The sequence below is a fragment of the Rhinichthys klamathensis genome, unplaced genomic scaffold (genome assembly GCF_029890125.1).
Source record: "Rhinichthys klamathensis goyatoka isolate OS25496 unplaced genomic scaffold, OSU_Roscu_1.1 h1tg000018l_1, whole genome shotgun sequence".
NCBI lineage: Eukaryota > Metazoa > Chordata > Actinopteri > Cypriniformes > Leuciscidae > Rhinichthys > Rhinichthys klamathensis.
Genome location: NW_026606569.1, coordinates 3,954,299 through 4,075,429, shown reverse-complemented (window position 1 = coordinate 4,075,429; position 121,131 = coordinate 3,954,299). Strand labels below are relative to the sequence as shown.

Genomic DNA, 121,131 nt, shown 5'->3' with positions numbered 1-121,131 from the left:
CGCTACTTAGATCCAACTTTGCGAATCTCGGCTACTAGCCTTTAGTCCGCTAGCATTTCACGCGTGGCCTCGCGCCTACCGACCGACTCATTTTACACCCGTTTCACTGAAAGGATACAGGTTATATCCGGCATTTCAGTCCTAAATTAGTAGTGATATTGGTAGTATCACTACTAATTTACTGTTCATCTGTTATGGCGAACATATCAGATGTGTGTCTAACGTTACCTCTGAGTGCAGGTGAGGACACATTCGAGCTGATTTCGGTACGATTGGAGCTGGAATCGGTGGAGAAACAGATCCGTGGTCTGCTGGAGAAACAAGCCGAGCTGCGGGATCGGCGATCAGCGCTTGAAACGTCACGCGCCGATGCACATAAGTCAGTGGTTAGTAACTTTTTGACTCCGACTTCGTCTACTCCGTGCGTTTCTCTGCCCAGGAGGACGCGATCATCTCTGGCATCATTCACTCCGGCACCGACCCAACACCATGGACCCTGGGTGATCCCACAGCAGAAGACGCGAGCCAGGACCAGAGCAAGAACCTCTCCGCCCCTCCCGGTCTTCGAGATCTCCACCCGGAACCGCTTCTCCCCCCTTCGCGAGTCGGAACGCAACGACGCCGTGATCATCGGCACTTCCATGGTCCGTCATGTCCGTGCTACCTCAGGTAAGGGTAAGGTGCGCACTCACTGCTTTCCTGGTGCTCGTGTTCTTGATGTCGCCGCACAGGTTCCCGAGATCCTGAACGGTGACGAGCGCGTCGGAGCTGTGGTGCTACACGCGGGAACGAACGATATCAGGCTGCGGCAGACGGAGGTTCTGAAGAAAGACTACAGGAGCCTGATCGAGACGGTACGCAGCACAGGGCCTGAGGCAACGATCATCGTGTCTGGACCGCTTCCCACGTACCGACAAGGACAGGAAAGGTTCAGTAGATTATTTGCACTAAATAAATGGTTAATGTCATTGTGTAATGAACAAAAACTGCTCTTTGTAAATAATTGGAATCTGTTCTGGGAGCGACCTAGGCTCTACTGTGCTGATGGCCTGCACCCCAGCAGATTCGGAGCGGCTGTTCTGTCGGACAACATCTCCAAGACGTTACACACCGTATGACTAGAAAATCAAATTCCAAATCACAGTCTTAGCTGTGCCAATATAGAAACTGTGTCTATTCCTCGTTTAGTGAGGCCAAATAATAAATCCCCTGTAGGATCTAGGAAAAATCTTATTGTAATTAAACCTGAAAATCTAAATATCAGTGAACAAAAACAATTTCTAAAACTAGGTCTCCTAAACATTAGATCGCTCACACCTAAGGCGGTTATTGTAAATGAAATGGTCACAGATAATAGCTTCGATGTACTTTGCGTTACTGAAACCTGGCTTAAACCAAACGAGTGTTTCGGTCTAAATGAGTCCACTCTGCCAGGATACTGTTATAAGCATGAGCCCCGTCTGATCGGTCGTGGCGGCGGTGTTGCAACAATCTATAGAGATATTTCTAAATGTTACTCAGGAAACAGGTCACAGGTTTAATTCATTTGAAGTACTTGTGCTAAACGTTACGCTCTTAGATGTAAGAAAGAAATCCCTATTATCTCTAGCCTTGGCCACTGTATATAGACCTCCATGACCTTACGCTGATTTCCTTAAAGAGTTTGCAGACTTTCTCTCAGATCTATTGGTCAATACCGATAAAGCAATAATTGTTGGAGATTTTAACATACACGTAGATAAAACAAATGATGCGTTAGGGACTGCGTTTACAGATTTATTAAACTCCTTTGGGGTCAAGCAAAACGTCAGTGGTCCCACTCATCGTCTAAATCATACACTAGACTTAATTATATCATATGGAACCAATCTAACCGATATAGATATTATACCGCAAAGTGACGATCTCACCGATCATCACATGGTAACTTGTATAATACGTACTGCTGAAATTTGTCATGTTGCGCCGCGTTATCGACCAGGCAGAACAATCCTTCCGACCACTATAGATAGATTCTCAAATAGCTTACCTGATCTATCTCAGCTGCTCAGTGAACCCAAACAAACAGATGAGCTAGAGGAAATGACTAGCAGTTTGAGCACCATTTACTCTAGTACATTAGATATTGTTGCACCAATTAGATCAAAAAAGGTTAGAGAGAAAACTAAAGCACCATGGTACAACAGTGCTACGCATGCTATCAAGAGAGAAACTCGTAACCTAGAGCGTAAATGGAAACAAACTAATTTAGAGGTCTTTAGAATCGCGTGGAAAGACAGTATGTCACGTTATAAAAAGGCTCTAAAAGCAGCCAGGGCAGAGCATCTCCGCAAACTAATAGAAAATAACCAAAATAATCCAAGGTTTTTATTTAACACCGTGGCTAGACTAACAAATAAACAGACATCACCAGAGCAAAATATTCCGTTACAGTATAGTTGTAATGATTTTATGAATTACTTCAATGATAAAATAGAAAGCATCAGAAACACAATTGTAAATGTACAATCCTCTATGGTGTCTTATGATTCAGCCTCAACTATGGCCCCTCTGGAACAACTACACCGCTTTACAACTAAAGGACAGGAAGAGCTAAATAAACTTATCATTGCATCTAAACCAACTACATGTTTATTAGATCCAATACCAACTAAATTTCTGAAAGAAGTGTTACCTGTAGTGGAAGAGCCTCTTCTTAATATTATTAACTCTTCTTTATCTTTAGGTCATGTTCCAAAAATATTCAAGCTCGCAGTAATAAAACCTCTCATTAAGAAACCCCAATTAGATCCAAATAACTTAGCAAATTACAGACCCATTTCAATTGTGCTCTTTCTTGCAAGAAAATGAGATATATGAAAAATTTGAGTCAGGATTCAGACCGCATCATAGCACAGAAACTGTGCTAGTTAAAATTACAAATGATTTACTTTTAGCTTCTGACCAAGGCTGTATCTCAATACTAGTTCTACTCGATCTTAGTGCTGCGTTTGACACTATCGATCATTAAATACTCTTGGATCGACTACAAAACTACACTGGTGTTCAGGGACAGGCATTAAGCTGGTTCAGATCGTACTTATCGGACCGTTACCATTTTGTCTATTTAAATGGGGAAAAATCGAAGATAACGTCAGTAGACTATGGAGTGCCGCAAGGATCGGTGTTAGGCCCTCTGCTATTCTCAATATATATGCTGCCACTTGGTAATATTATAAGAAAACATGGAATTAATTTCCACTGTAATGCTTTACTTGAGGTATTACTTGTTGGTCCAAAAAACTACCCACAAAACCACTTACAATACAACCTTAATATAGAAGGATGTCCTGTTACTTTATCCTCTACGGTAAAAGACCTGGGAGTTATACTAGACCGCAACTTGTCTTTCGAAAATCATATTTCATATGTTACAAGAACAGCCTTTTTCCACCTTAGAAACATTGCTAAATTACGTAACATGCTATCTGTTTCCGATGCAGAAAAGTTAGTTCATGCATTCATGTCCTCGAGACTAGATTACTGTAATGCTTTATTAGCCGGTTGTCCTGCATCCTAAATAAACAAGCTACAGTTAGTCCAAAATGCAGCCGCTAGAGTTCTTACTAGGTCAAGAAAATATGATCATATAACACCAATTTTATCATCTCTGCACTGGTTACCTATCAAGTTCCGTATCAATTACAAAGTACTATTACTGACCTATAAAGCCCTAAATGGTTTAGCTCCTGTGTATTTAGTGGACCTTCTATCGCCCTACAATCCATCGCGTTCTTTAAGATCACTAAATTCGAGGCTTCTGGTCATTCCTAGGATATCTAAGTCCACTAAAGGAGGGAGGGCGTTCTCACATTTAGCTCCGAAGCTCTGGAATAGCCTTCCTGATATTGTTCGAGGCTCTGACTCGCTGTCCCAGTTTAAAACTAGATTAAAGACGCATCTCTTTAGCCAAGCATTTACATAATGCTTACCTTTTATACCACTGCTGAATCAGATCAAATGCATTTAATACTATAAAACTTGAAGAGACTGTAGGTTATTTGTATAGGTTGCATAGTATTTACAGTCATTACGTTCCTGTGTATTGCGTGAATGACGGATGGTTGGGCAGATATTGTGTTTTTGCGGTAGGTGGTATGCCATACGGAACCGTTGTCCACTGAAACTGCATATTAACGCACCAGTGGGGCTCGACAGCCTTAGTCAACGGGTTGGCGCGTATGGTTGGGTTGCGGAGAGATTGTGAGATTGTGGTTAGGTCTCAGCAGCAGGAGGGACGTAGAGGTCAGTAAGCTGGGCTGAGTTGAGTGGGGACGGAGGGGGGTGATTCTGGGACGCAAGAGTCACTGTCTTCATGTTTTATCATTTACGCCTGTGTTATGGAAATCATCATTATGAACAGCAGCTATGCTAATTATTTTCCCTTTTTGCTTTTCTGCTGTTATCTCGGGACGCGAGTCCCGAGAAAATGGCGTTCGTCAGCTCCAGTTTGTATCCAGCCTCTCATGGAGACTTCAGATGCCCCAATCACAAAGCCTGTGAAGTGACGACTCAACACGGGCGATATGGACTCTCTATGGTGGACGGCACTGATCCTCAACAACTCGTCCTAATACCGGCGTGATTACTTGGACTTCCAAAAGATGGAAATGGATAAATACTCTAAATGTTCCGATTCCAATCTGACTTGTAATGCTGCCCGAATCATGCACTGTTACTTCGTTGGTCAGAGGAGAACTGGCCCCCCGACTGAGTCTGGTTTCTCCCAAGGTTTTTTTCTCCATTCTGTCATCTGATGGAGTTTTGGTTCCTTGCCACTGTTGCCTTGGCTTTTGGCTTGCTTAGTTGGGGACATTTAATATTCAATAATATTATTGATCTGCCTTACTTAAGGTGGACGTTGACGCAATTTTCTTTTAGAAACAAACTTTGTTATATTGTTTTCATGTTATCACTGTGAAGCGCTTTGATACAATCTGTATTGTAAAAAGCGCTATATAAATAAAGGTGACTTGACTATATGCATGCTATTTGTCACCCAATTATTTGGCTTCACTGACTGAAAAAATCTATTGAAATAGCCTAAATTCAAGCCTAAAAGCCTGTTCACGCACTGACAGTTGTTATTATACAAATTTAAATAATACATTTATTCTTTGTTTTAGATGTTTTTATTAACTTAAATACTTATGAATAATATATTTTTTAAAATGTCTATTTGTTATGTATGGCCTGTATGCACATACAGGACTTAGGGGGCAAGATTTAGGGGGCTGGGAGCCCCTGGGCTTGAGTTTATGTTTGGGCCCTACAACATCATGACGGAGTAGCAAATTAGACAAAAATGTAAATATGCTTTGAGGTTCCTAGAACAAGTAATAAGCATGCCAAGGCATATAGTCAAAGTTTAGTGGTAGGCTAATATTACATCGTCATTATAATACAATATAATACAATGTAGTGCAGGATCATTGTCATATATCTGTCCTCTTATGACAGATTCTTAAATTTAGTCAACAAATTCAATCAGAATGCAAAGACACAGTGTATGGCTACTATGACCAAATAAAAGAAAGTCGGTATCAATAAAATACATTTTTGGATTGACACAGGCTGTTTAGACATGGCATGATGATTAACACAGCAAATTATAATTGCATAAATTATGTTAAGAGATTAATGTTTTAAATGTAAAAAAAAATTGTAGGTAGAAATATGAAATGATTGAAAAAAAATTAAACGTCTACTTATCCCACCGGTCACAATTGTGACCGCAGCCTGTTTCTTATTTCTGGAAGCTCTAAAAATGTTTTTTTTTTTACTTTGGGCTAGAAATTCAACTTTTAAATGACAAAATAGATTGTCTTGATTAAAATCAATTAATGTCATGTGACTAGTGTGAAAGGTCACATGACCAGATCAGTTCACTTCCTGCTTGCACATCTAGAAGAAGATGTCTTCTTCAGACTACTACAAAAAGTAGTATATAAAACATCTTAATTTACATATAGAACTATCATATTTTGTACATATATTCTTTAAAGGGTCTACTCCTGATATATTTTGAGAATTATACTCCTGCATATATATTTTGCTCGTAAGACTTGTAAATTTGTTTACGGTCACAATTGTGACCGGTAGTATAACACAGTGCTTCAATTGAAAACACAGGTATTGGCTGGTATTGGCAGGTTTTGGCAATCCTACACTGAACATGCCACACCTGTGAGGGGGATAGATGATCTTGGCAATAGAGAAGTGCTCACTAATACAGATTTAGACAGATTTGTGAAGAATATTTGAGAGAAATAGGCCTTTTGTGTACATAGAAAAGGTCTTAGATCATCAGTGCCCAACCAGTCGATCGCGGTCTACTGGTAGACCGCAGACTGATCCAAAGTCGACCGCGAGGAGTGTAGAAAAAAAAATAAAAAAATAAAAGTTTTTTTTATGTGTGTGTTATATTTTTTATTAAATGTACACTACAACCTATATCATGAGTCCTTGCCAACACGTCCACAAAAAAGTATTTAAAAAAGAGAAAAAGAAAAAACTAGGTCACGTTTAACCGCGCGTTTTTAGGTTGCGCGTGACATGCATGACAGGAGTTTGACAGTTGTCAACAGTAACTAGAAGCTAGCGAACAGCGGTTACAATTACACGCTCCTAAACGTAAACATGGCTGAGGGGAAACGAGCCAAGACCTACCATTTTCACCTTGAATGGGAGGAAGATTATTTTTTTGTTTATTCTCATTCAAAGCCTGTTTGTTTGATATGTAATGCAACGGTGGCGTTGGCAAAGAAAGGAAATCTGGAGCGGCATTTTAAAACCGTACACGGGAGCTACGAGAGGGATTTCCCTGCAAAAACGCCTTTACGTGCCACAAAAGTGCGGGATTTGAAAGCACAGCATGCAGCGCGGCAATCAATCTTCACCAAACCGAAGACCCAGAGTAAGGCCGCAACTATTGCTTCCTATCGCGTCAGTCACGTCCTTGCTATACACAAGAAGCCATTCATTGACGGCGAAATGGTGAAGGATGCCTTTCTCGAGGCAGCGGATAGCCTTTTTGACGACTTTAAAAATAAAACAGAGATCGTGAAGGCCATTAAAGAAGTGCAACTCTCCCGCAATACTATAACAAGGCGAGTTGAGAGAATGGCTGTGGATGTAGAAGAGCAACTGAAGAAGGATATTGACGCGTGTGAGTGCTTTTCCCTCCAATTCGACGAGTCGACTGATATGGTGGATGTGGCACAATTGTGTGTTTTCATCAGGATGATTTTTGGAGACATGAGCGCCAAGTAAGAGCTACTCACAATTTTGCCATTAAAAGGACACACCAGAGGTGAGGATATTTTTAATGTTTTCATGGGATTTGTTAGGGAGACACAACTGCCGCTCTTCAAGCTGATCTCCATCACAACTGATGGGGCGCCTGCTATGATGGGCCGCACCAGTGGGTTCATTGCACTGTGCAAAGAAAGTGAATCTTTCCCTGATATCCTGAATTATCATTGTATAATTCACCAGCAAGCGTTGTGTGGAAAGATTTTAAATATGAAAGAAGTTATGGATATTGCGATGAAGATTGTGTGTTCAATTCGGGCCAGGAGTCTGCAGAGAAGGCTTTTCCGTGCTTGCTTGGAGGAGAATGATGCTGAGCACACAGACCTGCTGCTTCACACGGATGTTAGGTGGTTAAGCAGAGGTACATTTTTGGCCAGATTCACGGAGCTATTGCCTGAAATCAAGGACTTCCTGAAGCTTTCAAAACATGTGGATTACCATACAAAGCTAGATGACCACCAGTGGCTTTTAGATTTATCTTTCCTCACTGATCTCACTGGCGAGCTCAATGAATTGAATTTAGAGCTGCAGGGTATGGATAAAGATGTAGTCAACATGATGAGTTCAGTGAACACATTTCAAAGCAAGCTACAGCTGATGTCAAGCAGGCTGCAGCGTGGTAACCTGCGCAACTTCCCTCACATGCAAGCAGAACTACAACGTCAAGGTAAAGGTGTGACACAGCTTGACAGTGCACGTTATGAGGAGCATGTTCAGAGCATCTTGGCAGAGTTTGAGAGGCGTTTTACTGACTTTGCATCCATCTAGCCTGTAGCCAGCTATATGTGTTATCCATTTGGTGCAAGTATTGATGTTGGTGACATTGCCGACAAAATCAAATCACTTTTCGACTTGGAAAGCTCCGCTCTTGAGGATGAGATTCTGACATTGCAAAATGACATTGAAATCAAAGCCAGATCAACATCCGCTCAACCTGGAGAGCATGTAGTGTTCTGGAGTCTACTGGTGGAGGAGAAGTATCCCAATCTGAGAAGATGTGCCTTGAACCTGACTGCTCTTTTTGGATCAACTTATTTGTGTGAGTCTGCTTTCTCGCACATGAAAATCATCAAGTCCAAGTACAGATCAACAATGACTGATGACCACCTTGCAGCCTGCCTACGCCTTGCAACCAGCTCCTACACTCCTGACTACGAGAAGCTATCTTCCTCCTCCCAGTGCCAGGTCTCCCACTAAGGTAGAAAGTGATTAGGGCTGGGCGATATGACCAAAAAATCATATATCTCAGTATTTTTTGGTTAAATAGCGACGTATATCTCGGTACTTTCTACGTTTTTCTATTTGGATAAAGAGAATCTGTATTATTGTAAAAAAAATATATATTTCACATCCTGCTCAATGATATCCAAACAATGTTGATATTGAAGGATATGGACACAAATATAGTGAAATGTAGCCGGCTATGCAATATATTTCCTCAGTGCAAAAAGGTGGTTAAAATCACATTACATTCTAACATAACATTACAATCTAAAAACAAAAATAATGCTTTTGTTTTTAAAATGACTAAAGGTTTAACTAAAAATAAAAACAAAAGCACAAACTAATTATATTAGCCTGCATTTGATTACATTTTACATTTATTCATTTAGCTGACGCTTTTATCCAAAGCGACTTACAATTGCTATATATGTCAGAGGTCGCACGCCTCTGGAGCAACTAGGGGTTAAGCGTCTTGCTCAGGGACACATTGGTGTCTCATAGTGGATTCGAACCCGGGTCTCTCACACCAAAGGTATGTGTTTTATCCACTGCGCCATCACCACCCTGATAATTCTGATAAAACTTTCATAAAAATATACTTGTAAGTTTTAAATTCCATTTGTTGTCTCCAACAACAAATATTTTAGCAATATGTATATTTTAGTCAGAACTATTGCGCTACTATTGTGCTCCGTCTGTTTAGCGCGCATGCGCGCGGCGGCGCTCGTTCACGGAAGCTTGAATTTTAGCGGAGATTCACTTGCAGCTCGTCCTCTCCTGACAGTGCAATGGACATATTTGTTTGACTTTCTAACATTTCTAACATTTACAGATGGAGAATATACCTGTGACTTGTAAGTTGAGCACTGAGGAAAGCACCACATCTTTATGCATTAAACAGCGCTGTTTATCTGTCAGTCAGCAGCAGTATCTGTCAGAGCATCTCACGCTTTAAACTGGTTAACTATATCTTACCAGTTATTTTGAAGCGCTTAATATAAGCTTGTGTCATGTTTAGGACAAATTGGGGCGTAATTTACGGGTGGGACATGTCCCAACCACTTTTTGCCAGGCTCGATATTGTCCCTACCACTTTTTAAAAGTAGGCTAATTGAAAAATAGATTGCGGAAGGTAGGCTATTAAAGGAAAAGCACGATCTACAAATCGGCATCCTTCATAATCGAATTCATTAATTTAACAACATTTTCCGGCGGTCAGAAGCTTTTCAAAGTCCTCATGATTAATATCATTTGTGATTGCGAATAAGTGCAGTGTCCTGTGAGTGTTACTCTACCGCTGCATTAACATGTGACGTGAATGTACGTCGAGTTTTACAGTATTGGGACTGAGGCGCCAGAACTGCAGCTGATAGAATGTGCGCTGTAGCACGATAATGCCATATTTTAGTTTCTTATTGTGTCTCCACAACAATGTTAGTGAGTAAAATCTACTGAAATTGCCACCATAACAGTGGAGTGTGATGTGTAAGACGTAGGGCTACCACATTTTTAAATTACTATTAGTATTATTTGAAGTTAACATATAGCCTAGTACGTAGTAGACCTACACCCAAAAACTAGCTGAGGATAAATTCTTTAAAATTGGGCAATTCCAGCGTTATGGATGTGGCATTTGCAGTCAAAACTTGAAATATAAATTCTCAGAAAATGCATTTAATACTGAAACGTCTGCTTATATATATCCATAGGCTACTCCCTTAATAAAGGAGTCCAGACATTAGAAAAATGTCAGTCTACACATGCGTTTTATATTATGAGGGAAATACACATAAATCATGACACAAAACATCTTTAACTTTTAGGTGGCAAAATATTTTTTTACTAATTCTATGAATTACACTGCGCAAAACAAAAATAATACTACCCACCGGATGAAGAAGGGTCGGCCTCCACAGAACATAAAATATTATGTTTAATTTATTTTTCGTCTTCGCATTTATGAGGGAAAAAACTAAGTTCTCCGTTACGGCAGCGGACATGACCGCGAAAGTGACTTTAAAACTTTCACAGAGACCTCAAACACAAAGCCTTTCTTTAAAGTGAATTTCGTTTTTTTTATTAATTGTATCTTAATTTTAATCAATGTTTCATCAACCAATTTTTTGACTACAGGTCTCAAAACTCCTCCAGTAGCCCCTTAAATAAAAATCGAACAGTCCCAAGTTCACCATATTGATCTTGCGTATTTTGATATATTTATTAGGCTAATGTTACCCTAGATGTGTTGTGAATGTTACGTTTAGCTTCACCTTTTCTTGTTTGTCCGGTGCGCAATAGTTTTGTCTGTGTCCTGCTTCAGCGGTGTGAGATCGTCTGCGGTTCTCTTTTCCCTGCTGATGTACTTCTCTACGGGTGATCAGTTCTATTTCCTCATCAAGACAGTCTTTTATTCAGTCTTTTCCTCTTTTGACTGTTTTGTTTTACCCAGTTCTGTGTGCCATAACGACAGACTGGCTTGTTAAATTTTCCTGTCAACTCCTGCTCTTGGATCCTTATTATAACCCTGACAGACTGACAGATCTACCTGTTTGTATCTGGTTAATTTTTCTGTTTGGTTCATATTAAGGTCAGGTCAGTTATTACTATTTTGTGTGTGTGTGTGTGAGAGAGAGAGAGAGAGAGAGAGAGAGAGAGAGAGAGAGAGAGAGAGAGAGAGAGAGAGAGAGAGAGAGAGAGAGAGAGAGAGAGAGAGAGAGAGAGAGTGTGTGTGTGTGAGAGAGACTGTGTGTGTGTGAGAGAGAGTGTGTGTGTGTGTGTGAGAGAGAGAGAGACTGTGTGTGTGTGTGTGTGTGTGTGTGTGTGTGTGTGTGTGTGTGTGTGTGTGTGTGAGAGAGAGAGAGTGTGTGTGAGAGAGAGAGTGTGTGAGAGAGAGTGTGTGAGCTAGAGAGTGAGAGAGAGAGAGAGAGAGAGAGAGAGAGAGAGAGAGAGAGAGAGAGAGAGAGAGAGACTGTGTGTGAGAGAGAGAGAGAGTGTGTGTGTGTGAGAGAGAGAGAGACTGTGTGTGTGTGTGTGTGTGTGTGTGAGAGAGAGAGAGAGAGTGTGTGTGAGAGAGAGAGTGTGTGAGAGAGAGTGTGTGAGCTAGAGAGTGAGAGAGAGAGAGAGAGAGAGAGAGAGAGTGTGTGTGTGTGAGAGAGATACAGTGCACTATGCAAACTGGCAACTGTGTGAGAGGAATTTGTGTGTGTTTGAGAGAGGGAGGGTTTGTGTTGTGATGTCTAGTAGTTGTGTGACAAGAACTACTTGTTGTCTTTAATTTTTTATGTTACATGCTTTCTTTATCAAAGTGTTTGTTTTCTTTGATTATATAACATGTTAATTATTTTTTGTTATTGGTTGTCTCCATCTGCTTCTTGCTTGTTTTATTTTTTATAATAAGCAGATTGCTTGTCTCTTTGTCTGTCAACTGTTTGTATTATTTTGTGAAGTGACCTTGTTCTTGAAAGACACTATAAAAAATAAACTTATTATTATTATTATTATTAAGAAAAAGTGTTGTGAGATTAGTTACTGCAGGCTGGAAACGATGTGTGTGGATTTGCGATGTTGACACGGGACTGGTAGATCTCGGGAGGTTGGCTACTTGAAAAGTTGATCTTGGGTCAAAAAAGCTTGGGCACCCCTGTCTTAGATCTTTGAGTTCAGCTCATTAAAAATGGGGGCAAAAACAAAAGTATTGCGTTTATAATTTTGTTCAGTGTAGTGATGAGTGTCCCACAAAAAGGTCAATGTGCTGGACCTTCTTGACGTACGTGACCCCCTTACCCCCCACCCCCCCCCCCCCCCGCCCCCCCAAAAAAATTGAAACTGACTATGAAAGTGATGGCTCAGATAGGGAGTACCAGGGTGAAACAGCCCATTTGCCCAGTAGACTATTGAAAGGCGATGCAGAGGTGAATTATCTGGAGGATTGGGCAGATGTTCATGAGAACCAATTGGTGTGCCCCACACATGACCACAAACAACCCTTTCTACAACGTACGGCCCATCTTCAGTGCACTGAATGAGTGAACACACATCTCCCTGAAACTGGCCTAGGACAGGGCCCAAGTGTAGTCATGGTCTAGGCAAGGCAAGGCAAGGCAAGTTTATTTATATAGCACATTTCATACACAATGGCAATTCAAAGTGCTTTACATAGAAGAAATTAAAATAATCAAAACAAATAAGAATAATTAAAACAGTTTAGAATAAAAAATCAAATAAAGTAGTACTGGTCCACCCCTGTCTGAATTGGAAGAGATTGAGCCGGTTTATGGTGCCACTGGACGTCTAGCCCATATGGGTCTAGCCGAACAAGCAGAAGTTCCTCCAGGGTGTAACCTTGTACATGACAACCTTTTCACCTCCCCAAGCCTTCTTCACGAAATGACAAAACGAGATATTAGATGTCTTGGAATGAATTGTGTCAATAGGTTTAATTGAAGAATTTGAATGAATTCTGACTATGTTGTTTCCCACCGGTCTCTACTGTGACCGAGTATAAAACCTAATATTTCACTAACTTAACCAACATAAAATCAAAAAAGGCAAAGTTGCAAGAAAAAATTTGGGATTAAACGGGTTAACTATGAAACTAACACCGCCAGGCGCCAGTAGGTGGCGGCAAGTTTCCATCTTATTGAGGGAGTTGAATCCTTTATTCAAACGAGTCGTTTAAAAATCCTAATTCGCTTAACCTAACAAACGACTGTATTTATGAATGGGTAGTCTACATGAATCATTTACTCGTCTGATTCTGTCAAAAATGCAGATATTTTGAGGAACAAGTGTTGCTCGGAGGCGCAGCGGTTCTGCTGTTTGTGGCGCAGCGGTTCTGCTGTTTGTTCTGTTTTCTTGGACGGAGCGAAAAAGAATGTAGCCTATCTATAAAAGTTACTCAGTAACTTTATTGACCTGTTGTATCATTTCCCATTTGCGATTGTGCAGATGTTCAGAAAATCAGCACTTTTGCTGGTGTGATAACTCACATATTATAGGCTCGTGTTATATAAAACGGGATTATAGGCTCGTGTTATATAAAACCTTAGGCCTAAAGGTTCTCTTACGAGAGTATCTCTCGTACTGCGTAATAGCTTACGCTAGGGGAAAACCTCTTTTCCACGAGATATTGAAGCCAAAAATTATCCTTAATTTTTTATTAATGTAAAACGCTTTGCAGCAGCAAGCAGACACAGGCGAGACAGCTCGCGCGCCTATTGGCTGCTCTTGCGGCAAATGCAGCAGCCTATCGAGAGAGACTCTGCGTGACGTAATGACCAATGGGGGCAACTCGCGCCCATATCGTCACGTCCCGCCAGAAAGGGCGTGGTCTCACTCTATAAATATGCTCGTTAGGCTGGTACAAGCTGATTTTCATCTCTTCAGCATCGCTGGATCCTGAGTGAGAAGCCACGCCGTCGAAGCAAGCTTTTCAGCGGGACGAGCTCTGGAGTCGCTGGCCTCGCCGCCTTCAACTGCCGTACCTGCTGCGCTTTCCGGCGTTCTATATCCTTTTATATCACTTTGTATCCTTACTCTGCTGAGAGTGTTTGCTCGCTTACTTGACGCGACTCACACTTCTCATCACAAAAGAGCTGCGTCTTTTTAAAGATGCCATCCTGTGGCTCGTGCCGCGCCCCGCTCAGCGATGGAGACCGGCACGTCATCTGTGTGTCCTGCCTGGGTGAGGATCACGCGGCCATCGCGCTCGCTGACGGCGGATGCCCTCATTGCGAGTTTTTGCCTATGGTGACTCTGAGGACTCGCCTGGCATCATTCTCCGAGCCTTCACCACAGCCCGCCGTGATGCCGCGCCGCAAGAAGCGCCGCGCCCAGCGCGCTCCCGAGCTCTCTCCAGCCCGCCAAAGCTCGCCGGTTCGCCCGCCGGCTTCGCTCGAGTCGCTCACTTACGGACAACGGCCGCCGCCTGCCGCCGCATCCGTCCACGAGTTCGACGAACCCACCGAGGCGTGTTCTCTTCTGGCATCTTTCCCGCCAAACCACTGGTAAGAGAGCCGGCATTGAGACTGAGCTGATGCGTCTGCTCTCTCAGGCCGTGGAAAGCACCGGCCTCGACTGGGAGGCGCCCGCGCAACAGGCGAGCTCTGTGGACCTCCCCCTTCTGTCCGCGAGTCGTCAGGGAAACGGGCCAGCATCAAGACCGCGAGCCCTAAAACCGCGGCTAGCTTTCTTTACGTTATAAGAAATCTACCCCGCCCCCCATGGGCATGCGTCACCGGCAAATGAGAAAAGAGTGTGTTTTAGTCCCCGCCAAGGCCGGACTAATCTCCATTTCTCAAACATTTCTCAGCTCCTAGTTTGAGCGGCTGAAAATGTCATTATTGCAGCAATGAGCCTGTTGTATAACACGCACACCTGCATACAAACGCCGACACACACAAAACTGTGATGACGCTCTCTTATCTGCTTGCGCTAGTGTAGTTCTCCCTGTGGCCCAGTGGCGGAACCTGAAGCTTTCACGCGAGAGACCCGTGTTCGATCCCGGCTCTCGCAGCAGATAAAAATTTAGTCTCGCCGCGGCCAGACTTCCACCGAAACTTTTCGCTCGTTCAGTTCCAGAAAATGCGACTGTTCCAGTGTATTTTGCAGTAAACAAGCTGGTACCACGGCCCGCTTGCCTGCACATAAAGGCCGTTTCCACGGCGACCCAGAAAAATCATGTAATCATTGTATTTCTGGTTTTCCGGCCACAGCCGATGGTGTTATAAGTGTAATAAAATGCTCACAGCCCAGTGTTCATTTCTACACACAAACACAGCCCGCCACGGTACAGGGCTCGCACAAATCAAATCGACGCATGTCAATTGTGCATTAAATGTAGTGAATGTGCCCACAACCCAGTGCCCACAAACACCACCACGGTTTCTGTAAAACGAAACCAACACAAGTCTTCCTAGCCTCCTAGGAAATCGACGGTGTTTCAGTCTCGCCGTGGCCAGACTTCCACTGAAATTTTCTCTCGTTCAGTTCCAGAAAATGTGACTGTTCCAGTGTATTTTGCAGTAAGCAAGCCAGTACCATGCCCGCTTGCCTGCACACAAATGCTGTTCCCACGGCGACCCAGATAAATCACATAAACGGTGTATTTTCTGGTATTCCGGCCACAGCCGATGGTGTTATGAGTGTATTGAAAATGCCCACAACCCAGGGCTCATTTCTACACACAAACACAGCCCGCAAAAATGCAGGGCTCGCACAAACAAAATCGCCTCATGTCGATTGTGCACTAAATGTAGTGAATGTGCCTACGTCTCAGTGCCCACAAACACTACACACCACATGTCCCACGGGTTCTGTAAAAACGAAACCAACACGCATTCAGTCAGCTCAGGCTGACGGTGTTTTTCAGTGCAGTAAATGTGCCCGCTGTCCTGCGCCCACATTCACTCACAGACATGTTAAGCCCCACGGGGCTCGCCCCGCTCTCTCTCCCTCAGCAAACTGGTATAAGGGTTTTGAGCGCGGCCAGGCTGCCCGCCGCGATCGGCGCGCCCCCCGCCTCACACACTGTAAACACAGTGTCTGCGTTACAGCACGCCGGAGCTCCCTTGCCGTCACTATGTCTCGGCCAGAGCCCAGATCTCATTCTACCCCTAGCTATTCACGCGAAAGTGTGGGCACAGCTTCCTGGGGTATCAGAATGGGTGCTGAACACTATAAAAAGAGGCTATTCGCTACAGTTCGCTCGACGTCCCCGCCGTTATACGGCGCGCGTCGAGACGACGGTGATAAACGAAGTATCTCATCTACTTCGAGCCGAGATAGCGAAACTACTGAGCAAAGGTGCTATAGAACCTTTATCTCAAGCTCAGAGCAAAGGGGGCCTACACAGCAGATATTTTCTGGTACCGAAAAAAATGGAGGTCTCAGACCCATTTTAGATCTGCGACAGCTGAACAGAGCGCTTGTGAAACGCCAGTTCAGAATGCTTACGACCAGGAAAATCCTCGCGCAAGTGCGCCACGGGGACTGGTTTATGTCGATAGATCTGAAAGACGCCTATTTCCAAATACAAATAGCGTCCCATCACAGGCGATTCTTGAGATTCGCTTTCGAGGGCCAGGCATATCAATACACAGTCCTGCCGTTCGGCCTGTCCCTAGCACCTCGTACATTCACGAAGTGCATGGACGCGGCACTCGCAACCCTGAGACTTCAGGGCATGCGAGTCCTGAACTACTTGGACGATTGGCTGATTCTAGCTTGATCACGATCTGAGCTCATAGAACACAGGGCCGCATTACTCGAGCACCTCGAGGAGCTGGGCCTCACAGAGAATTGGGCGAAGAGCTCACTGTCTCCCAGTCAGAAAATTTCCTTTCTGGGAACAGTGTTAGACTCGCTATCCATGACGGCACGCCTGTCACCAGAGCGCGGACTAAATATTCAGCGCGTCGCGAAATCCTTCCGCCACGGCTCGATAGTTCCGCTCAAAAGGTTTCAGAAAATGCTGGGGCTGATGGCCTCAGCGGCCTCTGTACTCCAGTTGGGCTTGCTTCGCATGTGCCCACTGCAGATGTGGCTGAAAGCGCGGGTTCCACCCAGGGCATGGACAGCGGGTCTGTTTCGCCTCAGGGTCGACCTACAGTGTGTTTCAGCTCTGGAACCTTGGAAAATAACCGACTGGTATCAGTCAGGTGTGAGTCTGGGGACTGCTTCGAGTGTGAAGGTGGTGTCTACGGACGCCTCCACCTCGGGGTGGGGAGCGCTGCTCGAGGGCAGACCGCTAGCTGGCCTGTGGTCAGAACGGGAAAAGCTCCTTCACATAAACTGCTTGGAGATGATAGCAGTCGACAAAGCGCTACGGCGTTTTTGTCCCCAGGTAACAGGCCTTGGTCTTGGTCCGGTCGGACAACATGTCAGTGGTGGCATACATAAATCGCCAGGGCGGCGTCAGGTCACGAAACCTTCACAGGCTGACGGAATGCGTCCTGGTCTGGGCTCAGCACAACCTGCTCTCACTGAGAGCAGCGCACGTGCCTGGTCACCTGAATGTGGGACCAGACAGACTGTCCAGGAACAATGTTCCAGCAGGGGAGTGGTCGCTGCACCCGCAGACGGTCCAGCTGCTGTGGAAAACGTTCGGCAGAGCACAGGTGGACCTATTCGCGTCCCACGAAAACGCTCATTGCCCGAAGTTTTTCTCGAAAAGCAAGGACGCGCTGGCTCATGTTTGGCCCCGCTGCCCCCTATATGCTTTTCCTCCTGTCTCGTTCCTGCCTCAGGTGTTGGAACGAATCAGGGAAAACGGATGCCCAGTGCTGCTCGTAGCTCCGCTCTGGACAAACCAGACGTGGTTCCCTGCCCTGATGCAGCTGACCAGCACTGCCCCATGGCCTGTACCATTGAGGAGAGACCTCCTATCTCAGGCGGAGGGCTCGATTTGGTACCCTCGCCCGGAGCTGTGGTCCCTGCACGCATGGGCCATCAACGGGTACCCGCTAGCCTCCCAGAAGGAGTGTTAAACACGATCGCGCAGGCTAGAGCTCCGTCTACCAGGCGGCTCTACTCCTCGAAATGGTCTGTTTTCTCTGCATGGTGTCAAGCCCAGAGCTTTTCACCCGTGGAATGCGGGATTTCGGAAGTGCTTTCCTTCCTTCAAGAGCTACTGGATAAGGGCAGGACCCCATCCACGCTCAAAGTATATGTGGCGGCCATAGCAACGTTTGCAAAACCGGTGTCTGGCCAGTCGCTGGGGAAGAACGACTTAGTCGTGCGTTTCCTTAGGGGAGCTTGGAGGCTAAACCCTCCCAGGCCCCCTTCAGTCCCGACGTGGGACTTTTCCACGGTCCTGGAGGCCATGAAAGGCGCCCCGTTCGAGCCAATCCAGCTGGTGGACATGAAACACCTGTCGTTCAAAACAGTGTTTCTCATGGCTCTCGCTTGAGTGAAGCGCATAGGGGACTTGCAGGCGTTTTCAGTAAGGGTATGGAGTTTGGGCCTAATGACTCGAAGGTCATTCTCAAACCTAAGCACGGGTATGTGCCGAAATCCCTCAATACACCGTTTAGGGCCCAGGTAATTTCCCTGTCCGCCCTTCCGGTTCTCAATGAGGAGGAGGACGCGAGTCTCCTTTGCCCCGTCAGGGCATTAAGAGCTTATGTGTCGCGTTCGTCTGTTTTCAGACAGACTGAGCAGCTTTTCGTTTTGTTTGGCGGGCGCTCCAAGGGACTTGCCGCCTCAAAACAGAGCCTATCCAGATGGATAGTGGATGCCATTGCGCTCGCTTACTCTGCGAAGTTTCCTCCATTGGTCATTACGTCACGTAGAGTCTCTCTCGATAGGCTGCTGCATTTGCCGCAAGAGCAGCCAATAGGCACGCAAGCTGTCTCGCCTGTGTCTGCTTGCTGCTGCAAAGCGTTTTACATTAATAAAAAATTAAGGATAATTTTTGGCTTCAATATCTCGTGGAAAAGAGGTTTTCCCCTAGCGTAAGCTATTACGCAGTACTCGTTCCCTCTCTAGAGAGAACCGAGGTTACGTTAGTAACCGAGTACGTTTTTTTTTTTTTTTTTCATTTGTTTCTTTTTTCATTTTGATGACATGTAGGCCTAGGCTTATTCTATTGTGGTGGCAGTGGAGAGAGCACTCAAACCCCTCGAGAGCACATCATTTAGTGAACAAATTTATAGAAATGATAATTCTCTCTAAAGCAATGAGACGTGAACATATACGATTTTTTTCTAAATGTGCGCTCTTTTGGACTAAAAGCGCTCTTCATTCATTCATTCCTCAATAGAATAGTAAAAATCAGCTTCATTGCACCTAATTTATTTTTGTTTGTTTATTTTTTTTTGTTTGTTGTTTTTTTGTTATCGCGCTGCTCCCCCGGGGAAGAGGCTTATGTCGCCAACCGACGTCTAGATAGGCCTACAATATGAAATATAGGATATTATTCTCGTTTTATGGCCTAAAAAAATGATATTCTGTTTACCATAGTTGTAGTTTTTCATCCTTACTGTTAATTGACATTAACCCCACTTACATTTCAAAATGCGGCAATTGCTGCTGTTTTGCACAGTATCCATTTGCGCCACCTGGCGGTCATTTCGCGAAGTACTTGAAATGCGACTGGTTTATTTTTTCTGCGGCGATAATAGGCATTCTGGTTGATTCCTGTAGGTGTTTGCCAATGATTGTCTTGAAAGGCATCCTCTAAACTGTAGTGAGCAGGAGTATAGGGAAGGCAAAAGTAACCTATATTGCGATGGAATGCAATATAAACTATAAGAAGGGCCTTCTCCATACCTGCCAACTTTTGAGTTTTGCTCGGCGTGAGATTTGTTGACGGGGGGGGGGGGGGGGGACGAGTGAGATTTGTTGACGGGGGGGGGGGGACGGGGGGACGAGTGAGATTTGTTGACGGGGGGTCTCGCTCGCGCAAGGTCTCTCGCTCGCTCTACGCGGTTTGGAGCACAATCTCTGTCTCGCATGCACGCTCGCTCTAGATAACGGGAGATTTTTAACGAATTTGCGGTATAACTAGTCGATCACGAGTGGCTCAACAGGTAGATATATAGATAAACTCATCTTCCAGGCATTTGACCGACCGGGTTGACACTTCAGCGTGAGAAATCGGGAGTGTGGCGTGTGAGCGTGTGAAACCAATCAAATGCGGGTGTCTCACGGCCAATGCGTGAGAGTTGGCAGCTATGCTTCTCTCCATTCTGCCTTTTGTTTGATAACCACCGTGACAACTTCAATGTGTGAACATGTTTACATTTAGGCTATTTCAATAGATTTTTTCAGTCAGTGAAGCCAAATAATTGGGTGACAAATAGCATGCATAAACTATTAATTTTACAGGCTAACAAATACAGTGTTTGGAAAACTCTTAATTTGAAAAACAATGAATGCATATCATGCCAATCAGATTTAGCCCCACCCACAGGGGGAAATCGGAATATCAAGTAGTTTCTCTGATTTCCGTGCAAAAACGAGAAAGCCAAAAATCAAGTCATAATTTCGTTTTTCAAATAAAAAGAAAAAAAGAAAAAAGGAGTTGTTTTCTACTTCCCACATAGCAAAATTGGTTTGGCCCAGTGACGGGCCACACAACCCACTTTCACTTGGCCCAAATACAGCAATGAATTACGGTACATGACTGGACCAGGTCTGGTTGCCAGAACTCGGGCCACATATGGCCCATGGCATAGCCATACCTCAGCCAAATGTATGACTATAGCTGGCCCTATTCTGGTCCTTTGTAGGACCAAACAATTCCCAGACAGCAACAGTGTCGACCCAGATCCGGCCCACATCTGGGCCGTGTGGAATCCACATGTACAAGAAGTGGGCCGGATCTGGGCAGACACTGTTGCTGTCTGGGTTGATTCATGTCAGCCTCAACTAAACCATGATCTAGCCACTTTATATACACCCTGCTCAGCTGAAAAATGTCTGAAACACAACAGTATTCTTAACAAATGTTTATTTTTTCACATTTAAACAAAACAATTTACAAAAAAACAAACAAACAAAAAACTTCTTGAATGTCAAGCTCTTGAATGTCAGCTCTTGAACAAGCTCTTGAATGTCAGCTCTTGAACAAGTCTTTTCCATATCGTGGCTTTACTCAGGTCTTTTGTTCTTGAACCTGAAACAAACACAAAAGAGAACATTATAAATTGAAAAAATATTTATATAAATTATTAATAATATAGAAAACACACACACACACACCAAACAAAAACAATCATAAATGAATGAGACTACAAGGTCCGTGTACGTTTTGATAAGTTTGTTTTTCAGTTTAAAATGAAATAAGCAGAAAGAAAATGTTTTGTTTTTTTAAATAAACAAAAATATACGATTTTGACTATATTTTCATTTTTTGGTTCACAGCTGAAATCTTGTTTTTTTTTCATTTATTTAATTTCGAAATGAAAGACAAACTATCAAAACCCATAAACCCACTTGCTCACTTGTTACATAATTTATCAAACAAAAATTTTAACAAATTGCATAAATAATGAGTGAGACCACAACAAAATCCACAATGGATTAGAAATGCAAACACACACACACAAACATAGGCTAAATTTGATGTCAAATGTTTAGGAGGTCCAAATCTAATCTCTCTTTTACTCACCATGGCTAACTTACATTTAGGCTACTTGCTAAAAAATACAGTCAAGCTGTTTTTCAAAACTTTAAACTGCCAGTGTGTAATATACATGATAATAACATGTAATCGCTGTAATGATGTAAGTTAGCATAATTGCAAAAAATGTTTAGGCTATTTCTTAAATGTTAAACTTTTTTTTACAAATACGGATTTTATCTCTCTGTGTCTCTGCATATTTGAAATTTAAGAGGGCTTTGTCGTGATATGTTGTTTATATAACACAAATTAGCATTAAAAATTATCGAACTTAAAATTTGATAATCTCTATAGAAGATATAAATATCATAATGGCACAAAATTGTTAAAATCCTCAATCAATAGAATATAAACAAAAGTAATCAATATCCTTATGATATTTATATTTTTGTGTGATGTTTTAGGTGCCAATTACTGCTATACATTTTAGTATGTTAATCCATCAGTGTATGTCACTTAAATTGAAATAAATAAATGGCTGTGATATAAAATAAAGATGTCTGATGTCATTTAACGTTAAATGTAACATTAATCGACAAACATTTAGTCAACTTCTACATTTTAACTAACAGCTACAATTATACATTGTGGCACATCTTTAACATTTAACTTTCCGACTATACTAACTCATACTAACTCTAAAATTAAAAATGATCACTTACCAAACTTCGCTCACTTTGAGGTGAGGAGTCCGCAACCGTTAGTGAAATGCAGTCGAGTGCATCAGTGCGCGCCCACTTCTTCTTCGGCAGCGCTGGATCCGGAAGTATAAATAAATATATATTTTTTAAATTTGGGTTGAAGCGTTCTAAACCATTAACTAAACCGGCTAAATCGCAAGATTGCACAGTTTCAATTGAAGAAAAAAAATAAAAATAAAAAATATATATATATATATAAAGAAGACAAAAATACAAGATTGAGTGTAAAGACTACAATGAGGTAAAACTGCAAACCCATGAAGCACTGCGGTTTAGGCGCGCTTTCTGGGTGCGTTTTTCTAGATGCAACCTGATTGGTAAAAATTTTTTTTAAATGTTTTTTTTTTTTTTTGCCATATTAGGACGTTGTAAGAAAGAAACGATTGGCCTTCTTGTGCATGAAATGAGACAATCAAACAATTAAAAGTTCTATTGTAAATTTAAAATTTATGGTGTTTCATATTTTAAATTATTAGGCTAATTAAACCTTGTTAATAGAGAGCAATAAGCCCATGGTGCAAACAGGAATAGGGGAAACAGCTGTGTTTATGAAAATATTATCAATTATAAAATATCTGAAATTACATTTTAACTGTGGGATAAGTCTGGCCAGACAAATGTGGGCCACATTTCTATATTTTACGTGTGAGACAAATAATACACGTTTCAACCACTGGCCCATATCCTGTTTGCCGCCTTAAAAACGGTTCAATCTGCCCATAACCGGGCTATGTTCGGTTCACATGCCTCATGCCAGTGCCGACTGAATGCCGTGCCGGCTTCATGTCAAATCTGGGCCAGAATTCTTTGCTACCTGGGAGCAGCTTAAGCTACAGTCAGCAAACAAATTTGGCCATGATTTGGCATGCATGTGTCTGGCAAAGCTGGCATTCATCCGGCACTGGCATACAGCATGTGGGCCAAACATGGCCCGGGTTTGGTAGAGATGGCACTGGATTTAAGACGGCACCCAAGACATGGGCCAGATATCAAATGGACTATTTGGCCCAGATGTCAAATATAGATATGTGGGCCATATATGTATGGCCGATCTTGAGCCACATTTAAAATCATTTTAAAATATTTTTGAGTAAAATCCCAATGTTTTCCCATACAGAAAAGTAATATATTCACAAATATGTGAAACACTGTAAAATATATTGAAATACATTTAGAAAATATATTTTTAAAATGCATAACATGTTATTGTTAAATAACATGTTAACATTTTCACTGTAAAATATATTTTACAGTGTTTCACATATATGTGAATATATTACTTTTCTGTATGGGAAAACATTGGGATTTTACTCAAAAATATTTTAAAATGATATTAAATGTGGCTTATCTATTTATGTTCCAAATCTGGGCCAGAATTCTTTGCTACCTGGGTTTTTTCGTTTTCATATATCAAAGCACAAACAAATGAACGAACGATACCCGGACCGTGTTTGAGTTTGTTCTCTTTCCCTCTGTCTCTCGCTCTTTTTGGAGAAGTATACGGACAACATCGCGTGTTGGGCTCATAGTGTGGAAATTAACACTTTTCTGAATTTATATTGGTCCACACTAAATCGAGTTAAACTTACACTTTACGTGGTGTTACTTTTTTACACTTGATAGAATAAAAATAAAAAAATGATGTTAGTGACAGGTGAAGTTGGCACCTGTTGTGTTTCTATACAGCTGTAACATCCAAATCTTTCTCCCACATTCCTATAACCTATTACAATCATAGATTGCCCTTACCTGTAGGTTTAAGATGCTAGAAGTTGTTTCAGGGTCCTCGATGGTGTCCGATCCAGTTCAGTCCTGGGTCCGTTACACTGGGCCTTTGCTTAGTATAAATATCCAAACTTATAACAAAGTAAAGATTTCTCTGATGGAAAATCACTCTGAGACTTGTTTTGAAAGTTTTTCGAATCACCAAAAAATGGTTTCGTTTTACTTAAAAAGGTTTCAGAATAATACAAAGACAATAAATTCAAAAAGGAAAAAATAACACAAGTGTGTATAGTCTTCACCTCGAAATGCGGCCACGAGCAACTGGAAACAAAACCACATCCTGCCTCTCGCCCCCACACTCTATCATAAGGTTAGAGAAGCGAGTTATCGTTTCAACACCTGTTTAACTTTTGCGCTTATGCAGAGAGATCAGGAAACCACAAACACTTCAGTTGACAAAGCAAGCCTGTATCACACTTCTCGCGATGCAAGCTTCGGTTACACTTTATTTTAAGGTGTCAGTGTTACAATGTAATTATACATTTTTAAAGGAGAACTCCGGCGGTTCAAAGGTTCAAGGTTCAAAATGAACCTTTGGTCTAATTACACATTGTTACCTAGTCAACCGTTATCTGAGATTTGTTTTCATGATTATCGAATGTAAATTGTTTTATCTCTAAAAACAGTTTAGCCTATAAAGCTAGTATAACGCTAGTATATTGGGCATAGAGAAATGACAAATAAAAATCGCTTGTTAATACCACTAACAAGGCTGAAAATAGCCCCACACTAACACGGTAGCATAATGAGGGTCCCTACCTTCAAACCGAAGCATTGAGAACTTTGTCAGTGTCCAGACAGTTTAATAAGAAGATATTTTAAACATACAGTCAACTTCGCGTATACAGACAGGAGCCATCTTTGAAAAACAGTCTCTACCAGTTGATCTACGAACGCCGATTCAAGCCTGCTGTTCGCGCTCACCTTATCACAACTTATAGCTCGTTCACATCTCACCAGCGCACTTGGATCGGTGTTCGTAGATCGACTGGTAGAGACTGTTTTTCAAAGATGGCTCCTGCCTGTATACGCGAAGTTGACTGTATGTATAAAATATCTTCTTATTAAACTGTCTGGACTCTGACAAAGTTGACTAGGTAACAATGTGTAATTAGACCAAAGGTTCATTTTGCGCCGGAGTTCTCATTTAAGTACTGAGCTGGGGTGCGTTTCCCAAAAGCATCGTTGGCCAACTATGATCGAAATTTCTATTGAACTCTATTGGTAACAACGGAGCTTGCGACCATAGTTGGCTAACGATGCTTTCGGGAAACGCAACCCAGAGCCGTTAAATATGAGAGTTGCGACACTCTGTGATCTCGCCGCCACGCGGTCACGTGGTTCATGTAGCTCTACATAGTTCCAAACAAATCCACGTTGCCAATGATTTTAAGCGGGGCTGACAGCAGCAGCTATATTTGGAGTAATTATCGGTAAATATTGACGCATAAAGTACATTGATTATTACGTTGACACTTAAATGACTTACATTTAATAGCATTTTGTTCTGGGGAGTAGCAGAAACACAGCATTAACGTTTTTTTGTTTCATTTTGGAAGGAAATGGGGTGCTCCCATAACGTAGAATACATTTGCAGCAATGGTTAACAGTGTGTGTGGTCAGTTGAAATTAAACTGGAGATATGGTTACTAGGGCTGGGCGATAAAACGATAAAGATGGACACGTAATCAATATCAATAAAAAATGCGTTCGATAAAACGTTCGATAATTATTTTATTTTTTTCGTCGGAAGAAAGTTGTGTTTCAAGTTTGGTTGCATGAACAAATGTATTCACTCTCTGGTAACCTAGCAACGTACTGGGTGACACGCTAATAGCCGGTCATGTAAAGGGGGTTGCACACGTTATACACCGGACAAGAAGCGCAGCACCGCGCCGCATCGCGTCTAGGACAGGTATCGCACACTATATTATATTTGTCTCAAATCGTCGTTAATGTATATACTGACTTCACCCTGTGCTTCAATATACATTTAGTTTTACATTCATTCACAAAAATGAGCTGACTGAATGAAAATTGCTGATGTTGTCGGATTTATAGGTGAGATTCTCAATGCATGCAGTTAACGGACGCTCTGAGGTAAAGTGTAGCAACGATGATATTTAATTGTACAGAACAATCATAAAATTGTACAGACATTATCTTAATTTCATAAAGTCCTTAAACATAGCCTAACAATATTGCTGGCCATAAACTGAGAAAGTGCGCGTCCGGTGTGCGATACCTCTAACGTTAGTTGTTCTTGACGCGACGCAGCGCTTCTCGTCCGGTGTGCGACCCCCTTTATAACAGTATGGTTGCGTCATATCGTTGTCTCGTGTTGGATTCTTCAGTAACAGAGCCGGCGTGGAGTGATAAGTGGAAAATGAGTGCCGCAGCGATTGTTGATAAAACAGGAAAAGTTAGCTCGCCAGTATGGCAGTTTTTTGAATTTTATAAGTCTGACCGTAGTCAGACCAATGTCGTCTGCTAATAATGCAAGACCGTCGTCGGTTTCTCTATGTTTATTTAACACGTTGCACTATTTTATTACTCTTTTTTAAGCATTTCTTATGTATTCTTTAATTTTGCACCTTAATTTTAAGAGATAATTAAGTGTTCATTGTGATTTTAGACTTATGTTTACATTTTAATTATTTGATGTTTTCCATGGTTGTGTTGACATTTCTGCAAATATATTATAAAAGCTGGACTTCACGCATCTCCCTGCCAACCAAAGCTACTGCGCTGAGAAACCAGCTGTCCCGTTCCCAGTCGAAAAGTGCAAGGATGCACTGGAAATGCTGCAGGGAGAGTTCAGTGCGCGGTTCCGTGAGCTTCATGTCAACGGTAAAGGAATACGCTTGTTCCAGAACCCCTTTGCTGCCGATATAAATGATGCCCTTCCCTCTCTTCAGTTTGAACTAGCCGAGTTGCAGAATTGTGATATCCTTAAAGACGCGTTCAAGTCTGGCAGTCTCATTGAGTTCTATGCTGCGCTCCCAGAGGAAACCTACCCAAACATCAAACAGCATGCAATGAGGATGTCCACAGTTTTTGGCAGCACCTACATCTGTGAGCAAACCTTTTCCCGCATGAAGCAAACCAAGAATCCAACAAGGAACAGACTCACAGATAAGCACTTGCATCAGACCTTGAGACTGGCTACCACTAGACTGCAACCAGACATTGAACTTCTCACCAGCCAGAGGCAAGCACACAGTTCACATTGATATGGTAAGCACACTGATTTTACAATTACTGATTTTAATTGCTATAAATATGAAGGCTTTTAATTTAAATTAAAAAAATGTATTTAATTAAAAATTTTAATCTTTTAATTTGCTACATATTTTGTAAAATTATGTCACAGAGAAAAGCAGACAGCAGCACATCTTGCCATTTACTGAATATGGTGCTTCTTGTGTTCAATCTGTCATCCCTCCATGCCAGGGCTCCAGAAGGCACCCTGAAGTGAGGAGAGGAGATTGCTGTTGCTGACCCTATCCCAAAGACACAATTCATCAACAAGTACAAATCCAGCTCACCTACTGATTTTGATTCCCAATATTCTGTATTACTGTTGTGATTTAGTTTTGAGCCTACTGCTCATTTCATTTTCACCTTGACCTAAATTTTTTTTACTGAGCATGCTCACCTGGATAGGCATAAGAGCTGACTAGTTCTATTACTCATGTTATTATAATTTCAATGTTTTTTTATTTATTTATTTATTTTATAGACCTATTTATTTGACCTTTATTAAGTGCTGCACACAATTATTTTTAATATTATTATTAATATCAACAGGCCTACCTATTATTTATAATTTTTCACTCACCTTTGCCAGTGTCAATCACCTCAACTAGGCAGATGTTTCTTACCTTGACAGCTTTAATGTTATTTGTATTAGAAAATAAATAAATGGAATATCGGTGGTATTTCAAATTAAAACAAAGTCTGAAGACTCGATTACTACTTTTGCAAACAACTAGTAAAGATAAACAAATATGGCTGTGCCAGGCTAGTAATCTCTACTACACAATGAGGCCTGCTGGTGGTCAGTTTGGTCTTGGTCATACAATTCTATGTTATATAGCCGTTATATAAGAGACGTAGATTCAAATGCAGAGTGATTTATTTGGATGCCAAACAGGAAAGGTACAAACTCCAACCCCAGGAACAAAACGAGAGGACACAAACTGGAACACGTAACAATTACAACAAATCGGCACCAGACAGCAAACACAGGGAGATTAAATAGGCTAACAAACAAAAGAGTAACAAGGCAGGCAGGTGGGGGAAATAAACCAATAACGAGATAACAAGATGGGCGGGGTTGACAATTAGACGAGAGCACATGGCACAAGAAACGTCTAGGTTGCGGATGTAACCCTCGTTCCCTGAGTAGGGAACGGAGACGTTCCGTCGGATGACGACGAATGGGGGTTTCGCTTAGAAAGCCTATCGACTTCAAGTATACAAAACGAGCCAATGGCAAGCAAATGCCATGGGTCTGCGGAATTTGCATGGCATAAATCCGCCCCACCTCGTGGGAATAAAAGGAGAAAGCCGGCAATATGCAGATATGTTTCTTCGCTGAGGAGCCAAGACTGAACTCGGCTGTTTCAGCGGTACAGCGGAAGTGGCAGGCAGACGGAACGTCTCCGTTTCCTACTCAGGGAACGAGGGTTACATCCGTAACCGAGACGTTCCCTTTCGTTGTCACTCCGAGTTCCGTCGGATGACGACGAATGGGGATACCAGTCAAATCACGCCACTTCTCAGCTGTCTTCCAGTGCCCTGCGTAAATCTGAGATCCCTGTCGTGAGACTAGCACGGACGAAGGACTCCTATTAGCACAGGAATACCAAGGTACACTGGGGAGCATATCCCAGGTTTTGAGGGGAATATGCAATTACTGCCAACCCAGAGGGGGGGGGGGACTTAGAAACTACACATATGACCAAAGGATGCATATGGAGAACACTGGGGTGTCCAGCCGAAGGTGGAATATTTCAACCCCAGGGGTGGCAAGGTGGCTTGCCAAGGGAAAGACACATGCTCAGAGAGGCTTACAGTGGAAATACACATGTGGGGGTCACTCAGAGGAGGTACCATGCACACGGCAGGCACCTAGCCGACGCGCAGGCAATAGACACTGGCGCCGACATCAGGAGTGATGGAGGAACTCAGGGCTTTCGGGAAGCTCACCTGAGGAGAATATCGCACGCATCCAGTCCGTAGAGTGGAATGGCGAGCAAGCGAAGACACCTGAGCGGGTCCGGTACTAGCTGGTTGAAGCGAGTACATGAGAGGACACTGGCTCCACTCGGAGATTGTAGAATCTGGCGAATGTGTTGGGTGTCGCCCAGCCTGCAGCTCTGCAGATGTCTGTTAGCGAGGCGCCATGCGCTAGAGCCCAAGAGGACGCCACACTCCGGGTGGAGTGGGCAGTTACACCAAGGGGGCACGGTCGACCTTGCTGCTGGTAAGCCAAAGCAATGGCGTCCACTATCCAGTGAGACAACCTTTGCTTGGAGAGAGCCTTTCCCGAGTGTGATTATGATGGTCACAGAATCTGGTGTAACTCCGGCCATATTTATGAGCGGCCGGTTCTCCGCTCCACTTCGGGGCTCCGGGTTCGCGCACTTGCGAACTTCCCTAAGCACTTCCCCTCAGGGAATCCCTGCCGCCATTTTGAAGTGCGCTCCACTTCGCGAAGTGGATGAGGGAAGTTTACATGGACAGACCCTCATTCCCTCGATTTTGACCGAGGGAGCGAGTCTACTTCACATGTACACTTCAGGCAGCTCCATATCCCACAATGCAACCCGATTATGACGTCACCGCAGATCTCATCTAATCACCAGCCCCACAAACAACTCTATGATATATTAATTCTATTTTTTTAAACAACCCAAACACACCTATTTATATTTGGATGCTTCATTAAACAAATTCAAAAAAAAAAAAAAAAAATCAACTCCATGGCTGATTCCAAGTGATCAAGGGCTTAGGACGTTCCAGTTCAGCCCATTGCACTTTCCGCCAGTAGTGGCACTCGTGCAACGTAAGCAATGACGTACATCCGAGTGAACGAGACAGAGGGGTTGCGTTCCAGTCCACTTTTAGACACGCACTTGCGAATTTCCCTAAGCACTTCCCCTCGGGGGAATCCCTGCCACCATTTTGAAGTGGGCTCCACTTCGTGAAGTGAACGAGGGAAGTTTATATGGACAGACACTCGTTCCCTCGATTTAGACCGAGGGAGCGAGTCTACTTCATATGAACACTTCAGGCAGCTAAATGTCCCACAATGCAGTACGATTGTGACGTAACCACAGACCGTCTAATCACCACCACAACAAACACTCTATGATATATTAATTATTATTTATTTATTTATTTTAAAATAACCCAAACACACATATATACATGTGGATGCTGCATTAAGCAAATTCTTAAAGGGAAAAAAAGTGAATAATAAATCAACTCATTCAAAGTGATCAAGAGCTTAGGACGTTTCAGTTCAGCTCATTGCGGTTTCCGCCAGTAGTGGGCACTCGTGCAACGTAAGCAATGACGTATATCCGAGTGAACGAGACAGAGGGAAGTTAGCGAGCGAAGGGCATGACAATTTTGGACTGGAACGCAGCCCGGGCCTGAGCCCATCTATCAGAGTAAAAAGGCCAGGGGCCTCATTTATAACCGTTGCGTACGCACAAAACAGGCCTTGAAAGAGGCGTACGCCACTTCCGACGCATAAGTTGTGATTTATATAAACAAACTTGACGGGAGAATGTTCGCACCTGCACGCAAACTCTGACCCGTGCGTACGAACGTTTCGGAGACGGAGCAGTTTGGCGACACCGATGGTGAGCTGGAGTTAAATGTCTTTTTGGTCACTTTATTCAAAATCTGAATATTTTTTTGCCTACGCCATTTTTGGCTTTCGGGCGCACGTACACTTTTAGTAAGGATTCTACGCACAGTTTTATAAATGAGGCCCCAGGGGTCTCATTTATAAAGCGTGCGTACGCACAAAACGGCGCTGGAAACGTACGTACGCCAGTTTCCACGCAAAGGTTGTGATCTATAAAAAACAAACTTGACGGGAGAATGTGCGCACCTTTAAGCAAACTTTGAGCCGTGCGTACGCACGTACGTTTTGGAGAGGGAGCAGTTTGGCGACACCGATGGTGAGCTGGAGCTAAATGTCTTTTTGGTCACTTTTAGACAGAAAATCTAAAGAAAATTATACATACAGTATACAGAAAGATAATACAAATATAATTTCACTCACCAAGCCTATCACATGAAGCAAACATCCATCCTTTTTAAATGTCCATCCCTTTGTTAAATATCCATCCCTTTGTTCTTTAGTAAAACTGTGCAGCTAACGCATCTAAAACCGTAAATCTTCATTATAATCATAAATACTGTCACAGTCCTCGTCTGCACCAGTCTGTCTTTGTGTCTGCACTACATTTCCCAGAATCCTCCTCGTCTCCACACCTGTATTCACTCCCTCACTTACCAGCCTGTCCCTCGTTATCATCATCAGTGTCACCTGTTTTCACCTTGTTATGTCTGATTCTTGCTTGTATTTAGTTCCTTCTGTTCAGTCTGTCTTTGTCGGTTGTTAGTTGTATTGGATGTGAGTGTAATCCAGCCTGTCTGTTTGTTCCAGTGAGAAATACTAGTAAATGTTGGAATTGGAGATTTCTGACTCAGCCTCCTTCTTCATCCTGCACCATAACCCGTGACAGAACAACCGACCAAGAAAATATGGAGTGGGCAGCCATGGAGATCCTTCTTCTCGACCAGAAGGACCAGTCCCTCGAGGCCCACACACAGAGGTATTTGGACTTGGTACCCCATGTACATTATGATGACACCAGCCTCTGTGTGTTCTTCCGGGCAGGTCTCAACGCTGAGACCAAAGCACGCCTGCCCGGAGATGGGCCTCGAGGGAACTTTGAGGACTTCGTGGAGTGGGTGCTGTGGCATAATGGGTCGCCTTGTACCATCGGGCCCTGTCCCAGCCCTACCGAGTCTTCACCGCTGGTTCCGTCCAGCCCAGCCGAGCCCTCACCGCTGGTTCCGTCCAGCCCAGCCGAGCCCTCACCGCTGGTTCCGTCCAGTCCAGCCAAGCCCTCACCGCTGGTTCCGTCCAGCCCAGCCAAGCCTGCACCGCTGGTTCCGTCCAGCCAATCCGAGCCCGTCGCCTGCCCGCCTGAGCCCGTCGCCTGCCCGCCTGAGCCCGTCGCCTGCTCGCCCCAGCCAGAGACCGTCCAGCCAGAGACCGTCCAGCCAGAGACCGTCCAGCCAGAGACCGTCCAGCCAGAGACCGTCCAGCCAGAGACCGTCCAGCCAGAGACCGTCCAGCCAGAGACCGTCCAGCCAGAGACCGTCCAGCCAGAGACCGTCCAGCCAGAGACCGTCCAGCCAGAGACCGTCCAGCCAGAGACTGTCAACGTCCCGTCTGCCCAGCCAGAGACTGTGTTCCCACCCAGCCTCCCTCTCCCACCTCCTCTCATCTGCCACCATTCCACTCTTCCGCCACCGCCAGTCATCCCCTCAGCTCACCTTAACACCTTTGACGAGGTGGAGTCGCTGTGGGCCTGCCAGCCTGCAGCTCCAGCGTGGCTAGTGGCCGAGTCCCCGGCTACACCTCAGTCCTCAGAGCACACACCTTCATCTCGGCCTGTCACTCCTTCGCCTTCACCTAGATCCTCGGCTCCTTCATCGCCTCCGCGGTCTGTCTGCCCGGAAGCTCCGCTGGGCTCGATCGCCACTCCAAGTTGGCCTTCGGTGGTCGAAGTCCAGTTACTGCCACGGACTTCCGGGATTCGGGCTGCGCCCTCACCCTCCACCCCTTCAGCATCCATGGACTCCTCCCTTCCTCAGTCCTCCCTGTCGGCCTCCCTCACCACATCGTCACCCCGGTCATCCATCCCTACGTCACCTCTTCAGTCCCTCAGATCAGCGGCGCAGCTTCAGTCATCCAAGCCTGCAATGGCGCCATGGCTCATCGGACATTCGGTTCCGCCGTGGCCGCCCGAGGGGTCTTCACCGCCGTGGCCGCCTGAAGGGTCTTCACCGCCGTGGCCGCCTGAAGGGTCTTCACCGCCGTGGCCGCCTGAAGGGTCTTCACCGCCATGGCCACCTGATCTGCCAGCTCCGCCCTGGCCGCCAGGATGCCCTCCCTCCCATCCCTCTTCTACGGCGTGAGGTCACGCCTACCGGGAGGGGGGAGTAATGTCACAGTCCTCGTCTGCACCAGTCTGTCTTTGTGTCTGCACTACATTTCCCAGAATCCTCCTCGTCTCCACACCTGTATTCACTCCCTCACTTACCAGCCTGTCCCTCGTTATCATCATCAGTGTCACCTGTTTTCACCTTGTTATGTCTGATTCTTGCTTGTATTTAGTTCCTTCTGTTCAGTCTGTCTTTGTCGGTTGTTAGTTGTATTGGATGTGAGTGTAATCCAGCCTGTCTGTTTGTTCCAGTGAGAAATACTAGTAAATGTTGGAATTGGAGATTTCTGACTCAGCCTCCTTCTTCATCCTGCACCATAACCCGTGACAAATACAGTGTTCTGTGAAATATGTTCACAATATCAGTGTAAATAAATAAAACTATGTTTTACTTCTGATTTAAACATTTAGATTAAATATGCCATTCTGATTAAAGGAGTTAGACACTTAAATTACATGAAATCATTACTGAGAAGTTACAACATTTTTTTTATATTCAATGAATAGAAATATTTGTTGTGGATGCAATGCTTTCAAACACTTTTCCTCTGGCATGCTGTTTTAATGTTTTAACTACAGAGATAATTGCTTATGATAATAGCAGATTGTCTGAGAAAATTGTTTTTTAAATGTATTTAACACTATTTGATTTATTTATTCAAAAACAAGTCAAGGATAGGCTACAAAATTATTTTTTATTAGTGTAACTAATGTGACGGCACATCCGTATTTCATATTTTCCAAATGTCTTGTACCGTTAAACATGTTATCACGTGGATGAATAATCATATGCAAATGATATGCAGATGAGGATATGCATAGTAAAACTAGGCGTTGTAAGCTCCATATATGGTTATTTCGGGGAGGAGACGCATGTGCGCACAATCTTCCGCTGACTGAGATTGATCGGGATTTATAAAGGGAATTCTGCGCAGGTTCTGGCGTACGCACGGTTTTATAAGTCTGAATATTTGTTTGCGTACGCCATTTTTGGCTTTTGGACGCACGTACACTTTTAATAAGGATTCTACGCACAGTTTTATAAATGAGACCCCAGGTGTGTTTAAATTCCGACCAATCAGCACGCTCTATTGCTGCGACGTCATCAGCGCTGAGCGAGAGCTGTCAGAGAGAGCGAGCACGAGCAGCACATGAGAGAGAGAGAGAGAGAAGTTCGTCAGCTTTATTATAATCCATCATCGGTGCTTACGCCACAGAGTTATTATTGGGTTACTCTGTGTGTGTGTGTGTGTGTGTGTGTGTGTGTGTGTGTGTGTGTGTGTGTGTGTGTGTGTAAAGTAAGTGATAGCTGTATTTCCTGCTTAATGTTGAGAGATCGTCTACTTATTCTTATGTTATGAAAAGTAGCCAATTAGCACATATAGCTAGGGATGGCTGCCGCGAAACAGTCGTTCCGAAGCTTTGCGAGATCCCGAAGCGCAGATGTTTCGAAACACTGATTCGAAGCGTGATTCAAAACACCCATGTCACGTGACTATGGCCAAACGAAGCCTCGAAGTGTTTCACTAAGTGTTTCATCAGGTGTGATCCGCCGAATCAGCGTTTGGTTGACACGGTCGGAAACAGACCACACAATCGCACATCTGTATAAAAGTGAAATCAACGCATAGTATTGACCTCGTGGGTTTTTGTGAGAGGAGTTTGATTTTGAGATAGCGGATTTTTGGTGATATAGTGACATTTATAGTGCGATTTGTTTAGTTATATTTAGGCTTACATTTAAATTTACACAACACATTGACTGATAGGCTAGAGACACAGAGTATACATATAGTGACACATTAATAGATACATAGATATAAATATATATAGACTACTAGATTAATAGAAAGATAGATAGATACATTTATAGATAGATTAAAGATAGGCTACATATATAAATAAATAGATACATATCTAAATACATACATAGATTATAGATACATATTAGGCCTATATATACACATCTAAATACATAGATAGATTATAGATACATAGATTATAGATACATATCTAAATACATAGATAGATTATAGATACATATTAGGCCTATATATACACATCTAAATACATAGATAGATAGTAGATATACATATATCTAATTACATACATAGATTAGAGATACATATCTAGATAGATTTGGATAGATATATAAAATGGAGGCTCCCCAGAAGAGATGCCATACATCTGTGGTGTGGGAGCATTTCCATTTAGAAACCCCAAATAAAGTGAGATGTGTGTATTGTGATCGGCGGTGAACGGCTCCTTCGCCGTGTCCCATGTTTTGCTCATAATTTAAATTTGATTGTGACAAAGGCCCTAGATGAAACCCCAGTCCTCAATGAAATACGCCAGAAGGCCAGAAAGATAGTGGGGTTGTTCAGATCCAGCTGCAAAGCAAAGGACAAGCTTGTGGAGATGGAGGGCTTGATGGGAAGACCAACTCTGAAACTGATACAGGAGGTTGAGACGAGATGGAACAGCACATTCAACATGCTACAACGCTTGTATGATCAACAACAGAGATGTCAGAGGAAAAGAGAGTGTCTGCTTCAAAGCTAATACCACTGTACAGGATGTTGCAGCACAAGCTTCCACAGAAAAAAGGAAATGCAACACAGGAATCAACTGTACAATTAGGTAGGCCACTATGACCATACTACCCATGTAATTGGCCATAACTGTCACATTATTGTCATTATTATATATATATTTTTTCTCCTGTTTTGGCTCATAGGCTCACATCTGCAAGAAGGTCTGCAGTCCAGATGTGGCGGTTATGAGAGTTTTAGAGCCTTGGCACTGGCTACACTGCTGGACCCAAGGTTCAAAATGATGGCATTTGGAAATGCTGCCAAAGCCCAGGACGCTGAAAAGCTCATGACACTGGAGTGTGCTTCACTGATGCGTTCAAACACAAATCCTGGTGAGCCGTTTCAGTCTGTGTTATGTTGTGTAATCTGATTCATGTAATATATACTTCATTATGCCGTCAGTTTAGCATTTGTTACTAACTGCTGTTTTCATTTTTATTCAGAGCCAGAAATGTCAACATCATCACCATCACCACCATCACCAGTAGAAACACAGGACAGTTTATGGGAACTTTTTGATACTCGTATCCATCAAACCCAGATGATACACAATACTACAGCTGATGCCACAGTGGAAGTGAAAAAATACATCAACGATGCGTATTTGCCCAGAACTCATGATCCACTAACTTACTGGAAAGAGAGAGCAGTAATCTTTCCTCATTTGTATGTATTAGCTAAAAAATATCTTTGCATGCCAGCAACAAGTGTCCCTTGTGAGAGGATTTTTTCAAAGGCTGGAGAAATTATCTGTAAAAAAAGAAGTAGGCTGAGTCCTTCAACAGCAGAGAAATTAATATTTTTTAATAAAAATATGTAAAAAAAAAGTGAGATATTGTGGCTTGATTTATTTTATTAATATTCATTTTGCAGGACCAAAATAACATTATGCACAGTGAGGAGCCTATAGGTTACAAGATTCACATATTAGAAAAGTACAATATTAAAAAAACAACAAATTTTCATGGCTCGTCAAGGTTGTTTCAGATCAACACCTGCAAGTGACCACTAGGTGTCGCCGTGGAGACGGGTGTCGGATTGATTCGAAGCCTCGAAACAATATGGACCATTTGGTTCAACTGTTTCATTGCTTCACGAAGCCTCGATCTGCCCATCACTACATATAGCTTGTATAATACCTGTGAGAGTCCATGCAGTCTAGAGTGTTTCTACATTATGTTGATGTGAGATGCTTGTGTATATCTCATACATCACAATATAAGTGCGATTTAGAGATGATTATTAACTTGCAATTATCATTCACATGTTGATAGCGCCCTCTTGTGGAGATGTACAGAACAACAACTCAACATGGTTCATATTACTTTATTAATGTCAGTATTATATATACATGTAGACTGAATACTCTTTAATTATTTATATATATATATAATTGTAGACCGCAGAGTGTGGGGAAAAAGGACTTTTATTTTGGAGTATGTATATGACGTCATAAGGCTGCGTCGCGCTCCTGCATCTGTTGAGATTCGGCTGAAGAAAGGTTTGTGTTTGTAAGTATTTTACTGTTTAAATAGATACAAACCGTTCAGGCATTTTTATAGTTTTACTTATTATGTAAAATGATAGCCTAATTATTATATTTATGATAGCCTAATTATTATATTTAACATTAGGCTTGTTCGACTTCATGCAGCTCTGCGCAGACCGATCGGCGGCTGACTAGAAGCAGTGCATGCCGGTTAGAAATGTTGTCCGACTTGATGCAGCGCTGACTCCACATGACTGTGACGTATGCCATCAAAGTAGCGCGAGAGCGATTCGAGAGTAGCGGAGGACTCAGCCAGCGCAGCTTCTGAAGAGCGGCTGCACGAGCTCTGATGACGACACAGCTGTTCCACGATTGGCCGGATTCACCGCATGACAACGATCACGTGCGTTTCGTGTTTATTCTCAGTTTCGTGTTTATTCTCACACCTTTAGTTCCACTAAAGCTCACAAATCAGTTTTTTTATAACAGTAAACAGTCTTTTCATGTAGTCGCGATGTTATATCGTGTCATGTTTATCAAAATAAAACTGATTAAAAAACGTTGACTCCACTTCATTGATAGTGGCTTATTTTGAACTTTATTCTAGTTCAAACAGATGCAGTATGAAGCAGTAAAGTATTGAATGAAAATGTGTCTGAAATATCGGTGTATTTGGCAAATATTTAATTTATTTCACTTCAGCTGTGGTAAAGTATACAAACACCACGTGAGCGATCACTACGGGAACCAGAAAGTGTCCGACTTCACGTCTCCGTTTGCAGCTCCTCCCCGCCTGCACGCGGCTACTCTCGCCGATCAGTTACATCCAGCCGCAGCCGATGGCGAACACACCTATTGTAATTTATAGCCGTCAGCTCTCTAATCACTCTCGCGGTACTTGGATGTTTAACTAACGTTACTTATCCACCGAGTGGTCTGTGCAGCGGCGGTTCAAGTCGAACAAGCCTTATGATCAAAGCCATTCGATGACTAATATAAGATAATATAATGTTTTGAATGACATTGGGGTGAGGAATATAATAAGACATCTCTGTTATGATAAGATAATCTCATCTGACTCTTTGAGTTGAATCAATTGTTTAGAAAAAAATGAATCAGTGATTCGAATCACCGCATGCTGACGTCACCAGCTGCTCAAACTACTATAAATATACAAACTAAACATGTTTTCATGAAAGTGACGTGTAGTATTAAATATAATCTGCAAATCAATAAATAGGAAATGTATTACAAATGTTTATTTTCGTCTAATCAGATCATTTAAGTCCATTCACTCTGACTGACCAGTGAACTGAACTAGAGCTGATTGAGACAGGGGATTTAGTTTGGTTTTACTTGTCTTTCTGTTAATTATTCTCATCTTAAACAGGACAAACACACAGAAAAAACCCTAGTGAAGTGACTGAGATCCACGTGACACACAATTATAAAGATGGAGTTTATTAGAGGAGAGTGAAGACATGAAGATGGAGTTTATTAAAGAGGAGAGTGAAGACATGAAGATGGAGTTTATTAAAGATGAGAATGAAGAGATGAGGATTGAAGAAACACTCAGAGTGAAAAAGGAAGATACTGAGGAACAAACAAAGATGGCGTTTATTAAAGAGGAGAGTGAAGACGTGAATATGGCGTTTATTAAAGAGGAGAGTGAAGATGTAAAGATTGAAGTCACATTCAGAGTGAAAGATGAAGATCCTGAGGAACAAACAGGTTGATTTCATTCTCAAAGCTGAACTCATTTGTCATTTGATGCTTATTAACCCTTGTGCTGCATTAGGGACATTTTTGGTCATTTGCGTTTTATTTCTTTGACCATTTTGGCTGTTTTAATAAAAATGGTATGTAATTTGGCAAAATTGTGACTTTTTGGATAAATGTAAAAAAATTGATCCCATTTTGCAAAATATTATGACACACACTGTGTAGATCAAATAGTAGCTAACACTCAGCACAATAATGACCAAAAATGGCCCATTAAAACCCATTAAAACGTCGTTTAAAGCCGGGCCGTCATTAATACATGAATCATGATTTATGTTAACACATCCTTTCATTTTGAATCAAAAGCATTATATTTGCATTATATAGTGTATTTCACCAGATGACGTCACTACATAGGTCAGGGGTCAGCAACAGAATATTTTCTGGCCCGCCGTATTATTTTGGAAGTCCGTTTTTTCCCCCCCGCAAAAAAGTCCGGAAAACTCTATTTCCATTCCTCTCTAAAGACTTTATTTTCGTCGTCAACCTTCCTCTTAAGACCTTTTGGACAAAGACATTTTATCCCATGATCCACACGGCCGTTTCACACAGCAAGCATGAGTGGCGCGTGAGCAGCGCAACTACATCGTCACTGCAGACGCGCGCGAGTATTCACACTGGAAGCGTTCAACAGCGGCTCCCAGGCTACATATGAGCAAGCATTTCTTTACAAAGACTTTTGTTACAGTTGTTTTTAGAAGTTTGTCATAAACTTGATAGACTTGAAGTTTGTTCAAAGCCCAAACTGAATAATTAACAACAAGTTTAATGGGCAGGGTAAATTTTTTATAAAATTTGAGTCTTCATTTTCTTTTCTGACTTGTAGGCCTACCGCCTACGTAACAAGTTACAACACATATTGAACATTGTATCATGTGATGAGGAGGGTGGCATGGAATTAAAGGCCTCGTGTTGAAAAGAAGCTGATCACTGGCAAAATATTGTAAGCTACAAATGTATTATTCACAACATTGAAATGGGAGTTGAGACAGAGTTCATTAAGAGTATTTAATTTGTATCCATAGGCTACTCCTTGTAGCTGGCCCACCATCTACTGGCAAAAAAAAAATTTGGTCCGCGGCCAGAGTTACTTGCCGACCCCTGATATAGGTATTCCCTATGGGTGGAAATGTTATTTTCCTGGTTTCCACTAGAGGCACTGTTGGCTGTTATGAAGCATTTGAATGGCTCAATGATCTAAAATGATGTTTCTGAGTATGTGTGGATGTCTGAGAGCAATGTGTGTCTGCGTTGACAAAAGTATGTGTGTAGGGCCTAAATATAATACATGGTGTTTAGGCGAGTGACAAATCACATTATCCTGAAGGTCATATTTTATCCTTTCTATCTATCTGTCTGTCTATCTATCTATCTATCTATCTATCTATCTATCTATCTATCTATCTATCTATCTATCTATCTATCTATCTATCTATCTATCTATCTATCTATCTATCTATCTACACTCATTGGCCTGCCACACATTCCGGATTCATTTATAAGCCCCTTCCACGTTTAACGTGTTGGGAAAAAAAGGGCAAATTTACTGGTCGCACAAGTGTAAAGACTGGATGTAAAATTCAGTCGCACACTCTCAAATTTTGGTCACAAAACGAAAAGAAACAGACTACTCTCTTATGTAATCCGTATAGTTGGCATACGGATGTGTTGTACCAGTGTAGGCAGCTCTGCTTACGATAAATCTTGAGGTTAAATTTTATTTGAAAACATTAAACATTATGTGTAAACAAAAAAATATAAAGAACAAAAGCATTCAAGCTCAAACAGCACGAAATAAAGCGCTAATAAAGCACTCTTTGGCAGTTATCGTACAGAACGTACATATACACTCAAGTCAGCATATGGTTATTGTGTTGAATTGTTTCACGTTCATGAGAAAAACAATAATATCCATATGCTCGGGTGAGAAAACGCTCTGCGTTGACAGACATTCCAGAGACAAAGATTCCTGAACACATTTATAATACTATATGTAACAGTTAGGGCTGGGATAAACGGTTATTTTTTAAACGATTAATCTAGCGATTATTTTTTTTGATGCGTCGATTAATCTAACGATTCATTTTCCCAGTCCGATTCAATTCGATTATCGATTATCTCTCCATTAACTGACTAATAGCAAATTTATACATGTTGATTTACATATCTGAATGGAAAAAAAACATGAATTCCTTAACATTGCAATATATGTTTATTGCTCTTAGAATTCCAAAATAAGAGACTATACAAGTGCAAAGTAGTGCATTCTTAGTCAGAGGTAGCATTCAATAAAATCTTGAAGCCTTGAAAACACACAGGCCTAGCTTACTGAAAAAAGTGCAATCTGTCAAGACACCACAAAATAGTCGGCCTATTTATGGTTTAATTTTCTTTGACTGACCCAATTTGAAACTTGAGACTTTATTAAATGTTACCTGCTTGGTCCTGTCTGTCAGCGTGTTGTCAGTGTCCTCTATGTATTTTCCACGACATTATTAGCTATAAGCGCATACTTGCAGCAGTCTCGCACCAGCTTAGAGCTCGTGTGAATTGCACGTATAAAATGAACAACCTCGATCCACCAGGAAACGCCACATAGGTCGCTGCATTTCACTGCGCTTTGTGACATTGTTTCCTTTTGCACGAAGAAGCCGCTCTCGGAGATGTTTTTTTTTTACACGTTAAACGTGGAAGGGGCTTATAAATGAATCTGGGATGTGTGTGTCAGGCCAATGAGTGTGAGAAGAATAGGGAATGGTTAATGTGTGGAGGGGGAGGGTCCTAGAGATAACTGAGGAGATGTATTCAGGTGGTTAAGGTAGTACTGGAAGGAGACGAACTCAGCTGGTTAAGGTAGTACTGGAAGGAGACGAACTCAGCTGGTTAAGGTAGTACTGTAAGGAGACGAACTCAGCTGGTTAAGGTAGTACTGTAAGGAGATGTATTCAGCTGGTTAAGGTAGTACTGGAAGGAGACGAACTCAGCTGGTTAAGGTAGTACTGTAAGGAGACGAACTCAGCTGGTTAAGGTAGTACTGTAAGGAGATGTATTCAGGTGGTTAAGGTAGTACTGGAAGGAGACGAACTCAGCTGGTTAAGGTAGTACTGTAAGGAGACGAACTCAGCTGGTTAAGGTAGTACTGTAAGGAGATGTATTCAGCTGGTTAAGGTAGTACTGGAAGGAGACGAACTCAGCTGGTTAAGGTAGTACTGTGAGGAGATGTATTCAGCTGGTTAAGGTAGTACTGGAAGGAGACGAACTCAGCTGGTTAAGGTAGTACTGTAAGGAGACGAACTCAGCTGGTTAAGGTAGTACTGTAAGGAGATGTATTCAGCTGGTTAAGGTAGTACTGGAAGGAGACAAACTCAGCTGGTTAAGGTAGTACTGTAAGGAGACGAACTCAGCTGGTTAAGGTAGTACTGTAAGGAGATGTATTCAGGTGGTTAAGGTAGTACTGGAAGGAGACGAACTCAGCTGGTTAAGGTAGTACTGTAAGGAGACGAACTCAGCTGGTTAAGGTAGTACTGTAAGGAGATGTATTCAGCTGGTTAAGGTAGTACTGGAAGGAGACGAACTCAGCTGGTTAAGGTAGTACTGTGAGGAGATGTATTCAGCTGGTTAAGGTAGTACTGGAAGGAGACGAACTCAGCTGGTTAAGGTAGTACTGTAAGGAGATGTATTCAGCTGGTTAAGGTAGTACTGGAAGGAGACGAACTCAGCTGGTTAAGGTAGTACTGTAAGGAGATGAATTCAGCTGGTTAAGGTAGTACTGTAAGGAGATGTATTCAGGTGGTTAAGGTAGTACTGGAAGGAGACGAATTCAGCTGGTTAAGGTAGTACTGTAAGGAGACGAACTCAGCTGGTTAAGGTAGTACTGTAAGGAGACGAACTCAGCTGGTTAAGGTAGTACTGTAAGGAGATGTATTCAGCTGGTTAAGGTAGTACTGGAAGGAGACGAAATCAGCTGGTTAAGGTAGTACTGTAAGGAGACGAACTCAGCTGGTTAAGGTAGTACTGTAAGGAGATGTATTCAGGTGGTTAAGGTAGTACTGTAAGGAGACGAATTCAGTTGGTTAAGGTAGTACTGTAAGGAGACGAACTCAGCTGGTTAAGGTAGTACTGTAAGGAGATGTATTCAGCTGGTTAAGGTAGTACTGTAAGGAGACGAACTCAGCTGGTTAAGGTAGTACTGTAAGGAGATGTATTCAGCTGGTTAAGGTAGTACTGTAAGGAGACGAACTCAGCTGGTTAAGGTAGTACTGTAAGGAGATGAATTCAGCTGGTTAAGGTAGTACTGTAAGGAGATGTATTCAGGTGATTAAGGTAGTACTGTAAGGAGATGTATTCAGGTGGTTAAGGTAGTACTGTAAGGAGACGAACTCAGCTGGTTAAGGTAGTACTGGAAGGAGATGTATTCAGGTGGTTAAGGTAGTACTGTAAGGAGATGTATTCAGGTGGTTAAGGTAGTACTGTAAGGAGACGAACTCAGCTGGTTAAGGTAGTACTGGAAGGAGATGAATTCAGCTGGTTAAGGTAGTACTGTAAGGAGACGAATTCAGCTGGTTAAGGTAGTACTGTAAGGAGACGAACTCAGCTGGTTAAGGTAGTACTGTAAGGAGATGTATTCAGGTGGTTAAGGTAGTACTGTAAGGAGACGAACTCAGCTGGTTAAGGTAGTACTGTAAGGAGATGTATTCAGCTGGTTAAGGTAGTACTGTAAGGAGATGGATTCAGCTGGTTAAGGTAGTACTGTAAGGAGATGTATTCAGGTGGTTAAGGTAGTACTGGAAGGAGACGAATTCAGCTGGTTAAGGTAGTACTGGAAGGAGACGAACTCAGCTGGTTAAGGTAGTACTGGAAGGAGACGAACTCAGCTGGTTAAGGTAGTACTGTAAGGAGATGTATTCAGCTGGTTAAGGTAGTACTGGAAGGAGACGAACTCAGCTGGTTAAGGTAGTACTGTAAGGAGACAAATTCAGCTGGTTAAGGTAGTACTGTAAGGAGACAAATTCAGCTGGTTAAGGTAGTACTGTAAGGAGACAAATTCAGCTGGTTAAGGTAGTACTGTAAGGAGACAAATTCAGCTGGTTAAGGTAGTACTGTAAGGAGACGAACTCAGCTGGTTAAGGTAGTACTCTAAGGAGATGTATTCAGCTGGTTAAGGTAGTACTGTAAGGAGATTTATTCAGCTGGTTAAGGTAGTACTGTAAGGAGACGAATTCAGCTGGTTAAGGTAGTACTGGAAGGAGACGAACTCAGCTGGTTAAGGTAGTACTGGAAGGAGATGTATTCAGCTGGTTAAGGTAGTACTGTAAGGAGATGTATTCAGCTGGTTAAGGTAGTACTGTAAGGAGACGAATTCAGCTGGTTAAGGTAGTACTGGAAGGAGACGAACTCAGCTGGTTAAGGTAGTACTGTAAGGAGATGTATTCAGCTGGTTAAGGTAGTACTGTAAGGAGACAAATTCAGCTGGTTAAGGTAGTACTGTAAGGAGACAAATTCAGCTGGTTAAGGTAGTACTGTAAGGAGACAAATTCAGTTGGTTAAGGTAGTACTGTAAGGAGACGAACTCAGCTGGTTAAGGTAGTACTGTAAGGAGATGTATTCAGCTGGTTAAGGTAGTACTGTAAGGAGATGTATTCAGCTGGTTAAGGTAGTACTGTAAGGAGACGAATTCAGCTGGTTAAGGTAGTACTGGAAGGAGACGAACTCAGCTGGTTAAGGTAGTACTGGAAGGAGATGTATTCAGCTGGTTAAGGTAGTACTGTAAGTAGATGTATTCAGCTGGTTAACTCTCTGGGGTCGGCGGTCTCGCCGGCGATACCAGCTCACTTTTTTCCTTATCAGTGCAAAAGAGACTCAAATTACTCTGTTAATTTTGATCTTACATATAAGTGTTGTACATCATTAGATCCTGTTAAGTTTCTATTTTTTTTGTGGATACTCACAATAAAAACAAAGTGTTGTGCTTTTCACCAAATAAAGAAAAACAAACATGATGCGAGTTTTGCGTTCTCTCTGTCAGTGAAGTCCATTCTGAAACGCGTCCTAAGATTAACTGTAACTCCGCGATTACTTGTCACACAGGCACGAGAGGTTTTTCTTTATGAAGCTTGAATTCTCTTCTTTTAAATGAAGTAATTTATATAAAAAACAAATATTCTCAGTTTATGCAATCTGTATGAAAAGAGAGTGCTGTCAGTATTTTTTCCCCCAGCTCATTACACTTCATTACGCGTTAATCTGACACGCCCACGGACGACGCGCGCTATTCAAACGCAAATGTCGAGGCAAGCCATGACAACGCCCACATCAGCTGTTCCACCGCGGCGGTAAAATGTGTGGTGTATTTGCTGCCTTTTACCGCTAAGAGGCGCTACAATCATAGACTCTGAAAAGTGTTCGTTTATTCCGGTTTATTCTCTCTAATGCGTAATCTGCTGCCGCACCGCGCTGATTCAGAGCGATTGAAAGCTGGTAGCAGAAGAATTCAACAAGTGAAACGTAGTTAAAATAATTCATAATCACAATACTGAAATTAGGCTACTGAAATGTAATTGAATAAATAATGAAAACATTTCAACATAAAACATTGCAATAAAAACATTTAGGCTACATGAACGAGGCTTTACAACTTTAACAGCGTACAGACGATAGCTCAGTGATCAACGCAACGACACGAGCTTCGAGGAGCTTCAACAGACCCGAGATCGAATCTCAATGTAGCATAGATGTTGTTAACCGATGTTGTCCTACGTTTATATTTTCCCACCTTGATGCTTAAATAGGTAACTGTTTATATCTGTTTACTTATTTAAAGTCAAGAGTTTTGTTTGATTATCATTACAACATAAATTTGCTACATTCCTGTAGAACCGCAGCCGCTGCACAAACGACAAAAACTGATGAAGATTGTCAGCCGATCAGAAAATGAAAATGAAGAAGCTCGTCTTTAGTCTGCTAAATTATTGTGTAATGTAAAAGAACACTAAAATTACTTAAGTTTGAAACCAAGTTCGAACATTTCAAGGTTTAAATTGTTTAATTTAAAACAGGGTTGCATCTTGTTTAGAGTTTATTTCTTTTGCGATGCAAAATAAGAAACACTAGGCTAATCTTATTCTTGCGACATTTTAAATTTGTATTGCCAAAGAAATTACAGCTAAATTAAACAATTAAAACAGTAGGCCTACAAAACGAAAATTGTCCAAAGAAACATAATTAAATTAAAAACATGCGTTTCTCTTTGCCTCTCTCGCGCTGGATCTCTTTTTAACAAGTTTATTTAGTCTCCCTCGCTGCGCGCGCGGGTCTCTCTCTCGAAATTAATCATTTCAGGGTAAAAACACATCATACAGCTGATAATACTGTATATGTCGCTGCGTGTCAGCCATACAAATCACGAAAAAATTATTTAACCTTTAATTGTTGCTTCAAAGACACAGCATGCCTTGTTGAATTCACCTTACAATAACTTCAATTGAAATTTTGTGTGAAAAAAAAACTTTAAATAGGCTACAATAAATAAACTACAATATTTATAATTTAATAAGATATGGGGCCTACATTTGGACACAGATTTATCCTTACAATAATTTTGCCTGCTCATCAGGCTGGCTATCCGACACTCTCCATATGAAAGAGGAACATTAACACCTTTGTCCAGCAACTGTCCCTCCAACCCCCCACAGGCTATCGGAGTCTGAGGCTGACTTAACACAAAGAGAAGTCGCAATTCACACTTAAATCGCCATTCTAGACAGTGTTGATAATGAAGGAATTAAATGATTTAAGTTACATGTAGCCTAGTGATATTTCTGTCATAAAAGTTTATTACTAAATATTTCATTATTTCAATAATTGATGAAATAAAACTGGTTTGGGGCAGCTTTTTCCAAGCAAAACTAAATATAATCTGAAAAAACGCTTGTGAATTTGTTGTCACTTAATATTAAAGTCTACAGGGATCTTTGGATCCTTACAACCAGGCATGCAATTTGTGAATTAAGTTTTTATTTTATTTTGTATTATTCAAATAAATATCGAAACACGGTGCTTCGTGGTAATGCTGCTAAATTAAATAACATTTATAGAATAATTATGAACTTAAATGAAACAATATCGCAACATTTCGACAAATACATTATTATGTTTTTACATTTTAATTCAGGGCGATTTAGCCTACATTTAATTAGAGCGAGATTTTCACCCATGTCTTGTCATTTTCTCATTGGGAAGCGCATGTTTGAGTAGATCCTCTGTACCTCTCGTTTTCATATGGATTAGCCTACATAATCAGATAACATTTATTAGCCTAAATATTTAGACATTTAAAGGCTTTAGACATAGCCGATTTCTTATCGTGACTGAGCTGAAGTGGCTTTCGGTTCATTTTTGTGACGCGCAGTTCCCGGAGACAGAGAGGACAGATATACTGTTTTTGTCGTTAGCCTAATATGAATACAAGTTTACAGTTTTGAACGATGTAAGCTACTCTACTCTTATCTGTATGACCAAAAAATTACGGAGTCGCCTATTAAGTTATTTTAGCTGTAATAATGAGATAAATAAATTAATCTAAATGAACGCGCCGCCGCGTTTGTCGAACACTAACTCACGATGCCAGAATAAAACCCGACTTTAGAAAAATGCATAGGGTCACTCGGCGTGGTGTGCCAAAACACTTAATTATAAACTTCAATATTTCATTCAAAATAATCTCAACACGCTTTGTGAAATTTTGAAAAGCCGTGCATGCATTAAGGCCACTGGAACTAATGAACAACTGAAACGCTGGTTTTGATTTTATTGTTTTTCGTTTAAACGTGCCTGTTGCATATCTCTATTTTATATATTTGATATTGGTGAAGTAGCCTATAGCATTGATTAGCTGTGGAGGGAGGGGTGTGGGGATTAAAATAATTCAGCAGAAGTAGGGATGTTTAGACCAGAAGGAAATCCCAGTCCCCCCTGGCAAATCACACTTTACTTAAAACCATGTTTTTAAAAACTCTAGGTTGTAGGGAACAGACCTCTCTGCCATGCGCGCGCACGGTTTGGAGCACAATATCTGTCTCGCATGCACGCTCGCTCTAAATAGATTACGGGATATTTTAACTAATTTACGGTATAACTAGTCGATCACGAGTGGCTCAACAGGTAGATCTATAGATAAACTATATCTTTCAGGAATTTGACCGACCGGGTTGACACTTCAGCGTGAGAAATCGGGGGGGTGGCGTGAGAGCCTGGAATAAATAAATAAAAAAATATATATAGCCTATATAAAACAAAACTGTATGGTGTAACAGAGTTTTAGAGCTAGACAAATCTCTCTGCAATAATAAATATAAAATATACAGCAGACCATGTTTGTGCGGGATTTGAACCTGTGTCATCTTGATGATGAACCATCAGTTCTACCGCTCGGCTATGAATTTTGTTACTGAGAAATAACCAAACGTTTGATTCTCACATGAGCGAGAAAACGTTTTGTCTTTAGCCTGTGAGTGTAGGCCTACTTTAACCTTTTACAGTTTTAAAAGATTATATCTTATCTGTATGACCAACAATTTGTTGTAGGCTTATTTGGAAATTACCATAACTTGTAGTATTTCATCCTTAGGCTACTGTTAATAGACATTAGCCCCACTTACGTTTTGCTAAATGTCCCTTTGCGCCACCTGGCGGTCATTTCGCGTACGACTTTGAAATGCGACTGGTTTATTTTTACCGCGGTGGATGGCTAAAAATGGTATGTGGATGGCTAAAATGTGTGACTAAAAATGTGCTTTTGGCTTTCATTTATATTTTGATTGTTTGTATATATATATATATATATATATATATGTATATGTATATATGTATATGTATATATATATATATATATATATATATATATATATATATATATGTATATATATATATATATATATATATATATATATATATATATATATATATATAATGAGCCTTTCATTCAGGGGTGTCACACAAGAAAGAATGCAAGGACAATATATATATATATATAAATAAATAAATATTTATATACACACACACACACACACACACACACACACACACATATATATATATATATATATATATGTGTGTGTGTGTGTGTGTGTGTGTATATAAATATTTATTTATTTATATATATATATTGTCCTTGCATTCTTTCTTGTGTGACACCCCTGAATGAAAGGCTCATTAGTATGCAGTCTGCTCAGGTGAGAACTGCCTAATTATTCATGAGGGGGTTGGGCCGATCCGCCCATCCGCATATTGCCTTTGCAAACAAAAAAATGTTTTTCACAATTTAAAACAATCTATTGTTTTATGTGAATGATTAGCCAGAATGATTTTCAGATCAATTTGAAGCAAATACTCTAGGCGACAACATCCACTAGTCAAAAGTCTTGTGGACAGATATTTAGTATGTTATTTGTGGCCATATATTAGAAAATTTATTTTTTAGTTTTTTCAATAACCACGCATAAACAATATTCTCTCAAAAATACAAACATGTACATACATGTTGCTCACATATAATGGTAGCCCTGTGTGTGCTATATAGAGTGTAATTTCACCTGTGCCATTAATATGTTTATAAGCAACTGAAAAATGCACAAATGTCAGAGCATGCCAAAACATCTCAAGGACCCCGAAAACACCTCAGACCCCAGAGGGTTAAGGTAGTACTGTAAGGAGACGAATTCAGCTGGTTAAGGTAGTACTGGAAGGAGACGAACTCCATGACCTGCGAATGTTGCAGTTGCTACCCCATAACTGCGGGGAACACTAAGTTTGCCGACAGTGCAGGCACTTCACAGTTTAAACACAATACGCCAGTTAAACACAATCTTAGCCTCAAGCATAGAGTATGCGGTGACATGTTAATAAATCAAAAAGCAACGCCACTGCCGGTTGCTTTTGGAAGACAAGAGGTTGTAACGTTAAATCAGAGCGCAAAGGCATTGTAATTTCTGCATCTATTATCAAAGTATTTGTAAATAATACACTGGAAATTAGTAGAAATGTGAATATTTGGTTAGTATGTTGATTTACGATGTGTGCTCCTAAATTTTCTGGTTGTGGCCCTAAAAATTTCAGTTGGGGGCCACTGTGCTCCTAGTGAAAAAAGTTAGTCTGGAGCCCTGATATATTTCTCAAGCCTGTGAAGTACACGCTCCAGTTCATGAGCGATGCAAGTGATCGATGCATCCATGTCCTGATTATATTGTCAAGTCACCTTTATTTATATAGCGCTTTTTACAATACAGATGGTATCAAAGCAGTGTACTGTATGTTGCAGTGGATGTATGTTGCTTTGTGCCATTAAAGTGGGGTTAACTTGTATTTGTCCTTTTTAGAGATGATGGCACTGAAAGAGGAGACTGAAGTACTCAATGAAATTGAAGAGAAAGATCAATGTAAGAATCCTAATGATTTCATAACTGGAGAAAAGTCTTTCAGTTGCTCACAGACTGAAAATACTTCCTCACAAAAAAGAGCTCAAAGGGCAAGGACTAGAAGTCCCTTCATCTGCAAACAGTGTGGAAAGGGTTTCACTCAAAAAGGAAGTCTTAAAGTCCACATGAGAATTCACACTGGAGAGAAGCATTTCACATGTCCTCAGTGTGGAAAGGGTTTCACTCAAAAAGGAAGTCTTAAACTCCACATTCGAACTCACACTGGAGAGAGGCCCTACACCTGCAAACAATGTGGGAAAAGTTTCAATGATAAAGGAAACTTTCATAGGCACATGAGAGTTCACATTGGAGAGAAGCCTTATCCATCCACTCAGTGTGGAAAGACAATCGTTCAAGGCAGGAACCTTGAAGTCCACAGGCGCATTCCCACTGGAGAGAGGCCTTTCACCTGCCAGCAGTGTGGAAACAGATTCACTCATAAAAAAAACCTTAAAAGGCACATGATTATTCACTCTGGAGAGAAGCCTTACACATGCCCTCAATGTGGAAAGAGTTTTTATCAAAGCGGAGGCCTTAAACGACACTTCATGAGAATTCACTCTGGAGAGAAACTGAGAAACCCTACGTGTGCATTCAGTGTGGAAATGATTTCAATCAAACAGGACAATTTTTAAGACGTCTTAAGAGTTCACTTAAGTACCACATGAGTATGTATGAGAGACCTGTTTTATGCCATCAGTGTGGAATGAGTTTCACAGACATGTATCATCTTAGGAATCAGATGATGTCAAATTGATTAATTGCATCTAACATAAATATTTGTTTTTATTGTGTGTGTGTTAGTGATGCATGTCTCGAGACCGGTCTTGGTCTCGAGACCTGTTACGTTCCCCCAAACGGTAAAAAAAAAATGGGAAGCAACAATAATTTAAAATAACCAGGGCAAAAGAGAACAGGAAGTCAGAGTCGTGTGCAAGTTGAAACGTGTATTTATTATAATATGGACTAAGAAAAAAAAAACAATACAAAACAACTCTCTCACAATGAGACAGCATACAAGCAAGATAAGGCAAACAATAAACACAAACTAAATAACTGAGAATAAAACTCAAGGTTCAACATTAACTGAAGTGCTAAACAATCCTCTCTCCACTGAGGAGGTTAACAAACAAACAAACACCAAACACTGTTCTAAACTCACAACACGATGCAAGTTGGTGTTCAACCCACAGGTTGAATAAAGTTGGTCTGCAATGTGGTCACAACTGGAAGGAAGAGAAGTGAACAGAACAAACACACACCTCACAACAACACTCAACAAACTATGAAAGAACAGTCTTCTTATCCTCCAGGTACTGAGTGTTAATCAGGCACACCTGTTTCCTTTCACGCATGCAGCCGAGACATGGCGGGGGAGGGGCCACCACCTGAGAGCGAGAAGAAAGAAACACACCCCAACCAAACACATGACCCTTAGGGTCGTAACAAGACCGGTCGCGAGACCACTTTTACGTGGTCTCGGTCTTGTCATGGCCTTGACGGTCTTTGGTCTTGGTCTTGTCTTGGTCTCGGACCTCTCGGTCTTGTCTAGGTCTCGCTGTCTCAGACCGACACAGTGGTCGGGGGATTTAGCAATACAATACTACAATATCCACGACGATATCCCCGACGGATTGAAGCGCGCGTCCGAGTGAAGACAGTGCGGTGCGCGAGCCGTATCCGCGCCACTGATCGCAGCGGCAACGAGCACTTTGATCACTTGATTTAAAAAACACATATCATGTACAGTTTTTGATATATTAATGTTTAGTAAAACACATATCAGTGACATGATGGGTTTTACCTTCATTCAGGAGATTTGGGGTAACTGCACAACTGACAGATGACTTTGAGCGCACCGCCAACTGTGTGTGTGTGTGTAAAAATTTCATAGCGACAAAACAACCAACTTTCGGATCCTGCACTTAAGCTTATAATTTCGTTTTTAAAAATAAAATTATGTATTTAAAAGTTGCTGAATGGATTCATTTCGAAATCAGCAGAGATAGGCAGGCAATGCAAAACAAAATCTTACAAGTTATTGCTTAGCTTCAACAACACTGGACCCTCTGGTCTTGGTAGTGTCTCGGTTTAGGCGGTCTTGACTACAAGTCTAGTGTGTGTATATATATATATATATATTAGTGCTGTCAGTTAAACGCATTATTAACGGCGTTAACGCAAACCCAATTTAACGGCGTTAATTTTTTTATCGCGCAATTCATTTAAAAAAAATTTTGGCCTAGCAAACTTTAGTCTTTTTCCGCATGCTTTTGCTACAGACACATTCATTTCAATGACTTGCGCGAGGACGTTTTGTTGCTTCGTCTATGTTTTGTTCCTGGCTATTGACCTGAAACAAAACAACAGGCACGCCGCACACACTTGTTTGGGCTTGCGAGCCGGCCAAATAGTAGGTTAACGTTACGTTTTGAGTGGATGACGAGCGCGAGACGCCGAAATGGATGCCAATAAGATTCTGAATGGAAAGTTTACTTTTAAAAAGTTGTGATCTGTTCACCAAAGTGATCTGTGTGTTTTGTCGTTGTGAACTGAGCTATCATCATCGCAGATTTGCAGCACGTCCAGTCTGAAGCTATGTTTACACGGAAACGATTTGAAGAGAAAACGCAAAAGTAGTGTTGTGTTATCACTTTTTATTCTGCGTTTAGACGACCGTTATGGGGGAATCCGTGTGCATATGGTGACTTCGATGTAGTATGCACTCCAGGCAGCTAGGTGGCGATGTGAAGCACTGCCACACAACAACACCAATATCTGAGTATATTTTGTACAACTGCTGAAAAGACTCGAGTACGTTTATCAGAGCCGCTAAGGCAACTTGAAGGTCCGACGTATGGAAATATTCAGACATGTTGGTTGTTACTTGCATGCCCGTGACGTAAACGCGTACGCGACGAGAGCCACTGTGAGTAGATTTGCGTTTTCACCCTTTAGACGGGAACGCGACGGTGGAGCGTTTTTAAGATTTCCACTCTGGAGGGTGGTTTCACTTTTTTGCGTTTTTAAGCTCCCAAAACGCCGTCGCCTTGTAAACGAAAGCCACATTGGATAAAATATTTTTACGTTTTCACCCGGAATCGTTCTCGTGTAAACAGGGCCTGAAATACCACTTGATGGCCAAGTACACACACACACACACACACACACACACAGCTGATGCGAATTCTCCGCCCCCTCGTCAATATCAGGACCTCGTCAGGATTTCTTTCACCCTTTTATTGATGGACACTGTTACATTGTGTGAGAGATTATTTGCTCCAAGCGAGAATGTTAGTGTGGAATTGAACACAGTATATGCCAATGTTGTTTTCAATAAAAAACATTTGCACAAAGCAAGCCGATCCACTTTTCCATGTTGATAAGAGCATTAAAATGAGAAAAAAATAATGGGACAAAAAGAAATCAAGAGACATTTAGAATAGATAAAAATGTGCAAATAATTGCGAGTTAACTATGAGATTAATCGCGATTTAAATATTTTAATCGTTTGACAGCACTAATAAATATACACATACACACAAGCCAATGCTACTAGGTGGCAGTATAGCACACAGGACAATTAGAATGAATTAGAGTTGACTATGTTAGATGTATCACTTTGTTTTTCCTTTTGTATTCAAAATATTGAAAAACTTGCTTACCATGTGAACAACTTTCTGAATTCATTTATTTTATTAGACTCATTACATGCAAAGTGAGATATTTCAAGCCTTTATTTGTTATAATTTGGATGATTATGGCTTACAGCTTATGAAAATCTTTTCACAATATTCTAATTTTGAATTTGGGGTTTTCATGAATGAAATAAATGAACTTTTGCACAATATTCTATATATTTTTCGAGTTTCACTTGTACACATATCTTCTGTGTAGATATAAATTCATATATTCAGGTATAAATACATTTGCAGTACTTCAAGAAAATACATTCTTGTCTTTGTTTAATAAAGCTTTTGAAACAGGCTTGGTATTTGCTGTTCTGAAATCAGAATAATCTACAACAATCCTGACCTATTCACAAACTGGACGATTAACTAGGCCCAATTTATACTTATGCGTCGACCTCCCGCCGTAGCTACGTCGTAGGCTGTGTGTAGCGCGCGTACCCTTCGGCGTACCCTGACGTGCACCTCTCCAAAAATGTAACAACGCGTCAATTCTACGCGTACCGCAAGCGCTGTGATTGGTCTGCTAGAACCGCTCCCCGGGTTTCACACGCTCCCTCTGCATGCGTCAAGGCGGACAACGACGCAGAAGTATGAATGAAAACCAACGCGTAGTCTATATCATATAGGCTCCGGCGTAGGTCCGACGCAGAAGTATAAATCAGCCTTTAGACTGGCACTGGTAGATTGAATGAATTATCCCTCCAGCTCTGGCACCCTGGATGGGTGTTTTCCCGAGTAAAAGCCTTGCATCTCTCTGAGAAATTGAATGGTATGGCAACATGTCTGAATTATTCTCTTTTTAATCATGTTCATTTTAATGCTCCTCACATTTAAATATTCAGGTGTAACAAATTGGAGAACGAATTCTGTGACATGACAACAATACTACCAGATGTACACACTGCAATGACGTTTAGAAGAACTGGTTACCAGGTGTATAAATTCTGAATGAAAATGTGATCACTGCTAGGTGCTAAATGACAGTAACTGAACCAGTCTTGCGAACAGTGCTAGTGGAAGTTGAGGGAATCATCAACTCTAAGCAACTCGGATAAGTTTCATCAGATGTTGCTGTCACGATGTTAGATTTTTCACACCATGGTTATTGTGGCCAAAATAATTCACGATATCGATATATCGCGATATCTATAGAAACCTTGGGGTAAAAAATGTCAAATCAGTCAAATTAATTTTTACTTTATTTAATTTTTATTTTTTGCATTTTTACTTCTTGCGTTCTTATATTTGAATGCACATTTTTGTGAAGTAAGACAAGCATGTGAAGTATATCTGGTTTCAAACTGGAGCGAAACACTGTCTGAATGTTTCCTGAAGAACTGAAAAGCTGTTGTTGAGCCGGTGCAAGTCATGCAGATTTGAACAAAACAAATCAAGTGCAAATACAAAAATACAAAAATAAGACGAGTAAAGAAAACAGGGTACTTAATAATCACCCTTTATTTAAACATATGAAAACAAAAACCCGCTGTTAACAGGTTAATGTCACATTTCCCATTCCATGACTAGTAAAATAATCGCAATTTACTCTCTGTAAAATAGCGTAATCCGCAGGGTGATGGACACGGAGATGGGTAAAAAGGTTGGTGGCTACACATTCTGCAGATTGGGCTTAAGGGGGTCGCACACCGGACGAGAAGCGCAGCTCCGCGCCGCGTCGCGTGTAGCACACCTGACGCGCACTTTCTCAGTTCATGGCCAGCAATATTGTTATGTTTAAGGACATTATGAAATTAAGATCATGTCTGTAGGCTACAATGTTATGATTGTACTGTACAATTAAATACAATCGTTGCTAAGTCTGCAGTCTGAACACTTTCCCTCAGTCAGAGCGCATCCGTTAACTGAATGATTTGAGAATCTCACCTGAAAATCCGAGCCATAGCTGGGCGTCGCGGACAGACGGCGAATGGTGCCGGTGGTGTGTGTAAAACTCCTAGAAAATAATGTGTTCGAATTTTAAAGAATTCTCTGCGCTTCTCGTCCGGTGTGCGACCCCCTTAAAAGTGCTGTTTTCTTTGAAGCCGAAGAACTCCCATACCAGAGTGGCTGCGCGGGCGCGCGCTGCGTCGTCTTCTCATTTGATATGTCAGCGGGTGCAATACTGCCACCTCAACTGGCGCTGGAGTATACGTGTCATGTTATCATTAAAGTCCTATTCATTTTAAACATTGTGGTTATCGCCAATACCGGTATATTGCCACACTCTAAATTAAAACGATGTCGATATTTCAAGCTTTGAATATCACGATAATCGTCAATACCGGTATATTGCGACACCCCTAGTTCCAGCAACGTTATGCTAACCTTAAGATAACATTCCAGCAACATTATACTAACGCTCCAGCAACGTTTTGCTAACATTCAAGCAACGTTTTGTTAACCTTAAGATAACGTTCCAGCAACATTATACTAACGCTCCAGCAACGTTTTGCTAACGTTCCAGCAACATTTTGTTAACCTTAAGATAACGTTCCAGCAACGTTATTCTAACCTTAAGATAACGGTCCAGCAACATTATACTAACGTTCCAGCAACATTATGCTAACGTTCCAGCAACGTTATTCTAACCTTAAGATAACGGTCCAGCAACATTATACTAACGTTCCAGCAACATTATGCTAACGTTCCAGCAACGTTATGCTAACCTTTAGATAACGTTCCAGCAACGTTTTGCTAACGTTCCAGCAACGTTATGCTAACCTTAAGATAACGTTCCAGCTACATTATACTAACGTTCCAGCAACGTTTTGCTAACGTTCCAGCAACATTTTGTTAACCTTAAGATAACGTTCCAGCAACGTTATGCTAACCTTAAGATAACGTTCCAGCAACATTATACTAACGTTCCAGCAACATTATGCTAACGTTCCAGCAACATTTTGTTAACCTTAAGATAACGTTCCAGCAACGTTATGCTAACCTTAAGATAACGTTCCAGCAACATTATACTAACGTTCCAGCAACATTATGCTAACGTTCCAGCAACGTTATGCTAACCTTTAGATAACGTTCCAGCAACGTTTTGCTAACGTTCCAGCAACGTTATGCTAACCTTAAGATAACGTTCCAGCTACATTATACTAACGTTCCAGCAACGTTTTGCTAACGTTCCAGCTACGTTATGCTAACCTTAAGATAACGTTCTAGCAACATTATGCTAACGTTCCAACAACATTTTGCTAACATTAAGATACCGTTCCAGCAACGTTAAGCAAACTGGACATTTCAACGTTTTTAGAACATTTCAAATCAACGTTCCCACAACCAAAATCGAACGTTAGGAAAACGTTCTCAGAACCTAAATTTGTTAGCTGGGGGTATTTCCAAGTCACAAATCGCTCGCCTTCAACTGGTCCAAAATGCTGCAGCAAGATTTATTCGCAATAGTCGTAAATATGATCACATCACTCCGATTCTAAGAGATCTTCACTGGCTGCCTACTCAGTATAGAATTGATTTTAAGATCCTTTTATTATTAATATTTGTATATATGTCTGCATAACCATGCTCCTATCTACAGAATTGCTGCATTCCTAGACCCCTTCCGGAAGCTCAAGATCAAGTGACCGTAACCTCCATCTGGACAAGAAATTGAATGCGTAAAATATGCATTGAATTGGAGGAATAACCTATGTTAGTGGATAATTTTGTAGTTTTTTTTCCCTGCTCATCTGAACACACGCAAATGCTGCAAGTCAGAACCAATCAATAACAGAGAGCGTTCACACAATGCATTCAAACAGCGCTGCATTTTCAAAAAGTATCATAAGAAACCATTGATGGTTTTTGGGAAACGCACAGAACAATGCTTAAAAGAAATTTCACAATAAACAAATTGAAATTGAAGCCTACATATTTTGTACAATTAAATTGTTTTAAGTTGAATGTTAAAAGTTCATACTGATGTTCTATTCTGTAGCTAGTTTTATAATTAATCATACACTGTCAGAATAAAAAGGTTGCATTTTATGGGTGCAACAGCCTGTCACTGGCAGCCCCATATGAACATGAACATTACAGTGACCATAGTTCAATTACACCTATAATATTTTGTAGATTTCCATGGTTACCACTACAAGTAAACATTTTAACCATGTGTAAACAAAAATATAATCTAATAAATTCCAATTAAGGCGTATTGGATGTTAAAATGCCTTTCAAATATAATGTTAAGTGGGTATCATTAACCATTTTACTCTTAGTAATTCTTAATTTAAGAAATTGTACATTTTAAAAGTTCAGTTTAGAGGTATCGTATCGGTATCGGCAATACTGTCCTTGAAAGCATTGTTATCGTAGCGAAAAATAAGTGGTGTCGCCCATCCCTAGCCTTTGGCATAACCACATACTCAGCAGGTCTTAATTGGTTCCACTGTATTCTTTCATCCGTACTGCAAGGAAACCCACCCTCATCCGGAATGCAGAATCCCTGACAACATCCAGAAGAATGAGCTTCCATGAGCAGTTAAAAAATAACTTTCCTTTTCCTTTAACCCTCCCTTGACTGGCTTATGCTACTCTAAGCAATGCCTGAACTTTGTATTTTGAGCACTTCCTGCGTTGTTTTTGCCACTTCATGATGACTCACTTGCTTTAGTCCTCATTCATAAGTCGCTTTGGACAAAGGTGTCTGCTAAATGACTAAAAAGGTAAATGTACAAAAAATGTAAGGAAATGAAAAAAATCTTTGAAAACCCAGTTGTACCGGAATGTACCCGTTTATGGGAAATTGTCACATCTATCTTGTTTATCTCCTGCAGTTACGCAGGGAAGGAGGAAAAAGTACCATCTTCTGTTTTAAAATGCTGTATTGTATGCGTTATGAAACTGCTCTGAAGCACAGGTTGAAGATCCAAAGGCAGCTTTTATTTAGGGTAATCTACAGTCATAATCCATGAACAGGCACAATGCAGACAAACAAAACATTAACCCTCTGGGGTTTGAGGTGTTTTCTGGGCCCTGGAAGTGTTCTAACATGCCCTGACATTTGTGCTTATTTCTGTTACATGTAACATTTTCATGGCTAAATTCTGAATATGCTGTAGCTATTCATCACAAACTCTGCTACAATAATATGTGAGCAGCATGTATGTAAAAGTTTGTAGTTTTGAGAAAATTACATTTATGGGTGGTTTGTAAAATGTATATGTCACTGAAATAAGGCCATAAAACCCATACTGATTATTTGTTCAAGATTTTGAAAACTGAATCACGATTTATCAGTGGTGGACAGTAACGAAGTAAATTTAATTCGTTACTGTACTTAAGTGGCTTTTTTGCGTATCTGTACTTTACTCAAGTATTTAAATTTTGGGAGACTTTTACTTTAACTCCACTACATTTCAAAGTCAAATATCTTACTTTTTACTCTACTACATTTTCAAAATCAGTCGTTCCTTTTTATTTATGAGTGGATAAAAACGTAACTGGTCAAACGAGCCACCAATCATAGTACAGCGCGCGCGCTTTGTTTTGAACTTGCCTTGGCGGTATCTACTAAGCGCGAACCAGAGCCGTTAAATATGAGAGTTGCAAACATAGATGGTTGTGACAGTGATCTCGCCGCCGCGCGGTCACGTTATTCGTGTAGCTCTCAATACTTCCAAACAAATCGCGTTGACAATGATTTTAAGCGGGACAGAGAGCAGCAGCTATTATTGCAGCAATTATCGGTAAGTATTGACGCATAATGTACATACATTGCTTATGTTGCCACTAAAATGACTTGCATATAATAGCTTTTTTTTCTGGGGAGTAGCCTAGCAGAAACACTGCATTAATACGTTTTTGTGTTTAATTTTGGAGGGAAATTGGCTGCTCCCATAACATAGAATATATATATATATATATATGTATGTGTGTGTGTGTGCGCGCGCGCGTGTGTGTGAATATATGTGTGTGTGTGTGTATATATATATATATTTAATGGCGTTGTGTAGGTTTATGTGAATGTATCATAACATTAAGATGTTAATAATTATGACCATAGGCGCTGGAGAAAAATATATACAGTAAATACTGTAAATGTTTTATACCTTATGGGAACAGTCCCTTTCCCTCCAGAATTAAACACACAAAAAATTTATTCAATTCAAATATATGCAAGAGTCTTGTGACAAATTATAATAGGACTTTATAGCCATCAAAAAATCAAAGTACTTGGATACTTAAGTACATTTGAAGTCAAATACTTTTGTACTTTTACTCAAGTGCATGTTTAAAGGCAGCACTTCTACTTTTACTTGAGTAATATTTTACCTTGAGTATCTTTACTTTTCAGTTACCTTGAGTATCAGTATCTTTCCACCACTGCGATTTATTTACAACACAACATAATCCAAAGATTGAAGGACAAAAATGCACATCATTGAACACACTGATCTAAAGACAGAGACTTGAACAGTCACACACCTTTGTGCCATTCCTGAAACAGTTCCTGTTCAACATACCTGTCATTTCCAAGGCGTTTGCTTTTTCATTTTACCATGTTTCATGTACTGTCTGCAGGACTCATCAGTGGCATCTGGTCCCTGGAAAAAAACAACTGTGAACATGCTGATATCAGGAGAAACTAGGGCTGGGCAATTTGGGGAAGATAATCTAATTGTGATTTTTTAAATTCACAAAAATATATATAAAGAACACCAGGTTTGTTGTTCCTTGTAGGCATTTACTTGTAGGGCTGCATAAAACAATAATAATCATTTTTACTTTACCCAACGATTCCACCTATCGGGAAGTAGGATTGTGGCAAGCGCTGATTAATTCTGACATGCAGTTCTCGTGGAAGCTAAAGCAAAGCGGAACTGTGCGATCTCTACGTCACCTTACAATCAGTGAACCTCTCTCCAAAGTCCACTCCAGCTCCCAAGATGGCCAACAGACAGAGCAAAGCTCGCATGGCTCAGAATTCGCCTCACTCGACACCACCGCTTTCCTCCCGCACAAGATCCCTCTCGCTCTGAGCAAGGGGCCGCAGCAACAGGCCTTCATCGAGCTTGGGCCGGGCCCCAGATTCCTCCGCTGAAAGACCTCACCGCTGCAGCGCCATATGCAGCCGGCTCCCCTCAGCCTTTTCCTCCCGCTGTTTCTTACCCTTTTCCTTTTCAGCAGCCTCCAGCTCCCGTTGCAGGCGCTAGCGCGAGGCTGCCTCCACTTGCAGCACAAGCCCATGTATCATCATCCTTCTTTTCCTTCTCATGCTCCAGCCAATGTTCCCTTCCAAGCCCCAGATAAGAGGCAGATTCAAGCGTGAGGCTGCCTCCGCCGACAATCGCAGCCCAAGCTTCTGTCTCTTTCAGCTCTCTCCTGCAAACCAAATCACAATACTCTCTCTACACAACAACACAGATAGGTCACCTCGGAGCCACCGTCAGTGGGTCACAACATCCGAGGACAGATCCTGGCAGGTGCGGATGTAGACCTATCATCTCAACTCTTTCTGCTCCCCAATTCTGTATCAGACCACCAAATAGACTGAGGGGATTTTTCAGTCACTTTATAAAACCCAAACCCACATTCATCTCACATACTTTCGAGAGATGAATGAAAAAAAATGGAAAGGAAAAAAGATCTAAGAAAAAATCGCTAGGATAATCCTCATCTCATCTACCCTCCTAGTTACTCCAAATTGTTCCAAACACGAACTCCTATCCCTGCTCGGCCACTTAAACTTCTCAATGCGCATCATTACGCAAGGCCGTCCTTTAATTTCCAGACAACAAACCAGACAACCCTACACTAGACATTCTCACAAAATGTATTCATACCAGCCCCTCAATACTGCCCGCACACTCTACACTATGTTTATTAGGTTTTTAGGTTTTCTTAGATGCTCGTAAATCGCTATCACCTTCAGATTAGACCCAAAAGTCTACCCCACAATCTCAGACCTATCAGTACTTGATAGCGATACAATCTCATACTTGATAAAACAAAGCAAAACAGACCAAGCTAAAAAAGGCCATTTTATCTATATTTTCAATATCTCATCTCCAATCCAACCATACTAAACTGTCCTTGCGTACCTCCAACTTAGATACTCTCAGGCCACATCTCCTTTCAAACCTCTTTTCATAGATGACTCCAACAAACCTGATACACGCTTTTAGTTCCAAAAACACCTCAAATCCGTCCTTCAGCAATCAGAAATCTCAGCGCATATTTTTTCCAGTTACTCTTTCCGCATCGGGGCATCAACTTCAGCAGCCCGAAAAGGCCTCTCCCAGCAGAAGATCCAAGCTCTCGGAAGATGGTCTTCAGACGCTTTCCAAAGCTACATCAGGACCAACCGGTTCCACATCAAAAAAGACCATCAAACCTAATCGACTAAATTAAAAGAAAAATGTTTAAAAAAATGTTTAGGTTAGGGTTGCAAGGCTGATGTGTTGCACTGCGTGAGCCAAATGGTGGTAGACCAGATACTGACTGGTTTTCGGACATATGTACTCGTCACTGCCCTGAAGCGCGAAAATCAGCCTTATAAATTTCAACCGACCGCTGGCCCGTCTCAGTCTTCATCGAGCAAGGATACTTGAGTATTGCATTTAATTTACCCCAGCTAAATCAGATACGTAATTATTCAAACACAACCTACAACTTGTCTAATGTGATATATTTATTAGTTTTATTTGTTCTATATAACTGAAGGGACAGAATAATGTTAATTCATGGAGTTTGCGATCTTGTGTAAATTACAGTAGCCTACCAGTGTATGCTAACGTTAGCTATAGCCTATTTCTTTTAGTATTCAGTTATCTTTTAATCCTTACCATAGGAAAAGTGTTGAAAATCTTTTGGTCAGGTATGACAAATATTTTAACTTCATGCCAAAAGTCATAAGCCATAATGAAGCAAAAATTACTTTAATGATGAATTAACAGCACTCCTTGAACAAACATCGACTTATGTAACTTACTTGCTGCACGCTAATGTCTTTTCCTTTTTCCTTGCTCGCACACCTGTTTATCTTTGATTTGTCTGCTATTTATGCTATCATGTCTGCTCATGGTAGTACTCCCTGTTTAGTCCTGTCATGTGAAGCTCCGATTTTCTTTGTTCTCTGACAAGTTTACCTGTGCCTGTTGATTTAATGTTCTGATCTACCTTTGTTTTTTATGTTTTATTTATTATACTTAAAATAAATTTGTGTATTCGTATATTTTTTTATTTCTTTCACAATGTATGACTTTTGAAAATGCAATATGATTACCAAATGCAGTTTTAATAAAGTTGAATTAGCTAGGGTGACCATATTTTAGTTTTCAGAAAAGAGGACGGGGGGCGTGGTTAGGGGGTGAATGCACCAAAAAATATTTGATCAAACAAATGCCTTCACAACCTTGCAACTATGTTATTGTACTTTAACACATAAAGTAATATATCCTTTCCATTCCAGGTTTGGCCCGCAACAATAGAATAATATATAAATAAATAAAATAGTTTAGCTTTTAACACCTTTTTCATGACACTGTTTCTTTTCATGGCCAATCCTCCTGATGTTCTCTTCTATACTTTCCATATGTGGGCTTCTAGGTCGCTATATAGTACCTTTATTTGACACTGGCACGTACGTGACACCTTTGCAGGTCATGCATGCTGCTTTACACGAAACGAAAACACAGGAATTGTCTCTGTAAATTAAGGAGCCCCTAAAGGGACGTGGTGGTGGGAAAAAAAATTAGGATGGGAGAAATTTTTTTTTTCAAATCTTTTGCGTTCCCACGCAAAACCTGTTGTGAGCTCGGACAGACACTTCCTGTTTAATGTCCCGCTGGCAGTGCTTCAGAGCTCCGTACGTTAATGGAGCGCTGTCCAGTCTGAGGAGCAGGAGGCGGGAGAAAACCACGATCTCCGATATTTTGAATTGCAGTACCTATTTCGACCACTAGCTGTCATTCTTACAGACTGCACCTTTAAGTCTTCACGGTTACTTCTGTGGTTTAGTGATTTTACAACAGCTAAATATCAAAATATTAAATATCAATGCTGAAGTCTGAAATCTTAAAGTGAAGACAAAAGCTGGTTTTTCCAGTAATTTCCAGGGTGGGTTTTAGGCATTGCTGCTTAAAAGACTCTCGCTTCACATTCGAACACATAAAGCCTGATTAACGACTGCAAACTGGTATGTATCCCTCTTTTACTTTCCTGAGTTAACGATCTTCTAATCATTAATTCATACTAAATATATGTATAGTTACATTTAACTTAAATTGCCTGCAGGTTAATAAGATGATAAGATGAAACGTTATCAATCAAATGTGCTCATTATGATTTCCAGTGACAATGCATGCATGTGCTTTTCTTCTGCTGAGCTTTGCTGTGGCTCTTGGTCATGCATCAGACTGCCGCTGTGTTGTCTCCCCACACTAGGACAGCCTCTCAACTCCCTCAGAAAGTATTTCAGGGCCAGAAATACGTATTCCATCAACTTGAGACAATTGATTTGCCAATCAAGATGATGCCTACCCAGATCCCCTGGGCTGGACGACCACTTAAGACTGCTACCCAGCCCGACAGGGAGGCGTCTGTCGTTAGCATTCTGCGACAACAAGACGCACCTAGAGTGGGACCCAAGGTGAGGAACCGGGGTCTGAACCACGTAGAAAGGGAACGAAGCCACAGCGCGTAACCCTTACCATAAACATGGATTTTTGAAAGTACACGAAGCGTTCAGCGCGTGACTTACCATAAACATGGATTTTTAGAAAGGACACGAAGCACTCAGCGCATGCTCTTGCCTTTATTTGCCCTTGGGGATTGTATAGTTATTTGAGACACAACTGAAGTGGTCTCATGTGCAAAAGGCCCAGAGGGATCCCTGTGAACGCAGCTGCCATGAGACCTATGTAATGTCCTGACCTAGCCAGATGCTGCTTTAGGGTGTTTAAAATGGTCTTGACACAAGCGGGGGACAGTTGTGCCCTGATGGTGACAGAGTCCCATTTAACCCCCAAGCACGTTACCCTCTGGGGAGGAGAGTGAACGCTTTTCTTGGCGTTGCAACTCAGCCCCATATATGTCGAAGCACAAGCTCTTGAGACTGGGCCAGTATCAGCCAATAGTCTATGTAACATGGCTAGGTCGAATGGAAGGACCCGGAATTGGTAAGCTTCGCCCCCAAAAGCAAACATCAGGAACTTCCAGTGTTGTGGCAATATTTCTATATGAAAATATGCGTCTTTTAAGATCAACCGTGAAGATCCAAACGCGGTGTTGAATTTACAACACGATCTCCTTGATATAGCACCTTGAACTTGAGCGTTCTAACGGAACGGTTCAAGCCTAAAAGATCTAAAAACGGACGCAGTCCTCCATTTTTTTGTGACAGCAGATGCGCCTATTCCTGTTTCACGGTAGTGGGAACCACACCGTTAAAACGAGGGCGGCAACATTCCTTTTTACTGTCTTTAGGACACAAAAAGAGATACCCGGCAGTAGCTTTTACGCTGCCAAAGTCTCTTTAATACTTCCTGTTAGGGAAATGTTGAATGTAATTTGTCCTGGGCGATAACAGGAAACAAAAGAACATTCAACATTTCGCTGGAAACCGCTGCCCCCTGAATCACCAGAGGTGGCAACGATGTTACAGTGGTTTCGAAAGGGCTGCTGAGTGCGACGAGCCGGTCACCAGTCTTTTTACGAGGGGGAACGCAACTTGCCATACTCTGCTTTGAGCCCCCCTTTTTCTTTTTCTTTTTAAATCAGATCAGCCTGATATGCCTGCATCACTGCCATAGTAGCCAGTCTGACCCCCACCAGCGTGGATGTTATACACGACTTGGTGGGGAGTGCTGACTCCTTAAATAATATGAGCCCCAGAGAAGAGAGAGACCGCAAGCGTCTCATCTGACTGGCGCATCGTAAACCACATGCCCCTGCACCCACAATAGTCTAATAGATTGACGTCGAGGGCACAAAGATGCACGAAGAATAAGGTTTGCCCCATGCACGAGTTAACGTCATGGAGATCCTCAAGGAGGGCAGTTTAGCTGTAATCTGGCCACAGCACGGGACACCACCTCGAGTAACCTCTCACACGCTTTATCATAACGAGAGAAGTGCTCGGAGGCGGTACGCCCAAAGTCCATCATTTTAGATGGATTTTTCAATATTTAATTCCTCAGAATTAAATGTGACCAAAGAATAGCCAGACAATATATTAATACAAACATCTGATATATTGCATTGAATATCTGATTTCTCATATATTATCATTTAATTCATCAGCAACAAAAACAGCCAAATATCAATCAGACAAGCAAACACGGTCTGAATGACAGGCTGTAAAAATCTTTCATAAGATCAGCCTAGTATGCCTGTAACACAGCCATGGTGTACAGCGCAGTACCAGCCTGACCCGCTGAAAATGCATGTGATAATGCGATCCCAGGGGAGAGAAAGCCCCTCTACGATCTGAGGCAGCATCATATAATCGCGTGCCTTTGCACCCGCGATAGTCGAATTGGTCGACGTCGAGGGCACAAAAACACGTCATGTGTGTATATATATATACACTCACCGGCCACTTTATTAGGTACCCCATGCTAGTAACGGGTTGGACCCCCTTTTGCCTTCAGAACTGCCTCAATTCTTCGTGGCATAGATTCAACAAGGTGCTGGAAGCATTCCTCAGGGAGTTTGGTCCATATTGACATGATGGCATCACACAGTTGCCGCAGATTTGTCGGCTGCACATCCATGATGCGAATCTCCCGTTCCACCACATCCCAAAGATGCTCTATTGGGTTGAGATCTGGTGACTGTGGAGGCCATTTTAGTACAGTGAACTCATTGTCATGTTCAAGAAACCAATTTGAAATGATTAGAGCTTTGTGACATGGTGGAAGTAGCCATCAGAGGATGGGTACATGGTGGCCATAAAGGGATGGACATGGTCAGAAACAATGCTCAGGTAGGCCGTGGCATTTAAACGATGCCCAATTGGCACTAAGTGGGCCTAAAGTGTGCCAGGAAAACATCCCCCACACCATTACACCACCACCACCAGCCTGCACAGTGGTAACAAGGCATGATGGTTCCATGTTCTCATTCTGTTTACGCCAAATTCTGACTCTAACATCTGAATGTCTCAACAGAAATCGAGACTCATCAGACCAGGCAACATTTTTCCAGTCTTCAACTGTTCAATTTTGGTGAGCTCTTGCAAATTGTAGCCTCTTTTTCCTATTTGTAGTGGAGATGAGTGGTACCCGGTGGAGTCTTCTGCTGTTGTAGCCCATCCGCCTCAAGGTTGTGCGTGTTGTGGCTTCACAAAGGCTTTGCTGCATACCTCGGTTGTAACGAGTGGTTATTTCAGTCACTGTTGCCCTTCTATCAGCTCGAACCAGTCTGGCCATTCTCCTCTGACCTCTGGCATCAACAAGGCATTTCCGCCCACAGAACTGCCGCTCACTGGATGTTTTTTCTTTTTCGGACCATTCTCTGTAAACCCTAGAGATGGTTGTGCGTGAAAATCCCAGTAGATTAGCAGTTTCTGAAATACTCAGACCAGCCCTTCTGGCACCAACAATCATGCCACGTTCAAAGTCACTCAAATCAACTTTCTTCCCCATACTGATGCTCGGTTTGAACTGCAGGAGATTGTCTTGACCATGTCTACATGCCTAAATGATTGGCTGCTTAGAAATTAAGTGTTAACGAGCAGTTGGACAGGTGTACCTAATAAAGTGGCCGGTGAGTGTATATATATATATATATAGGGCCTGAATTTCGTTTTGGAAAATGGGGGGGAAATCCCCCCTTAGATGATTCTCATGGGGGGGATTTTTTTTGTTTGAGGGGGAGAAAGGGGGTGGGCATTTTTTCCAAACAAAATTCTTACATTTATCTTGCCTAAATGTTTGCGCTCATTGCATTTTTACAATAGGGTAATAGTGTTGTTAAGAATTTACATATCACAAGGAAGCTTGATTTAAATTGTTTAATTAAATTGAAAAAAGTAGCACAAATAAATACAATGGAATAAAGATACAAATAAAGATAATTAAAGAGAAAAGTTTTCAGTGGGTCTAACACTAGTTAATTCATATACAGAAACTGAATAAAGTAATCAAATGGAAAATAACACTGGGTAGTATTTTAGTCCTGAATAAATTAAATACATAGGCTATTAATCCTGATTCCTTTAACTTAAAGCTATCTTTTGTTGTTTTGCAAACAAAATTAATGACAGACACATATGGCTGCCGTCACTTTAAGAGCTAGTGCACGGATCCTGTGTTCATTATACTGGCATGCGTTTCATGCTTATTAAAGACAAAACCGACTATGTTTAGAGTATAGCCTACTCACAAAGACCGAAATTGACAATTTTGCATGTTAAAGCAATATAATCCGCGAAAAATAGTTACTAGCCAGCTGTTTTTGAGGCGGATTTTCTATGAATGCGCGCATAGAAAATAATCTCAGAGAGCGCGCGAGCACTGATTAGTTTAAAATCGCTTGAATGTTTAAACTGGTAAGACTTAAAAAGACTTCAGTCACGATGCACTGCTGGCCCGATTGTGCAAGTGAATATTCCGTCATGTCCCGACCTTACAGTCTATGGTCCCGACTCCAAAACGCGAGTGTGTATTATCGCCGCAGCGCTTGATGCTTGCCTTGCACAACACATTATGAGAAGAGATAGAAGAGCGTGCGGCACCGCTGAACATCACGCTGTTTGTGAAATTGCGTCTAGAAGATAGTTGTTAAAATAATGATTTGATTTTATTATCTGTGTGGATTACGATTGCGGGAATTTCCCACATTATAAATGGGAGACCTGCGGGAATGATTAGATTTATGCGCAATACCCGCAATCCCGTGCCGAAATTCGAGCCCTGATAAATATATCAATCTTTATTTATAAGCTTTGAGTGTTTTATGGGACTCTTTATATGGGACTCTTTTGTGTGATCAGTGTAGTCTGGCCACTGCACGAACGATTGCCCCGAGCAGTTCTCCTTTTATCATCGCGGGAGGAACGCTCGGAGGCGACGAACTCATGAGATTCAGTGTCCTCCAACCGAGCCGAAGAAGCGCCGAGGCACGCTTCGGTAGTCAGGCAAAAGGACATCACGATCTAGAGAGAGAGAGCGAGCGAAAAGGACGCACCCATCTCTCGCTCCTCAGCCAGATTGACACGCGAGCCCCACAATCGCATTGCGGGTGCTACCCCTTTGAAATAAGCAAAGCGAACGCGAAGCACTTAACTGTGAACACTCCACTGTGCTCGCAATCACCATGCTCAAACGCAAGGGCTGCATGCTCTTTCCCCAAACAAACAAAGCAGTAAGTGTGTGTATCCAGTTCTGACATAGGACGTGAACATGGAGGGACACAGCGCTTACTCTGTTGACTCATTTCTCTTTTTAGTTTTTCTAAAGTCTTTTTAGATCGTTGAGAGATGAGAAAGAGAAAATCTGCACACTGCCAGTGATAAACTAAATAACTCCTAACAAAGATCTGTAGTAGACAGAGAGGAGATAAATGCTTGCACACCAAACACAGAGAGGTCTCTGAAGACAAAAGACCTGACGATGCACCTGCGGCTCATCTAATTATAGCCTCGTGTCGCGGGTGCGCGCCGATGACATCACCAACCGAGGCTATATTACCTCCGGTCGATTCTATCGACGTGTTTACACACTATATTCACAGCGGGTCACGATTAAAGACGTTCCCAATGCGCTAAGCAGCGCAGCATCGATTGTAGCTTTTGAAAGGGAACGACGATCTCCGATATTTTGAATTGGACTGCAGTACCTATTTCAACCACTAGTTGTCATTCTTACAGACTGCACCTTTAAGTCTTCACGGTTACTTTTGTACATGTAAGCAGCTTTCTCTACCGTGAACAAGATAATAATGATTTTCCCAGATGCTGACATACAGATCAAACTTTAAATCTGAGGTAGTAGACATATATTTCTCTTGGTTGTTTAGTTTCCGTAACTTTATATCGTGGCGCTGTGCTGGGCGCGTCGACTATTTTTCCTGTTGTTAAACTAGCAAAAGTGGATTTGGATACACCATAAGTGCACTTGCGGCGTGCACTTTAGACCAGTGGCGTAGGTTTGATTTTGAAATTGGTGGGGACGGGGACATCAATATTTAATATAAAAAGTGTTGATCGAAAATATTGCTAGGGATATATCAGTGTCACTGGATATTGATAGGGACACGTCCCTAGCGTCCCTACTAAATTCTACGCCCCTGCTTTAGACCATGCTCTTAGATCCTTAAAATAGGGCCCTTTGTGTTACGTACCTCTTATGATTCTAAAGTATTTAGACTAGTTACAAAACTTGTGAAATCTAATGAAATGTTGAGGTACATGGTAGCTCAGTAGCACCGGCGATGGTCCGCCAAAACACATTTTATTTGTATGTGAATGCTGTTTTACATGAATATTATGACAGGAGTGAAGCACAAAGCTTTGTTTACAAAATAAATAATAGGTGAGTAATTAAATGTTACATCGCAGCCAAATGTTTGCATCCGTGGCGAATGAGAGAGTTGTGTGTGAGCCCATAAATTTAAGCTTTGTATTCTGTTTTGCGATCTGGTCACCCGATTATCAGTGAATTTAACACTATCCCATCAGTTATTCCCCTGGACATGGAATCTCTTCTTTTCCCAAATCTTCACTCACATCTCACCCATTTTCGAAGGTGATTATAAACGTTTCTTCCTTTGGTTTGCTTTAAAGTAGGCCTATTATATTCACATTCTTTACTGTTGTAAAGTATAAAAACGCTGTAGGAAAGATAGCCTACCTTTTTATTTGCAGGTCAAATTCTTTTTAACACAGTTGTGCTTGTTATTATACTTGGTAAGGGACGTCAAGTTTATTTGTAAAGCACGTTTCACACGCGCGGGTGATTTTAGTTTCACTTTCTCTGGCAGCGCAAAATCAAACCTGCCTAAATGTCTTGCCCTTGTGGAAGATAAAATTCACTCTTCAGACCTTTTACAACAAGTAGAAAACATGAAGATGTAAAAAAAAAAGAAAAGAGATGTTCTTTCTGCTCGTGTCCCACATCCCTGATCTCTCTCTCAGCGCAGAGCGGTAGCCTTAGGCTATATGACACGTCTGGTCCATTACCACCACCGAAATGCGTTACAAATTACTTTTTAAAGCATGTATTTTGTAATCTGTTGAGAAATACATTTTAAAAGTAACCTTCCCAACCCTGATTATAAGTATAAAGCAATGTCACTTTGGATAAAAGCATCTGCCAAATACGAACAAACTAACAAAAAATCAGCCCTGTGAAGCTGTGGCTTACAGTGATATTACAACAGCTAAATATCAAAATATTAAATATCAATGCTGGAGTCTGAAATCTTTAAAGGTGCAAAACGCAAGTCTCTGAGTTTTTGCAGAACTACGCCCCCTCTGGCGACAAGCGAAACTGCAACCAGAGTTGTGCACGCTCATGGACCACACGCACACATGCACGAGCTGTTCATAACTAAAGGAGCATCTGCCGCACAGATCTTTGGTGTACAGCCAAAATGTCTTCAGAGGTAATAAAGTTATAAATCTGCAAGTCATTTCAAATATATGGAAGGAAAGACATTTGAGTAAATTACTCTTATGTGTGAGGGGAAAACGGGGGTAGTAGAAAACTTTGTTTATGTGTTTACTGTATCCACCTATGATTGTATTGTTATGAAAACACGTTCATGAACAATATAATTGATTATTTCGCAAAAGCTCAATATATTAATCATACCATACACGGTTGGTCAACAACGTTCACTCAAATGTCTCAAGGTAATAAACAATCAAATGTCACCATGAAGTTTTCATAAAAGCCAAACAGGCTAATCCGCCTGCTAATCAGCCTGTTTTACTGATCTGCTAAGTAGAATATTCCAATAACAATACAGCCTTTTTCTGTTAGAATTTACTCAAAATTTGTGTCTAATTATCGGTCATATTTTTCAGCATGTTATATCACACTCAAGAATCTTGAACTGTTTTGCTAATTACTAAACTACATGTAGCGCTGATTTATTTAGTAGATATTTTGACAGGGACAATACACACTGACAAACATTAATGTGAAATGTGTCAATACTTTATTTAGTAAATAGTTAGTACTATTCTTCCGAACACAATTTCTAGTTTATGAAACTGTTCACTAACAATGGTAGTAAAACCAATTCTGATTGTACATGTATCTAGCTTACGCTAAAGCATTACACATTTTACGCATCGTCATTTGTTGTCATACATAGATTGGCCGTATCAAACATTAGAGACTGGGCTATATCTTACCGTTTTATCAAGAAATAAGCCAACTGAGGATCCCGTTTGAGACCAAGAGCAGACCGGAGATCTCTCTATTTGTTGAATGCCTTCCCGAGGTTGACTCTCGTCTTACTCCGACGCCTGTCTGACTCCAATTTGGCCCTTTTGGTGGCACTAGACAATTTTTTTTTTTTTTTTACTTTACGTGGAGTTTGCGTTGGAGTTTGGAATGGACTACAAGCCGGTCTCTTTGAATCCATCTTCTACCTTTGACGCACGAGTTGTCTTCGCTGATGCGGAGAATGGCGGCGCCGGCGAATACACAAACCTGCGAGACATAGCCTGGTGAGCGTGAACGCGCATGACGTCACGCCCAGTCTCAAATTCGAGCCCGAATCCCTCTTATATATTTTACTGTACAGGATTATAGAGGCAATCTCAGTGCGCAGAGAAGGGCTCATTCAGCCCATCAGGCAGTTCTTTAAGCATGTATAGGATAGAAAAACAGGTATTTTTAATATGAAAAGTTGCGCAATGCACCTTTAAGTGAAGACAAAAACAAACAGCCAGAAAAACCAGCTAGACTTAACTTTGCAGTCTAGCTGGTTTTTCCAGTAATTTCCAGGGTGGGTTTTAGGCATTGCTGCTTAAAAGACTCTCGCTTCACATTCGAACACATAAAGCCTGATTAACGACTGCAAACTGGTATGTATCCCTCTTTTAGTTTCCTGAGTTAATGATCTTCTAATCATTAATTAATATTAAATATATGTATAGTTACATTTAACTTAAATTGCCTGCAAGTTAATAAGATGATAAGATGAAACGTTATCAATCAAATGTGCTCATTATGATTTCCAGTGACAATGCATGTATGTGCTTTTCTTCTGCTGAGCTTTGCTGTGGCTCTTGGTCATGCATCACATGTAAGTTAGATAGTGGACAGTCATTGTCCACATTGTCATTTATAAAGCAATATACAGCTGTTGATTTTTTTTAAGGCTAAATATTTTTCTTTGTCTTTTTTTTATATCTCATGTTGTCAGGAGCCACCACCTGGTAAGTACAGTACAGTCACATTCATCTGTGGTAAAGTGTTTCCAAGATGAAATATCCCTTTTTAACTGCTCATTACTGCTTGATGTAATTGCTCGTTTATCGCTTACTTTCATACGGTTTCATTAAATTTACATTTTGTCCAGCACTCAATGCACACAATCCTCATTCCCTGTCTGTGTCTTTTGTTGACTTCAATATAATTTTCTCCAAGTCATTGATGAGAAATGGAAGAGCATTCCGGATATAAACGAAGGTAAAACTATTATAGCATTTCAAGAACCCAAATACATTTATATAAGCAGTAAGATAACTTGTATCTATTTTTGTTGACTATTTATTACTTTTACTCATTGTTTTATTGAAGCATATTTACTGTGAACTGAAATCTCTTGTGGTATTAGGTTTAAATCTCACAGAAGGAGACATCAAGGTAAGTCTGTATATATATATAAATGCAGGTAAGTCTATATATATATGAAATCAGGATACTTGAAATGATCTGTTTAAAGCCTAGGCAAGCGAGCGCCATTCCAGGGAATCAGTCCTGGTGGGATATTCCCGTCCCCTATGAGCTGAGTGTAGATCTCAGTAAGATTTCAGACTCCTCACTTACGCTTCAATTAACTTTGAAATATATTTAATGTAACTTTGTTTTCCACTCAGTTTTGTTTGTGTTTATAGGTATGAACTCCAGAGGAGTCATTTTGAGAGCCTTTGAGCAGTTCAGACTGAAATCATGCATTGACTTTAAGCCCAGAGCGGCAGAAGAGTTTTACATCTCTGTGGAGAGTCGTGAAGGGTCAGTCATATACTATAGACTGTTCTGATGTGGACTATGCTATACTGAATCTGTAGAGTCAAATATTTCAGTTAATTATTTACCAATCAAAAGTTTGGACACTTATAATTTGACAATATAATTAGACTGGCAGCTTTATCCGACTGTGTGTTGTGTGAATGCCTTGTGTTGCAGGTGTTGGTCATATATCGGACGCACGTCTCCTGGAGGCCAGACTCTTTCCATTGGGAATGGCTGTGGAATAAAAGCCATTGTTGAGCATGAGTTTCTTCATGCACTGGGACTCTACCATGAGCAGACGAGATATGACAGAGATGATTATGTGACAATCAGATATGAAAACATCATCAAAGGTTGCCATATCATTTTATTATTAATTTACATTGTAAAATAGTCAGTGTATTAATTTGCTTTACATACTGAGTGTCAATATTACTAAAGAGAACTTACAGAAAATAAGCCAGTCCTTTTGAACAATCATCTTAATAACTGCAATAGTCTTTATTTTTAGGGAATGAGAGTTATTTCAATAAATCCAGTGGGAACGTGTCCGGCACCCCATATGATTATTACTCTGTGATGCATTTTGATCAAAATGCCTTCAGCAACGGTAATGGATCCACGATCATTACCAAGCGTCCCGAGTTTCAAGATGTGATCGGACAACTAATGGAAATGAGTGAATATGATGCGATTGAGCTCAACAAACTCTATAAATGCAGTAAGTATTTGACCGTTTTCATTTGTGGCCTTTAATGTTTTGTTTCTTTTCTATTTGTGGATTGTATGTAAGACTAAAATGAAGTTGCGGTTGCTGGATATCTCATCCGGACCGATATTTGATGCCAGGGAGACCCATTATGATGAATTGAAATTGTAATGAATTGATTTAGTCTCAGTGTTTGTTTGTTTGCATTGCAGATTCCTCCATCTCTTTCCTTGACCACTGTAGTTTTGATGATGAATCTCTGTGTCAGATGAGTGTCTGTTCTGCTGTTGATTATGGCTGGCAGAGACTGAAGTCAGTGAGTGGCATCAATGTGACTGACCACAGCTACTTGGGCAAAGAGCAGAATGGTGAGATCTATTATAAGAAAACCACTTCACTTCCATCCACAGTTGCAGTCACTGTACCACCCAGTTCCCCAAACCACACCCGTTTTCATGCCTGCAGGGACGTCTTTCTTCATGCACTTCAGCACTGAGGGCAGAAACCAGGGGGACACAGCCAGATTGGAGAGCAAGACACTGACCCCTACAAGAGACTGCAAAGTCCAGTGCCTGCAGTTCTACTACTATCACAGCGGGAATGAGTCTGACCAGCTCAACATCTGGATCCGAGAGTACCAGGATAAAGCAGACAGCAGAGGAACTCTCAGACTTATGGATCAGATCACAGGTCCGTCTCTCCTGCAGAACTTTACAGACTACAAGTCAAATACACTGTAAAAAAATATTTGTTAGTTTGACTCAGAAAAGTAAGTTACCTGGTTGCCTTAAAATTTTGAGTTAATTGAAACTAAAAATGTGAGTTTTTACAACAAGTGATTTTGTTGTCCTAATTTAAGATTAAATATTGTATCAACTTATTCAAGCAATCAAAGGGATTAAGTTAATTTATAATATTAAATTAGGTTGAGTGAATTTAAAATTGTATGAACAAACAATTTTAAGTTCACTCAACTTAATCTCAACTACATATAGTTTGTTGTAACAATTAACTAAGTTTACACGGTTGCCTTAAAATTACGAGTTAAATCAACTTCCAACACAACTTAAAACAACAAAAGATTTTTGTTAAAACAAATTATTCTGGAATAACAGAGCACAAATAAACCATATCTTTAACATTTATTATAACATTCACAAAAATATGAATTCATTGAATTGTCTGACAAATATAAATTATACTTAGTATAAATGAGTATGATAGAATGAACTGCTGCTTGAATAAAAAACATTAAAGCAACAGAATACAAGCTGTTGCTATAAATGTCAAGCATGTGTGAGAATAAACAAATGTCAGTGTGATGACATTAACATCAGCTTGAATAAAAGGATTAGTTCACTTTAAAAAAAAACGTTTGCTGATAATTCACTCACCCCCATGTCATCCAAGATGTCCATGTCTTTCGTTCTTCAGTCAAAAAGAAATTAAGGTTTTTGATGAAAACATTCCAGGATTTTTCTCCATATAATGGACTTCAATGGGACCCAAACGCTTCAAGGTCTAAATGACCGTTTCAGTTCAGCTTCATAGGGCTTTAAACGATACCAGACGATGAATAAGGGTCTTATCTAGCGAAACGATCGGCCATTTAAAAAATAATTAAAAAAGTTTAAGTTTTATAAGCACAAATACTCGCCTTGCTCTGTTCTGTGATGCGCGTTTCATGTGACGTCACGTAATACGCTGTTCGATAGGAGGATTGGAAAAAGTGGACTGTATTAGGTAATGGTTCAGATCTAACTTTCCTCAATGGGGTGTCGGTCAGAACACACTGAATTCAGATCAGTTCCATGCAAAGGAGGTTTATTTGTTAACAGTCTTTGGCTGTTCACAACACAGCAGTACACAGGCTTTACTTATTACTGGTATTTAGATGTGCGTACGTGTGTGGTCTACAAAGGAAAATAAAGATATATATTAACCATATGTCTTGAGTATTATTACACAAACATAATTTCCATAAACAGATACATATTTCTCCAATAAAGCAATTCTCAAGTTAAATTTAGGGTAAGATAAAGGAATAAACGCATAATCAAAGATATTATTATACAACACCGCCACTTAGTGGTCAGAAATGGCATAACATTCAAAACCGAAACCAAATCTGAGGTAATTTAAATGAACGGCAGATAATCATAAAGATCACGTCCTTAAACTCGAAATAACAAGAGTTTCAAATACTAATGTAACAATCACACATACATATACACAATCAAACACTGGGTGCCATCTCAATATTATAAATTGCAAATAATATCGAACATAAACGGCACCTTCACGAGCCCTTAACCTCACGCGATTAACGGATTCATCTCTCTTAAACATGCATCACTTTATGAAAGTATGACATCAAGGCTTTACAGCTCCTTAACAAGTATTGATAACCAAACTAGGTAAACAGTCAACTTACATATATTTATTGACGCACTTCGCACACACAGTCTTGCTTGTACAGTCCCGCTTTGTGCTGATGATGACTGAAAGTAAGTAGCGCATGCGCACATGACTCGGCCTTTCCAACAACGCAGTTACGTTGAAAAGGTCACGAACGAACGTCGCAAACGCGCATATTCCTTATTCATCGTCTGAGATCGTTTAAAGCCCTTTGAAGCTGCACTGAAACTGTAATTTGGACCTTGAACCGTTTGGGTCCGTTTGGGTGAGTAAATTATCAGCAAAAGTTTTTTTTTAAAGTGAACTAATCCTTTAAGTGCAATAGAATTAAAAACAAAAACTCATTTAATGAACATGACACATGAAAATAATTTGCTCAAAACAATATTTTGTCTGTTCAAAAAAACAAAACCAGTATGGAGTATGCGACAACCTCATAAAGTGAATGAAATGAGAAAACTGTTAACAAGCAAACCACAAAAAAAAGGGCCACTATTCAAAACAAATCTCAACGAATATTATTAAAAGCATTTCTCAAACAGCATTAAAAGTGTTAGTTCAACCAAAAATTAAAATTGTCATTACTCACAATTACCGGTACTCACTATATTCATTTGTCTTTGGAACACAAATTAAGATGTTTTTAATGAAATTTGAGAGCTTTTTTCCCATCCATTGACAGCCTATGCAATTACCACTTTCAAGGCCCAGAAAGGTAATAAAGACATCATTGAAGTAATCCATGTGACTCCAGTGGATTAACCTCAAGTTTATGAAGTGATGTGAGTGCTTTGTTTGCGCAAAAATTAAAATATTTACAAAATATGAATCTATCAATCTCCAATGCACGTTCACATCGCTTCATAAACTTGAGTTGCATAGGCTGTCAATGGATGGAAAAAAAGCTCTCAAATTTCATTAAAAAATGATTTGTGTTCCAAAGTCAATGAATATCTTACAGGTTTGGAACGACATGAGCGTGAGTAATGACTATTTTCATTTTTGGGTGAACTAAGCCATCAAGCACCAATCTCCTCCTCTAACACCACAGCCACATCAATTATTTCCATTGGAAGGAGGTTTGCAGTCTTCTCCTCTGTGTCCACCAAGAGTCCAACATTCATCGCCTTCACCACCTCTTCCTCATCAGTTGGCTAATAAGAGAAAAAGGAAATTACTAATCACAAAATTACAAATTTACATCGTACAATCAGTTTGCCGAGGGTTGGGTTGGTGACGTTTGCTCAAGTGCAATCAATGGAAAAGTAACTAGTCATCATAGCGAAGGTATAGCATGATGCGAGACTATCTGACTATTAAAAAGCCATAGCCTGCACAACTTAATTCCTGTTCCCCTTATAACAGGCATCGGTGCTTTCTGTAATATGCATGTACTTATTTGTACACTGAAGAATAGGGGTGGAACGGTACATGTATTCGTATTGAACCGAAACGGTACGGGCGTCACGGTTCAGTGCATGAAGATACACGGTATAAAAATTAATTAATTAATTAATTTTGTAATTAAAATTAATTAATGTAATGCGGAACTACTTTAAACGCGGGTTCTTTAGGGACATAATCTGAGATTGCAATGTGTGTGTGTGTGTGTGTGTGTGTGTGTGTGTGTGTGTGTGTGTGTGTGTGTGTGAGTGAGTGACAGAGAGGCGCAGGCGCAGGCGCGGGCGCGATCGAACAGTGGAAACTGTTGTTTTTAATACCTCGTCATTATTTTCATACAGGACATCATTCAAACTGCAAAGTGTTAACTTGTTTATCCTCGCAGCCATAACCTCCGTCGTTGTTCTGACAAAAGCTTAGTCTTCTCACATTCATGAAGTCTAAAGACGGGTATACTGTAAAATCCTAATTTAACTGAACCTCCGACACGATTTGAACATCCATTGACCCAGCAGGAGATGACCATTTTCACTTTTTATCACGAAATTAACTTCTTCTAATATTCTGCCCGAAATATGCCCACAGAAATGGCGCCGGGTCGGCAAATGCCCGTATGTTGTGACGTCATGTGGGAACTATGTATTGCTTCATAACCATAAGTATAACAGTTCAATCTTACTTTAATTGCCGTTTCCTTCTCTTAAAGGTAACGTTAACTTAACCTGAATGCATTTTAAAATGAGCAATACGCATTCGTTTAATCAAGACGAAAATGAAAAATAACTAAAATATTATTTATCGGGATTATTTTAAGGTTGAATCGTTTCACTAACAGCCTTAACTGTTACTAAACTGTAAAGACAGAGCTGCCAACTCTCACGCATTGGCCGTGAGACACACTCACACGCCACACCCCCGATTTCTCACGCTGAAGTGTCAGTCGGTCAAATGCCTGGAAGATGAGTTTATCTATAGATCTACCTGTTGAGCCACTCGTGATCGACTAGTTATACCACAAATTAGTTAAAATCCCCCCCCCCTCGGAAAAGTCTAACGTTAGATTCAAACCATCCTCTGATTTTTCGCTGCCTAGGAAATCAATTAAATTATCATTAGACAAAACCATAGTCTATAAAGACATTGAATTTTAAAATTACTTACCATAAACCGTCTTGCCTTGCTTCTGAAGAAGCTGAGAAGAAAATCGCGCCTTCTCGTTCAAGAAGTGTCGTCTGTGTCGTTGACTCATTTACTCCCGTGCGTCCGGCGCATGCGCAGGGAAAATTAAGACTCAGAGGTCTAGTGAACTATCTATTAGTAGAATCAACTAATGTTTTTATTTTTTATCAGTGCATTGCCACCAAGCCATTAGTTTAATCAACCTAAACTAAAAATGTTTTGTTATCTGAACAACATTAGTGAATCTAAGTTGAGTTGACAAAAGAAAAAATGTTGTGTTAACAAATCATGGAAATCCTATAGGTCTTTATTTCAGTGTCAGTAGCTGCGTTTACATGGACACTTATAATCGGATTGACGGCTCAATCGGACTAAAAAACCTTCATGTAAACACCTTAATCGATCCGATTGAGCTCGATCCGATTGAAATTTCGATCGGATTGAAAGGGGTGGTTTACTCCTTTTGTAATCCGATCGAGAGAACATGTAAACACCGGTAAACACTTGATCGGATTGAAAGGGGTGGTTTACTCCTTTTGTAATCCGATCGAGAGAACATGTAAACACCGGTAAACACTTGATCGGATTGAAAGGGGTGGTTTACTCCTTTTGTAATCCGATCGAGAGAACATGTAAACACTTGATCGGATTGAAAACCGAAACTAAAAGGACTGCGCATGTGCAATGACGTTGAAATAGCGTAATGACGTATGACGCACGGAATGAGCTGTTCTTCCTGGTGAATAAAGTGAATATAAATGAGTGTTCCGTTATTAAAAAATTATCATTTCAATTATCAATTATCATTTGCTTGTTTCAGAATCTCATCCATGGACGACTGGTTTTGGGCACGGGGTTTTACTGCGTGATCAATATAAGCAGCACGACAAAACGGTTCATGCTCATCGTCTCCAAATCATGACCAGAGGCGGATAAATATTAAGTCTGCTGTTTAAAACAAATAAAGCACCAACATAGAGGAGAATAGTTATCCGCGAACAGCCGCATATTTCGTGCAGTGCGCATGTCAAAAAATCAATTCCGATTTGAATCTTGTGACATATAAACGCGCACATCAATTTATTTATCGTTCATGTAAACACCGTGTTCGAATTCATCAATCGGATTGATTTCATTCCGATTGAACCATGTAAACACAGCTACTGACCGCTTCATTTCTTGCAGAAACCCCTGGTAATTACTGGAAGCTGCATCATGTGCCACTGATCGCAAATACATCTTTCCAAGTTGTGTTTGAAGGCCGTAAAGGAGCTGGAAACTCCAGTGGAGGATTCTCACTGGATGATATCAATGTTTCAGAGACCGAGTGTCCCCAGATAACATGGCAGATAAGGGACTTTGAGAAGCTGCTGAACAGTGGAACTAGGTTATTTAGTCCACTGTATTACTCCAGTGACGGTTATCGCTTTGGGGCACAGTTATTGTTATTAGGGAATCAACTTTTAATAGATGTTCTGTTGGTATCTGGTGCATATGATGACCAGTTGAAGTGGCCTTGTCCATGGAAACAAATAACCGTCCAGATCCTTGACCAGAATCCACACATACAGAAGCGCATGTCCTTTGAGCAAAGCGTCACCACTGCCCCTGGTTTGACTAATGAAGGTTAGATCTTTAATTCAACAAGATTATTTTTCTGTAATTTTTTTTTGTAATTTTTCATGAGCTTATATGCAACATTTTACTTGGATGACAATCAAAGTTATTATCTGTAGCTTTTAGGGTTATTTTATAAGCCATGTTTTGTTCTAACAGGTGGCACAATTTACTGTGACAATCCTAAAAACTTTGGAAAGAAAGTCAACTTCGGTGATGAGGTTGTATTTGAGGGTGAAAATGCCTATTTTTCGCTCCTGACAAGAGATGATCTCGCTAGAAGAGAGTTCATCAAGGGTGGGGACCTCATACTTCTCTTCTCCATGCAAGGTAGGATTTATGAAGTAACAGAGAACAAGTTCAACTGCTGTATTAATAGCAAACAGGGTTTTATTAGAATGATGTTTGGGCAGGAATTATATTTCCATTGTGTGTCACTTTCTGAGAGCATCTTTATAAATGTTGTGTCCCAATCCAGATATCTCAGAGCTTCTTCAGAACGACTCTCTACCCTGCCCTAAAGTTACAGTGAAGAACTTCAACGTTTCTACTGACACAAGTGCACTGAACCAGGGACCGTGTGCCTCAAGGTGAATATCCTTCCGACATCTTGTTCTCTTATTCAAAATACACAAATCTAAGAAAATGTGAAAGTACTTTAAAAATAATCACTATATTTAAGAAATAATGTAGGAGACAACGTGCTATTTTTGTTTGTTTCTTAGAGCACCTTCCACACCTCAGCCGATCTCAACAACTACAACATCTAGCACTACAACATCTAGCACTACAACATCTAGCACTTCAACATCTAGCACTTCAACATCTAGCACTTCAACATCTAGCACTTCAACATCTAGCACTTCAACATCTAGCACTTCAACATCTAGCACTACAGCTCCACCAGGGCCCACTGAGGGGTAAGACTACAACATTAGTTTAAACTAATTCATGAAGGGTCATCCCAACATAACAGAGCATTGCTTTATGACCAGAACAGCAATCTGCTGCGGCAGTGATATATGATGAACGGGAGTTTCATGTAAATAACCATAAATAGGGCTGGGTATTCACACACACGTCCCAATTCAGTTCGGTTCCAACTCACACGCTTTGAGTAACTTTTGATTATGATGCATTTTGGATGTGTTTCAGTTACAATCTCTATTTGCTTCATTTATGAATTGGTTTTTCAACAACTGAGTACATCCAAAAATGTTTCCAAAGCGTCTCTGACAGATTCAGTGAGTTGCATTAGAGAAGGATTCGTGTCCTCTGAGTGATTCAAACAGTCTGTCATTAATATTTACTAACAGAGCTGCCTCAAAAGAGTTGTTTATTTGTTAAGTGTTTTATTCCATAAACAATTACAAATATATATATGCAATTAAATCTGTATTTTTCTATTTCATTAACAGTGTTGGGCAAGTTACTTTTAAAAAGTAATTAGTTACAGTTACTAGTTACTACTTCCAAAAAGTAACTAAATTAGTTACTCAGTTACAAATTTTAAAAGTAACTAGTTACTTAAGAAAGTAACTATTGCGTTACTTTCAAGTAAAATTAAATTTTAAATGCTCAAATGTGACCCCACCTCTACCCCTATTTAACGGAACTTACAATACATGTGCATGTTCAATTATTTATGATAAATCTGAATATAATAATGAAATGGACACTTAATACAATACATTATTAACAGAAACATGAAACATTGTACACACATCAAAAAAAAAAAATGTTGCTGTGGGACAAAGTGAGACTAGCCTCCAATCAAATGCCATGTAGATATTATGTTTATATAGTGGATCAATGCAAATAACACAATAGATGTTTTGGAACTTTTGATATTTATTGCCCCTCAACAGGCCACAACTGGGCAAAATTAAATTAAGCTTGTTAAGCTCGTCGCCATACCTGTCTCTCGTTGACTGACTGGCTTGCTTGTGTTGTTCATTGTGTGTCCTGTCCTGTCCGACTATGCGTTATGATGGGTCGTTCGCAATTCATGAGCGTTAGCCGTTAGTGATGATGGAATGACTCGTTCGCGTATGAGCTTTTGATGGGTCGTTCGCGCTTCGCGAATGAGGCGACTCTAAGAGCCGGCTCTTTTAGGTGAACGTCGGGAGCTGGCTCGCATATCTGAAGAGCCGACTCTATTTTTTACAAATTTAGCCTATAGAAATTAAATAATTATGTAAAAATGTTTTAAATATTATAGTCAAAGTCATGTAAAGAGCCGTTTGTGAGCCAAAAGAGCCGGCTCCTTTCAGTGAGCTGAGTCAAAAGTGCCGAATGCCCATCACTACTATGCGTGCTTTCGAACACCCGCCCAACTCTACCTCTGATTGGCTTACAATGACATTTACTCTACCTCAACAGTAAAAAAAGTATTTGCCTCTCGCTCAGAGATCTAGTTGGTCTGATGAAAAAAAAAAACCCAGCTTCATCAGTTATAGTAACGCGCCGCATTTTTTGGCAGTAACGGGAACGGCGTTATTAAGATGAGAAGAGTAATCAATTAGATTACTCGTTACTGGAAAAAGTAATGCCGTTAGTAACGGCGTTATTTATAACGCCGTTATTCCCATCACTGTTCATTAATAATGTTTACCTTCCCATGTGTTCCTCTCCTCTTGTAGTAAATGTGTGGACATCTTTTGCAACTCCAGTGCCAAGACTGCTTCCTCTCTGATCATCTTGCTGCTTTGCTTTCTTTTGCTGGAGATTTAATCATGACGAATCACCACTATCACTTCTCTATGTCTGACTAAAACAAAAACTACATCCGTCTTCAGCCTTAAGTGTGTTAGTTAATTAAAGGAGATGCTCTCATATAATCTACAGTCAATGTTAATCTGCTTTAATCATAATAGTTACCAATATATTGTCATTTTGAGATCTTATAGTAATCATAATGTATGATTCATGCATTCTCTGTAGAGGTTCAGGTAAATATTTAAAAATATTTTAGTCTTTTCTGTGTAATAAATCACTGCATGAATATTATTGGTCAAGGTTTGATTTTAATATTGGTGGGCAGTTTCATGTCATCAACAGCTTCATCAACAACTGACTCATAACTAATAACATAATTTTGATTGTTAAACAACTACTTTGTGTACTTTATGATATAATATCTAAATAGTTAAAGGTAATGAGGACATGTCAAGGATCTAAAGGTTTTCAATAACAACATGTGTGTTTTACTTTCAGAAAGCAACCATACATTGGTGTTGTTTTATTTTATTTCCTTTTATATTGAATTTCATTATTATTAGTAATTTATGTAGTAGTCATTTATCATTTATTCATATTATTATTTGATTTACATCATTTATTCATATTGTGGCACTGATTGTCCAGTATTAAGACCAGTGTTGGTCAAGTTACCAGGATATAGTAATTAGTTACTGATTACTTCTCTAAGAAAGTAATCCAGTTACTTTACTGATTACTTATTTTCAAAAGTAATTAGTTAAAATAAATATATTTTTTGTAAAATCCTTCATTCGAATAGATGTAAATACAATACAGCAATAAAATAATTAAAATGAAAGTCTCTCCTGACTGTATTCCAAATTATTAACACTTACGTCTTTTAACAGTAAAGTGCAGAGAGGAGTAAAAATGAGTTTACCAAAACAGCCATGTCATGTCAGTTGGGGGTTAAGGGTTTTTTTTCAGTAAGTTTCACATTCCTGTGCCGGCTTGCGGGTGCTTGTAGATCTATAGATAAACTCATCTTTCAGGCATTTGACTGACTGACACTTCAGCGTGAGAAATCGGGGGTGTGGCGTGTGAGACCAATCACATGCGTGTGTCTCTCCCGCGCTCCATGTTGTCTCTTGTTCAACACTACACATCTCGGTGTTTACCACTGACGTCGCGGCGCTCATACGGCATTGTCACTCACGCACGACTCATGGCACGAGACAGACTCACGAAACAAAATGACGGTTAACTAACGCAGTAACGCAGCCTGCTTACGGGGAAGTAACAGTAATCTAATGACTGTTTTTGTAATTGTAATCCCTTACTTTACTCGTTACTTGAAAAAGTAATTGGATTACAGTAACGCGTTACTGCCCATCAGTGATTAAGACAACACCAATTGTGGCACTAAATAGAGATATTGCCTGTAAATCTAGGCCGGGGACCCACAGGTCATCGAGTGCACCGACACACACAAACTGTGCCAGGTATCAGACAACGGTGGAACACATTAATACAATTTATTCAAAAACACAATTTGATAAATTACAGAGTTGGTCTCTTTAATATACAACCAGTTAAATAAATACATCAATCACATAACATTTGACACATACACACACACACAATACCACCTCAGAACTGGGGGATTCGTCTTGCCTATCCAGTAAACAGCAACCAAACGTGCACCTCACACCACAGCTCCCGTTGTGAACACTGCCGACCAGTAATGGTGAGTAGTAATTCGCCACTGTACCCCACCGAGAGTCCCATGGGCAATAAATACCTGAAAATACTGCATTTAAATGCGTCACCTCGGGCTGCAAACGCACGACCGTCCTCCTTATGAACCTCTTTGTTAAATGAAATAGTCATATAGCTGGACATACGAATCCAGTATCAACAATTATTTCCAGTATAGAAAACGTGCAAACTAATAAAAACATTATGAACTTTACGAAACGGAAAGCAATGGTAGTTTAAGCTTGCACTGAAACTATATTGAGCTTTCTTTTCAAACATCCATTAAACCTACTGAGAAACGAGGATCGTGAACAGTTGCCCGGCAAACTCATGAATATTCATGCAGGCTCCGCCCACTGCCTCTACTGAAGCACGACTCACTTTTGATCCACAACTCCCACAGATCAATGGTGCAAAAGGGAGAGTGCGCGAAAGTTATCACTTGAAAGCGTGAAACAGTGTTTGAGACGTTTGTAGTTATGTTCTTGTGTTTGTGCTAGAAAAAATATCAGGGCAAAAAAGACATTTGTGAGAAAATATTCTAGAAGTGTGCAACTCTCATTGGATGAATTGACGTACTGATTTGCGGATGAGCAACATTTGTCCGTGACTTCACATGTTTTGATGCGGGAGTGAATGCGTTTTGCGCCATATTCACTGCAGCAAAAATGTGGGCGTACGAGTTTCATAATTTGTGGTTTGTAGAATAGGATTTGTGCGCCTGCAATGGAGAATTAGAGAAGGTGTAACTGTTGTGTTGTGTTTGTGGAAGAGAAAGTCTACAAGTTTGCAACTCTTAAAACATTTCTCTCTGTGACATTTACTGGTACACATGTGTGGATATTCTCTACAACTACACACTTCCACTGTCACAGGCACGTTTCGTTTATCCAGGAGACACGCGGTGACGCACTACCAAGAAGGCGGCGGCCGGCTCCACCCACTTTAGGCTTCGAAAATGCTCTTCAGAAACCTACGGGTGACGTCACGGACAATACGTCCATATTTATTTCAGTCTATGGTTTTCTCCCAGTTTGCTTAGTTACCCGTTTCCTATGTTCCTTTGTTGTAGTTTCCCGTCAGGCTTTAGTTGCCATGGACACTCATGCTTTGAATACACCCGTTTGTCATTTAGTATCATTTTATACTCAAGTTGCTCGTTGCAGCCTTTACCTGTGTTTGATTTATTTAAAGGGGTGGTTGATTATGATTTCACTTTTCTAACTTTAGTTAGTGTGTAATGTTGCTGTTTGAGCACAAACAACATCTGCAAAGTTACAATGCTCAAAGTTCAAAGCAAAGGGAGATATTTTCTTTTAAAGAAATTGATTTTTTAGGACTACAACAAACGGCTGGTAGAACTACACGAGCTTCCTCCCGGGTTAGTGACATCAACAACCCTAAAATTTACCTAAATCCCTCTTCCGATTTATAGATTATCATGACAGAATATGCTAATCAATGACTAGAAGACAACTATACATAAGCTACCTAAATTCAACAACTAACCATTCAGAAATGTCCCCGTTGGATTCTACATGTTGTCACTTCTTCTTGAGTCTCTCCATTATTGTCTGACTCCGGTTTGAACATAAACATTGACATTTTCAGTGCATGTGTGTGTGAGGTAAAAGGACACGAGCTCTTGAAGCTCCGCCCCCTGTTTGTGCCGGGAGCAGAAGCTCATTTGCATTTAAAGGGACAGAAAGAAAAACGGTGTGTTTTTGCTCACCCTCAAAAAGTGACAATTTTAAAATGTTATATAAAAATATCTGTGGGGTATTTTGAGCTAAAACTTCACATACACACTCTGGGGACATTGTGGGACATTTGTATGTTTTACTTTCACTTTTCTTTTTGCGTGAATGGATGGGTGGAGTATTTCAATTAACAACGGAAGGAAGTGTATATAAGGAAGTGTGTCGTACCTGGAAAAGACGCGTCATCCGTTTGTGTATATTGAGAAGTTTGCCAGAATTGATCGTGATGGATTATTGGGGGAAAGACGGCCGCTTGTAAATCTGTGTTTGAGGTCTGGTGTGTCGCGAAGTTCGACTAAAGCTTTGCGCTTCCAGACTGACTGATGTAGAGCTGTTCTTAAAGACGAGTCAAAGCTGCTTATCCGCCTATCTTGGTGTCGAAGATGACACGCGATCCTCTCTAACTGCCTTATATCTGCAAACGTGGATTAGCATGACGCGGGGGTTTTCCTGCACGTATTTCAAAGAGACTTGAGAATGAGATCATCTACCGTGTTGAGCTTTATTTTTTCATTGTTTTTTTTTTGTTTGGTTTTTTTCTTTCTTTTTTTTGTGTTATTATTATGAACAGTTTAATTGACGAATAAATATCCCTTGTGAACTGAATTTTTCTGGGATTATTACTAGAATTTTGTTGTGTAACAGGTGGTTATTTTTTGGCTATCCTGGGTTGATTTAAATTTTGACAGGTTTTATCCTGTCTGGCGCCCGAAGGTTTTCTTTAAAATAATTTATTTATGTTAGGGCGGCCACCACCGTTACAACATCCAATACTTATTTTACATCTTGTGAAAAGGGCTTTATACCTCCCCTTTAATAAATTCTACAGTTATTTGACCCTTTTTGAGCTGCTACATTGGACCGGAGTCTGAGGAGTGAATTTTCATGGGGGAAGGACTTCCAGTTTTGGTTTGATTTTTTAAGGGAAATGAAAGGCAATTGAATTTCTTTCTTTTATTGTCTCAAAAGCCTAAGAAAGCGATACGATTTCAGCACAAAAACATTGTGCAATAAAATTGCACAATTGATCATTAAAATATTGTGATCTTGATTTAAACACCCATCCAATCTTACCAACCTTCTTAGGCAAAAAGGGGGCGAGCTGTGTAAGTTCTTACAGCTTCACAAACGGTCTCTTCAACAACATTGTTATTACAAATATTCATATTGTCACAGAGGTACTGGGATAAATGTTTATAGTTTGGATATAAACACTGAAGTGATCAAAATAGAGTAAATCACATTTTGAAAATAACATGAACCTTCACATAATGATTGTATCAATTACATCCTACACCACCAGGTGGGGACAAGTGACTGTTAAAAATGGGTTTAGACTCATAAACGGTAACACTTTATTTCGAGATTTATTTTAGAGATTCTACTAACTATAATAGCAGCAACTAACATTTTATAGAAATAGAATCAGCAGTTCGAATTATTTAAGAAAATTCTTATATTCAAACTACATGTTTAGGTAGCAACGTGTTTAAAAGAAACTATGTCTATCATTGTTGTATTTTTTTATTGTCTAAAGAAATGTCTATGGTAACATCCTCAAAACAAAAAGTTAAAATGATAAACTTCACATTTCATCCATTTTAACAGTTGTTTAAGAAAAGGATGAATCAATATTATTATACATTCTGAATACATTATTATCCAAATTATTTATTGTCTTTGATAAAGCTCTTTCTAAAAAAAAAGGCATCAAACTTAATTTGTTTTGTTATTGGAAAAAGTTCCTGACCCCTTAAACGGTTTCTGCACACACACACACACACATTAGTGTTTAGCCATGAACAGAATCTCACATATTAATTGTGGTTCAAACTCTTTCCTGGCAGTTATTTTTATCACCTCATTCACTAACATTTAAATATGTATTTTACCAAGAATTCAACCCCGAATAAAAGTCCTGTTTACACGCAAACAAAGGTTTTATATTTGCACTTCTGTGATTTCAGCGCGTGAACAGGACTTTTATTTTGGTCTGTTGGTGTGACGTCATAAGGCTGCGCTGCATCTGTTGTGATTCGGCTGAAGAAGAAAGGTTTGTGTGCAAACTATTCACGCACTTTCATAGTTTTAACAAGAACGGTTAAATTAATGTTTGATTATTGAATGTAACAATTTAATGCTTTATCTCACATTAATGATAACTTTTACTAATCAGCTTCTTATGTTAGATTTGAGTGTTTTTGGTCTAATCAGATCATTTAAGTCCATTAACTCTCTCTCTCTGACTGACTCTCTTACCAGTGAACTGAACTACTGAACTAGATCTGATTGAGACGCTCTCAGAGATTTAGTTTAGAGTGTTTTTGGTCTAATCAGATCATTTAAGTCCATTAACTCTCTCTCTCTGACTGAGTCTCTTACCAGTGAACTGAACTACTGAACTAGATCTGATTGAGACGCTCTCAGAGATTTAGTTTAGAGTGTTTTTAGTCTAATCAGATCATTTAAGTCCATTAACTCTCTCTCTCTCTCTGACTGACTCTCTTACCAGTGAACTGAACTACTGAACTAGATCTGATTGAGACGCTCTCAGAGATTTAGTTTAGAGTGTTTTTAGTCTAATCAGGTCATTTAAGTCCATTAACTCTCTCTCTGACTGACTCTCTTACCAGTGAACTGAACTACTGAACTAGATCTGATTGAGACGCTCTCAGAGATTTAGTTTAGAGTGTTTTTAGTCTAATCAGGTCATTTAAGTCCATTAACTCTCTCTCTCTGACTGACTCTCTTACCAGTGAACTGAACTACTGAACTAGATCTGATTGAGACGCTCTCAGAGATTTAGTTTAGAGTGTTTTTAGTCTGATCAGGTCATTTAAGTCCATTAACTCTCTCTCTCTGACTGACTCTCTTACCAGTGAACTGAACTACTGATCTAGATCTGATTGAGACGCTCTCAGAGATTTAGTTTAGAGTGTTTTTAGTCTAATCAGATCATTTAAGTCCATTAACTCTCTCTCTCTCTCTGACTGACTCTCTTACCAGTGAACTGAACTACTGAACTAGATCTGATTGAGACGCTCTCAGAGATTTAGTTTAGAGTGTTTTTAGTCTAATCAGGTCATTTAAGTCCATTAACTCTCTCTCTGACTGACTCTCTTACCAGTGAACTGAACTACTGAACTAGATCTGATTGAGACGCTCTCAGAGATTTAGTTTAGAGTGTTTTTAGTCTGATCAGGTCATTTAAGTCCATTAACTCTCTCTCTCTGACTGACTCTCTTACCAGTGAACTGAACTACTGATCTAGATCTGATTGAGACGCTCTCAGAGATTTAGTTTAGAGTGTTTTTAGTCTAATCAGATCATTTAAGTCCATTAACTCTCTCTCTCTCTCTGACTGACTCTCTTACCAGTGAACTGAACTACTGAACTAGATCTGATTGAGACGCTCTCAGAGATTTAGTTTAGAGTGTTTTTAGTCTAATCAGGTCATTTAAGTCCATTAACTCTCTCTCTCTGACTGACTCTCTTACCAGTGAACTGAACTACTGAACTAGATCTGATTGAGACGCTCTCAGAGATTTAGTTTAGAGTGTTTTTAGTCTAATCAGATCATTTAAGTCCATTAACTCTCTCTCTCTCTCTGACTGACTCTCTTACCAGTGAACTGAACTACTGAACTAGATCTGATTGAGACGCTCTCAGAGATTTAGTTTAGAGTGTTTTTAGTCTAATCAGGTGATTTAAGTCCATTAACTCTCTCTCTGACTGACTCTCTTACCAGTGAACTGAACTACTGAACTAGATCTGATTGAGACGCTCTCAGAGATTTAGTTTAGAGTGTTTTTAGTCTAATCAGGTCATTTAAGTCCATTAACTCTCTCTCTGACTGACTCTCTTACCAGTGAACTGAACTACTGAACTAGATCTGATTGAGACGCTCTCAGAGATTTAGTTTAGAGTGTTTTTAGTCTAATCAGGTCATTTAAGTCCATTAACTCTCTCTCTGACTGACTCTCTTACCAGTGAACTGAACTACTGAACTAGATCTGATTAAGACGCTCTCAGAGATTTAGTTTAGAGTGTTTTTAGTCTAATCAGGTCATTTAAGTCCATTAACTCTCTCTCTGACTGACTCTCTTACCAGTGAACTGAACTACTGAACTAGATCTGATTGAGACGCTCTCAGAGATTTAGTTTAGAGTGTTTTAGTCTAATCAGATCATTTAAGTCCATTAACTCTCTCTCTCTGACTGACTCTCTTACCAGTGAACTGAACTACTGAACTAGATCTGATTGAGACGCTCTCAGAGATTTAGTTTAGAGTGTTTTTAGTCTAATCAGGTCATTTAAGTCTATTAACTCTCTCTCTGACTGACTCTCTTACCAGTGAACTGAACTACTGATCTAGATCTGATTGAGACGCACTCAGAGATTTAGTTTAGAGTGTTTTTAGTCTAATCAGGTCATTTAAGTCCATTAACTCTCTCTCTGACTGACTCTCTTACCAGTGAACTGAACTACTGAACTAGATCTGATTGAGACGCTCTCAGAGATTTAGTTTAGAGTGTTTTTAGTCTAATCAGATCATTTAAGTCCATTAACTCTCTCTCTCTGACTGACTCTCTTACCAGTGAACTGAGGCCATCCTTAAAAATATTCTTGTTTGCCGTAACCCGACCGACCCTGTCAATTTAGGACCGACCCAAATTTTTTTTTTTTTTTTCTTTTAGTCCGACCGACTTGCCGGTTGTAAATTTGCATTAAGACCGACCGATTTTTTTTTACTCTTCAAACACCTAATACAAATGCAATAAAATATAAATTATATTATAGTAAGCAGGCTACGTTCTTTCTTTTAAATAAAAACCCGTGGCGTCATCTATGATTATGTTTACACCATTGGTTTACGCATGTCACACTATGGCCTGTGCGTTCGATTCATTTCATTCACTGTCAATGGTTCGCGCTCGGTGATGATGGCTGCGGCGCGGCTGCTTGTGAAATACGTCTGTATGAGCCTACATTTAGTCGCTCATTATTCGAAATTCTTAATGGTCGAATAGGGAATAGATGTTAACGGCCTTTTCTCGGAGCGCGTCCAGCAGCTCGTCACGATATGGCCGCCGCGAACGCGCGTCACACAGCAACGGCAGGCTCTGACAAACACACATAAGTATGGGAAGCCAAACACACCGAAAGTGGGACGAAACGGCGGGGTGTTACAGAGTTCGCGCAGCGCGGACATGTAGCTAATCTGCGTGGCTCAATGGACCGAGACGCGCGAGCGCGACAGACTCGACAGCGCAGGGAGGAAGGAAGTGTTTGCTTGCGCGACCTAATCTCACCAGCGCCGCGCTGACCAATAAAACAGCACATCCCATACCGAAATGTACTAAATTACACTAAAGAAAATCGACCATTCCATAATATGTCAGGACTACTTAATATAGTTTCTACAATGCGCCTAGCCATTTGACCTCACTGATTTCCGTTAATAATAGCAGATGTTTATGGGTCCAATTTAAACGAATAGTGCCAAATGCGCTGTTTTATTGGTCGGCGCGGCGCTGGTGAGATTAGTCATTAATTTATTTGTTTCCCTCTGAAAATCCACTCTTTTCCCCCAAATGAATGCAGCTGGAATTAATGCAATAAACATGTTTTTTGACAAAGATTTCAAATTGTTTGTTGTCTATAACCTGTATCAGAATGAGATTCGCAATGGTGCGCCCAAAGGCATTGAAGACACTGTCAGTGGCGTCACGATATGCACATTTGTTTAAATTCATACCGACGTAATCACCATGACCAAAATTGTCCTTTTTTTTTTCATTGAATTTTGAAAAAAAAAAAAATATAGACCTCCCTACCGACCCTTTTTTTTTTTTTTTTTTGCTGTTACTGCAAACCAAAATATTTTTAAGGATGGCCTGAACTACTGAACTAGATCTGATTGAGACGCTCTCAGAGATTTAGTTTAGAGTGTTTTTAGTCTAATCAGATCATTTAAGTCCATTAACTCTCTCTCTCTGACTGACTCTCTTACCAGTGAACTGAACTACTGAACTAGATCTGATTGAGACGCTCTCAGAGATTTAGTTTAGAGTGTTTTTAGTCTAATCAGATCATTTAAGTCCATTAACTCTCTCTCTCTGACTGACTCTCTTACCAGTGAACTGAACTACTGAACTAGATCTGATTGAGACGCTCTCAGAGATTTAGTTTAGAGTGTTTTTAGTCTAATCAGATCATTTAAGTCCATTAACTCTCTCTCTCTGACTGACTCTCTTACCAGTGAACTGAACTACTGAACTAGATCTGATTGAGACGCTCTCAGAGATTTAGTTTAGAGTGTTTTTAGTCTAATCAGATCATTTAAGTCCATTAACTCTCTCTCTGACTGACTCTCTTACCAGTGAACTGAACTACTGAACTAGATCTGATTGAGACGTTCTCAGAGATTTAGTTTAGAGTGTTTTTCTTTCTGTTAATTATTCTCATATTAAACAGGACGAAGTGTTCATAAACGGAGGAAAAACTCCTGGTGAAGATCTGAGACCACGTGACACAGTATTATAAAGATGGCTTTTATAAAAAAGGAGAGTGAAGACATAAAGATGCCGTTTATTAAAGAGGAGATTGAAGACGTGAAGATTGAAGAAACCTTCAGTGTGAAACAAGAAGAAACTGAGGAACAAACAGGTCAGTTTCATTCTCAAAGCTGAACTCAGTCATTTGATCCTTATTAAAATGTCCAGCTCTACGAATGAGTGATATATTTTGTCTTAATTAAAGTGGTTTTATTTGACACAGAGCGAAGCCTCATGTGGACAGACATGTTGAGATCACATGACCAGACAAATTTCTTTTTCCTAATTTGTTTGAAAGTTATATTACTCATAAAAAAAAGATTTACAAGTGTCATGTTTGTGATTTTCTTTTGTCATATAGGCTAGACAGCTTCTGACCATTAAATCAAAACAGACTTGTGACGCAGCGCCTGAAAATAGGCCACCTTCCGTCAACACAACGGAACTATTTTCAGGCGCTGCGTGATATCATTACGCCTGCTGCTCTCATGGTACGGCAGTGAAGTTTCTTGATTATTACGCAGGAATGAGAGTATAGTTCCTAGCCATACCAGCCTAGAAAATCGCAACTTTTCATTTTCCGTCGGTCTTAGTGCACGATGTAACTACAGAAGAGTCAAGTTTTAAATAGGAAAAATATCAAAACTCTTTGGTCATTTTTTTTTTGAGAAATGCTAATGGTCTTGTCAACTCCAATGATGTATGCTAAGCTATGCTAAAAGTGGTACCGCCAGAACCGGAGATCGGCTGAATGGATTCAAAAACGGTAAAACTCAACAGTTTAACTCTGGGGGAGTTGTAAAATGAGCCTATTTCCAAAAAAAGCGGAGTATCCCTTTAAAACAGACGCGATAGCTGATTGGAACGAGTGATGTTCGACGGCGGCATCCATCTTTGTAATGTAGGCTACAAAATCTGCTTCAAAATCCCAGCGCTGTCCTCATCGTGTAAAGCCCGCCCCAACGCTTCTGATTGGTGCCTCGATTTCGACGGATTGGAAATGGGCTTGAATGAGCTCTTTGCCAGACTAACTTTCAGAGCAAATCTAAATTTGCCGGAAGTTGTCTGGGTTTTCCCTGGCTACCCATAAAATATAGTAATATTATTTGTGAAACTGGTGAATTGCAATCGTCTCATTACTCAAATCTCATTACTGCAATCGTCTTATTTCTACAAATATTTAAATTGTTGTTGAAGAGTTCAACCTCAACCTGTATAGTCACATGGACTATTTTAACTATCTCTTTACTACCTTTCTCGGAATTAATGACAGAAATGTCATTTTTGGGTGAACTAACACTTTAACATAATTAAATGTTAATATAATGGTTTTCTATTTTAATATATTTTAAAATGTAATTTATTCCTATAATGACAAATGTGAACTTTTATCAGAATCATCCTAATTTGCTGATTTAGTGCTCAAGAATCCTTTCTTCTTATGATGAACTCGAAGTGGTTTTTTTAATCAGGATTCTTTAATGAACAGAATTGTAGAACAGCATTTATTTGAAACATAAATCGTTTTTTTAATCGTATGAATGTCTTTACTGTCTATTTTGACTTTGTCTGTCTATATTAACAATTAGACTACATTTTATTTGTTAGGGGTGGTGAGGGGCCTGGATAATGAGTGGGGGAAGTATGGGACCACTTTGTGAAACATTGGTATAAATGTTTTCTACTGTCTCTCAAACAGTAGTGTTGGCACTTGCAACGCCAAGGTCATGGGTTTGATTCCCAGGGAAAGCAAGACCTGATAAGAATGTAAATGTGTACCTTGAGATGCAATGTAAGTGGCTTTGGATAAAAGCGTCTGTATGCGTAAATATAAATGTTGCTATATGTGTCGTGTAATGCCATTAAACTGGAGTTAACTTGTATTTGTTGTATTTAACTTAGGCCTGATGCTGCTGAAAATGGAAAGTCAAGTACTGAATGAAAAGGAAGAGAAAGATTATGAAGACCTAACTGAAGAAAAATATTTTAGTTGCTCACAGACTAATAAGACTTCCACACTAAAAAGAGCTCAGAAGACAGGAACTAGAACTCTCACCTGCTCTCAGTGTGGAAGGAGATTCAATCTACATGGAGACCTTAAAAGACACATGAGAATTCACACTGGAGAGAAGCCTTTCACCTGCCAACAGTGTGGAAAGAGTTTCACTCAAAAAGGAAGTCTTGTCATCCACATGAGAATTCACACAGGAGAGAAGCCATTCACATGCCCTCATTGTGGAAAGAGTTTCGCTCAAAAGGGACATCTTAAAGGCCACATGATAATTCACACTGCAGAGAAGCCTTTTGCCTGCCAACAGTGTGGAAAAGGTTTTCCAGGAAAGGCAAGCCTTGATAGACACATGAGAATTCACACTGGAAAGAAGCCTTTCACCTGTCGACAGTGTGGAAAGAGTTTCAGATTTAAAGGAAACATTAAAGTCCACATGAGAGTTCACACTAAAGAGAAGCCTTTCACCTGCCAACAGTGTGGAAAGAGTTTCACTTATAATGGAAGCCTTAAAGTCCACATGAGAGTTCACACTAAAGAGAAGCCTTTCACCTGCCAACAGCGTGGAAAGAGTTTCACTAATAATGGAAGCCTTAAAGTCCACATGAGAGTTCACACTGGAGAGACACCCTTCATCTGCCAACAGCGTGGAAAGAGTTTGACTCAAATCGAAAGACTTAAAGTCCACATGAGAGTTCACACTAAAGAGAAGCCTTTCACCTGCCAACAGTGTGGAAAAACATTCACTCAAAAAGATAGCCTTAAAGTCCACATGAGAATTCACACTGGAGAGAAGCCTTTCACCTGCCAACAGTGTGGAAAGAGTTTCAGATTTAAAGGAAACATTAAAGTCCACATGAGAGTTCACACTAAAGAGAAGCCTTTCACCTGCCAACAGTGTGGAAAAACATTCACTCAAAATGAAAGCCTTAAAGTACACATGAGAAGTCACACTCGAGAGAAGGATTTCACCTGCCAACAGTGTGGAAAGAGTTTCATTCAAAAAGGAAGTCTTATCAACCACATGAGAGTTCACACTGGAGAGAAGCCATTCACATGCCCTCAGTGTGGAAAGGGTTTCACTCAAAAGGGGCATCTTAAAGGCCACATGATAATTCACACTGGAGAGAAGCCTTACACCTGCCAACAGTGTGGAATGAATTTCAATCTTAAAGGAAACCTTAATTCCCACATGAGAATTCACACTGGAGAGAACCCCTTCATCTGTCAACAGTGTGGAAAAACATTCACTCAAAACGATAGCCTTAAAGTCCACATGAGAATTCACACTGGAGAGAAGCCTTTTACCTGCCAACAGTGTGGCAGGAGTTTCAGATTTAGAGGAAACCTTAATTGCCACATGAAAATTCATTAAAGAAAGGACTGTTATATATGTCGTAAGTGTGTAAGCAGCTTCACGAACAGGAATCATCTTTAAACAGACTCAAACCCAAAGATTCGAAAAAAATGAACTAATCATTCCTCTTTCCGGTACTGACAGCATAGCCTCTATGGGACTGACAGGAAGAACGAAAGACTCGGACCCGGCCGAACTCGAGATTCGAAAGATGAACTAATCATTACTCTTTCCGGTACTGACAGCATAGCCTCTATAGGACTGACAGGAAGAACGAAAGACTCGGACCCAGCCGAATTCGAGACTCGAAAGATGAACTAATCATTACTCTTTCCGGTACTGACAGCATAGCCTCTATAGGACTGACAGGAAGAACGAAAGACTCGGACCCGGCCGAACCCGAACTCGAGACTCGAAAGATGAACTAATCATTCCTCTTTCCGGTACTGACAGCATAGCCTCTATAGGACTGACAGGAAGAACGAAAGACTCGGACCCGGCCGAACCCGAACTCGAGACTCGAAAGATGAACTAATCATTACTCTTTCCGGTACTGACAACATAGCCTCTATGGGACTGACAGGAAGAACGAAAGACTCGGACCCGGCCGAACCCGAACTCGAGACTCGAAAGATGAACTAATCATTCCTCTTTCCGGTACTGACAGCATAGCCTCTATGGGACTGACAGGAAGAACGAAAGACTCGGACCCGGCCGAACCCGAACTCGAGACTCGAAAGATGAACTAATCATTACTCTTTCTGGTACTGACAGCATAGCCTCTATAGGACTGACAGGAAGAACGAAAGACTCGGACCCACCTGAACTCGAGACTCGAAAGATGAACTAATCATTACTCTTTCCGGTACTGACAGCATAGCCTCTATAGGACTGACAGGAAGAACGAAAGACTCGGACCCGGCCGAACCCGAACTCGAGACTCGAAAGATGAACTAATCATTCCTCTTTCCGGTACTGATAGCATAGCCTCTATGGGACTGACAGGAAGAACGAAAGACTCGGACCCGGCCGAACCCGAACTCGAGACTCGAAAGATGAACTAATCATTCCTCTTTCCGGTACTGACAGCATAGCCTCTATGGGACTGACAGGAAGAACGAAAGACTCGGACCCAGCCGAACTCGAGACTCGAAAGATGAACTAATCATTACTCTTTCCGGTACTGACAGCATAGCCTCTATAGGACTGACAGGAAGAACGAAAGACTCGGACCCAGCCGAACTCGAGACTCGAAAGATGAACTAATCATTACTCTTTCCGGTACTGACAGCATAGCCTCTATGGGACTGACAGGAAGAACGAAAGACTCGGACCCAGCCGAACTCGAGACTCGAGACTCGAAAGATGAACTAATCATTACTCTTTCCGGTACTGACAGCATAGCCTCTATAGGACTGACAGGAAGAACGAAAGACTCGGACCCGTCCGAACCCGAACTCGAGACTCGAAAGATGAACTAATCATTACTCTTTCCGGTACTGACAGCATAGCCTCTATAGGACTGACAGGAAGAACGAAAGACTCAGACCCGGCCGAACCCGAACTCGAGACTCGAAAGATGAACTAATCATTACTCTTTCCGGTACTGACAGCATAGCCTCTATAGGACTGACAGGAAGAACGAAAGACTCGAACCCGGCCGAACCCGAACTCGAGACTCGAAAGATGAACTAATCATTCCTCTTTCCGGTACTGACAGCATAGCCTCTATAGGACTGACAGGAAGAACGAAAGACTCGAACCCGGCCGAACTCGAGACTCGAAAGATGAACTAATCATTACTCTTTCCGGTACTGACAGCATAGCCTCTATGGGACTGACAGGAAGAACGAAAGACTCGGACCCGGCCGAACCCGAACTCGAGACTCGAAAGATGAACTAATCATTCCTCTTTCCGGTACTGACAGCATAGCCTCTATGGGACTGACAGGAAGAACGAAAGACTCGGACCCGGCCGAACCCGAAGACTCGAGAGATGAACTAATCATTTCTGTTTCCAGTACAGATTCAGAACCCACATGTTGCGCAATGCGCATGCGCGGTCAACACAAAATGAACGAATCACTCTCTGAGACAACTCGGTAGTCCCGAGTCATATTAAAGATTCGTTCAAAATGAACGACACATCACTAGCGTCACTCTCAGCTAATCCCAGCCACTGCTGAACTTGCCATCTCTGCCGTGTTTGTGTTTTTTTCGGGATTATTTCATACAATACACGAGCTATACCTCCGCCCACGCCGCTGGATTCCGCCGTTGTCGAGTATGGAGAGCACAACCAGCGCTGTATTTCCAGTTGTTTTCCTCGCATGCACTAATGGATGTCTGACAATTTCTTTGCTTTTTGGAGTTTAGATTTAAAAACGTCTGTAGATATAGAGACCACACTCGTTATGCGCTACTGTTGCTCTCACGGAACAGATGCTTATTTAACTTTAGTGTTAAATAAAAAGTACCGCAGATGAAATCCTGCAGGTGTCAGTGCTTTCTCTCCGTCCATCAGTAGATGCACACCCTTGAATGAGCGCGGGTTTCTAGTGCATTAACTTGAACTTCTGAGGTAATATCTTTGGTTTAACCCTTTTGAGAAATTGAGAGGCGGCTAAAATCAGATTTTAAAATGGACTGAATAAAGCTCTTTACGGACTTGATGTGTGATGCCATGCTGACTGACATGTATACGCATGAATCACTGTCCCACGCACAAGCTCAGAGCAATATTGTAAGTTACTGCATAATACATTTTTAACTAGCAGGATAATAATGCATCACGATACACAGTCTCACTTTTATTTACGTCTTTTAACTATTATAGTATCTCGAAGGGCAAAAACATGAACTTTAACTATTGGCTTTACTACTTCAATCAGCATGTCACTTTAGCGCGAGGTCACTTTAGCGCGAGGCCAGTAGCATATACATAGTTCCTACATGACGTCACAACATACGGGCATTTGCCAACCCGGTGCCATTGCTGTGGGCAGAGCATTAGAAGAAGCTGAAATGAAGTGAAATGAGTTTCGTGTTAAAAAATTAAAATGGTCATCTCCTGCTGGGTCAATGGATGTTCAAATCGTGCCGGAGGTTCAGTTAAATTTGGATTTTACAGTATACCCGTCATTAGACTCCATGAATGTGAGAAGACACATTCACAAGAAGACACAAGCTTTTGTCAGAACAACGACGGAGGTTATGGCTGGCGAGGATAAATGGGAAAGAAACTCCCTCAAAACATGCAAGAATTTGTTTTACAGTTTGACAAAAGCACAATGTTGTGTTTTATTGCGAGTGTACACAAATATAAGTTAACACTTTGTAGTTTGAATGATGTCCTGTATGAACAAAATGACGAGGTATTAAAAACATACAAAACAACATTGTTTCCACTGTTCGATCGCGCCCGCGCCTCTCTCACTCACTCACTCACACACATTGCAATCTCAGATTATGTCCCTAAAGAACCCGCGTATAAAGTAGTTCCGCATGACATTAATTAATTTGCACGCGAGTTTTATTTATTTTTATATTCATGCACCGAACCATGACGCCTGTACCGTTTCGGTTCAATACGAATACATGTGCCGTTCCACCCCTATTCTTCAGTGTACAAATAAGTACATGCATATACAGAAAGCACCGGTGACTGTTTTAAGGGAACATAGGAATTAAATTGTGCAGACTATGGCTTTTTAATAGATAGATAGTCTAGCATCATGCTATACCTTCGCTATGATGACTAGTTTTCCATTGATTGCACTTGAGCAAACGTCACCAACCCAACCCTCGGCAAACTGATTGTACGCCTCCAGTGATTTCCAGGCTCGGAATTGCTCACATGTGTGAACTCCTAGCCAATACCAGATAGTGGTACACATGAAAATACTGTATCTGAGGCAAAGCTTCGTTAGCGCATACGGATCCACACCATTTATTAATGAAATGTTCGCATTGTACCTCTTTGTGTCTGTAAAGAGTACTGATAAACTGATCTGTAAAGTGTTAATGGAGTATAATCTTTCACTTTTTTCTCTTCATGATTTGCGTAACATTATAAACAGAAAGAAATATTCGAAATTTGCTTGTAAAACGACATTCTCTGGTAAAACTTTGTAAACACAGCAGCTTATGCCATCAAAGATGGGGTCTCTGGGGAGGTCACGTGACATTAATTGGCCTGTGGGAACTGTTGCTGCGTCCCAATTCGCATACTATCCGTCGTAAATAGTATTCAAAAATAGAATTAGTACGTCCCAAATCGTAGTTGAAATGAGTGTTTCAAAGAGACCCGGATGGTCTACTATATCCGGTCAGAATCCGAAGTGCAGATCGTTGCGCACGCTAACGGCTGATATTGCCCACAACCCATCGCGCGTTGGACGAGGATTCGGTGAGAACTACAAACACGAGTGAAAAGTGTTAAAAAACTACAGACATGGAGGATGCGCGAGTCCGGTGGTTATGTAGAGAGGTTTAGATCAGTGGTTCCCAAACCTGTCCTGGCGACCCACCAACACTGCACGTTTTCTTTGTCTCCCTAATCAAACACACCTGATTCAACTCATCAGATCATTAACCCACCCATGTGATAATGATCTGATGAGTTGAATCAGTTGTGTTTGATTAGGGAGACAAAGAAAACGTGCAGTGTTGGTGGGTAGCCAGGACAGGTTTGGGAACCACTGGTTTAGATAAAGAGGTTTGAGTGATTAATTATCAGTATCTAACCTGATTTATTGAATGAATTTATTCAATGTTGTCCACATTATATTGCATCTGCAACAGCATTGTGAACTTTTGTAAAGATACGTTTAGCCATTACCTTTTAAATGCATCATTATATTCAAATTGCAAGATGATTGACAGGGCAGTTTACGGTGACAGATGCACGCGACAGGCCTGTCCGTGATAGTATGACGTGATAGTATGTCCCAAAGCTTGCCTACTCTTTAGCTACACACTCAAAAGTATGTACTTTTTCTTCACAAAAAGAGTATACTTTTAGGACGTAGTATAAGCGAATTGGGACACAGCATATGTATAGCATTAGCACCTCAGCTCCACCCAGGTCTCGCCTCTTTGCCCATTTTATTTTATCCGGGAGTGACGAGAGGTGACGCGCTGCCAAGATGGCGACGGCCGGCCCCGCCCACTTTAGGCTTCAGAAATGGCGGGAATACCACGAAACGACGGAGTAACTTTTCTGACATAACATTAATATTAATTTAACTGCCAATGACGGAATGACTTTACTACTTTAATGCTTAACGGTTTGTTTAAATATTCACTTTTTGATCAAATGTCTCATCAAATGTTTACTGGTGTTTTAGTCGTTGTAAGATTCTGCCGTTTTAACTATTGAATTACTATTGAAACTATATGAATAATTGTAGACTGAAACGTTATTACATATTGACAATTGGGAATAATGTTTTATACTATGCTAGGTGTCCCGTTCGAGATGCTTGTCTTGTATATTATTGTTAATATAGTCTTTGTAATAGAATTATTGAAGACTCACTTAAAGAGCACATATAATGTAACGTTAGGCTATACTATGGTAAGAATCTGTCATCACATTAAGTTTTTTAGGCCTTCTGTTTTGTGTGCATTATGGCAGACCAGACCATAATTACTCATTTCATTTCATTTTTATTAGGATCCCCATTAGCGGCCCATTTAATGGCAGCTAATCTTCCTGGGGTCCTCTTTAACATATTCACAACATAAAATTATACAAAACAATAACAACACAAATTACAATCAAAAAGATTTCAAACATTGCAATTACATACAAAATATTACCAAGTAAAATAACATGACAATTTCCAGCCTCCACAAGGTAATTTGCAGCAATTCCTGGGTTACTGTCCTCTTAAATTTAAATTTGTTCTGAATTCTGCGTGATGAGACAGAGAGTCGATTCCAAATAGATATTGCTCTATAAAGTGATGTGCGTTTCAGAAAATTTGTCCTGGGAAGCGAAAGTTTTATGTCACCGCCTAATGCCTGCCTGGTGGCATATAGGTGTCTACTTCCTACAAAAACAATCTGCTCAGAGAGAAACTGTGGCTGTTTCATAAAAACTGCGTTCCACAATATTAAAATTAATCGTAGTTTAATTTTGTCTTCAACTGTGAGCCAAGAAAGGCATTTATGCATCAGGACCACGTTAGTGTCAAGAGAGCACTGGAGGACAGTCCTCGCTGCCCTATTTTGTGCCACTTGAAGCTTACGAAGGTCTTTTTGTGATGCAGACGACCATATAATTGGACAGTTTTCTAAATGGCACAAAACAAGAGACTGAACAACCTGTTTAGCAATGGAGATAGGAATATATGAAATACATTTTCTGGACATTGCAATACCATTCCTCATTTTAACTATCATTCCATCAATATGAGCTGACCAAGACAAGTAAGAATCCAAGGTGACACCCAGTAACCTGACTTGCATCACCTGTCTTAGCTGCAGCCCATTGACTGACAAGTTCAGAGAGGGCTGGGTAATTAGTTTTGATCTTTTCCAGAATATCATAGATGTCAATTTGTCTACATTTAAAACTAATTTGTTATCTTTTACCCACTTGCTTATATTCTGCAAATCATGATTTAATAGATTTGAGACATATTGAGGAGTTTCTCCAGAACAGTACAGTGTGGAATCATCTGCATACATAACAACAGTTGAATGTTTCACAATAAAAGGTAAATCATTTGTAAAGATCAAGTATAGCAAAGGCCCAAGGCAACTACCCTGGGGCACTCCACAATGTATTGTCTTAGTAGATGAATATTGACCATTAAAGAACACCCGCTGCTTCCTATTGGATAGGTAACTCCCCATCCATGACAGAGACGAAGGTGTAAAGCCATAGCATTCTAATTTTTGAAGCAGTATTTTATGATCTATCAGGTCAAATGCTGCACTGAAATCCAACATCACTGCTCCTACTAATCTGTTTGCTCCATTTACTCCAGGTAAGAATTGCCATAGAATATGTTATTTCAAGTTCAAAAGTTTCTTCAAATGCACCATGTTCTCCCTAGTTCTTATTTACAGATTACCTTACTAAATCTTTTGCCACAAAATGGCTCCCTGATTGTTTTAATGTCTTGAACATTTCAAAAACCCATGTGTCTGGCTTCATCACCAAAGAAGCTGACCTCAACACTGTGCTAGAATGCCACAAGAGAGAAACTCTGACGTCTTTCGTTGCTTGGTAAGAATGAGAATAAGAGATGTTTTGGTTGCTTTTAGAGAACTGAAGATTATTATTACAATTTCTTGTCTTTAAGTGCTTGCTTTTATTTGTAGGTCTGATGATAAAAGAAAGAAAGAAAAGGGGCTGCATCGTCTGGTTTGGCAGGTGGAAGATTTTTCTGAGGATGTACCTCTTGCTGTCACAAACAGAGTAATTCATTGCTGTCAGCATGGAAATCCACGAAAGAATTGCAAAACTCAGGAGGTAAGATTCAGGGGATTTCTTTTTTCATTTAGGGTAACTAATGTACAATTTTCAAAAGCATACTTTTCTGTTAACACTTTTGCATATATTTCAGCTCTTTTAAGAGGCTGAGCATATTCCGGCAAAAGGAAGAGAATGTATATTCAAACGACCAAAAAAGTTGGCTGCACAGCCAAACTGTTTATTAGGTATATTAGAAGGTAAGCTACATTGCTTCTGTACAATAGTGTTGGGAAACTTATATTTCAATAGCCAAATTGGATTTGTCTAGAAATATTTTAAAGCACAAAAAAAATACATATTCTGTATTAAGGTAACCATTTTTTTAACCTACTGATGGTTTTAATGTATAACCTGAAAAGAAATGCATTAAATTCAAATTTATTTTGCCAACAAATATACAAACAAAGATTATTCAACAGGAAGAGGCTAAGTTGACTAATGACTTAAATGAATAACTACTAGTTGACTAGAAATATCTTTAGTCGGGGCAGCCCTACAATTTATTTATGTAGCCTTTTTTTGAATAAATATAATTTCCAAGTGGGTTTACAGAGAATATTCTCTTATAAAATACATCAAACCATTAGGATTTTTTGTTTGTTTAGCAACTCTTTCAATCAATTATATTCTTACAAAGCATATATAATTTTTTTCCAGATTCGACAAATTCAGCATTGAGAAAGGAGCTTCAAAAGTGAGAAAACAAGTCGTCATGGACACTCTGAAAGCAGAGGATTTTCTCCACATGGATTTAATGTGTCTGTATCCACAAACAATGGCACTGAAGCAATGAACAACTCATTGAAGAGCTTTTACCTGAAGATTTCAGGTACTAAAACAGTATCATCTTTGGTTGATATAATAGTTACTGAGTTCATCCCTGAGCAGCTCCTCTCATATGCTAAACTTAATTACATGTACAGGAGTGAACACAAGGTCTACAGTGCTAATGTTCCTGAGTTCCTCTGGGACCGTCCAAGAACCTTTGTGCAACATTGCCTGAAAAACCTAGAGGCAGCTTGTTGTTATACCTCCCAACAAGTTCAAGAGCAGAGTAAGGGGCTTTATAAAGTCCAGAGTGAGCAATCACGTGAATGGTACTCTGTGGATCTCGGGGACAGACCGTTTTCCGTCATGTGAATGCAGATCTTTTAAGTCCACTTTTTTTACCCCGCAAGCATTTTTTTGCTGTTTTCAGACACACTGACAGCTCATGGTACTTACTTATTGTGTCCAGATTACATCAGCAGTCCATATGTCACTCTTGACACGGATGTTGTGTCAAGTCAGAAAAATTTGAAGGTGAAAGAAGTGATTGACAAGGACGATACAGTCTGCGCCAATAGCCTCATGGGCACCACACCGACATGTAATGAGGACAATACTGAACATCCTGTTGCCATAGACTGTCATGACATTCAGTGTACAAAGACAGACACAGAGGCAAATGGTGTGCCCTGCGAGAGAAATTAAAAATTCTCCAGGATCTATCATACATATGTGTGGATCATGATTTGTTGCTGCAGTCATTCATGAAATAACAGGAAAGATGAAATTCTTTGTCCCAAAAGAAGACTCACTACCTCTTCTAAGTAAGCAAGATGACAAGCTGAAACTGCGTGTACTTCCAGCCCCGGAAAAGAAAAGGAAAGGTGAAAGGCAAAAAAAGTAGAATTGAGAAAAGAAACAGTGGTAAGGTTACTATGGGAAGGACTGCTGTCTGCATCCCTGTTATCATGCATCATTCAATGCAACTTTTTTCTTTTTTTTTTATGTTTTTGTACGTGTAGCAGCCCTTGGCATCAATAAACCAGCGTAAAGTTTGACCGGTGCAAATATCTTTTATTCTTTCGTCACGCACCGTGAAACTGAAACAAACAAAGTCACAATAAATCTTACAATACACGCAAAGACACATCTTCCATTAATCTTCCATTAATTTAACATTACACAATCAAATTTTCACGACATCAACAACAAATAAAAACACACCTACCTCGCTCCGCTTACCAAGGGTACAAACATCTAACAGAGGGTTGGGAAACATTTAATCCTCGCCATTCCTTTAGACAACATACTATACGCGCCAAACAAGCTTGCTTATATCCGGGGCGCGTCTGTTACCCGGACGTGACTAAATCATACTAACGACACAAGCAAAGCAACGTCCACTTACACTCCCACCAAATCGTGTTTATGATTTAACAATCCCTTCAGGATATTCAACAGTGAATCATACATGATTTCTAGTTTACAATAAATACACTGCAACCCTCTAAGACTCCTTGGTAAACGGTTAGGCGAGTATCGTTCATTTAAATAAACTTTCCATTTCCCAATTGGCATCTTCCCCCTTTTCCCTTTTCTTTTTTTTTTCTCTTTTCTCCCCAAGGAACAACAATCTAATCTCTTTCTACCAAAAGTACTAGTTTTTGAATAGGCCGTTCAATAATTGAGGGTTTAGAAGGACTGTCTCTTTTAATTGTGGACCTCCGCTCTCCTACTTGAACCTTGACCCGACCAACTAACCCATCAGACCCTTCTGCGATTTCCACAACTCGTCCCAAATGCCACTCGTTTCTTGGAACTGTATCCTCCTTGATTATGACAATGTCATTTACCTTGAAATTGTGACGAGAAACAGGCCACTTCTGTCTTAAGGAAATGTTCAACAAATATTCCTTCTTCCAACGACTCCAGAACTGCTCAGTTAAATACTGCACTCTACGCCACCTTTTTGCAGCATATATATCTGCTTCAACAAACTTTCCAGGAGGTGGTAGAGCAATCTTAGACTTCATTAAGATGAGATGATTCGGAGTCAAAGGATACAAGGATTTTGGATCATTGATGCCATCAACATTTAAAGGGCGACTATTCACAATAGCCATTGCTTCATAAAGAAGAGTTCTTAGAGAGGCATCGTCAAGTGTTCCATGACACTGACCGATAGTAACGTTCAAAACATTACGAATGGTGCGTATCTGCCGCTCCCAGATACCCCCGGCATGACTAGCTGAAGGGGCATTGAAAATGAACTCACACTGTTTCTCAGCTAGAAAGGCTTCAAGTGCATTCATATCACATTGCTTGAGGGCTTCTTTAAACACATTGGCAGCTCCCACGAAGTTTGTTCCCTGATCACAACGAAGTTGACTAACTGCACCTCTAAGACTGATAAAGCAACGTAAAGCATTAATAAAAGCATCTGTGGATAGCTCTTCCAGCATTTCTATATGAACTGCTCGAGAAGACAGGCATGTGAAGATAAGACCATATCGCTTACATTCTTTACGACCCTGTTTAATATGAAACGGGCCGAAACAATCCATCCCACAAAATGAAAAGGGGTCTGAAACTTCACACCGTTCTTCAGGTAATGCAGACATTTGTTGCTCCTCGGCTGGTCTTCTCTGTCTACGGCATTGCACACATCTATGTATCAACTTAGCAACTGCCTTGCTTCCACCAATGACCCAAAATCCATTGGCCCGAATTTCCATCAAGGTTTGGTTTCGGCCTTGATGGCAGACCTGATCATGATAGTACGACAAAATCAGGTTAGTAATGTGGCTGTCTTTAGGGAGAATAATTGGATGCTGTTGTTCTGGGCTAAGGGTTGACCCCTTAAGCCTCCCACGACACAAAGCAGTCCCTCGACCAGCATGGGATTGAGATGAAAAAGAGGACTAGTCTTCGGAAAACTATTCACTTGCCCTCTACTTTGAAGCACTTTCAACTCTTTGGGGAATGAGTCCTGCTGAACAAGCTTTATTACCACGGCCGCAGCTTTCCTGCGTTCTTCAGCAGTCACTGTATTGCTAGTTTTTACCTTTGACCCCAACCTCTTAATCCTAGCAACCACCTTAAGAAGTGTGGTCCAGGTGAAAAAAACGGTCCAGTCGATATAAGACGTCCATCTGCTCTCTGGCCTGTACTGCACATACTTGAGCCAATTTTACCTCTGGATCTCCAACACACAACTCCACAGAGTGTTTAAGTATTGGAAGCACTTCTCGTTCCCACAGAAACTTTGGGCCCAGTAACCAACTAGCTGATGCAATGTCCGCTGCACGAAGGCCTCTGGTCAGCAGGGTTCTGTGCTGTATCAACATAGTGCCAATTATTTGGATTGGTGGTTTCTCTTATCAACTGAACTATGTTTGCCACAAACACGTGGAACCTTCTTGCTTCATTATTGATGTAAGCCAAAACGACCTGAGAGTCTGTCCAGAAATATTCCTGGTCAATTTTCATCTGAAGCTCTGCCTTCAACAAAACACTCATCCTAGCTGCTGTTACTGCTGCTGAGAGTTCCAGTCTTGGAATACTTGTGACCTTTGTAGGTGAAACTCTTGCTTTAGGCATAACTAGACAACAGTGGATCTCATTTTTCTCGTTCTTATATCTAAGGTAGGAGCAAGAACCATAACCGGACACACTGGCGTCCGAGAAGTGATGCAGTTCAACTCTCGCAACGTTCCCAAAGTTCCGAGGGTGATAACATCGGGGTATGATAATTGTCTTCAACACTTGGAGGCCGGTTTCCCACTCCTCCCACCTTATATTCAAGCCTTCAGGCAGTGGATCATCCCATCCAATTCCTTTGTGGCACAGCTCCTGCAGAATACGCTTTCCATTCAAAGTAAAGGGAGCCATGAACCCAAGTGGGTCATATAAGGAGGCCACAACTGACAGAAGACCTTGTCGTGTTGGAGGGTGGTCTTTTACATTGAGATTGAAGCTGAAGGTATCTGTATCCATGGACCATTGAAAACCGAGTACATGTCCTTCTGATGTTAATACCGGATTAAGGTCAAGTGGGATGATGTTTACTGCTCTTTCTGAGGGAGCCACACAGGTAAGAACTTCTTTGTGATTTGAATTGAACTCGTGCAGCCTTAGACCTGCACGTCGACAAAGTTCCTGTGCCTCAACAATCAGCTCCTTTGCCTCTTCAACTGCTGAAACACTGATCAGTCCATCGTCCACATAGAAATTGTTTTCCACAAAATCCGATGCTACGGGATAATCCACTTGGTATTGCCGTGCCAGATACTTTAACCCAAAATTAGCGCATCCAGGAGAGGAAGCAGCACCAAAGAGATGGACTGTCATTCTGTATTCTTTTGGTTCTGTTGTTAATTTTCCACCCTCCCACCAAAGGAATCTAAGATAATTGCGACTTTCAGGGGAGACGTGGAATTGGTGAAACATCCGTTCGATGTCACAAGTCACAGCAACCTCCTGCTTTCTAAAGCGACACAAAACTCCTACGAGAGAGCTAATTAAATCAGAACCAGTCAGCAGGTTATCGTTTAACGAAATGCCATGAAATTTTGCAGAACAATCAAACACAACTCTCAGTTTATCAGGCTTCTTGGGATGATACACCCCATGATGAGGGATGTACCAGACGGTCTCGTCCTCCCCAGCTGGAGGTGCTAGTTCTGCTTCACCTTTAGATATTGTTTCTTCCATGAAAGCCGTATACTCACTATGGTATTTTTTATTTGCCTTTAACTTTCTTTCCAGATGTTGCAACCGAATAGTGGCAACCCTTTTATTGTTGGCCAGTGATGGTAGACTGCTGCTCTTAAAAGGGAGGGGCATTTGATAGTGTCCATCTTCCTTCTGCATTATATTATCTCCAAGAAAACGTATGAAACGAACATCATCCTGCGAAACATATTTATCCTCGTAGCTCTTTTCATTGAAGTCTGCCTCCAGTACCTTTAATACATCTGTAACTGATGGTGCTGGTGACTCCTTTACTGTGATTCGATGAACATAACTGCTACTTCCCTGTCTGTCTAAGTGAGGATTGGCTAGCCCTATAATACTCCAACCAAGCACAGTTCTTTGGGCGAAAGGTTCATTTACGTCACCTATAATGGCCTCCAAGGGAGCCAATGCGGAGGGGCAGTCATAGCCATCAAAAGGAGGGTCATAATTTCGGCAAAATAACCATCTTGACAGATTCCATGCGTGATCCGAAATTAAGAAAAGGTAAAAGATCCTATCTCCTTATGTCTTCCCTGATCTTTTTGTTCAAGGGGAGGTAGTTAAGAGAGAACAAATTTGTCAAGTCCCTTGGAATGTTCACCCCCAAATATCTAATTGAAACAGAGTCCCATTTCAAATTATACTTATTTTTCATATTTACAGAAGGGTTGTAATTAAAACATAGAATTAGTGTTTTTGGAACATTCAGCTTATAACCAGAAAAGGATCCATATTGCTCCAATAATTCCAATAGCCATGCCAAAGATTGCTCAGGGTCAGTTAAATACATCAGTACATCATCAGCGATCAACGAAATAATTTGTTCTCCCCCATGCATAACGATTCCTTTAATATTGTTGTCCTGAATGATCCATTGGCTCAGGGGCTCAATAAATTTTGCAAACAGGAGGGAGCTAATTGGACATCCCTGTTTTGTTCCACTTTCTAATGAAAAGGGGCTAGAGACAGCCCCATTTATTTTAATTCTTGCCCTTGGCCTATCGTAGAGAGCTCGTAATGTTTTAGTAAAGATACTATGAAATCCAAATTTGTCCAAAACTTTATACAAAAAAGACCAATTTACACAGTCAAAAGCTTTTTTTGCGTCCAGCCCCACTAGTACTGCATCTAAATTATATTTTGTTATATGGTTAATTACGTGTAAAGTCCTTCTAATACTATCTTGAGTTTGTCTTCCGCGAATAAAGCCTGTCTGGTCAATACTAATAATTAATGGTAGCAGTCCCTCTATTCGTTTGGATAGTATATGGGTAAATATTTTATAATCCTGGTTCAACACGCTTACTGGTCTAAAATTACCGCATTCAGACTTGTCCTTCCCCTCTTTTGGAATTAAGGATTTTACCGCCTCTCTCCAAGAGGGAGGAATACTATTCTCTTTAAGAACCCAGTTAAAGGTGGACTGCAGCACAGGGGTCAAAGAACCCTCAATGACTCGTTACCATTCGGAAGGGAACCCGTCCGGACCTGGTGCCTTATTTGGTTTAAAATGCGATATGCAGGGCCGGATTATCCATAGACGGGATTGGGCGAGTGCCCTAGGGCACCAGCCAATAGGGGGGCACCAAATGATTAAGAGAATGACTAAACCTTTAAAATAGTTTTCATGTTTTGTATATATATATTATTTTGCTGGAAGAGATGCAGATATAAAATTAACAATTAATCATAACAATTATACAGAGAGAATATAAAATATGCATATAAAGAATTGCGATTGGGTCAGGTCACAGTGTAGCGTATTTCTTTGAAATTAAGAAAAGAGAGACATCGATCGGCATCAACAGTAGAAGCCACTAGCAGCGAAAAATGCCTCAACCAATACTCAAGCAGCTGCTAATGTTGTGAGCAAAGGCGGTAGCCTAACACAAAGTCTAGAAAAAGTTGTTCTGCTTAAGGTAAGGCTTATTTACCATTATTTCTGGGCAAATAGGCTAGGCCTACTGTATGTGACGCCGTTGTCGATTTGAAATTTGGAACGGTTTTCTCTTTTAGCTGGTTGCTTAGAGATGCTTATTACATGCATATTTTTTTTTTCAATCGGACTGAATTCATTCCGATTGATGAATCTGAATGTAGTGTTTACATGAACGCTAAACATGTGATCGGGTTGATGTGCGCGTTTATACGCAAGCTTAAAATCGGAAGAGGTAACGTTAGTATACTGCTGAATATATAGTACAGATTTTCCAGCTGTTTGTGCATAATACCCATCTCCTACATTGGTTCTTTATTTGTTTTAAACAGCAGGCTTAATATTTATCCATATCTGGTCATAATTTGGGGACAATGAGCACATGAACCGTTGTTGTACCGTGTTGCTTATATTTATCAGTAAAAATGCCCCTCCCTTCTCGCGTCCAAAACCAGTCGTCTCTGGGTGATAATCCGAAAAATGACTGGTTGGTCCTGCTCCACTTCACAGACGCTGAGTGAAAGGAGAATTTTAAAATGAAGGGACACTTATTTATATGACACTTTATTCAACAGGAAGAACATTCCGAGCGTCATACGTCATTACGCTATTTCAACGTCATTGCACATGTACGCAGTCCTTTCAGTTTCGGTTTTTAATCCGATCAAGTGTTTACATGTTCTCTCGATCGGATTAGAAAAGGAAAAAAAACACCCCTTTCAATCCGATCGAAATTTGATTCCGATCGAGCTCAATCGGATCAATAAAGGTTGAATAAAAGCTTTTCAGTTCTATTGAGCCGTCAATCCGATTACTAATTGATTTGGTTGCATTTAAATGTTTTGCTGCTGTGCGTCTCTGTGGTGCTGAATTTAGCTGATTCTTGGGCTTGCTTATTTGGTATATGATTTTTTTAGACAAGGTTTTGCATGTAGTCCTCATACATGCCATTTATTATGGAAATAAAGATATTTAGTATGACATGTTCATGTTGCACTAGCATGTGAGTTGAATGGGGTGGGGGTGGGGGGCACTTAAAATGTGGTCACCCTAGGGCACTACACTGTGTTAATCCGGGCCTGGCGATATGGCTGAGCGAATTTCTTTCTCTGTAATTTCTGCTACGAGATTGCTACTTTGTTAACTATTTAATTTGGGCAGATGCATTTTCTGAAAGAAATCTTCCATTTTCTCTCCGACTATTTGAGGCTGGGAGTATAGTTTTTTTTATAATAATTTTCAAAACAATCTTGTATTTAGTTTAATTTGTAATGCATAGAATTAGTAATAGGATTTTTTATTTTATGAATTGAATTCTCTGCTTGTTGTTTTTTTCAGCCTATAAGCTAATAATTTGCTGGCTTTCCCGCCCCCTTCATAATATTTCTGTTTTGTAAAAATTAACTTTTTTTGTGTATCCTTTGTATAAATCTCATTTATTTCGTTCTTTTTCTTCCTAAGTAGCTCTCTATTTTTTTTATCATTTGTGTCTTTGTGGTGTTGTTCCAATTGTTTTAGTTCTACTTCTAACTGAATTAACTCTTTTTGTCTTACTCTCTTTAGGTGAGCACTGAACCCAATTATCTTGCCTCGAAGCACAGCTTTACATGCATCTCATAATATTGGTGGGGGAACTTCCCCATTGTCATTCTGTTTTAAGTATTCAGCAATATCCCTCTTAATTTGTTCCTTCATCTGAATCAGTACACATGTGTTTAAACTCCATAAAGTGTCTTTCCGGTACTGTTCAAGATTTAGTTTTAAATAAATGGGACTATGGTCTGAAAGGTCCATGCTCCCCACATCGCAGCCAACTACCCTGTTTAGATCTTGAGCAAAAGTAAAAAAAAATAATCAATCCTCGAATACACCAAGTGTGGATTTGAAAAAAAAGTGTAGTCTCTCTTTGAAGGGTTTAATTCTCTCCTGATATCAATTAATCCGATTTCTTTCATAGACAGATTGATCTTTTTACTTATCAAATTGGGCTGGACTGTGTCTGTACTTGAGGCATCCAGTTTGGGATTTAGTCTAATGTTGAGATAACCCCCGCAAATTAGGACCCCATGGGTCTCTGCTGTTATCAAATCGAATATCTGTTTAAAAAACTTCCAGTCAGAGTTAGGAGGAGCGTAGATGTTAAATAGGGTGACCAATGAGCCCCCTAAATTTCCCCTCACAAGAATAAATCTTCCCTCTGTCTTTTTTTCAAAAATGGGTTCGAAACTAGTCTTGTTGGATATCAATACTGCCACCCCCCTCCTGTGCCCCACCTTATACGATGATGAGTAGGCTTGGGTATCGAGTATCGAGTATCGATTGGAACCGGGACTAACTTTTCGATTTTCCCGGAATCGTTCAAAAGTTTAAATTTCGATTCCTAGTTTCGATTCACAGTCCGCCGACCGGACACGCCCGCGGTAGCAGAAGCGCGGCTGTCTGCTTTGCGAATAGCAAAACGCATTTTCCAACTGCACAGCTAGCACTGTGAGTGTCTGGCTCACTCATTGGCTGTGCTGCGGCAACTGCACATCCAATGGCGCGGGCGCCTCCAACGTGTGCGCCATGAGCTAGCATTACATCATACACGTCAGAGCCCGCCAAGGGGGAGTGGCCCAACGCCCCCGAAAAAATAGCCATTATAGCAGCAGTTTACCACAGCTCGCTCGGAGTGTTCAATGTCGGTTATATATACTGTAAAACTTCAATTAATGTTAATAATATTTGTTTCAATCACTGAATGAAGCCTGCTATATTTAGGACAAGAGTCCTGACCTTAAATTGCTTGCACAAAACTCTTGATCCAGCACTCAACATTTGTTTATTGTTGTTCATTTAAACCGTTATGCGCAGAGAGCGTGAGGGCGAGAGAGAGAGAGCCTGCGGTTGAGCGAGAGTGAGGTCTGCGGTCTTTGCCATTACAGTTGATTTACTTGTTTTTGTGTAAGTTAATACGTTGTCAAATATGTTTAAACTTAAACTACCTATACAAGTAGTTATGTCTCTTTGTATTAATTTGTCCTGTTATTGACGTAATGCGCGTCATTGACAAAATGCGCAACCAGATGTTCGAATAGTTCGAATATATGTGGTTTCTAGTTTAGAGGGAATATTCGAACGTCATTTTTGAGCAATTTTGACAGCCCTAGGTTAGCCCTTCAGTGGGAGCACGGTAACATGTTCAAGTATCTGCAGCATCATACACTCATGTGTAAATGTGTTTTCATGAGGTTTTCAAAAATAAAGCTCTCTTGAGGAAAGTGTACCCCTGTGAAAATATATTCATAATTTATAATATTTATATTCAAGTTCATAGATTTGATATTTATATTGTAGTTGAAAACAGCCCTGTGAAAAATTCATAGTAAAGTTCATAAAAAGTAAAAAGTTCATAGAATTAAAATTGATGGAGAAGGTCAGACTATTTCCTTCAGAAAGGTCGTTGGTTAGTGTAACGGGGTTCGTTGTTATGGGAAGAAGGAGGCGGGAACCGGCGAACGTTCAATAATTTTAATAAATAAACAAATACAAAATGAAAGTAAAACCAGCAGCCCCTCACGGACGACTGCTGGCCACAGAAACAAAACACAACATAAAATAAGGCCTGTTCCTCTCTCAATCTTCACCGTCGTCGCTCCTCCTTTATGCCTCCGCTCCTCCGTGAGAGATGCGAGACCGGTGCGTCTCACAGGTGTCGCTCATTACCACTCACGCCACCGGCCTCGCGCCGCTCTCACGTCACTCGGCCTCGTCCTGCTCGCCACATACCCCCATCGCCCCTCGCAGGCCGGGGGGTACCCACGAGACTGCGCTCTACCCCCCCTCCCCCCTCCGGGGGAACCGATCACGGTGGCCGCGGCACCTGGAGGTATGGATAGACGAGGCGAGAGAACAGGAGACGGAAGCATGAGGAGCGACAGATACGAGAGAGGGGAGAGAGGAGAAAAAAAAAAGAAAAAAAAATCATGGTCCGGTTCCCGGACACACTGCCGCTCGGTCCTCAGCCAGCTGAGAGACTCACTCGCGGTGCCATGCGATGGTACTGGACATCCGTTGGGAAAGGTTCGACACTCCTCCGCCTCCTGGCGGACGGCGATGGCTCCTCCGGTCGAGGGCAGCCGGCAGCGAGTCCTCCGTTCCCTGCTCCGCCCCCATCAAGGCCGACGGCAACAGGCTCCGGCCCACGGCGAACGGGAGCGACTCCTCCGCTCCCTCTCGGACAGCAGGCACCCCTCCTCGACCCAGGAGCACGGCAGCGAGGTCCCTGTCCCACCTGCTATTACATCGCTCCAGCACCATCGCCTCGGGCAACAATCGGCGGCCATGGCTCCCTCGTGCTACCCGACCTCCTCAGCACCGCGATCCCCCTCAGCAGCGAGGGCTCTCCGACAGCGTGTCCCTCCTTCCTCCCGGGTTTCGGCACCAATGTAACGGGGTTCGTTGTTATGGGAAGAAGGAGGCGGGAACCGGCGAACGTTCAATAATTTTAATAAATAAACAAATACAAAATGAAAGTAAAACCAGCAGCCCCTCACGGACGACTGCTGGCCACAGAAACAAAACACAACATAAAATAAGGCCTGTTCCTCTCTCAATCTTCACCGTCGTCGCTCCTCCTTTATGCCTCCGCTCCTCCGTGAGAGATGCGAGACCGGTGCGTCTCACAGGTGTCGCTCATTACCACTCACGCCACCGGCCTCGCGCCGCTCTCACGTCACTCGGCCTCGTCCTGCTCGCCACAGTTAGCTAGCTCATTTAAAATATCCTTAAATTTTTTGACCCCGCCTCTTAAAAGAATCGTAATCGAGAATCATTAGGAACCGGAATCAAAACAAGGAATCGGAATCGGAATTGGAATCGTTCAAATTCAAACGATACCCAACCCTAATGATGAGTACTGATGCTTAAAGCCCAATCGTTTTAATTTAGCATGTTCTGTATCCGAAAGATGCGTTTCCTGTAAAAACGCCACCTCAACTCTCTCTCTTTTTAGTTTAGTTAATATCTTACTTCTCTTGATGGGGTTGACAAGGCCATTCACTATTTTAACTGATTGCATTCAGTGTATACTAAAGGGAAAAATGAGAAATGAAATAAACGACAAAAAAAAACAAAAAAACTAAGTGACCATGAGTAACAAAGAGAATCACAGGATATACGCCACAAACTACAAAGACTACAAAGAACGGCAGCAAGAACTGCTGCGACACCGAGAACACAATAATAACAATAAAGACAGAAAAAAAAGACTTCCAACTGTGGGGTCTTAATGTTGACCCTGATGAAGCCCTGATGGAAAAAGGGCTCTGAGGCAACATAAAAGAAAATCTCACCGACGTTTACATTATAGTCTTAGTTATGCAGCCCGTTCAGTGCTTCTTTAGTAAACAGGACGTGTTAAAGGATTTAACGTTAATTCCTCTCTCTACTGGGAGTCCCAAGCGAAAAAAGAAAAAGAAAATAGCGAGTCAACGGACTCACCCGTTATATTTCCAGCAAACTCGCACCAAGCAATTTTCAGTTAACTAACAGTCATCCTGAATCTTGGTGTCGGTAAGCCTGTAATTTTTCCTTAAAATTCAAAGCCCTGCCAGCTCTGTGTCGGTTCCCTGGTCTCTTGACGGTGTGCCACGTGAACCGCTGGATCCGCTCCAAAAGCGAGTCCGGGTGTTTAATTATCGGCACCGGGAACCCTCTCTTCGCCATATCCTCCGTTGCCTCCTCTGCCGAACCGTACATCACAACTCCCTCCTGGTAGAAAACTCTAAGCCTGGCGATGAACGGCGTCTAAAATCGGATTTTCTTCTCCTTCAATACCGCTTTTGCTTCGGCATATTCCCTTCGCTTTTTCAAGACATCCAGTGCGTAATCGTGATCGAGATTGACTCTTTTCCCGAGATTTTGAAATCCTCGCTTTTGCCAGGCCATTCTCAACAGCTCTTCTTTCATCCTGTAGCTTGACATCTTGACAACGATGGAACTCGGCGTGGCTTCCCCGGGTGGCCTCGGCATCAAGGCACGATGAGCTCTTTCCACTCGAAGTTCAAATGTAGCTGGAAGCTCCAAGCCCTCCCGCAGCAAACGCTCCACATACACCACCATCGATGGGGAATTTTCCTCCGCTCCCTCTTTAACACCGTGAATTCTGATATTTTCTTGTCTGGAGCGGCCCTCTAAATCAGTCAGCTTAGCGTCTAGGTGTATCTGAAGGTGTAGCAGTTCCTGCACGGTATCCTCCGCCACTTGTCATTATTACGTTAAGTCATAATTAATGTCAGGATGTCTTTCGAAAGAGTAGGGGTGTAACCCCGGCATCCTGGCCAAATTTGCCCAGTGGCCTCTGTCCATCGTGGCCTCCTAATCATCCCTATATATATATATATATATATACACTGATTGGCTTCATCACTCTGTCTCCTCTCCACCAGTAAGCTGGTGTGTGGTGAGCGTTCTGGCGCAATATGGCTGCCGTCGCATCATCCAAGTGGATGCTGCACATTGGTGGTGGTTGAGGAGATTCCCCCCTTCCATGTGAAGCGCTTTGAGTGCCTAGAAAAGCGCTATATAAATGTAATGAATTATTATTATTATTACTTGTAACCGTGTTTCAGTCGCGTCAATTCTCCTCTTCGATCCTAGTATTGAATTTATTAATATAGTTCAGTTGCTGACTGCTGTCTTTTCTGAAATCTCTCAGCTCTAAGTATTGGCGCTTTTCCACTGCATGGTATGGCACGGTTCGGTACGGCACGCTTTGGCGCTTTTCCACTGCATGGTACGGTACGGCTCGGCTCGGTACGGCTCACTTGTGGCGCTTTTCCACTGTATGGTACGGTACGGTATGGCTCGCTTTACCACCTTTGTTGAGGTTCCAAGCGTACCGTACCGATACTAAAATGTGACGTGAAAACAATGCAGATCACTGATTGGACAGATAGAATCGTCACTACCAGCGTCATTTGCGAGACATCAAACCCGCTAGATTTAAATAGCCAGTAACAGCCACTGCTGTAGCACCTGTTTTAAAACTACTTGAAGAAAAAATAAAGAAAAAAAACTTCCAAAAAAAGAAATGGCTGAATCATGTTCAGTGGACGAAGTGTCAACGTTCATCTCGTTGGTTGCCGAGGAGCGGATAAACTATAACGATCAGTCTATTATCCCACCCACTTTGAAGCGGTGCTAACTGCAGTGGAAAAGCAAACCGAGCTAAAGCGAGCCGAACCGTGCCGAGTCGAACCGCTCTGAGCCGTACCATGCAGTGGAAAAGCGCCATATGAGGCCAGAGTCACCGGTCTCACTTTGATCCGCTCCGAGTTGCGTATGCATATCATCCTCGTCCTCCATTACGCTGCTAGGCGATGAAGTTTGGCTAGCCCCTTCGACGTCGAGTAACTCCGTCTGCTTTGACTTTTTATTTTTCCCTCTGGGAATTCTCAAAACCCACTGTTTTAAATCACACTTTAAACTAAGTTTGTTTCTAATTATTTGGGTTGTAGTGGGTTACTTTGTCCGAAATTGTCGGGAGCACGTTCTCTTAGCTGCCATCTCCTGGTTCGTCAAACCGGAAGTGCACAAGTTTTTAAAGCACATTTTATCAAACTAGGCTCGTTTTGAGGAAAATGAGGTGGTAGCTCGTCATCTATGGATTGGAAATAGGTGTCAATTTAGTTTTAACAACGTTTAGCTCACGATTTATTGATCTGGAAAGTTCGGATAGGAATAACTTTAATGAACTCCTTGAACTAAGCATTGTCCGTATTTCTTTATACTTAAGCCCAAGTTTAAAATAAAACTCTATGAAGCGCTCCATTGTTAACGTACGGAGCTGTCTGAAACACTGACTTAACAGGAAGTGTTTGTCCGAACCCGCAAAAGTTTAGAAAAATAAGGTAAGACTCAATATTTTTAGAAGTAATAATACAGAGTTGTTGTGCAAAGTGTCAGGTGAAAATAAAGAGAATCCCTCAGTTGACAAATGCCACCTTAGCATGAAATCTGCTGCTGGTTACAGCAATGCCACCCTGACTGAAGATGCCAATGAGAACAATGACATCTGTCAAGCTGACACTGCTGTAACAGTGGATATCAATAATGAGGATCATAATTATGCAGA

At 40.9% G+C, this 121,131-nt stretch overlaps 3 protein-coding genes across 4 annotated transcripts; all 3 read left to right on the top strand.

Moving 5' to 3' along the window:
- The first annotated feature begins 37,478 nt into the window (after positions 1-37,478).
- On the top strand, positions 37,479-51,580 carry LOC130070472 (gastrula zinc finger protein XlCGF7.1). The gene is made up of 3 exons (XM_056234881.1): positions 37,479-37,544; positions 38,923-39,263; positions 50,687-51,580. The coding sequence occupies exons 2-3, from the start codon at positions 39,014-39,016 to the stop codon at positions 51,418-51,420; spliced, it is 984 nt and encodes a 327-aa protein (XP_056090856.1). The 5' UTR covers positions 37,479-37,544; positions 38,923-39,013; the 3' UTR covers positions 51,421-51,580.
- LOC130070367 (gastrula zinc finger protein XlCGF57.1-like) lies at positions 37,516-100,573 on the top strand. 2 transcript variants are annotated; one of them, XM_056234749.1, is made up of 3 exons: positions 37,516-37,544; positions 94,748-94,832; positions 96,623-100,573. In XM_056234749.1, exons 2-3 carry the CDS (start codon positions 94,748-94,750, stop codon positions 98,101-98,103), a joined length of 1,566 nt encoding a protein of 521 aa, XP_056090724.1. In that variant the 5' UTR covers positions 37,516-37,544; the 3' UTR covers positions 98,104-100,573. The 2 variants fall into 2 exon arrangements, with proteins under 2 accessions (XP_056090724.1, XP_056090720.1); XM_056234745.1 differs by lacking the exon at positions 37,516-37,544 and having other exon boundaries at positions 94,704-94,832.
- LOC130070081 (meprin A subunit beta-like) lies at positions 74,261-84,712 on the top strand. The gene is made up of 11 exons (XM_056234365.1): positions 74,261-74,410; positions 74,504-74,621; positions 74,796-74,974; positions 75,133-75,342; positions 75,543-75,698; positions 75,796-76,020; positions 81,514-81,954; positions 82,105-82,275; positions 82,424-82,535; positions 82,671-82,865; positions 84,588-84,712. The coding sequence occupies exons 1-11, from the start codon at positions 74,275-74,277 to the stop codon at positions 84,676-84,678; spliced, it is 2,034 nt and encodes a 677-aa protein (XP_056090340.1). The 5' UTR covers positions 74,261-74,274; the 3' UTR covers positions 84,679-84,712.
- Positions 100,574-121,131: the final 20,558 nt, after the last annotated feature.

Excerpts from the sequence above, each read along its gene's own strand:
- LOC130070367 (XM_056234745.1), top strand. The coding sequence starts at position 94,712 with ATGGCTTTTATAAAAAAGGAGAGTGAAGACATAAAGATGCCGTTTATT. Across the intron at positions 94,833-96,622 it reads AGAAACTGAGGAACAAACAG|GCCTGATGCTGCTGAAAATG; the intron begins GTCAGTTTCATT and ends TATTTAACTTAG.
- LOC130070472 (XM_056234881.1), top strand. The coding sequence starts at position 39,014 with ATGAAGATGGAGTTTATTAAAGAGGAGAGTGAAGACATGAAGATGGAG. Across the intron at positions 39,264-50,686 it reads AGATCCTGAGGAACAAACAG|AGATGATGGCACTGAAAGAG; the intron begins GTTGATTTCATT and ends TGTCCTTTTTAG.
- LOC130070081 (XM_056234365.1), top strand. The coding sequence starts at position 74,275 with ATGCAGGTAAGTCTATATATATATGAAATCAGGATACTTGAAATGATC. Across the intron at positions 74,411-74,503 it reads TGAGCTGAGTGTAGATCTCA|GTATGAACTCCAGAGGAGTC; the intron begins GTAAGATTTCAG and ends TTGTGTTTATAG. Across the intron at positions 82,866-84,587 it reads CCACCAGGGCCCACTGAGGG|TAAATGTGTGGACATCTTTT; the intron begins GTAAGACTACAA and ends CTCCTCTTGTAG.